Genomic DNA, 144,179 nt, shown 5'->3' on the forward strand with positions numbered 1-144,179 from the left:
TCTGAGCAACCCGATCCAGTGTGAGTTATCCCTGCCCATTGCAGGGGGGCTGGAACTAGATAATCCTTGAGGTCCCATCCAACCCTAACAGTTCTATGATTCTATGTATCATGAATTATCTTTTTCCCTACTCATCACTAGGAAAGTGTATTTAGTTTTGATTTGTGTGAAAGATTACACTTCATTTACCATAAGTAGTAATAATTTCTCTTTCTGTTATCAAACAACAGCTCCTAAGCACCCACCCAGAGTCCTGCACCTGGGAAGTATAGGTTAGGAGGTGGTCTGCTGGAGAGCAGCCCCGTGGAGAAGGACCTGAAAGTCCTGGTGGACAACAAGTTATCCATGGGATAGCAATGTGCCCTTGTGACCAAGAAGGCCAATGGGATCCTGGAGTGCATTAAGAGGAGTGTGTCCAGCAGATCGAGGGAGGTTCTCCTCCCCATCTACTCTGCCTGGTGAGGCCCCACCTAGAATCCAGTTCTGGGCTCCCCACTTGAAGAGGGACAGGGATCTACTTGAGACAGTCCAACAGAGGATGATTAAGGGACTGGAGCATATGTCCTTATGAGGAAAGGCTGAGAGCCCTGGGACTTTTTAGTCTGGAGAGAAGAAGACTGAGAGGAGATCTAATAAATGTATATAAATATCTGAGGGCTAGGTGTCAAGAAGGAAGGGACAGCCTCTTCTCACTTGCACCCTGTGACAGGACAAGGGGCAATGGATGTAAACTACATCAGAGGAAGTTCCACCTCAACGTGAGAAAGAACTTCTTTACTCTAAGGGCCATGGTGCACTGGAACAGGCTTCCCAGAGAGGCTGTGGAGTCCTCTTCTTTGAAGACTTTCAAAACATCTGGATGGACTATGCTATGTGGACTATGCTAGATTCTATGGTCCTGCTCTGGCACGAGGGTTGGACTCGATGATCTCCAGAGGTCACTTCCAACCCCTAACATCCTGTGAAATCACCAGCCCACAGCTATTCACACTCCTGGAGATGCACCCACTGTCTATTTGGTAACCGTCTCTTTTTGTTTGCCCTGAACAAGCCTGCAGGAAGATTCAGCTGATGCCTCCTCCTGCTTGTGAGCTACCAGATACGGTCCACCCTTTCCATGCCACTTGTGGTTTCACAGCCATCATAATCTTTTGTACCAGCCTCTCCTCCCATCTGAAGAGTCTTGATCTAGTCTTCCTGAGGTGAAAGCCACAACTTTGCTCATTCTTGTTACCCTTTTCTGAGTCTTTTTCATATCTGTCACATACACCTTAAGATTGGCTAAGCAAACTGCAGTACTCAAGATGCAGATGCCACATAGTATAAGACATACTTAATTTATACTTAATAATGTTCGCTGGGGCATTTTTTGGTTGTTGTTTGTTTGTTTTTTTTTCTTTTCTGTTTATTTTCTCATGATCCCTGCTGTGCTTTGCATTTTTTGACCACCAAAGCAAATTAATTTCATTCCTCCATAATTCACAATTTATTTCAGTGCTGATGCTGACAGTTACTAGAGGATTGAAAGGTAGACAGATGACAAATACACATTTCTCAATAGCCCAGAGAACAGGCTGCAGCTAGCCACAGCCTTTGTTCACTGATATTTAATTTCAGTTCAAATATAAGACTAGGTACTTATTCTTAAAACAAGACATTGCCAATGGGATTATTAAAATATACTTTCCATTTTGAGAGCTTGCAGTGACACTATACAATCTATAAGGCTTGAGCATTTAAAAGTACATCCAGTATGCTTTATTTCTGACTTCTCATGATCTCTATTTTTTAGTGCCATCATTAGAGGAAAAGCAGTGGTGAGCTTTATGGGATAGCAGATAGATGATACAGCAAAAAAGGAGTTTGCTCAGATTTTGGGTCAAGTGTTTTAATGAACATGGGCAAATATTGCCATTACTGCAGGGAAATAAATGGTGATTCTCTATCAAGAAACCAATCCCCAGAAACCTCTTGCAAGACCTTTGATGACTCTGGTCAAATGACTGTCAAGTTGACAAGTGCACCGTTAGAGAAAAATGAAAGCACTGGGCACTGGCTGGCATCAGTGCTCTCACCTGCAGCACCTTGTCTACAGGATTGATGTTCACTGGGGCAGGCAGGGCTTGGTGGCTCAGGAATAAATTATTTGTTCAAGTATCACCTAGTAACATGATACACCATTCTCCTGCATTTCAATGCAAGCTGAGAGATGGGGTTTCCTCTTTTTTTTTTTTTCCCTTTTTTCCTGAATTGCTAGAAAAACAAAGCCAGAGGATTAGACAATTGGCTAACAATAGGCTTTTGTACTCCAAGGTAAGATCTATTCTGGCTGCCTCATCCATATGGTAATACCCAAGCTAAATCTACCATGGAGCAACTTGAGGCTGTTTACTCTCATTCTATCCCTCAATACTAGAGAGAAGAGACCAACATCCACTTCACTACAACCTCCTTTTGGGTAGTTGAAGAGAACAATAAGGTCTCCCCTGAGCCTCCTCTTCTCCAGACTAAACAATCCAGTTCCCACAGCTGTTCCTTTTAAGACTTGCCCTCTAGGTTCTTTACCAGCTTCACTGCCCTTCTCTAGATCCAACCCAGCAGCTCCATGTCGTTTTTGTAACAAAGGTCCCAAAACTGAAGAGAGTATTCAAGGTGCTGCCTCGCCAGTGCCAACTACAGGGGCACAATCACTTCCCTGCTCCTGCTGGTCACACTATTCTTGATGTAGGCCAGGATGCTCTTGGCCTTCTTGGCCACCTGAGCACATTGCTGGCTCATGTTCAGCTGGCTGTCAACCAGCACCTGCAGGTCCTTTTCTGACGGGCAGCTTTCCAGCCTTTCTGCCTCAATCCTGTGACTTTGCTTGGGGTTGGTGTGACCCAAATACAGGACCCAGAACTTGGCCTCATTGAGCCTCATACAGCTGCTCTCAGACCATAAATCCAGCCTATCCAGATCCATCTGCAGAGCCTTCCTACCCTTAAAGAGATCAGCACTCCTGCCAATTTACTGACAGTGCAGTCCTTTTCCTCACCTAGATCACTGATAAAGACATTAAATAAGACTCGCCCCAAAACTGAGCCCTGGGGAACACCACTAGTGACCAGCTGCCAACTGCTTAAACTCCATTCACCACCATGGATAGGCCTAGCCATCCAGCAGCCAGTTTCTCCAGGAGGATGATGTGGGAGACAGTGTTATGTGTGTTACTAAAGTCCAAACAAATACCCACAGCCTTTCCCTCATCCACTAAGCAGGTCTCCTTGTCGTAGACAGAGATCAGGTTCATCACGCAGGACCTGCCCTTCATGAACCCATGCTGACTGGGTCCAATCATCTGGTTGCCCTCTGCATGCTGCATAATGACACTCAATATGGCCTACTCCACAGCTTTCCCTGGCATGGAGTTCAGACTGACAGGTCTGCAGTTCTCTGGGTCTTCTTTTCAGACCTTCTTGTGGAAGGGCACTAGATTTGCCAATTTCCAGTCATTGTGTGAGGCAGTAGCCTTTCAATCACGACATTAGGACGAGTACACGCTTTGTGGTTAAGAAAAGGAACAAAATATGCCTGTATAGAAGGGTTTGGAACACATCAGAGAGGATGGATGGCCTTTCCCCTTGCCAAGTTTGTGTGTGTTCCACTGAGATAAAGAAGTTCGCTACATACTGTGCAAAAGGAAATAAAATGCAAGGTTTCTGTGACCCCCAACTCAATTGGTGGAAACTGTTAATGCTGCCCTTTCACTTTGTTGCCTGTACTAATTGATAACCATCACTTCCCAGTGTTTCCCATGCAAATTAGGGGATACATCATGGATGCACGAAGCAACACCCCTTTTGGCAGGGAATAAAAAGGACTTGAACACCCTGATAGGTGTACACCCAACACCAAAGGCCCAAAGAATGGTCCAGGAAAGACACTGCTGGAACCCTGGGTGGTGATCTAGATCTTCTTCTCTCTCTTCCCCCTTTTTCTTAGATCATATATGTACACATTTAACTTTAGACAAGCAGTTAACAGTTAAGTCTGTTTTCATACAGTACTATGGTGTAAGTCTCTGTATTTTGACCCAAATCACTGAATCTGAGCCCTCCATTTTCCCTCCTACCTCATGGGTCAAGTGGGACATGACACCAACATATCACCAACATGACAGAAGCTCAAACTCTCCAATACTTCAACTGTACAAGCTTTATTTTAAGTTTTATTGTTTGTGAATTTCAGAAGTGTGACAGCTGCTCGAGGAATGGAAGTGATTTGGTTTTAGTCTGGCAATAGTTTTGCTAACGAGGACAATGATTCCTCATCTGGACAGATCACACAGCATAAACGAGTGAGGACCTCCATGCATCATGTAAATCAAGCACAGGAGTCTTTCTTAAAGCTCTCTTCCTTTGAATGCTGTGAGGGAGAAATGGCTCTCTGAAAGCCCTGCAACTCTTATCTGCCCATAGCTCATTGTTCAGTCTTAACGTGTTTGGTTTTTTATTTACATGGATCAATCTGGCTTGAATACTTATTTAGAGGTGAAGGAGCTCAGGCATGTCATTCAGGCCATATTGATTGGGCTGAATTTGTGTGATCAACCAGACATGGTGTTGACATCTGTGTCTCCCAGAGAAACAAAGCACCTGGAGGTTCACTGCTGCATTATATGAATCAGTAAACCGAGTTCCTTCCCATGCGATGCCTCCTGAGGCAGTAATTACTCTCTCAGCTGAACAAAGCCTCCCTGTTCTTCTATTTTCCCACTTTCTCATTGACCCTCCTGAAAACACATTTATTTTTCCACACCACAGCCCCCTAGGATATCCTATTCAGAGCCAACCTGTGAAATTCAGCCCTATTTTGGGTTCCTTCCAGCTGATCAGGTCCTTCTGCAGTTTGTGTCACCTCCACTACGCTCCTTTCCAGCAGCACAAGAGTCACATCTTCCTCCCCTCCCAAGAGCTGAAGATTTTATTCCAGCTGCCCTAATTTTTTTGGCATGATTGCTAGCTATTAATAACTATATGAAGACTGGTATCACTTCCTCCATTTTAAAGAAGTGAAAGCTTTGTTTATTGATAATGATCCAAATTAAAGTTTACACTTGCTTCGTTGACACTGAAAAATGGGCAAATGTGGGTGAGGTCACCAGCTCTAATCACCAAGGAATAAACTTTCTTAAAGCTATTGATTTCTTTGGCATGTGGGATCTCTGTAGCAGAAATCAATAAGCTTTTCTCTCTTTAGTTTAATTCAGTAATTAGCTTCTTGCAAAGCTGAAACAAATTGGCCTAAAAGCCAGGAAGACTTCTCTTTTCCATGCATGTATGAGCACTTAAGTACATGTGCATTTTGGGGGATTTTTGTTGTTATGGTACAACAGTACCACAATTTGATACTTGGAAAAAAAATCCTGCTCAAATCCTTAACTCTAGTTCAAAATTTACTAAATTTCATTTAGTAAATGAATTTCTATGCATTTCAGGGGTTATTGAAATCTATTGATACAAATTTTCTTTGCAATGCAGCATATTTAGTTCCATCTACAACTTTCTGTTTTTTCCTTTTTTTTTTTTTTTTAATTGGCCACAATTTTGGTTTTGTAAGTGTTACTTGTTTTCATCTTCAGGAGCCAGCATAATTTTTTTTTTTTTTGTAAGTAAGACATACCTTTTGCTGTTTCCTCACAAAAGATTAAGAAACAACATATACAAATGTATAGTTAAGCAAATACTGTTTTACCCATGTGTATAGCTTGCCCTCCTGTTTAGCAAAGACATACCAGATCTAGTGTGCTATTTCACCTAGCTACTAAATCAGGTCTTAATGATTATCTGTAAGGTGTCTTAAAACCACAAAAAACTATGACAAAAAAAAAGAGGAAAGATTAATACTAATTATCTAAACTGCTATCTTGTGCTTGAAAACTTAAACCAAATTAAGACCAGCTATTCAAGTTATTTTAATTTCACTCAATACCTTTACAATGCAGTTATTTCTTCCTCAGAAATTTCACAGATGCTGGGACAAAAAGCAAAAACGAATGAATAATGCCAGAAACTACAGCTAGAGCACTAAGGAGCAAGAAATTGGGCCAAAAATGTGGAAGTCCTATTCATCACTAACACTGTGTCTATGCCCATAAAATGCTTATTTCCATAAAACCCATTTAAAATTGACCTTCTGAGAGAATAGATGCATTTTAAGTGAACTCTCCTATCAAATTGAAAACATAAAAGAGCACTTTTTTCTCCCTTCACCTCAAATTTAGTGGTTTAATATACACTTGCTTTCTGGAATCAGAACCATTTGCTAACTCTGTCTCACCTGATGTCTTAAAAGACATCAATATCCTACTAATCACGAGACTACTGTATTAACAATTAGGACAGAGGTAACCTGTATTTGGAATAAAGTAGCTATTGCAGCAGCAGGATGAAGCTGGCTTACTGATTCTTTCACTGGATTTTTTAAGAGAAAAAAAAAGAGAGAAAAAAAAGAAAGACCCACTTTTACAGTGAGGAAAATTCATTCTGTGTATCGAGCTGTGTCAGTGTGAGCTGAAATTCCCCCCACACCAACAATAACCAGGATAGCTCAGTCTGGAAGCGAATGAAAGCTGTATTTACAAGCAGATCTACAATCTATGATGAAATGCAATGAATATGTACAAATATACACAATTCACATTTACAAATATATACAATCAACAGAACAGCACAACCAAGCTCCCTTTGCTTCCCTCCAAAGGGGACCTTTCCCAAGGGGCCTCTCTCCGAGGGGCTTCCTCCCCCCAGACTCCCCTGGCAGAAAGCAGTTAGTTAGGTAGAAGCAGAGAGGCTGTTAACCTAGCTCGCCAAGGTCAGTGTGTTATCTTCAGCCAGAAGAGAAGAAACAGCAGCCAGACAGCCCAGCAAGTTGCCCTGACTGTGGACTGCTCCCACTTTTTTGAGTAGTAGTTCTTAAACATTTCTATCTATCCAATGGAAGTGTTTAGAACAATCATTATTTTGCTTTCTTATACCCAATAGTGATTTATTTACACTCTTTCGCTTTCTCTGCTTGAACTTTGAGAAGAAAAATTAAAGAGACAGTTTCAAACCATCACGAGCATATCACACACTCCTGTTAGTAAGACAGTGGGGTAGAAAGAGGACACGAAAAGTAATCGGCAGGCAAATTCAATTCATGGGTTTCTGCAGGGAGGCACTGACAGAGAGCCTCCTTGTTGTTCCTCATTTTCCATGGCATCTTCTGCAACTCTGGTAGCCTGCGTCTAGCTCCTTGGCTTCAAGCTGGGCCAACTGAGAGGGCATGAAAAGTGAGGAAGCAGAGCCCTTGGGTGAGCAAAAGAGCTCTCTTGTGGGAAACAACACTTCTGGCCTCACTGGGAAGGGGAAGTAACGCAAAGCTTAACCTCCAAGCTGTTCCAGTGCAGAAAGCCCTTCATTTCTAACATGCCACACTTTCCATTCACAGGATGCTGCAAATCCCAGCTTTACTGGCCATGCTCCTCTGTGCAGAAAACTCTTGGTTTGCCTGCATCTTGGTTTAAGGAATAGGACCCTGAGCCCCACAGGAGACCAGGGAGATGATGGCTTACCTGCTGGCTGACGTTCCAGGGCTTGGCTTATGGCAATGGCTTGTCTGCTCCACCAGGACCTGTAGGCAAGCTGAGTTTGCATCAGTGCTGGGTATTCCTCACTGTACCTGTGTAAGGTGTAGGCTGCAATACTGAGAAGGTCCAGGGGAGCAATAGGACAGACAAACATTTGAGAAGCCTAGTGCCTGCTTTCTTCCTCTGTCCTTCTTACAAGAAAGCAATGGCAAGAGTAGCAGCATGGGCTCATGCACGCTACAGAGCTGGGTCATATGGTCTGGTGCTTGAGGCAAATTTGGGCTGGAAATCTCTGCCATGAAAAGAGGCATCCTCGGGCAGCACAAACACGTAACAGCACCCTGTAGCATTCAAAGATTCCATAATAACCAGGTGGAAATGGTACTCCCACTGCAATGCCCTCATGGGGCAGTTTATGTATGCCCGTAACACAATAGCACACCCTAACACCTGACTCCACCCTCCACTGCAAAACTATGTTTTAGAAGCCTCTTACAGGCAAATTCTTGAATGCAGCAATAAAGCTATGAACCAAGAATACAGGTATGAGAGCTTTATTAGATGTTTCACTGAATACAAAGAAACTGGATTTTATATTACTAATTTTTTTTAACATTAAATACACATTCTTGTCATAAAAATTCACATTTGTTATACGGAACTGTAGGCATTTTTTACACGTTTACTAAAGTACCACTGAAGAGATCCTAAAAAGAGAAGGTGCAGCTTTGTGAAACTTTGTGGGCACAACACATGGAGCTCCACGTCCTTAGTGTCATGCAATTGTCCTCCCAGCAAAGCAGAGGAAAGTAATTCAACTGCATTAAAGCTCATTGGGAATAATAAGGCTTCTGTACAGAGACTCTGAAGAGCATGGCAATAACATCCCAATCATCACCAACACGATTCTAAACCTACTGATGACTGAGGCAAAATTTAACAACGGTCCTGGCAAGCCCAGATTTTCTTCCTAACTACATATTTGTATTTTCAGTAAAAATAATTGCACATAAACCCAGGACTCTGCTTTAAGGATTCCAGCTTCACAGCAAAACTGGTTTTGGTTACTCAAGGAATCTCCCCTGATCAGATTGATTCCCAGAACTCAGGGAAGAGCCTAGTACATGTCATCTCACTGCATAAAAAGAAGTCTGAGTGTACCTCCCTCTTAGAAGATATTGACTGGCGTATTATTCAATCTGTGTAGCTGATCTGAGGACATGTGTACATCATTGGAATGTGGAGATAAACCGTCCCCAGGACATCTGATATGGAACACTGCCATTTTTTCACTCTGTACTTAACTCCTTGTAAGAAACTGGGTTGTTACAGTGTACTGAGGATGACAAACCTGTTAATACTCACTTTGAGCAATATTGCTCATAGCTGGCAGTTAAAGAGATATGTATGAAGAAGCTGAGGTAAGAGCAGCCAGCAGAGGCAAAGAAGAATGGGAAGATGCTGCATTTTAACTACATAAAGAAAACAGAAGAGGGTCTGAAATCAGATTTCTGCCCTTCTCCAGTCACTGTTCAAGTGAGTTTTACTGAAGCTGACCTCACATAAAACATTCCAAATGGCAGGCAAACTCTACCTACTCCTGTCTAACTAGCAAGGCAAGACATATATCCTCTCTGTGTTCAGTATCTTCAGGCAAAGGCATCTCAGACAGAAACTATGAAGGGAAAAAAAGACCTGGATGTGGGAATGGTAGAGTGGGCCATATCTGTGAGAAATGTAGAGATTTCCAACTAGAACCCTAGGTCCTGTCAGTCACTGGGAAATTACTATACCTTTTTTAATTAAAGCTGCCACAGATCCTGAAAGCAGAGTGCTGCACATGGGCAGGCCAGGCCAAGCTATTCAGCCTCTGACATTTATTATTTTTAGATAAGGACTTCTACAGTCCAACCTAGACTGGAGCAGATTTTGAAGCTCTTCCTGTGAGTTCACAGATACATTCCAGCACAGGACATAAGCAGTATTGCATAGCATCCAGGCACTTTCCCAAAGGCAGGGTATCATCACCCTTGTATCACAATTGTGTCCCAGAAGATGAATTTTACATCATTCAATTACATGATCGAAATTCTCACTGGCATCAGCAGTAGCTGTGTGTGCACAGAAGTGATTTGATCTGTATCACACTGGAAACTGTATCTTTGCCACCTTCTATAATCAAGGTAACTGATTCTATTCAGCATTCTGTTTGTTATTTACTAAGTGAGCTCCAAGTAACTTCAGTTACTCCAACTAACTCCTCATGCTGCAAAGCAAGTCAGTCCTATGGACAATCCTCAGCAATATTTAAAATCAAACTGATAATTATGGGCTTTAAACGATATTATGTGAATATATAAGGCAGGTTACATAACTGCCCTTTTCCTTTAGGATTACATCCTCAGATAATGTACTCCTATACACACATACACTTACAAAACAGTAGCACAGTAAGAACTAATATCACAGAACTCCAACATACTTGTAATCAATACATTGCACATACTATACAGCATATTTTAACCTCATCATTGGGTAAACATACACAATTCAGAACAATGCTGACTGCATGTAACACAGAAGCTAACCACTGAGATATGGCAAATATATCATATACACTATTAGCTTTTACCTCACTGAAAAGAAGTTTACAAGTTTAAAATGGTGTTACCTGAACTCTTGATATCCCCAAATAGCCTACTCAGTTGCAAATACCTAGTGCTCCACATACAATGTTAAAGACAAACAGCACTGGAACCATGTTTTCAGGGCACTCTACACTCTTTTTTTTTTTTTTTTTTTTTTTTTTTGGTATTGTAGAGTTAAGCTCCAGAACTTTAAATTTGCTTTGCAACACAGTGTATACTTACTACACAGTGACTATCATCTGCTCTCTCTTATCCCAGGGTAAAGGTTTAATAACTACTACTGAAGTTAGTAGAAATTCTATGCCTATCAGTATGACAGAAAGACTAAGCCCAGCGTACAGCATCATAGATTCCCTCTCATGCACATGAAGTGCATGCACACTGAAGTATAGACACACGTGTATGTTTAAAAGAATGGCTTGAAACAGCAGGACCTGCAAAACCAGTAATGTAACCAGTAGCAAAAACCAAACCAAAATAAAACAAAAAACCCCACGTAACATACTGATTTTTTATAAAACTAAGCTCCTGCAGTCTGATTCTAACCTTACCCTTCTCCACACGAGGCAGGGCTCAGACCATGGGCATAGCTGCTATTTGGTCCAAATCACTGCAAGATGGATCAGTACCAAACAAAGACAACTCAGCTTGTGTACACTGAAAAAATAGAGCCAGGGAGGTTTACATCAGCTCAGACTCTGCATGTATTGTGCAGTGCAATTGTGATTTTTTTGATATGACTGAAAAGAAAGGCTCAAGTAATCATGTGAAAGCATCAGAGAATAAAACTACTTGATGTGTATACCATGAACATAGTGAGGGAGAAAAGAAGCACAGGAAGAAGAAAAATGTTTTGGTGGAGAATGACACGACAGTTTTAGCAAACAGATACTTATGAAGATCAATAGTGTAGACAGGTATTTTTCCCCTGATGGGCTGATTACAGTCATCAAATTTCCCATTCAGATTCCTCACAACATGTTTAGAAACCTCCCAGAACAATTAGGTCAGAACAACTCATATGACACAACCCCACAAAGCACATTTCTGTTTGAAATCAAATAGAGTTTTAGCTGCATATGGGAGGAAAAACAGAGCTCTTAAATGGTCCAGTTGTGCTGCATAGTCCTTTCCGGCTTGTTCTTTTCTGACAAGATCTCCCAAACAATACTGGCAGGGAGAACATCCCTATTAGGATTTAGTTTGGGGCCTCACAGATTAAATTGCCAGAAAAGCATGGATAGTATGTCCCCATACACACTTCTTTTTTTAGTAATTAAGGCAAGTTTGTTTACCTGTCCCTAACACAAAGTGCTGTGCTTCTCCAAGAGAAAGGAGACTGACGGCTGAACAAAATGATATTTTTTCTGACCAAAATTTAACACTTTGCTAAGAATTTTTCCCCCATTAATGGAGAAACTATATGATTTGTCTAATATCCTTCTTGTCAGAGGATTTGTTTGTTTTTTTTTTTTTTTTTGCTTTGCTTTTATTTTCCAGCACCCAAGTGACAATTAGAACTGAGCTAAGCAAACATCTCATAACGATACTAACAAGCTCAACATAGCTCTATATTTATTAATATATGCAGGCACACACACCACACACACTTTTCTTATACAGCAAAACATTTGCTTTGACTACATCTCTGTGTAAAGCAAAAAGCTTAGCATGTCTGGTGTGTATCTGAGCAGGCAGTCCCAGGAGGAACCTGGTGGTGTTGATGCTCTCAGATTCAAGAGAATTTCAATCAGATGCAAGGACAGGTTAAAAGGACAGGTTAACTCTCCTGACAATACCTACAGGATGATAAGAAGGGCCTGAAAGCAAAGAAAATCAGCTAAATGGAATAATTACAACATCATTTCACACCACATCATCAATGCATATGCAAACATTTTTGTGTTTCTGTGTGGGAGATCCACGAAGAACAGGTTGAAAAAACACCATGCTTATGTTGCACTTTGTTTCTGTTAATTAATTGAGCTTTGAGAGCCTGTAGAAACTGGAAACAAAGTGCAACAAGCACTCTGTATCTTTCTTAGTGGTGGGTGAAATCACTGGAGTCCTCTGTCTTGTTCAGTGCAAAGATGGGCTGTGACTCTTGGTAAAGTTTTGTGGTAATGTTTTGTGGCAGTTTGGGTAAAGTTTCAACTCTGTAAAAAACCTAACTGGTTTAGATCACAGGTTTCAGTGGGGATGAGTCTTACGGTCCTAACCTACACAGAAAAAAAATTGCTACTGATGGAGGCATCATAACTTAACAGCTGCACAGTTTTTTCTAACCAAATTTATAGAACTCCTGTATAGAAACCTGAATATCATTATGAAAGCATGCATGGACATCTTTGTGTCATATGCATACATTTAAATGTGTCATTATATTATACATACATGTTTCCTCGTAGTACACACACACTCACACACACTCACACACACTTTTCCCAAGGCACCCTCTCTCTACAAAATAGCAGCAAGTGTTCATTTTATTTGACTTCTTCCTAAACTAAAAAAACCCCACACACATGCAAAAGAAAAAACCCCAAACCAACCAAATAAAAAACCCCAAACAAACAAAATCAACAAACCCCCTATAGCCCTCCCATAACCCACCTGTTTGAGAACATTTTCGTTTTCTAAACTTTGATGGTAGATGGTAGTCCTTATCACCTGACAGAAAACAGCAGTGTACCGTATGATGCCACCAGCTTTTCTCACTCAAATGAAAGTTCTAGTAATATCAACAGAAACATGATCTGAAGTCTTATCCCCTAAAGCCCTGTAATATTTCAAAGAGCATTTTCTTTGTAAGACATTGTAGCATTTATTGTTTTGCACAAATGAAATGTTTTGCCTTCTGAAGTTGTGTGCCTGTGCATTGATGTGTCCAGAAGATATGAGTGACTGCATTGTATAACCAGTTAGGTGTCATACAGTGGCAATGCCTGCATTTTATAAATCACTGTGTCTTTCCTATATTTGAGTTTTATACATGTTTCATTAAAAGTACAATGACCAGCAATTCTGCTGCTAGAACAACACCATGAAGCATACTTCCAGCCTTGTGTTACATTATTATATCCCACAACAGAGCAACTAAAAAGTATTGTTATTAGCCAATAAATAAACTACTACACTCTAGTACAGCGATTTTTTACTGATGAAACTGGTACTGATTTTCTTTGCAATCATCAGAGAAGTACTGTGTTCATAGCTGCCTTAAAGAGAAGCTTTAGACTGCACCTATTTTTCATAAGTGCAATTTTAGTCCTGCAGAAAGCTGGTTTCCACTATGGGACAAAATCCTGCCAACCTTACAGTACACACAATTTAGTGCTCATTGTGCCCAATCCATGCTAAACCCAGGAAATTTTCCTCTTAAATTGACGTCAGACCAAGGTCTTATGTAAGATTAATCCTGTGAGGAAATGGTGCTCTAAACTGGCCTAACTTTGTGCCTGCTAGAGCCAGGGAAAATATGCACTGACAGCTTCTAGTACAGAGTTAGGCCAGTATCTGCTTGACCTGCAGAGACATCAGAAAAACTCACTTTGAGAATGAAAGGCAAGCAGGATTTAGTCATTGCTCTGTGCAAGCTATGTAAAACACCACGTTTACTGTCCACTGGTTATGTATGTGTTAGAGACATGACTTTGGATTTACTTCACAAAGGCATTTAAACCTGTAGCTCACTGATAAAACACTGTCAGTTAAAGTTAATAAAAGATGAAGTGTAGTGGCATCAAATTTTCAGGCCAGATACTCTGCTTTCAGTTTCCCCATGTAACGCTCACACCATCAGGAATTCTGTGTGTGGGCAAGCAGAGGGCAATATACATCCCACTGTCCAAAAGCAGCAAATTTCTTGGCACTGTTCAGAACCATAGAAGACATATGAATCACATTTGGTACATCATGGAAAACAAGTAAATGGCCTTCTTTAATCAAACACTGTAAACACATTTAGTTTTGCTCTTCACATGAAACACAAATGTAAAAAATTATCATAATTGATTAAAACATTTTCCCTACATCCACCCACTAAAGCCCTAAACACTTCAGCGTGTTATAGGAAGATTAGTGTTTTACAAGATAATTATTTTAAAATGCAATCTTTTTTTTTTCTCTTTTTTTCACATCTAAATAACTCAACAACACACATATTGTAATACTATCAAGTCGTGTCATCTTCACCTTCATCCAGGATGTAGTTGAGCTTTATGACTGTGCTGATAAAGTCACCAAGTTCTACAAAATCTGCAGTGATAATATTCACACCACTTTCTCCTGGTTTCTGAGTTCGGACCCACTGCATCATTGCAGGAAGAGCCCTAAGGAGAAAACAGGAAAAATAATTACTCTTAAAGCAGCAAGGCAAATACGTTGAAATAGGATTTACTAATAATGACTCCCATTGGCCTTATTTGGTTTCTAAGGAAACCATATTAGAAAGGGCACAGGTTAGTTTTCAAGCTTTTTGAAAACCCTTCTTTTCACAGTTTCCATTTTGTATGGAAATAATATGTTGATTGCATTTAAACTTCTCAGTAGAAAAGAATGAAAGAAGGATCATACAAGCTCACAGTAATTATTGATCTTGCCTAGGGTCAAGGGCATGGACCAGATACCTTTTTGATTTCATCTGGCCATATGACTCCATTGAATCGTTTACACACAAAAATGCCCACAAACAAACAATAAAAACCCCAAACAAACAAACCTATAGAACTCAAGTAATTTGCAAGGTATGGTTGATATGTTCAAGGAAATACTGAAAATACTATTTTGGGGCACACTGATTTCTACAGTATAAGTAAAGCATATACTGAATACATTTTATTTTTTGAGTATTAATATCCTAGCCATGAAATATATTTAGTCATAAAGCAGTGGTTAGTAACCAATATAAAAAGTACAACAGTCACACAGACGCTTTCCTATGATATCTTTATTATGGCGGAAGCTTAGCATGGGAATACTGGGGTGCAAAAATGTCTTACTGTTTTTGTGAGTGTAATGAATTTTTTCTCTATGGGAAAATAAAGGGCCTCCAGTCATGCTGAAAAGGTCAAGCAGCAACATCCAGTTTTCAGAAGTCAGAAGTTAAACAGAGTTCCAAAAACAGTAACGCAGATTTTTCAGAGAACGGGTAATTGACCATTGGAACAAACTAACAACCGTGACGAACTCTACCAGGACTTGGGAGTCTTCCAATCAAGCCTGGATGCCATTCCAAAAATACATTCCTGGTCAACCTTAAGCTGCTCAGTTAAATAAAAGGAACTGCACAGGGTTGCAGTCAGTTTAGATGAACACTATGTTTCCACTCTGTTCTAAAATCTATAAATTTGTGATTTTGCCTTATCAAGCACATTGTACAGCCTCCTTCAAAGAGGCATGGTAGATGTAAAATGTTGGTCTGACAGAAATTTAAATCAAGTTGAAATTGCTGAACCTGCATTTGCTCCTAAGATCTTTAGGAACACAGTCTAAAGAAAACAACCATTAGCAAACACAGATTTTACTTGTCAGTACCCACTGAAATCAGTCATTTTTAAAAACAATGTAGTAGAGAAAAACACCCAAGCATTTATAATTAGCTCCCTCTATGATTTTACAGAAGAATGCACAACACTAAGGTTTTGTTTCAGAATAAAATGTGCTTGAATCCACTATAAGAACCACATTTAATCCCAGCAACACATTTTGTTTCACTCATCGATTCAGTATGACCGAAGCATATGTTTATGCACATGAGCTCATAATAGTGAACATAAGCACTCTGCTAGGTAGGAATCCAGCCAGCATCTTTAAATTTAAGCTTATTAATCTTGAAAAGCTGTGCTCCTTGGAACTGTAACTGGCACAGATCAGGTGTTCAATCTCCAGCAATGCCTGGAATGTTTGAAAAGATCATGAGCAAACAGAATCAGGACAGATCCCAGCAGAACAGCATGGACCACCAAGGTGAGAAAACGCAGCTCAGAGAAGCTGAAAATTCTACTATATCTTCACATGCAAGAGATTAGTTAAATGGGTTATTTGTATTTTACTGACACTTCACACAAGGACACATAAGCAAATTGTTAGATCAAATCACAGAAATATTTTGTTCAGGAGACAACATTCAAAGATATGTCAAAGACTGAGTCAGATTATCCAACATAAAGCTTATTTGCATAGCAAAGCCAAAGAACACATTTCTGTGGAAAAAACAAAACAAACCAAACCAACAAAACCAAACCTGAACAAAAGATTCCACTGACCTCAAGGATCTGACCTAGGCCATGCAACTGCTTATGATAGAAAAAAAACCCATACAGATCATCTTTCTCCCATAGTGCCATACTGAAAGTGGATTACATCAGTGACTGCAAGAAATCACACATCGCTCAGTTTCAGTACAAATATCTCACACGCTCACAGTAATTACTAAAATAAGTCTGCTTTAACATTCCTCAGGGTGTCTTTGTGATAGCAGCACAACCTTGTTCAGCCTTCCTTGTAATTTCCAGTCTCTGCATGCTTCAAACAAGTAATTGTTCTCATTAAGGGTTTTAGTCAGAGAAACACAAACCATGCTGTGTGGCAGCCACCTACATGCCTGTACTCACAGAAACCCAGCACCGTGGTCTCCACAGATATTCTTGCTATCTTAGTAAGAAATGATTCTCTGTGTGAGCATATGCAAGCCTCCCAGATTGTACACCCTGACAGTGTCACTGCCTCCTCTGTGTTAGGTAGGTCCTGACCATCTTATTGAGGATATTGATGTCTGTGCTGAAGGGTTTTATTGGAGCTCTGGCATCAATGGTTCAGATTCCAGCCCTAGAAGGCTGAGGACAGGCCAGCCATGTAAGTACAGGCCACACTTGCAGATACTCAAGGTCAGTAACCTCTATCCCACTAATTACAGTGGTGCTGTCATATTGTAACTACATCTACAGCTTCACTGGTTGAGTATACTGAGTTTTCCTAATAAAAACCTGTTGTGTTAAGCAAAATTACAGCAATGCCACTACTGAAACTGCATGTAGGACTGGCTCTAGCTCTCCTGAAGTCACCCTGAAGTCCCCTTGCCTGCACTATAAATGACACAGTAAAAGCTGGATGAGTTGGTCGGGAGTCTTACTGACTTCAGTGATGTGTTGTGGAGTTTCAGCACCATGAGAAAATGTTTTGAGAGGCATACAAGAAGAAAAGTCCCATGTTGACATGCTACAAACTAAAATCCAGGCATCTGGAAAAGCTGACAGTTGCAGAATATCGTCAGCCCTTAAACTTACGAAAGTTGTGTGCATCCCTCAGCTGTGTGGACACACACAGAGGCTGTTGTCCAGCCTTTGCAGACACAATTTCAGTTCTTCAGAGGGATTCTTTCTAACTTTTAAGGGTTGCAAAAGCCACACTCAGAATGGGGCTGCTTGTCTTAGCCTAGGACCAGAGAGAAGGCATGCTCATCAGCAAAACCAATGCAGAGGGAAAGAGAGGAGTCTCCACCTGTGGCCCTGTTTTCATTTTAATGGTGCTCCATCAACCACATCCGATGCTTCCAGGCCAGTGGAGCACTGCCCCACAAATCAGCATCTGACGTCAACTCCTTTTTCCACATTCAGAAGGAGAGGAGGGATAGCAATATGTGCAGGGTGGGGATGGGAAAGCCACAGCACTGGCGGGCCTTAGCAGCTGCCTGAAATAACAGGAACGGCATGTTACCTGGGTTTGACTATGTATTAGGATCAACAATCTGTCTGAAATTTCATCTGTCCTGAAGAAGTATGTAAAATATATAATTTATTTCATAGATTCATAGAATCATTTTGGCTGGAAAAGACCTTTTAGGCCATTGAATCCAACCATTCATCTAACACTACCAAGTTGGCTACTAAAGCATGTTCCCAAGCACCATTGTCTACACATATTTTAAGTACCTCCAGGAATAATGATTCCATCACTTACCTGGGCAGCTTGTATCAGTGTTTGACAACCCTCTCAGGGAAAAAAATGTTTCCTAATGTTCAACCTAACCCTCCCCTGGTGCAAATTTCCTCCTGTCCTGTCACTTACCATGTGGAAGAAGAGACCAACACCCACCTCACTATGACCTCCTTTCAGGTAGTTGTAGAGATTAATAAGGCCTCCCCCCCTCAGCCTCCTCTTCTCCAGACCAATTAACCCCAGTTCCTTCAGCTGCTTCTCTCAGGACTTGTTCTCTTAGACCTTTCACCAGCTTCAATGCCCTTCTGTGCACACGCTCCAGCACCCCGGCGTCTTTCTTGTGGTGGAAGGGCCCAAAACTAAACACAAGGTGCTGTCTCACCAGTGCTGAGTACAGGGGGATGATCACCTCTCTAGTCCTGCTGGCCACACTGTTCCTGGTACAGGCCAGTATGCGGTTGGCTTTCTTGGCCACCTGAGCACCCTGCTGGCTCATATTGAGCTGGCTGTCCACCAATACTTCAGGTCCTTTTCTGTTGGGCAGTTTTCCAGTCACTCTTTCCCAAACCTGTAGCATTGCATGGGGTTGCTGTGACCTACATGCTGGATCCAAGAATTTAGGCTCGTTGAACTTCAAACATGTTTGCCTTGCACTATCAATCCAGCTTGTCCAGGTCCCTCTGCAAAGCCTTCCTACCCTTTAGCAGATCAATGCTCCTGTCCAGCTTGCTGGTATCTGCAAACTTTCTGAGAGTACCTTTAATCCCCTCATCCATATCATTGATAAAGGTAATAATTTGCACTGAATGGGAACTAGGAGGTACCAAACTGTTGTCCCACTTGCTCAGGAAGGCAAGAGAGCAGGAGGATGATAGTGATGTTACTGGAATGTGGAGAGACCCTGGGGGAAGGAATGTGGTCCAGCCCCAGCTACTGCACCTCAACACCAGAGGCCAGATGCACTCTGCCACCCACATTGCCCAGCAGTCACCCACAGATGCTCTTGAACCTGCCAGAAAGTCTTCACAAGAAGGGGTAGAGGGAAGGAGATCTGGGCAGTAGGGATGCACCTACACTGACAACAAAACGCTATGCAGAGATATTTAATGTGGCTACATTTCTTCTGAGAACAAAGCTTTTCTCTAGAAGGTACCTCACCAAGTCAGTTAGAGGTACTAATCATTTGGGCATGGCTTGGGTATCAGGGTGGTTTAGATCATCCATGCAAACATACCCTACATCACCATTTCCAGCCTTTTTTTCTGTTGAGAAGGCATGTACTTTCTCATAGGGCATTGTTACAGTGATTTTCATTTACAACCAAGTAAAATCTAGTCCCAGCTTTGTTAGATACTTTATTAAAGTATTTCATTACAAGCAGAAACCATTTTCTGATGCACTAAAGAACTCAGCTGAAAAACACAGCCCTAAACTACAAAACACCCAACTCCTTTTCCAAGGCTACTGAAATTTCAAGACCTTTTTATTAAGAAAAAAAAAACAATAAAACTATCCAAGATCTGAAGTGAATTTTGTTTAAAATATTAAATATTCAAATAACTTCACTTCATGAGCAAAACTGAGTCCCATTACAAGCCTTCAGATAGAAAATATGACCTAGCTAACTGCATTAAAAAGCATTTAGAAAATGTGCTCTTAAGCTATTTTAGTTCAGAGAGTGGGGTGGTTTGTTGTGTTCTTCCTGGGTTTTTTTGCTTGATTGTTGTGTTGCTTTGGTTTTTAATGGCTGAGTCATTAAATCCTGAGAACGTGACAGAAGACAGGACCTCCAACGGAAAAACAGGCATTCCTCTAGGCAGAGCCTTCAAGGGAGAGGAGGATAAAGAGCAATTTCATAAACATGAAATGAAAGGGTTGTGCACTGCTTAAAGATAGTTTGATTGCTGAAGGCAGAGAACAGGTTCTCTTTTGGAGTATTGAGAGCCAGCCCAGAATGAGAAACTGGTCTCATTCACAGAGTGGGACAACGCCTAGCATTAAGTGTCCGTTACCAGTAACACCAGGGAGAACATAAGGTTTACCTGGTCAGGGCAAAGTGATGTGTGGCACTTCTTCCCTCTCCAGAAAAGTGCACAGCCTGACTCCCTGCAGCCTTTTCCACACAGGTGTTATTGTTTAAAAAAACAGCACGTCTTTCCAGAGGGATGTAGTCACATCAGCCTAAATGTAAATTTATATACACTTGAACCTCCCCCCTTTCATCCAATTTTATCCACATTTGCAAGAACTGTGATTAATTCTGGAGCTGTAATTCAGCACATGCTGACTTTAGCTTTTCCAGGATGCTGAGAATTCATCTCTCCAGTGGGAGTAACGCATGTCTTGTGCATATCATAAAAATCATGACTGGGAAGAACCTTGAAAATGTGCTTAAGTTCATCCACTGCATCTTGGCCAGGGTCAGCTACACAAAGATCAATGATAGAAACTGCTCCTGGTAAATGTTCAATGTAATCAGTATTCCGAAGCCCCCTGTGGTGGAGATGTCACAACTTTCCTCTGTATTCAGAACATCTCTCCATATACATCCTCATTAGCTTCAGCTGGGGTACCCACAAATAGAAGACACCAAAAATAATGGTGTTAAAGTGTGCTGCTCACTATGTCCTCACTGTTCTCCCTCTAAAGATTTATTGTTTGCCAGTAAATAACCTTCCCTGCAGAATACGAATCTTAAGCACCATTCTACAGCACATCATTCTGTGGCAAAACTGTTTCATGTCCTGTTCTTGTACATATCAGCTCTTTTGTTTCTGCTCCATGATCAAACTTTACCTTTCTCTCAGTTATACAGATAGACCTGTAGGGACTAACATGTCCAAGTGCCCGGTTCCACACTTAGGCCACAACAACCCCATGGAGCACTACAGGCTGGGGTTGAAGGGGCTGGAGAGCAGCCAGGCAGAAAGGGACCTGGGGGTGCTGGTTGACAGTAGGCTGAACATGAGCCAACAGTGTGCCCAGGTGGCCAGGAGAGCCAATGGCATCCTGGCCTGTATCAGGAATAGTGTGGGCAGCAGGAGCAGGGAAGTCATTCTGCCCCTGGACTCAGCACTGGTTAGGCTGCACCTTGAGTACTGTGCCCAGTTCGAGGCTCCTCAATTTGAGAAGGACATTGAGTTGCTCGACTGTGTCCAGAGAAGGACAATGAGGCTGGTGAGAGGTCTGGAGCACAAGCCCTGTGAGGAGAGAGAGGTTAAGGGAGCTGGGCTTGATTAGTCTGGAGAAGAGGAGGCTCAAGGGAGACCTTATTCCTCTCTACAACTACTTGAAAGGAGGTTGTAGACAGGAGGGGATTGGTCTCTTCTCCCAGGCAACCAGCACCAGAACAAGAGGACACAGTCTCAAGCTGCGCCAGGGGAAGTTTAGGCTTGAGGTGAGGAGAAAGTTCTTCACAGAAAGTATTGGCCAGTGGAATTGACTGCCCAGGGAGGTGGTGGAGTCACTGTCCCTGGAGGTGTTCAATAAAAGACTGGATGTGGCATTTCGAGCCATAGTTTAGTTGTCAGGTGGTGTTAGGTGATAGGTTGGACTTGGTGATCTCTGAGGTCTTTTCCACCCCGGTTGATGATTCTGTGATTCTGTAAATAATAACCAGCACATGGAAATGGCCTGGATTACTAAATGCAAATTAGCCATTTTTGCTTTTCCTGTCCAGAATGGACCAGTTCATGGACTAGATTTTATTTTTAACAGGACCTACCAAACTACTGAACTGGCACAGCCAAGGAACAAACACACTGAAGCGAGATTTATGTGAGCTTAGCATGAATGGACTGTAAAGGCACTTCCTTAACCATGAGATTCTCTCTAGGCAGCAGCAGCATGGCCACAAAATTGGGACTACCAATTGATCAGACAGAAGAATCAGAAAATTTGGGCAACACTGGGTGAAATTTGGTTATTAATATTCTTGAATAATGGGAATTTCTTTCCCCAGATTCTGTAGCTGTCATGCTACAAGAACTACCTACATTAATATCCAAGAATTTATTCTTCTGAAATGCTTGTCTAGAATTCAGTCATCTCCAATTGCCTTACACAGTTTAGAAATGCATTTAATCAGATGACACAGATTACTGTGCTGGGGTCAGATGAATATTTTAACATAATTGATCATAGTACTGTACTTTGCAGTCACCAGGGGCCAGATGTCTTTGTTCTCTTATTGAGTGGTTGTTGGCTTTCTGGGTTTCACTTTTAAGGGAAGGAACAAGCTCAAAAGGGCCTTTTCTCTCTTTCCTTCATGGAACATTTCAGTTGAATATATTGAACCACCTCTATGCTTGTACAAAAAAAGCAATGGGGTATTTAATAGCAGCAAATGATGGATCTAGAGGTGAATACAGTTCAGGACCCTATTTTACACTGTTGTGCTGATTTTAGCTATTTGACCTTGGATATTAACTAATAGTGCTAGGAATGCAGGCAGCTGGGAAAGACTTAGTCAACCATGTAGTATAAAACACCTCATTAATGAAGTGACTCTAGTATTTTTGGCTACTGTCTTGGACAGTGTAGTGGAGAAATGAAGTGGGCAATGCCAGAGCTGAAAGGTTAGCGGCTACCCACATGCTCTTATGAGACCCTACCCGGAGTACAGTGTTACAGTCTAAGGTCCTCAGCATAAGAAAGACTCAAACATGCTCAGTCAGGCTCAGAGAAGGGCCACAATGATGATCAGGGGCTGGAGCACCTTCCTTATCAGCACAGGCTGAGAGAGCTGGGGTTGCTCAGCCTGGAGAAGAGAAGATTCCAGGGAGACCTTACAGTGTCCTGCTAGTACTGAAAGGGAGCTTAACAGGAAAGATGGGGAGGGACCCTTTACCAGGGAGTATAGTGATAGGGTGAGGAGTTAATGGTTTCAAACTGAAAGAGAGCGGATTTAGTTTAGGTATCAGAAAGAAATTATTCACTGTGCAGGTGGTGAGACACTCAACGAAGCTATGCTACCCAGAGAAGCTGCAAGTGTCCCCTCCCTGAAGTGCTCAAACTAGGTTTGATGGGGCTTTGAGCAGCCTGACCTAGTAGAAGGTGTCCCTGCACATAGCAAGGGTGATGCAACTAGATATTTTCAAGGTCTCTTCAAACCTATGCCATCTAAGATAATCAGTCATCTCTTTGGAGGTCACACACAAAACCAAGCCTGAACAGCCATTCCCACAGATGTCTGAACATTGTATAGTTTACCTGCTTAAAACAGTCAGTCCTGGTCCGAGTTCCACACAGAAATTTGACTATTCAAGAAATTAAAAGAAATGACAGCAACTGTGAACTACGGTGTATTTGGTTTGGCTGAGCTGTAGTTAATTCTCCCCAGAGCATCTTTCTAGTGCTGTGTTTTGCAGTACTGTAGCTGGGTATTGATAACACATCAGTGTTTTGGCTACTACTGAACTAAGCACCAGGGCTGTGCTTTTCCAACATTTTCCCACCCCAAGTGTACACCAAAGAGTGTGCAAGATCTTGGGAGAAGACACAGCTGGGCCAGCTGACCCAAACTGGCTGAAGGGGTATTCCATGCCATCAGCTCAGGTATATAAGCTAAGTGAAAGAAGGAAGTGGGGTGACATTTTATTGATGGTGTCTGTCCTCTGGAGCAACTGTGACATGTCAAACCCTGCTTCCCAGAACCAACCACCACCTGCTGATGGGAAGTAGAGACTAAAATCTCTGTTTGCTTTTGCTTCCATACGTAGCCTTTGCTTTTGCTTTGCATTATTAACTTGTATCTTATTATGGGCCTTCTGTTGTATTTTATCCTCTCTCCTGTCCATCTAAGACGGGGAGCGATAGAACGGCTTTGGAGGGCATTTGGCACCCAGTCAGGGCCAAACCACCACATATGGAAATAGGAACTGAATTTAATCCACTGCCTGTGAAATAGCAAAAACATTGCTTTATTTAAGAAAACATCTGTCACCAATCAAGAGAATAGCTATAGGTTTGGGGCTTTTTTCTCCCTCTCTTCTAGTTCTTAAAAAAATAATTATGATTTATTCATACTCTCATTACATTAAAACCACTGTATTAAACCATTCAAATCAGGTGTAAGAGCTGACTGCAGAGAAGGAACTGCTTTGTCACAAGTGTATGTTGTAGCGAGTACTAGACTATTCACAGCCAAGCTTCCATTTTCTCTGAGAGTTACCACAAGACCTTTCGGAAAAGCTCTCCTGCTGAGGAACTTGGTAGGGGGACTCCTGGTATGGAGCTGTCCATTTACTCCATTCTTCAATTTAACTTGCTGCTGACAATTCAGCCCCTCATTACAAAACTCACATTCTTGAGCATGGTGACAGAACTAGGGGAAATCGTTACAAGCTGCATCAAGGAAGGTTCCGGATGGATATTAGAAAATATTTCCTCACTGGAAGGGTTATCAAACATTGGAATGGTCTGCCCAGGGCAGTAGGGAGCACCCAGGGTGTTCAAGCAGTGTGTGGACCTGGCGTTTATGGACACAGTTTAGTGTTGACCCTTCAGTGCTAGGTAGAAGGTTGGGCTGGGTGATCTTTGAGGTCTCTTCCAATCAGATATTCTGTGCTTCTGTGAAATATTCCAAAATGTAACACGGAGAAAAACGAAACAGTCTGTCAGAGAAAACAGGAGGAAGTGGCATTTACCAGTGGTTAGCACTGCCCAGAACCTCGAAACATAAAGAAATTAGCAGAGTGGTTATGGAAAAAAAAAAAAATCACACTTTTAAATAACTGGAAAGGTTACTAAAAAACTATATGTGACTATCAAGGAAAGCAGAGCAACTAGGTGGAAGGCAGTTTAAGAAACTTCTGGCTGCCAGCACTATCACTCTGCTGTAATGGAATTTCAAGCACCATTGCACAATTTCCACTGAAATAGATACGACAATAAATCTAAATTGCTTCATTAAATAGGTAAAAGATGTTTTCATTTTTTTAGCCTAAAAGCATAGCCTGCAAAATGAATGTTTTCTTCTTGCAGATACTTCAAAGTTAAACAAAATCTCACTTATTTTTGAATCCTTTGCTACCAAACACAGAGCAAAGCAATTTCCATTCTCTTTGAGATAAACAGCTCTAAATAGTTCTATTTGTTGTTGTTGGTTTTTTTTTGTTTGTTTGTTTTTTCGTTCCATCCAGTGAAGATACAAAGTCAGTATGCAGTGGAAGAGAATAGACAACCAAAGTATACGAAACTGCACACAGCTGCTGCTGTATGTTGCCATAGTACCTTGTGCTCAGTACATTCCACAATGCATTAGTCAAACAGACACACTGTAGAAAATTTATATTGAATATAACGTTGAAAATGCAAGGAAAATAACCATCTTAAATCAGAGAAAGCTGCAGGTAGGAGATGGGTCTTGTGACATTTGCAGAAATGTAACTCTTTCTAGTTTTTCATAGAAGGTGGAAATCTGCTTCACTTGTGAAACAGCAGTAATAGACCACAACGATGTAATCTACTCAATAAAGTATAAGCAGAAAATTGTAACAAAAATAATTGCCTTTGAAAAAAGGTACAGGGACACAGTACTCTTCATCACTCCTGCTATGTGGAAAGAAAGAAGAAGCAGAAAATACACTAAGAGCTTCAGGCTGCACATCCAAGTAAGAAAAATTTGGGATAATTACAGCTCTGATTTGAATGGTAAGTAAACCAAATCAGGAAATAAACAGTATGTGAAAAAAATCATATAGGAACAGGGTGTTTTTTAACTAATTAAAAAAATTACATGAACATTAATGTCTAATGCAGCAAATTAAATATGCTTTTCTTTTTAATCTTTTTAAAATTTACATAATTTTAAATTAGCTGTCATTTAAAGTTATTTTGAAACTGTCAAAACACTTCAATATTTCTAAAAGATTGTTAGCAAATATAAAGATAAAATGTTTATCTGCTTGCTTTCCTCAAATACAATCAGTCATCAAGTTTGACCCAATTTCACAAATAGTATCAACACTGCTAACAAATCTGTTTCTCCAGAAAATTTCTGTTTAGCATGAAAATTTCTCCCTGCTTCACCTATCTGAAGGATCACTTCTGCTTCCCACTGTGGTTTCCCTTGATTATACTAGCAAATGTCTTTTTGTGTGGACCTAATTTCTCCCACCTTTCTCCACCAAGCCTTCATGTGCAAAGCTAGTTTTACAACTTCCCTTGTAAGGTGTGTATTAAACAGATACACAGCAGCAAGTATCCTGAGGGCCGTAAAAACAGTCAGAGCGATGGAGTACCTCTCCTGTGAAGAAAGGTTAATAGTGTTATGGCTGTTCAACCTGGAGCAGAGAAGGGTCTGTGGAGACCTGTGATCCTGTAGCTAAAATTGTTAATTGACCAGTGCTGTGATTGGGATACTGGACACCTGATGTATCCCTAATACACTTGAGGGACACTGGGTTTTGGCTGAGAAGAAAAATGCACTTTCGATTCTTGAAATGAAATAGGAAACTCGTGCTATCCACAGACACACACTTCCCCACTTTAAAGAGCATCCAAAACACTACCTGGGTAATTTACATTCACCTAATTCAATAATAAAGGCAGACACAGAAATGCTAATTCTTGTTACTTCAGTTTCACTACTGAAAAATATAGAAAGTTAAAGTACTTAACAAGAGAAATTACTAATTTCATGCAACTCAAGCACTTGCATTTTGATGTTGTCACCCTACCACTCTCCATCATTTTTTTCAAAACCCTGGCAGACAAGAGAGGTGCCTGAGGACTGGAGGAGAGCCAATGTCAATCCAGTCTTCAAAAAGGGCAAGAAAGAGGTTCCAGGAAACTACAGACCAGTGAGCCTCACCTCCATCCCTGGAAAAATGATGGAGCAGCTCATTCTTGAGGTCATCTCAAAGCACTTGGAAGAGAAGAAGGTGATCAGGAGTAGTCAGCATGGATTTATCAAGAGGAAATCACAATTGACTAATCTGATAGCATTCTAGGATGTCGTAACTGAATGGGTAGATGCGGGGAGACCAGTGGATGTAGTGTGCCTTGATCTTAATAAGGCTTTTGACACTGTCTCTGGTAACATCCTTGTGAGTAAGCTCAAGAAGTATGGGATAGAAGAACAGACAGTGAGAGGGATTAAGAACTGGTTATTAGAGCGCAAGGAGCGGTGGTCAATGGTACCAAGTCCAGCTGGGAAGCTGTAACTAGTGGAGCTCCCCAGGGATCAGTGCTGGGTCTGGTCCTGTTCAACATCTTCATCAAATTGATGGGGGACAGACAGACAGTGTCTGCTCAGCAAGTTTGCTGATGATACCAAACTGGGAGGCTTGGCTGATACAGCTGAAAGCTGTGTGGCCATTCAGTGAGACTTGGACAGACTGGAGAGCTGGGCAGAGAGGAACCTGATGAGGTCCAACAAGGATAAGCGCAGAGTCCTGCACCTGGGAAGGAATAATAAACTGCACCAGTACAGGTTAGGAGGTGATCTGCTAGAGAGCAGCCCCATGGAGAAGAACCTGAAAGTCCTGGTGGACAACAAGTTATCCACGGAACAGCAATGTGCCCTTGTGGCCAAGAAGGCCATTTGGATCCTGGGGTGCATTAAAAAGAGTGTGCCCAGCAGATCGACGGAGGTTCTTCTCCCCATCTACTCAGCCCTAGTGAGACCTAGTGGAATATTGCATCCAGTTCAAGAGGGACAGGGATCTACTTGAGAGAGTCCAGGGGAGGGCTACCAGGATGATTAAGGGACTGGAGCATGTATCCTTATGACGAAAGGCTGAGAGCCCTGGGGATTTTTAGTCTGGAGAGGAGAAGACTGAGAGGAGATCTAATAAATGTATATAAATATCTGATGGCTGGGTGTCAAGAAGGAAGGGACAGCCTCTTCTCACTTGCACCCTGTGACAGGACAAGGGGCAATGGATGTAAACGACAGCACAGGAGGTTCCACCTCAACATGAGGGGGAACTTCTTTACTGTGAGGGTCATGGAGCACTGGAACAGGCTCCCCAGAGAGGTTGTGGAGTCTCTTTCTCCACAGACTTTCAAGACCCATCTGAATGCGTTCCTATGTGAACTGCAGTAGATTCTATGGTCCTGCTCTGGCAGGGTGTTTGGATTTGATGATCTCCAGAGGTCACTCCCAGCCCCTGGCACCCTGTGATCCCTGTGACCTTATTGTGACCTTTCAGTATTTAAAGATGGGGAGAGATTTTTCAGTTTGGCCTGTAGTGACAGGAGAAAGGCTAATGGTTTAAAACTAAAGGAGGGCAAACTTAAACTAAGAAAGAAGTTTTTTACTATGAAGATGGTGAAACGCTGAACCAAGGTACCCAGTTTGGTGGTAGATGCTTCATATCCTGGAAACCTTCAAGGTCAGGTTGGATGGGGTTCCAACCAACCTGATGTAACCAGAGAGAGCCCTGCTCGCTGCAGGGAGGTCAGACTAGATAACTTTTAAAGGTCATTTCCAAACCAAAACATTCTTTGACTCTGTGATTCTTCATACTCTGCTGTCATTGCCACCTACAGCCTAGCACCCAGACCAGAGGTTATGTGGGTTTAGGGTTGTGACACAACCACAACCCTGGCACGACTGCTTCATCTTACCAGAGATGGAGACAATGTTGCTTATTATCCTTTATGTACTTTCTGGCTTCTACCTCTGGCCTTGCACAGCTAAACCAGCTTTGTTAGTCAGATGGATCCCAGAGGCAATATCCTCCTAACAGCATCCTGGGCATTGCTGTGAATCATTTACCAGGAGCAACCTTCCCTGAGCTACTTCTTGTTCCTTACACTTGCTTTCCTCAGAATCCAGTATTAACAAGTCCAAAGCATTCATGTGATAAACCCTGTATTATAACAATCATAATAATGCAAAAAACAGTACTCAGGAGATACTACAGAACTGTCAATAGTCTTTCACAGCGAGAAATATTTGCTCTGGCTACAGCTGCAAGAGACATGCTTACTAGACTATGTTCCTGCCAAGGTGGCCCTATGTCAGGACGATGTGTCCCCTGAATAAAGACTTCTCTGACTCCTCAATAACCACTGCGGCCATTAATGAATACTGCAATAGCACCTGCTTCCCCATTACCAGGCAGTGGCATCCCACATGCCTTGAGACCAGACTGCTCCTGGGGCTCCGGCAAGTACCTAGCAGGAGCGTAACACTGCACCACGAATCCCAGTAACAAAGCAAGTGGAACAGATAAGACCATGCTGAGTGCTTTTAAAAAGGTGGCATTCTCCCACTGAAGGGGTCCTGGGAGGAATCTGCGAGTGGTATGTGTTTCTCTTTCAAAAGTTCAAGAGTTGATAAAGCCCACCTTAAAAGCAGAAAGCTAGAAAACTTTACTACTCCGATGGCAGGGAGCCCTCCTCTCACTTCCAGCCTAAATTTACTTAGTCAATGTGTAACTGCTGCTCTTGTGAGAACACTGGCCTTTAGCCTAAACTGCTCTTTTCCCTCTGTGGTATTTATTCCCTTGCGATATTTATAGACATCAATCACATTGTGTCTCATGCTTCATTGTGCTACAATAAACAAGACTACCTCTCTTGATGTCTTCAGCAATTCATACTTTGATTTACCTGAGTTAGTAGTTGTCTGAATCTGCATCAATTTTCATTCCTCTCCAGAACATCAGTGATCATGCATAGCGTATCCAAAAGGATATCCTACCTGCACCTTGGGCAGTGACACCACCACCCTTCTGCCCATGCTGAAAATGCCTCAGTGCATTTCAACAGGTTTACGCTCCTTTTCACAGATGCTTTTCACTGAGGGCTCAGCATCTGAGGCACTCCAGCATCTGTCTTTCCTGGCTTCCCTACCTTACCAGAACATGTACCCATCATTATGACCTTGCACTTTATACCACTGAACTTCACCTCCATTTCTAAATACTAAAGGCATCCAGTTCTTGCTGTATGTTATCCCTATGCTATCCTCTGTTATGATGATAGTCTCTTACTTTGTGTTCTCAGCAAACTCCACTAGCACCCTCCTACAGCTGAATCCAAGGTCCTTCATGGAAATATTAAAGACAATCATACATTTTGAGGAATGCTATCATTACCTTCTTTTCATCTTGGTACTTCCACCCATGCCCAACTCCATTTCTGATTCCCAAATTCCATTTCAGTTGATAATAATCTAGCACTTTAACAGCTGCATTACTCAAATCCAAAAAATTTCCTGTGAAATTTCCATAGAATTAGTTACAAAGAGAGATGCAGATTGTTTGACACCACCCATTTTTGGCAAACCCGTCTCAACATCTATCCTATGTTCAATTAACCTCTGCATCTTTAATGATCACTTTTTTTCAAGTTAAGCAAGCCTTGCTTTCTCCTGAAAGCATGTGGGGGCAGAGACTGTTTCTCTGCTCCTGTGGGATAAGGGGTTTGTTTGCTGTTCTCCACTCTAAAGCATTGTTTTCACGAGTCTGTTTTCAAGTGTGCAATGCTCATGCCAGTGCTTCAGCAATTCTGCTATCATCCTATAGATGTCATGGTTTAGGCCCAGATGGCAACTGAGCCTTACGGCATTGCTCACTCAGTGCCCTGCCATCCTCCTACCACTGCCCCCATGAGATGGGAAGGCCAATGGGTAGAAAAAGACAAAATCCTATGAGTTAAGGAGAGTTTAACAGAAGAACACAAAGAGAGGAGAAATTATGGGATTAACAATAATACTAATGTCGCATAAAAACTGAGCAATAAAAGCACAGTGCTTGCCCTGAACTCCTGTGCACAAAACTAGCACCCTGCCCCAGACCATGCTGCCCATTGCATATGAGGACAGGTGTCAATAAGGTGCAAATACCCCACTGGAAGGGCTCAGCTAGCTACCCTGGGTGTGGCCCCTCCCAGCTTCTTGTAATAATTAAACCTATCCTAGCCAAGCTCACGACCATTGATCACTCTCTTCTGCTGGAATGTATTAAATTCTTACAGCTTTTATAAAAACACCTTTCCCTGTGATACTGGGAATCGCAAACAAGGTTTCAAGAGGAATCCTGACAATTCAAACACTGGATGAAAAACTATTTTCCAAGCTCCATAATGAACACAGCAGAAGATAAACAGGATTAATACGCTTGTTTTAACTATCTCACAGGGGCCTATCATTAAGGTAACAATACTGCAGTTTGCTTACTGCACTGTGCAGAGGAATCCACTGCAACCTGTTTGTTTCACACTGGTAGATATTTCTGATGATCACCATTTTTAACATGCATTACTAGCAGACTTTGTAATCAAATGTTAATAGCCATCTTTTCTTTCAACTCATCACTTAGAGCAAAGAGCCTTGAAACACTCAGATGATGCTATCAATGGCAACATAACATGACTGACAGGTCAACCACAAATCTGAGTCAGATTCTTCCACATTGCATAGCCCCACATCATTAGCTCTAGACCACATCTACCATCATGCTGTCCCCTTTGAATCTGAATAATTTTAAATTTTAAAGAGGGCAGCTTGGGTTCACTTTTGGCTAAAATAATGATGTTGGACTTAGAGAAAAATTAAAACCAAGTTCCGACCTATTTTTACTACAAAAAAAGTAAAAGTCCTGGAGATATGCCACAGTATTACTTAGACAACATCATCTCCCTGAACAATGTCTCTCTACAAGAGTTTATTACCATGCATACCAAGTGAAGTTCTTCACCATTGAGAGTGGTGAGACCCTGGAATGGGTTGTCCAGGGAGGTGGTTGAGACCCTGTCCCTGGAGGTGTTTAAGGCCAGGGCTGGATGAGGCTCCGGCCAGCCTCAGGTAGTGTGAGGTGTCCCAGCCCATGGCAGGGGAGTTGGAACTAGATGATCCTTGTGGTGCCTTCCAGCCCTGACTGATTCTATGATTCTATGACTTACTAGGGATAACACTACTTCTATTTTGTGTGGCCAGTAGTGTTCATTAATTATTATTATTATTTTAATTCAATAGATCTGCTCTGAAACCAAGAACTGCTGTTCTGCAACAAATGCCAGCATTTCAAAATGTTGTTGACTTTATTTTGAATTAGAAAGCAAATAAAAATGTTGGCCTTTCCTATCAGTTAAGTACAAGCCCTATTTCTGACTAGAAAAATGAAAAGCTGTGAATATAGAAACATAATTAAATATTGCAATTAAAATCATAACATAAACCTGAAGACAAATACAATTAATAGAAGTACAAAGTTGAAATGTTTTGACATAAACTATTTTGCAGAAACAGATTTCTTCGTGGAGAAAAACACTGTAAAACAGAGTCAGTTTTGAGGTAACTGTAGTTTTCAGTAAGAAGCTGCAAAAAGAGCAAATGTTTTTTTTTCACTGCTGTTAAAACAATTTATACAAACATGTATTTGCTGCCACACCCATACAAAACTAACGACTGTAGACCAAACTGTAAAAAAAAGGAAATAAAATATTAACAAAAGCACAACTGACGTGATCTCAAATTAGCTTTAAAACTGAACATCTTTGATGATTTGGAGAGCTCTTACTGGTTCTGATCAGAACTAAAAATAAGCAGACATTGTGAGAAGTCTCGTATTTCCAGCAATACCGGTAACTTCTGAATTGATCTCATATTTTATTTAGTGAGAATCCCACACTGATGAAGAAGTAGGGTTGCTATACCACAAATTAAATAAACCACATCACAGACCATTGGGGAAAAGGTAGACTTAAAAAATGCATCTTACAGCTTATAAATATATAACAAGGGACTAGAGAGGACATATGAGCGATAAACTAAAATCCTCCTGGAGTGAAGCCAGAATAGATATTTTGTTGAGATATACCATAACAAAGAAGTAACAGAATATTTTGGGTGGGAAGTGACCTTTAAAGGTCATCTAGTCCAATTTGCCTCCAATTAGCAGGGACATCTTCAACTAGGTTGTTTGGAGTTCCATCCAAGATGTCCTTGAACGCTTCCAGGGATGGGACATCTACCACCTCTCTGGCCAACCTAGTCCAGTGTTTCAACCACCCTCAGTACAAAAAATGTCTTCCTCCTATCTAGTCTGAATCTACCCTCTTTTAGTTTAAAACCACTACCCCCAGCCCTATTGCTACATCCCTTACTAAGATGCCTGTCCTCATCTTTCTTATTAGCCCACTTTCAGTGTTGAAAGGCAGCAATAAGGTCTCCCCATACACCACTTCTCTAAGCTGAATGAGCCCAGCTCTCTCAGCCTGTCTTCACAGGGAGGTGTTCCAACTCTCTGATCATTTTTCTGGCCCTCATCTGCACCTGCTCCACCAAGTCCTTCTTGTACTGAGGGACTCCAGAGCTGGGCACAGTATTCCAGATGGGGTCTCAAAAGAGCAGAATACAGGGGCAAAATCACTTCCCTTGACCTACTGGACATGATTCTTTTGAGACAGTGCATGATATGGTTGGCTTTCTGGGCTGCGGGTGCACATTGCCGCATTATGTCCATCTTTTCATTCACCAGTATCCCCAGTTTCTCTGCACAGCTGCTCTCAATCTCTTCATCACCCAGCCTGTATTGATAGCAGAGACTGGCCTTGTCAAACCCCATGAGGTTCACTTCTTCAGCTTGTCCAGGTCCCTCTGAATGGCATTCTGTCACAGAAATCACAGAAAGCATCCAGTTGGGAAGAGACCTCCATGATCATCTAATCCAACCTTTGACCCATCACTGAAGGGTCAACACTAGAACATGTCGCTAAGTCCCAGGTCCATGTGCTGCTTAAACACCTCCAGGGATAGTGACTCCCTGGGCAAACCATTCCAATGTTTGATATCCCTCTCTGTGAAGAAGTATTTCCTAGCATCCAGCCAGGACCTCCCCTGAAAAGCTTGAAACCATTTCCTCTAGTCCTGTTGCTTGCCACCAAGGAGAAGAGGCTGGCCCCCTCCTTGCTCAAATGAACCTTCAGGTAGTTGTAGAGAGCAATGAGGTCTCCCCTCAGCCTCCTGTTCTCCAGATTGAACAACCCCAGCTCCCTCAGACTCTCCTCACAGGCCATGTGCTTCAGGCCCTTCATGAGCCTCGTTGCCCTTATCTGAACACACTCCAGAAACTCAATGTCCTTCCTGTAGTGAGGAGCCCAGAACTGAACACAGTGAGGTGTGTCTTCACCAGTGCTGGGTACAGAGGTGTAGCCTCACCAGAGCTGAGTACAGGGATGGATGATCACCATCCTGTTCCTGCTGGCCACCTAGTGTTTCTAATACAAGCCAGGATGCCACTGGCTTTCTTGGCCACCTGGGCACACTGCTGACTCATATTTAATCGACTGTCAACCAGAATGCCCAGGTCCCTCTCCAAGTCACAGCTTTCCCAACCACACATCCCCAAGTCTGTAGATTGTCATGGGGTTGTTGTGACCCAGGTGGAGGACCTGGTATTTGGCGTTGTTAAACTTCATACAATTAGCCTTGGCCAACTGGTCTAAACAGTCCAGGTCCTGCTGTAAAGTCTCCCTACCCTCTAGCAGATCGACACAGCCTCCCAGCTTGATGTCATCTGCAAATTTACTGAGGGTGCACTCAACCCTGTCACCCAGATCACTGATAAAGATGTTAAAGAGGACAGGCCCCAGTACTGAACCCTGGGGGACACTACTAGCAACTGGGCACAAGCCAGACTTAACTCCATGCACTACCACTCTTAGGGCCCAGCCATCCAGCCAGTTTTTTATCCAGTGCAGAGTTCACTTATCCAAGCCTTGTGCCATGAGTTTCTGAAGGAGAATGCTGTGGGAGACAGTGTCAAAGGCTTTACTAAAGCCCAGGTATACCATGTCCACAGCACTTTTTTCACCCACTAGGTGGGTCACTTTGTTGTAGAAGGAGATCAGATGTGTCCATCAGATATGTCAGTTGCCCTACTCAGCTTAGTGGCACCTGCAAATTTGCTGAGGATGCACTCAATCCCATTATGTCATTGATGACTATATTAAACAGTGCAAGTCCCAATATGAACTGTTGAGGGCCACCACTCATCAATCATTAAACTCCATCTGGACATCAAGACACTGACCACTGCCCTCTGGATGTGATTATCCAGATGACTCCTTATCCAACCAAACAGTCCACATCATCAAATCCAACTCTATGATCAATGTTTACAAACACATTAAGCATGGGGTTCAAAAGATAGGGCCAGTCACTTTTCACTGATGCCCAGTGACAGAAGAGAGAGCAATGGATACAAACTTGAACAAGGGAAGTTCTGCCTCAACAGAAGGAAAAACTTCCTTACTGTGAGGGTGACAGAGCACTGGAACAGGCTCACACTGTGGAGCCTCCTTCCCTGGAGACCTTCAAGACCTGTCTGGATGAGTTCCTGTGTGGCCTGCCCTCAGTGAACTTGTTTTGGCTTCCTACTCCTACCATTCTGTGATTCTCTGACAGTGGGATGGACTTTGCTCCTCCAGTCCTTGCCTGGAGGCCTATCCCCTCCATCCTCCTTCACCAAGACATAGTCGTGCCACACTACTTCGGCTCCATAAGAAGAAGAAAACACAGACTTGTCACAGCCATGTACTGAATGTGAGATGTGAGAGAGTCTCCCCTGCAGCTCATGCTTCTCTTGTGGGACAACGATTGAGCTACACATTCACCCTAGAGCTGCTGCAGTCCCCTTTCTCCTATACACCACTCACACAAGATGCTGAAGGTGGCTGGACTCAAAGGTGAGCTTCTGCCTTACATCAATGTGCTAAAGCCTAGTCAGAGAGTCCTTGTAGACCTCCACTGACTGCTGACTCAGGGGGAGATCTGTCAGGCAGAACAGCCTCTGTCAGCGAGACTCAGTGCACTGTGATGACATGCATCAGTGGACAGGTTATTTAAGAGATGACAGGTGTTCACAAGGATAGGCCTGGAGAAAAATACATGCCAGTTACACACACAAAAAAAAAAAAAAAAAAAAAAGCAAGCAGATGCAAGTCTGCATCTCAGAAGAAATGTACCCAAAAAGAGATGCACAGTCAGTATGGTCAGTGCTGGCTATAAGCAGGACAAAAGCCTCAGCGGTTACTAAGAGGGACCTGTAGTCACTGAGCTTTGTGATCAGTTCATCTAGTGCATTATTGCTGGTTGTTAGAGAATAAACAAAAATCCTGAGTTGGAAACTATTTTTCAAACAACAGCTCACCTGTAACTCTCATAACAAACAGGCTAGAAGGAAAAACATCCCAGATGTTCACCATGTGGATTACTGCTTCCACAAATGTTCCTCAGACTGCAGACCTCAAAGGAGGGAGCTTTCCACCAAAACAAAACCATTCAGTTGGATTTACATCTCTTCTGTTCTAGCACAGCCAGACAGTAATAGCTCTGAAACACTGTCTGACAGAGAGAGGAAGCCAGCAGCAAAAGCCATTAGATGAGATAGATCATTATCAGGCAAATGCTCTCTGAGCTGAGATTAACAACAGGCTCAGAAGAATTTAATGGGCCTGGTGTAAGAGTAGGGTGAGAGCACAGCTCTCCCTTCCAGTGCTGCAGAAGTGACCAGTGCACAGAGGTGACCTTACCCCTCTTACCTGAGTGCTGTCCAACACTTTTTGCAGAAAGATACTTAGCAGATGGACTGGTCTTAGACAGCACACAGTACCTGGATGAGCTTCCATCAATTAGCTTCAAGATCAGCTGCCTAGCACTCTGTGACAGTCTGAAACAGCATCTCTGGGTATGAAATGTTCTTTCCTGATTCCTCACTGTGTCAAAACTAAAGTCACACTCTGGTTTCAGATCTAATTATTTTATCCTTAGTGTCCAAATCCTCATCATTATCACACATGCAGCTGAAGTAGAAGCAGCACTGCTGTACTGACTGCTTGTAACAGCCCAGAGGAAGGAATGAAAACTAAGTAAAAAGAGTGTGTATGGGAGGAGAGAGGGTGAAAGGTGGTCACAAGCCCTGCACAGCCAATGAACAGCTCAGCTGAGACAGCAAGGAATGGTAGTAAGGGTTGGAGTCCTCTCTGCAGAATGAAGGGGTGGTCTTGGTTTCTCCTTCACACTGTAGCTCAGACAACAAAAAAAAAAAATCAGTGGGAAAGTGCATCTTACTGTAGCTCCTACTCCACTGAAACCTCTTAAGTCTCCTTCATATCTTAATATTATTTTATGATATAATACATTCTGCATGACAGTTGATTAGTTGCAAAAAACTCTCAGATCAACAGCTACAATGCTAAAATCTTGCCAAAGGTCAAATCTCACTGTATGATCATTCAGTGTGCTGAAGACATTTCTTTTACTCTTTTTCTTAGGGTCTGAGCTAAATAATGAAAGACATTACACTGTAATAGGCTGCCTTCTGTTGAAGCAGCTGTATGGCCTAGGACAATACACGCAATGTTATTACTATACAAACTCTTACTATAATCTCTAACCACATGAACTATGTATCTTAGCCTCTTCCTCCAAAAACTCACATTGGAAGAAAACAGAATTATGAAACATTTTCCTAGGAGTAAAGTTGTAGAGAAAAGATCAAGAGAATGAGGCTAAATGTTTCCTAGCTTTAAGAACAGAAGATATTAAAACAAGCTTTATACTGTACAAGCCCAGCACCTTTCACTATGACAGTGGCTCTGTAACAAAGAAGTGCTGCCAGAGTTGGGGCTGTTCAGCCTGGAGAAGAGAATGTTCTGGGGAAAACTTTTAACAGTCTTTAGTACCTGAAGGATGCCTACAAGAAATCTGGGAGGGGACTTTTTACAAGGGCTTGTTGTGATAGGATGAAAGGGAATGTACTGAATCTTTAGGAGGGTAGAGTTAGACTGGATATTACAAAGAAATTATTTCTTAAAAATTTTTTCTTAGAATTTTTTTTTTTAGAAATAATTTCTTAGAAATTAGAAGGATATTCTAAGGGTAGTGAGACACTGGAACAGGTTGCCCAGGGAGGCCACGGATACCCTCTCAATGGAGGTGTTTGAGGCCAGGTTGGATGAGGCCTTGAGCAATCTTGATCAATCTGGTCTAGTGGAAGGTGTCCCTGCCCATGGCAGGATACTTAGCAGGGAGGTTGGAACTAGATGATCTTTAAGTTCCTTTCAACCCAAGCCATTCTATGACTCTATGAAGTGCATTGCATCCCACAGACACTACTGGATTCCTAGGTAATAAAGTTTATCACCTCTGTTTTAATAGAGGAAAAACACAGGCATTTTTATAACCTATGTTCTGCCTCATACAGAAGGTGGTATATGATCAAGACCTTTAGTCTGACTGTTCTCCCTAATTCTAAGTCCTTTTCCACTCCCTCTGTTCCAGCAGGTTTTTTTGTACAAATGTGGCACTAGGTTGCCAAGATCCCTTATTGCATCCTCGGTGTGCTTCATGCAACACTACTCTTGCTATAGCCTGCATGCCTAACTCCTCATTCAGTCCACAAAGGCTACCTGTTTGTAAGCATGGGGAAGCATTTAATAAAATGAATTGCAGACTTGGTGTACCTTCTGACAATGAATCCCAGGGGCCTTCTGTACCTAAAGCTTTCTTATCCTACCATCCAAGCAGAGGCAGACACTGCAGAAGTTGCGGATATGCAGGTGACTTCTCTACATAAAGTGTGGATGCTTTCCTTATAGATTACAACTGAAAACTCTCCTAAGGCTCGGGAGAATGCTGAGAATTGCCCAAATCAATCAAGAATGACACAACACACCCAACAGACTTTTAAGAACTGATAGGAATTTTGGACAATTTCTATCCAAAATCCCACCACTCCAGGACCACAGAGCAGTTACACGAGACCAACAATTTGTAATTTCAAACATAGAGTGACTGCATGTTAGTTATGCTCCTTAAAAACTGACAAGCTTGTGCCTATAGATCTACTTACTCAGATAGTCTGGAAGGGAATAGCTTGCAGCATGCAAGTGCTAATACAACACAGAGATAATGGATGTTGTTACACCCGCTGGGTTGATATTTGCTTGAGTATGTATTAAATGTCTTTGTATTACAGTGAGTCATTACCAGCTTGAAAGTTACCTTGTGAAAAAAATACGGAAACACCCGTGTGTGTAAATCTCTGTGCTCTTTTTGTACCTTATAAATGAAGATGAAAGGGACCAACCCAGCAAGAAACCATTTCCTTCACAATGAAGTAAAAGCAGCTAGGGAGACCCAGGTTCAGCACCAACAAATGCTTTTCCCCTGCAGCCAGGACTTTTTAGCATCAGCTGTAGAGTATCCTTAGTGATCTAAGTAATGTCAGAAAGATCAAAGAAAATCTTACTAACTTAATAAGCCGTTTGCAGTTTCACTAAAGCAGCTGTGCAGACTGAAGCATGACATCTTTGAGAGACGTAGACGTTAGTGACAGCTTACAGCAGTGATGCTCAAGGAATTAACATTTCCTCTTTGTGATGAAAAGCACTTGCTGCTTTCCGTATGCGCAGGGTCAGACTGTGCTCAGTCTGTGATTGGATCACAAAAACATCTTAACACAGCACATACTGTAATCACAAGCAGGCGTTGTGGTGCATAACATGGTAAAATTGAGGAAAAGACCAAGCCAAGAAAACACCAAGCCAACCACCCAAAACAAATACCACAAAGCTAAGCCACCAATTATGCTGATGGTCACAGACCTGGTGATTACCACAGAATTATAAAATCATTAAGGCTAGAAAAGGCCTCTAAGATCATCAAGCCCAAACGTCAACCGAGTGCCACCATGTTCACTAAACCATGCCCAAAAATGCCACATCTACACATTCTGAACATCTCCGGGGAGGGTCATTCCACCACCTCTGTGGACATCTTGTTCTAATTACTGACTAATTTTTCAGAAAAGAAAAAAAAAAAGAAAGAAAGAAATTTCTAATATATATATATATATATATATATAAATTTATATATATATATATTTATATATATATAATATATATATATATTTTTTATATATATATATATATATAATATATATATATATATATACACACTAAACCTTCCCTGAAACAACTAGATGCTGTTCTCTCTCATTCTATCACTTCGTACTAGGAAGAAGAGACCAATACCCACCCCACTACAACCTCCTTTCAGGTAGTTTCAGGGGGCCTCCTCTTTTCCAGATTAAACAATCCCAGCTCCCTGAGCTGTTCCATGTAAGGCTTGTCTTCCAGACCCTTCACCGTTGCCCTTTCCTGGACATGCTCCAGCCCCTCAGTGTCTCTTTTATACTGTGGTGCCTAAAACTGAACACAGTACTCAAGATTCAGCCTCACCTGTGTCAAGTACAGGGGAATGATCAGCTCCCTACTCCTGCTAGCCACACTATTCCTGATCCAGGCCAAGATGCTATTGGCCTTTTTGGCCACCTGCTTACTTCCTTTCTAAACTAAATCCCACAGGCCACTGATACGTACACAGATAAATACTTTTCCCTAACAAAGTTATTGAAGGTGTGTGCTTTATCACATTTTAATACTATTCCAGATTCATGACCAAAGCCATCAGACACAACTGCCCAGCAATTCCAAAAGGAATCTATACTAAAATCCTTACGCAGACTCGGATGATGAAATGACACTAAAATGTTTGCTAGTAAAATCCACCTGAACATACACAGCACATTTTGCATTTTACTATGCAGACCTGTTGACATGACAACCAAGATGTCCCTGTGCTGCTCTGTGCACAAACATGGAGAATGCCTCTTCTGTGAAAAGACGAGGAGTAGAAATACTAAGGATTACCCAGAGCACGTTTGAATTTCCCAGTAACACACCAAAATGACAGCTTGTATTTTCTCATGTCCAAAAACTGCTCCCTCCCCTTCTCCATCTCTCCCCCCCCAAAAAAAAGGGCAAAAAACCCACCAAACCAAAAAAAACCCACCACCACAAAAAAAAGAACAAACCAAAGGAAAAAAAATATAATAATAATTAAAAAAAAAGACAAGACAGTCTCCTCCACAATCAAACACAGCGAGGATAGGCTGAAGGAGCTAGGGTTGTTCAGCCTGGAGAAGACTCTGGTGAGACCTTATAACTGCCTTCCAATACCTGAAGGAAATCTGCAGGAAGGCTTGAGAAGGACTTTTTAAAAGGGGAGGTTGGAGCAGATGATCTCTAAGATCCCTCCCAACCTAAGCCATTCTGTGATCGTACCTTACACATCAGTGAGGGACTAAGCCTACCCTTGCCTCTCAGCAGTTAATGAGCTGTCACACTGGTGCTTCTGTGGTGGTGTTGAGTACTAAACCCAAACCAGGTCATCAGAGCTGCTCTCCTGCAGCCCATAACAGAAAGACATTAAGGTTAGAAGCAGGATGGATGCCTGAACAATAGCAAATTATAGTCGCCACAGTTGCTATTTCTGTTGTCGACTTTCATTTTCAAACAAAATAGTTTCAGAATGGCATCAATCAGTACCAAGAGCAGAACATAGTATCACCAAATCCCACTCTTCCAGCAACAAAGAAACTCTCAAAAATTCAGCTGGCTGAGAAGCAGCTTGGAAAAGAAATGCACCCTCTCTAACTGTATCAGAAAATCCCACTTCTTGCAACTTCAGAGATTATTTTTCATATAATATCCACCTATTTGCAAGCTATATCTGATCCTGCACCCAGAGAAGCCTTTCTCCAGACAGCTTCTGTGGCCTACTTACCATTGCTTTTGTTAGTGGTGTGGCTGCTTTGCCTCCACTTCAAAGGTTCATTCTCATGTGCAGGATTTTGTTTTCTTAATTTGGTTTGGTTGCTAAGGGTGAAGCTTTAGCATGGTAGGCAAGGATTTAGTCACATGTTAGCTACAGGGAACATTATCCTTAGAGATTAATTTAGAAATCAGGCATCAGTTGTCTGGATACATTGTTACATTCTTCTTCTCCGAAGCTTTAAAATTACCACAGGATTTCTGCATCCTCTAAAGGAGATATATTTTTTCCTTCTATACTATTCAACCTCAGAGACAACAGAATATCATGATCACCTAGAGCGTCAGAGATGAAAATAGTATTTTCACAGCAAAACAGAAAACAAGCTAGATTAATATAAAGAACAGTTCTACACACATTAAAAGATTGTTTCACAACTGCCTTTCAGATGTAATAAAGGCAGCTGCTTCACTACGAAGTTAATCCAATAAGCAGAAGGAACACAATCCACTTGATATGTACTGTTTGCTAATCAAAAAATATTTCTTGGCATCTAAACTGCACATGACAGAATTTTGAGCCTGAAAGCATTTTGTTAGTCTTCAGACTTTTTAATTAAAACCAAGAAACATTACATGCATGTGAGTGGTTCTCCTCATTCAAGTAACGAAGATGAAAGCTGAACAGTTTTGTAACGCTGAGCTCCTGTGCTCAGAAGAGCTTATGAAAAATGGCTTTTCCCTCTTGTATTTGTGCAGGACAGAAAGCTTGATAACTTAATAATTTCTCCTTTCAAATTATTGTCACACAGAGCATCACCTGTGATGACAGCAAAGCCTGTGAGCAAGCATTACCAGTAAAAAATAATCCTGGTATATCTTCTACTAAATTCACTATTAGAAGCATGAAATTAGATTTTTTTTTAATCAAGGTTACCACGGGCCAAGGTTATCATATCTGTGCTGCGGGGAACAGGTTGAGAAATAACATCAGTTCTGGTGCCCCAACGTAAGAGGGATATGGAGCTGCTGGAGCGGGACCAGAGGAGAGCCACGAAGATGATCAGAGAGCTCAAGCACCTCCCTATGGAGACAGTCTGTGAGAGCTGGGGCTGCTCAGCCTGGAGAAAATAAGGCTTCAGGGAGACCTCATAGAAGCCTTCCAGTATCTTAAGAGGGCCTACAAGAAAGCTGGGAAGGGACTTTTTGCAAGGGTGTACAGTGATAGGATGAGAGAGAACGGATTGAGGGCTGAGAAGGGTGAATTTAGGTATTAGGATACTGGGAAGAAAATCTTTACAGTGATGGTGGTGAGACACTGGAATGGGTTGCCCAGGGAGGTTGTAGATGCCCCCCTCCCTGGAGATGTTCAAGGTCAGGTTGGATGAGGCAGGGAGGCTGGAACTAAATGAGCTTTAAGGTCCTTTCCAACCTAAACAATTCTCTGAATCTGTGAACATCACTTCTGAAATGTACTTTGATAAGACACTACTGTGCTTTAGTTTCAACATGTGGACCCCCATCACCACAAGCAGCTGCAATGAAAAGCTGTTAAAACAATCATCTTGGCTCTGGAGGAATATTTCATGGTGCTCTTTCACTCCATGAGCACAAAGCAGCAAAAAGGAGCATGGATTGCTGCCATGTCTACTTACAACTTTCCTGGTCTGACTGATGACAAGGTTCTCCCTGTAAGGCAGCCACTGCTCCTCAAATCGTAAATAATCTCATGACTAGTAAACAGAGATCAGAACCTGTTATGTTTTATCATACCTGAAAGGAGATAAACTTTGCTCTGTTTTCAGAATTAAATCACTATATAAATGAAAATGGCCACTGTACAGATGGAGGAAGACACAACTACAGGTTTCAAAGGAACATTTCTTAAATGCAGTATTTAATTTAGGGGAAAACCACCCACAGCAGAATTATTTGAAAAATCCAAACTTATACCACATTTATATTCATGTCTTTCAAAATTCAATGTGAGGGAAAAACTCCACCTGAGAATGGTTACAAAACTTCTGCCAAAACCAAGACACTGCTTCCTAAGTAAAAATCTCTTTGCTAAGCATTTATTAATAAGCAGAAACCAGTACAGAACGTATGCATCTATCTACCTGGACAAAATAATAGGATTTGATCTGTGCATTTATTCTGAGAACGACAGAACAATTTTTTTTTACAAATAATAATGACGTGGTTCAAAGCAACAAATACAGCACAACAGGAAACTTCACAGAAAGAGTGATCTGCCATTGGAATGTGCTGCCCAAGAGGTGGTGGAGTCACCATCCCTGGAGGTGTTCAAAAAAGGGCTGAACGTGGCACTTGAAGCCATGGTTTAGTTAGTCATGAGGTGCTGGATGATAGATTGGACTTGATGATCTCTGAGGTCTTTTCCAACCTTGTTGATTCTATGATTCTATGATTCTAAGAACATATTCCTTGGCTCCTTTAGTATGGATTACATACTCATAGTTACTGAAACATTAATGAAGCAAGACTGAAAATAATTCTGTGTATTCTACCAATTGCGCTTCATCCTTTAATTGCTTATCTGTGTTTTGTACCAGCATCATCACCAAATGAGGAGCAGTTCTGACTATATGTGCTATTTACTTCCAGAGTACTTTCTATGTAGATTAATGCATGTGCCCTGAAGGACAAGCCCCAGATATGCCCTAAACCAGACAAGGGGCTAAGTACTTGTGAATCTGCAAACCTGGATATTTCCTTGGGTCCAGATGGTTCAGGTAAATGTGTAGCATGTGATGCATCTGTGACTGTCTTTGTAACACACTTATGAACCACACGTGCTTCTAGCTGTATTAGGACTTGCCTTATTCTATAGGTTAAGGTATCCTGTTACCAATGGACAATAATTGGTTTTGGACAGTATTTAAACCAGCCAAGATGTCATGCAATTTGCCTTGTTCTTACTGAGAAAACACCAAGAGCCAAGATGCTGCCAAAGTTGCATCTGAAAAGCTTGTCCTAGCAGGCAAACTACACTGCAGCTGAGCCAACAGCTGCAAGGGGACAAGCTTCTCCCAGCGTCCAGAGGGTGCCACAGTGAGATCACTGAAGGAACCCACCAGCCACACCGGCTGGCCTGGCACCCTAAATGCACCATGGGACACATCCCTAGAGAGAGCTACTGCAGCCTGACTCAGAGAAAGGACTCAAGGAGCTGCCCAGAGAACGCCAGCAGCAACGACCTTCCTTGTACTGCACCCCAGGACGTGTCCCTCTGAAAGCTAATGCCATGAGTAAATCCAGCTAATTTGCTATAAAGTTCCCTCTTGTGGGAAACTGCAAATCACAGCACCTCTCTTTCCAATTTGAATTGGAAATTCTTGGATTTTTGCCTAAATTGTTTGAATTATTTTCCTGTTCCTTATATGTGAAATGTATTACCCACAACTGAGTATCAGTACCTGTAAATATACCTTGCAAATAAGTTACGGCGGTGCCTGAAGATAACACTGCCTGAAATATTAAATATAAAATATATTTGTATTTTATAACAACATGTTCCAAACTTGTGCTTTCCTGCAGTGTATTTGTGTAATAAAAATACACATATTAATTCAAAACTGAGATGCCAAACTCTGAAGGCTAAATACTAGCTTTGGAGATAATTTAAAAGGTCCCTTTCTTTTGCAATGGTTAAAAAGAGTTATGCAAAGAATGAAAAAAATATTCATGCAGCAGATGTGAATACATGCTAGTAGATCATGTGAAAAATCTCATATGCAATTTGGAAAAATATTTCCAGGTACTTCAGACCAACTATTTACTCACATTTCATGTTAGTTATACTCAAAATCTGCTGTAGAGAAAGGCATGCTAAGACTTCAAAGGCTCAAGTAATTCAGTGCTTAAGCAAACAAATCCTGAATATATCTGAAGATTTTATTTTTCCAAACAGCTTCAACAAAGCACATTATGAACCAGAGAAGAGAAGTTTTTTAACAGCTATTTTAATGGCTCTTTAATAGCAAGTTTTAAGTAGAACCTGGTAGTTTCTTGATTGTGCTACTTCATGTCCTAAAGAATACTCAGAAAGACGTTTACTGGGAAAAAACAAATCCCTGAACAACAAGGTGAGTGCTTAACAGAAAAACATATCATCAAGGTAGTACTTCAGTACAGAGAACAACTCTTCAGACTCCAGTGGAGCCTATAAAAATGTATGCAGAGGATATACCAACAGCTGCAAGTGCAGTCGCACAGTACTCTTGAGTCATATTAGACTGCTTATAAAACCTTCTGTGTCACTGTTTCACCATTTCAGGTAAATTTTTTCTCTATTTTTTTTTTTTTTTATCCTTTCAAGTTAAGAACTGCTTGGGAAGGCTGCCATAAAAATGGCTCAATGTTTCTCAAAATTGAAGCGCAGTTTCTTTGCAGGTAGTAGTGTCACAGGCACTGCCGTTCACCCTGTAAAAGGGGCCAGTGTTCCCAGTAGACCTTCCTGGCACAGGCACACCCATGCAGAGAGGAGAACACCCGCAGGCCACTGCCCTTCATTACAAATTATTTACACTCTTCAACACTTCCGATTTTTTTAAGGGATCAAAAAAAAATTACTTCTTGTGCCTTGGCATTACATTCTGTGTTTCCCACCAAGCTGTCAAGAACACAGTCACACATATACACCTTTAAGCCGAAAACTGGCTTGTGATTTTTCAAAGTCAGAACGGTATAAATAATGAATATCTTGCACAGATAGCTTTTTTGTAGTGTAACAACTAATGGCCTGTCAACACAGTAATCAGTGTACAGACCCTTTACAATTAACTCTTTCCCGTATGATAAACAAAGGCCTGTTAGGAGGCAAATTTAGTCTAATGGTATCTTGGTATCTATAATATAATGTCTAATGATATGCATAAAGAAAAATCATTAATTGTTAAGGTGTGTAAAAGTAGTTAAAAATACAAGTTCTGGAGTGTCAGGCTTTGCTGATGAGCCCAAGTGAAAACAATTATTTACCCAGTACATGAAGCCCAGTGCATAAGTAAAAAATTACCTCAATCTTTCAGATACATTTGTCAACACCCAACAAAGAAATCCAAGGCAAGGCATTCAGTGCTCATGGTAAGAAACTACATTTGCAAATAAAACAAATAAAACCCCCTGCATTCAGAAAAAGTGTAAGCAAATCCCCCAAAGATCTTATTAGGCTGTAGTGACAAGATTTTCTTTCAAGATTCAAAAGCTTCTCCTTCAACATGTTTCTCTTTAAATATTAGGATTACGCCCTAACCCACAGTAGCATGGAAGAAACACAGCAGCTGGAGTTTCAGTGGGGACTAGAAAAGCAGCATTGCCAACACACATGTTCAGAACAGACAGCACAACTTACTCACCAGAAACTTACCTTTCTGTGATCGTTTCTCTGAGACCACTAGCAACCCCTTTCACCACTGTACTAGCCTTTGGTGTCAACACTACTTGAGAGATGAAAAAGGAGCCCTTCTTTCTTCTTTCAGTGATTGACGCCTGGAGGAATTGAATCAGCTTTTCTGGATCTGTTGTGTTTGCCCAGGGGGCTGGCATCATCTGGCCTGGCCAAAGAAATGGTACCTCAAGAGCCACTGGACTATGGTAGAACACCAGCACCTGGTGTTCCTTTTCCCATAGGTACTGGAGACTTACTTCATGGGCAAATATAGCAGGACACATTTTGTTGCCATATGTATCTTTGAGCATTTGAACAAGCTTTTCATGATGGTATTTCTGCATCCCATAGAAATGATTGAAGTCCAAGAAGACCACTTCTTTTGGGTGGTCAGCAAGAAACGCATTGATCTCTTCCAGACCCTCCTTAACTTTGGCACTGAATAAACCATGAGCGAAGTAGAGTTCGTTGTCCGGGTCTCTGGGCTTGGTGGAAATTCTGAGATCAAAATACCGTATACCTGCCCCGAGCTGGCTGGTGAAGTTCATGGTCTGTGTAGCTAACCACTTCCTCATCAGCTTTTTAGCCACCGTCCCAAAAACAGACACAAAATTCTGCACCGTCTCTGGCTGTTCAGGCCCAACTGGAGAGGCTTCATCGATGTAGAAGCTAAATGAGTCATGAGACCCTAAAAACACAATGTAGGGAAACAATCAATATTGTACTCATATATTAAAAACTCAATAATGATTCTTTCTTAATAAAGGTGATTTTCTGCCCTCTAACAACATTCACCAATGGAATTCCCCCCTACCCCTTTTCTCAATAGATGACATTTATCTGGCAGCAGTATCCCACACCAGCACCTCACAGGAACTTGAAGGAAAGGCTTGTCTGGACGCACCTTCTCTCCTAGCTCTTACTTACACCTTTAAGCTCATTGAAGTCAGCAGGCTCTGACTGTCAACGGTATCCTGGTGTAACTCCAGCAAAGCTGGTCACATAGTAAATCCCTAGTACTCAGGAGAAGAGTCTGGCCCTACACACAGAATCATGCACTGTCTAGTTTGCAGAATCAAAGAGAACCCAACCAACCAAAACCAAAAAACCACAAAACAAACAAAAACCCCCAAAACAAACAAAAACCCCAGCAACATCCCAGATACACCATTATAGCCGGGTAAAATATAAGCTGAAAAATGCCAATGGTACATAAATTCTCTGACCTTGTTGTTATTTCAAGTCTCACTTGGTCATCATCAAGGTTACTGAATGCTGCTTTTTTTCTTAAATTTCAAACTAAAATTCTTCACTTTCAGACATAAGTACAAAAACAGAGCCAAGGATACCACTGCATTTCACTAATAAAAAAGAAATTCTGTTCCATGCTCTTGACAAGAATGAGACATAATATTTAACATACCAATGTGCAGAATTTATCATTTTTCATAACATAACAAAGTTGAATGCAGTTACAGAAGATGCTTTGGTATGCATCTCTGTCTCAAGGTAGGTCCACTAAAAAAACCCCAAACAATCACAAAACAAAAAATCAGCAAATTATTTTGGTCAGCATTTAGACACTTACATGGAGGCAGCTGGTGGAACTAAGGACATCTGCAAACACCTCATCATTGCCTTCTCAGGAACTTGTTTTATGGAGAGATATGCTGACAGTAGAATATGCTTATGACTCCTGTCTACCACCAGCCTTCTGAATACCTGGTGTTGAAATCTGGCACTTTATGCAGAAACACTGTACTGATGCAGACAGAGCCACACTGTCCCAGCCAGAGGGGATGGTTCTGGTCAGAATCACCCACAGCAAGCATGTCTCGTCTTCAGTCTAGGTCACATTGGTTGCAAAACTCCTTCAAGGTCAGCAGTAATTGTGTTTCTGAAACAGACTGTAGCACTAGACCTTCAGAGCTCTAAATCCTAGCACCAAATTTAGTTTAGAGCATATGTCTTGCCAGCTACCTATGGTTTTGTAGGTGCTTTTCAAATCTGCTTTCCAAAGCATGCACGTTATGGCAAGTACCACATTAATGAAATCCTGCAAGTCAGTAATTTCTGATGGCAATGCTATTTTAACTGAAGTAGAACAAACCCTAGTAACTGAAGTGACAGCTATAACATTTTCTTCTTAACAATAAATGGAGTTATGACACCATCTTACACTCTGGCTTAGATTTAGCTTTGTTCAATCTGCAAAAAGTCCTAAAATTTTATATGCCTTGCTTTTCAATGTTTGTCTCTTTGAACTGCATTTTGCTTTAGATAAATTTCCCATTTTGTTGAAGCATTCTATTGCTAAATGTTGAAGTAATAGCATATTCCTTGCAGAACCTTATTAGATTATAGAGTATCTGGTTACACACCAACATCTCAGGGGACCAGATCTGCATACAGAATTTTAATGGTAAAACAAATTATTAGAGCAGTGACTTGTGTTTCAACAGTATTACAGGGAAAATCAATGAAAACATTAAATGTTGTGTTCAATGTAATTTGCAGTAATCTAGAAATCAAAGCAAATCCAGTCTTGCTTAGAACAAGGCATAACTACCGATATTAGCAAGGGCAGGTTCTTGCAAACTCTCGCTTTGTCCAAGGAAGTCCCTTTTATTTCAGTAAGATTTTATGTGAGAATACGTACAAACAGATTCACAGATTGCATCAGGTTGAAAGGGACCCTGAAAGGTCGCCTATTGTAACACCCCTGCATTCAGCAGGGACACCTCCAACTAGATCAGGATGCCCAAGGCCACATCAAGTCTAATCTTGAACATCCCCAGTGTGGCAGTTCAGGCTGGGTGCCTCCTGTTGCTGCCACATCAGCTACACCTCCGTGTCCCCAGTGTCCAACCCAATAAGGTGGACACAGGAAATGGCGTATTTCTACCCATAAATCCTGTGCCCTATAAGTCCATCTGCAAAGTCATTCTTTCTCTCTTGCTTCCCTCTCTGCTCCCGTGGGAGATGCTCTCTTATTGGGTAACCATGGGGGAGTATCTCAAGACCTCTTAGTCCTGTCTAGGCCTAATGCCAGGAGGAGAAAGGGGGGGGGGGGGGGGGGGGGGCAGTCTCAGACCTGGCCAGCCTGAGACTTGCCTAGCAGGGGGGGAGGAAGAAAGAGCCCTGAGGGTTTGGGTATACCCTCAGGTGGCGAGAAGGGAAGAATTGGGAAGCCTTTGGGTGTTATGTAAGGGACTCTGTACGCTTTGGGATGTTCTTGTCACTATGCTTTGTAGTTTTTTGTAGTTTCACCAATGGCTTTTCCATTTAAACTTTCCATCACTTTCCAATCCGTTTGTGTGAGTCTCATTCTTTTGTCCCTCTCGGGCCAAGAGAGGATCTGTCTGGCCTCAAACCAGCACACCCAGGGATGGGGCCTCAACCACATCCCTGAGCAACCAGTTCCAGTATTTTACCATGTTCATTACAAAGAACTTCCTCCTTATGTCCAACCTAAATCTATCCTGCTCTATTTTAAAACCACTGTCCCTCATCCTATCACTACATGCCCTTCTAAACAGTCCTTCCCCAGCCTTCCTGTAGGTCCCTTTCAGATACTGAAATGTAGTTCTAAAGTCTCTCTGGAGCCTCTTCTCCAAGCTGAACAGTCTGAATTCTTTCAGCCTGTCTTTGTAGGAGAGGCCTCCTACCAGACCAGATCTGGTATTGGTCAACAGCCAGCTGAACAAAAGCCAGCAGTGTGCCCAGGTGGCCAAGAAGGCCAGTGGCATCCTGGCCTGTATCAGGAATAGTGCAGTGAGCAGGAGCAGGGCAGTCATTGTGCCCCTGGACTCAGCACTGGTTAGGCCACACCTTGAGTACTGTGTCCAGTTCTTGGCCCTTCAGTGTAAGAAACATGTTGAGATGCTCAAACATGTCCAGAGAAAGGCCACAAGGCTCGTGAGGTGGCTGGAGCACCAGCCCTATAAGGAGCTTAGTGCCATGGCTTAGTTGATTAGATGGTGCCGGGAGATAGGTTGGACTTGATGATCTCGAAGGTCTTTTCCAACCTGGTTAATTCTGTGATTCTGTGATCACCTGTGTGGCCCTCCTCTGGACCCACTCCAGCATGTCTATGTCCCTCTTGTGCTGGGGATCCCCATAGCTGGACACACTACTCCGAGTGAGGTCTCACCGAACAGGATAGAGTAGCAGAATCACCTATCTTGACCTGCTGGCCATGCTTCTTTTGATGCAGCCCAGGAGCAGTGACTGGCCTTCCGGGCTGCAAGTGTGCATGGCTGATTCATGTCTTGCTGGCTCATGTCCATCTTCTCATCCACCAGTACCGCCAAGTCCTCTTCTACAGGGCTGTTCTCAATTTCATCATCCCCCAGCCTGTACGGATATCCAGGATTGCCCCAAGCTTGGTACAGGACAGCTTTCCCTTTGCTTTACTGAATATCATGGGATTCTCCTCAGCCCACTTGTCTAGCCTATTCAGGTGCCTCTGGATGGCATCCCATCCTTCATACTTATCAACCACACCATCAACAAACTTGTTGAGGGTACACTCAGTTTCACTGTCTGTATCATTAATGAAGATACTGAAAAGCTCCGGTACCAATACAGACCCTTGAGAGACACACCACTTGCCACCTGTCTTCATCTGGACATCAAGCTGTTGACCCCTATCCCTTTGTATACAATCATCTAACAAATTCCTTATTCACTGAACATTCAACCTATCAAATCCCTATCAAATCTCTCCATCTTAGAGAGAAGGATGTTGCAGGGGACTGTATCAAAGGCTTTTAAAAAGTCCAGGTAGATGACACCCGTACGTTTTCCCCTGTCCACTTATGTAGTCACTCTGTGAAGAAAGCCATTAGGTTGGTCAGGCAGGAACTGCACTTGGCAAAGCCATGATGGCTGTCTTGAATCACCTCCCTGTCCTCTACATGCTTTAGTATAGCTTCTAAGAGGATTTGTTTCATGATCTTCCCAGACACAAAGGTGAGGACAACAGGTCAGTAATTTCCAGGGTTCTCTTTTTCACCCTTTTAAAAAACTGTTGTAATGCTTCTCTTCTTTTAGTCTCCAGGGACTTCACCTGACTGCCATGGTCAAAGTTGTAGCTGTAGGCTCAAAACAGTATTAATGAAAACATTTGTCCTTTACTGTCTTATCTATGTCCATTGACAACCTGAAGTTGCAGACAAGATAGCTCAACTTGACCACTATGGCAAATATACATCACAACGCCCAAAAAATACTTAAACTACTTAAGTTGAGTGAGGCAGCACAATTCTCACAGAAGAGAACTAAGGTGAACTGCTTGTCCATAGGTAGCTTTTAACTACACTGGGAGTGCCAAACAGAGAGGATAATAAGTAATTTCAACAGACTGCTTAAATATTTTATTTTCGTCATGCACTCATGTACACTTCCTTTTGCCTTCATCCTGGCCTGCTGTCCTAACCAGCTTACTCATGTCACACACGCAAATTAAAAATCTTTACACTTGGCAGAGCAAATTACAGTGTGATCACTTCCATGTCATGCCCCAAATCACTGTGCTCCTAGTAATGAGAGAATCCTGTATGAACTTGTTTCTAGCAGTCATGCTTCATTCCATCTTTTTTTTCCTGCATGGTGATAAGCCTGTCCTACTTCACCACTAGGAAGTGGACTTGCAGGTTTGTACCACAAAATCTCAGCTCCCATGAAGACACAATGCTGGGTACATTCAGAAATACAAAAGCAATGATGCCTGCAGTTTTTGGAAGGCAGCAGTGCTTGCACATCAACCATCTCTATTATAGCAGGACGAAGAACACACTGACCTGAGGTATGGGACAGTCTCTATCACAGAGACTTCACAATCTAAGGCATGGGGAAGCAAAGAGAGGGGAAATGACCTGTCCCAGGTCAAACAGGAAGAAGGAGTAAGCTGATATTCCATTTGTACTTAAGAGGACTATTTTCTTGTTAGTTTACCAACCATCTAGCACTTTTAAAAAGTATTACACACCATTTTCCCACTATTTCAACAATACATCATTGATCCAAGTACTCAAGGATGAAGATTCGTGTATCAGGATCACACGTGGTGAACTCTTGTGGTGAGTGTGGTCTGCATATGCTATAGATTGCCCTGTCAAGTAAAGAAAGTGGAAAACGCAACTTTAAACATCTGGAAGAAGCCTCACGATTGATGCCATGCTGAGGCACACGGAGGCCAGGGAGATAATTCAGGTCAGCCTGATTACTAGGGGTAGGTCCTGCCTGACCAACCTAGTGGCCTTCAGTTATAGAGTGACTACGTAGATAAGGGAGGACCTATGGATGTGGTCTGGACCTCTGCAGGCCTCTAACATGATCCCCCACAACATCCTGCTCACCAAATTGGAGGGATATGGGTTTGATGGGTGGACTGTTCAGTGGACAAGGAATTGGCTGGATGGTTGCATCCAGAAGATAGTGCTCAACGGCTTGAGGTCCAGATGGAGAGCAGTGACAAGTAGTGTCTCTCAGGGGTCTGTACTGGGACCTGTACTCTTTATTATTTTTATCAATGATATAGACAGCGGGATTGACTGCACCATCAGCAAGTTTGCAGATGACACCAAGCTGAGTGGTGGTGTCAATACATCAGAGGGACAGCACATCATTCAGAGGTACCTGGACAGGTTGGAGAGGTGGGTCCAGGTGAACCTCATGGGGTTCAAGAAGAGCAAGTGCAAGGTTATGCACCTGGGCCAGAACAATCCTCACTATCAATACAGACCAGGGGATGAGGTGATACAAAGCAGTCCTGAAGAAAAAGACTTGGGGGTGCTGATGGATGAGAAGCTGGACATGAGCAGGCAATGTGTGCTTGCAGCCCACAAGGCAAATCACATCCTGGGCTGCATCAAAAGACGCATTGGCAGCAGATCCAGAGAGATGATTCTACTACTTTCCTCTGGCGAGACCTCGCCTGGAGTACTGCATCCAGGTCTGGAGCCCTCAATATAGGAAGGACACGCACCTGATGGATCAGGTCCAGAGGAAGGCCACGAGAATAATCAGGGGGTTGGAGCACCTCTGCTATGAGGACAGACTGAGGGAGCTGGGGTTGTTCAGCCTGGAGAAGGTGAGGCTCTGGGGAGACCTGATAGCGGCCTCCCAGTACCTGAAGGGGACCTATAAGGAGGATGGGAGAGTCTATTTGGAACAGCCTGCAGTGATAGGATGAGGGGCAATGGGTTTAACCTGGAGAAGAACAGATTTAGATTAGATGTTAGGGACAAGTTCTTTACTATGAGGGTGGTGGAACACTGGAACAGGTTGCCCAGGGAGGTGGCTGAGGCTCCTTCCCTGGAGATATTCAAGGTGAGGCTTGACAAGGCCTTGGGCAGCCTGGTCTAGTTGGGAATGTCCCTGCTGACTCTGGGGAGGTCAGACTACATGACCTTTGGAGGTCTCTTCCAGCCTGGACCATTCTATGATTCTATGGTTCTATGAATTACAGGTTTTGTTTCATGGAGAATTTTGAGACGTTTGCTGGAAGAGCAGAACAGCAGGACACAGATAATCCAGAAAGCATCAAAGACTCTCTTTCTGCAAGGCACTCCTTGAAGCAGAGAAGGCACACTGCTGGACATGATATGAATTACAGAAGAAACGGCTAGGGACATGAAGGGCTGATGACAGTCTTAGCCAGAGTGACTACGGGGTGATACGAGGTTTTAAAATACTGTGGAAAACAAAAGAGGCAAATAGCAGAACAAAGTTCCTGGATTTCAGAGCAGCAGCCTTAGCTTATTCAGGAAGCTGGTAACTGGTAGCCCATGGGAGAATTAGCTTAAATACTAAGACACTCAGGAGAAATGGTTGAACTTGAAAGACAACCTCTCTAAAGTATATGAACAGTGTACAAGAAAACAAGGAGGCAAGGTGGAGTCAAGTTTGGCTAAATGCACTAATCCTAAGTGAGCTCAAACTTAAAAGGTTGCATACAGAGGGCATAAGCAGGGACAGACTCACTGGGGGGAACAGAGAAGGAATATGGGGAATTAGGAAGGACACACCTTAGCTGGAAAATTCCTGCAAGGGACAGAAAACCTGCAAGGGATGGCAAAAGCAACAGGGAGACATATAGACACATGTAAGTAGACAAGACAGGATTCAGCTGAACATGCAGAAGGCACAAGAAAAGATCACTGTACAGCTGCCCTCTCTCATCTTTGACAGGTCATACTGACAAGAGAAGGCAAAAGTTACACTCATCTTCAAAATGCGAATGCAGGACAACCCAGGAAACAAGAGCCTGTCAGATTAATTTCAATCCCAGGGCAGAACACAGAGCAAGTCCTCATGGAAACCATTTCCATCTTATGAATGATAAAAAGGTGACTAGGAACAGCTACCATGGATTTATCAAGAAGACACCTTGACTGACCAACCTGATTGCCTTCCAGATGCAATGACGGGCTTTGACAAAAGCAAAATTTTCCTTTTACTTCAGCAAGGCTTTCAACAGTCTCCCTTAATATTCTTGCAGTCTAACTGGGAAGACACCAACTAGACAAGTGCACTATAAGGTATGTGAAAAACTGCCTGGACCATCAGGCTCAAGAGGTAGCGGCTGAAGGTTCAAAGTCTAATTCATATCTGATTACAAGCCAATTCTCTGTATCAGTGACACTGACAGCGTGATAGAGAACACCCTCAGCAAATTTGCAGATGAAATCAAGTTGGAGGAAGAGATTAATACTCTGGAGGGGAAAGTTGTTAGTCAGAGAAACTTCAGCACAGCAGAGAAGCTGGATGATCGGGATCTTAAGAAGTTCAAAGCCAGGATGGGCCCAGGATTCACAACCCCATTCAGTAGTACAGCTGGAGACCAACCAGCCAGCATATAGTCCTGCAGAAAAACACTTGTTCACTTGGCCATAAGGAACAACTTCCCCACAAGAACAGTTAAGCACTGGAGAAGTCCAGCAGGCCTGGACATTGTATCCCAAATTCTTAATGTCTGCCTCAACAGCCTCATCTAACTTGAAGCTAGCTCTTCTTTGAGCAGAGGACAGAACAGGTGATTTTTGGAGATCCTTTCCAACATAAATTATTCAGTGTCTGTTTATTCCCTGCTCTCCCAAGATAGGAAAGATTCATTTCTTGTCTCTCAACCTTAGAAGCAATTATCAAGAGACTCTGAGACTGTCTGCCATAGCAAAGATCCAAAACCCAAAAGTAGCCAGTTTCAACCACTAAGGTATTAAACTTTCATGAACTTAGATGCAGCGAAACATTATTTAGATATTCAAGAGTAAAATGTGCAGTGTCAGCTAGACTGAGAGAAAACATCTGCTAGTAATTTTACTGCATTTTTTACTGAATTCCTATAATGGGGCAATTGGGAGCTATGGGAGCTATGCAGCTCAGCTATGGACATATTTATAGCTTCCCTGGAGGGCTTAACCCCCTATTTAAAAATTAATTTGGCTCAGTGCTAAAAAAAAATTCCTTGGGGAAAGTGTTTCAGTACAGAATCACCTCTCCAGTCCCACAGAGATTTACAGAGAAGCACAGTGAAGCTACTATTCTTGGTGACTAAGCTTTATCTTATCATTCATGAAGTAGGTAAGTAGAGCTGAACTTTTCTTTGCCCTTGTCTTGCCTCATGGTTGGCTGTGGCCAATCCTCATAACAACAGCCCTGTAAACAACAATCTAGGACAGAGGTACTAAACTGAACAATGTTCAACACATTCCTGCCATCAGCAATCACATCCTGAAGATCCACAAGTCACAGAAAAGCCACAAACCACAGGTTTTTTACATGTTTTATTCTCTTCCCCTTATCTGATAGATCTCAAAGCTGCCCTTGTCTCCATGCTGGGAGTTATCAAACAGCCTTTTATTGCCTTGGGTGTCATTAAAAGCCTTACCTGCTCTTGTCTTCCTGTATTTTGGAGATGCAACCCTTGGTGACTGTTGCTGAAATGTCACAGGCAATGCAGCCTAACTATTTTGAAAACACTCTTGTCAATGAGGGCTCCATGTGCCTGACAGCAGAATACAACATTATTTCCTGGATGTTGTGAAGAATTGCTAGAACAAATTCCAACACCTGTAGTACACAGGACATCAATGTAAATTTTCTGCACTGTTATTTGGTCTGTTCTCATTGTCTTGTTTGTCTGAAAAAGCAAACTAAACAAGGAAAAAGCCCTAGATTAATCTTTATCTAGCTGCACTGCACTTTCAAGATTAGAGATGAACACTTGAGTTGGTGAACCACCGCATTATGTTCCATATGTTCAGGGTCCTGCATCAGTGGAGGAATAACAACAGGCACCAGTACAGGTTAGGGACTACCCTGTTGGAAAGTAACTCCATGGACAAACACCTTGGAGTGTTGCTGGACAGCAACTTTTCCACGGAACAACAATGTGCCCCTTTAGACAAGAGAGCCAATGAGATTCTGGGGTGCATCAAGACAAGCATGTCCAGCAGGTCTAGGGAAGTTCTTCTACCTCTCTACTCTGCCCTGGTGAGACCACACCTGGAATACTGTGTCCAGTTTGGGCTCCCCAGTTCAAGAGAGAGAACTGTTGAAGACAATCCAACGGAGAGCCATGAGGATGATGAGGGGACTTGAGCATCTCCTCTATGAAGAGAGACTGAGATCCCTGCAGGGGGCTATTTAGTCGTGAGAAGACTGAGAGGGGATTAATGTCTATAAATATGTGAGGGGTGGGTGTCAAGTGGGTGGGGCCAAGCTCTTTTAGGTGGTGCGCAGTAATAAGACAAGGAACAATGGGTTCAAACTTGAACATAGAAGATTTCAGCTCAACATGAGGAGAAACTTCTTTACAATGAGGGTGACAGGGCACTGGAACAGGTTCCCCAGGGAGGTTGTGGAGTCTCCTTCTCTGGAGACTTTCAAAACCCATCTGGATGCATTTCTGTGTGGACTATTCTAAGTGATCCTGCTTTGGCAGGGGGCTTGGACCCCTGAGGAAAAAGTTCTTCACGGAGAGAGTTGTTAGCCATTGGAATGTGCTGCCCAGGGAAGTGGTGGAGTCACCATCCCTGGAGGTGTTCAAGAGGGGATTGGACGTGACACTTGGAGACATGGTTTAGTAGTCATGAGGACTTGGGTGACAGGTTGGACTTTGATGATCCTTGAGGTCTTTTCCAACCTTATTGATTGTGATTCTGTGACCCGATGATCTCTTGAGGTCCCTTCCAATCTCTAATACACCGTGACACTGTGATATTCCCTTTCAGATGGCTGAGTGCTGTTGTCTCCATCAAAGCCACAAAACATCTCAGAAAGTCAAAAGGTGCTACTAAGAGCAATGCAATTCAGACTTCACAGCCCCATTGCCTTTAGCATTTGAACTGCTTGGGTGATACAAGCTTTGACTGATAAAAAGACTGCCCAGGAGAGTAAACCAAAAACAGCTGGGGAAAAAAAGAGATTATAGATCAGCTTCCCCACAGAACTGCCTTGCTCATTAGCTGTTCCTCCAATGATCATCATCAGTTACATGCCCCTGAAACCAACCGAAGATCACAGGGGTTAACCACACTACATAACCCTAAGGCACTGGAAGAGAGGCAGTCACAAAGACAAGATAGTGCAAAAATCCAGATAATGAAAAGGTCAGACTCAGAACAAGAATATGTGTATGACCCATTCTTGTATACATAAGCACATTAGCTATGTATTTTATCACATTATGATTTAATGTGTACAGACACTGCTCTGCTACCCAGAAAAAAAAATCTTTCTAAGCTCATAAACTCTGACAAAATCACATGAGAAACAACTTGGTTCTCCAAGTACCATGCTGCAATTTCTAGGTAATCCAGTTAAAAGATACACAGGCAGCCACATGCAAATCAACTTAGATCTGGTGAAGAGAAACTGAGGAGACTAAAACTGCCCCTCTGCAGAGGCACCAAGGAGCTTTCTTCCTGCAAATTACAAAACCTTTGTTTTGTTCTGTATCTGTCTGGACCAAGAACCCTGCAGAGACTGAGCTGGCCACTTCCCAGGTGTCACTCACCCAAACCTCACAACTAGTTAAACCACCACTGTCCGCTAAAGGTGCAGGTACTTGACAAGGAAGCTCATCCACAGTCTCACTCCCCCATCCAACAGGCACATGGAATTTCTGAACTACCCTCAGTCAGTTAAACTTTTCAGGTGAGGTTGTCTGTAGCACCGGCAGAATTATGTTTATGTTTTATCTTTCTGAAGCCTTAGGAAACCTTCTCAATGGAAAGTCAGAGCAGCAGGTCCTCTTCCCAGAGTCCTGGTCAGCCAAATCTGGCTGTAACTTGGTCTCAGCATGGAAAATCGGATTTTCATTAAAAATAAAAAGTTGGCCTTTTCTTTACAAGAGAGGAATATATTTTAATATGTATCAATATTTGGTGTTTATTCATGTTAATTGTCTGATCAGAAAGCAAGAAAACAACATTTTATAAACATGAATTTTATAGATGGTGAGCTAGCTCATACATAACTAAAATCACACTCAATCACCCCCTCTCAAACAATAAAAACAGAAGAGCGGTTTCACTTTTTGTATATAAAACCCTGAAGCTTCTATTAAAAAAAAGACATAAGCCAAAATCAAAACATTTTTAAAATAAGCACATTAAGCAAACTTGAAATGCCTATGAAGTAACATGAACACAAATCATTCCACTTTTAAATCAAGTCTTTTTACAGGTCATATAGCACAAACAGTTAATTCTTCTGAAGTCGACAGTTTTAACCTGTTAAGTAGGCATCTTAATGCTTTCTAGCTACGGACAAATTAACCTGGGTGGGTTTTCAATGGAGTATTACCATTAAAGTACAAATACAGAACCTAATTCTAAGCACATTTAACTGTTTGAATGATTTTAATTACGCACACTGATGTCTGCAGGAAAGAGCCCCACTTTGCTTTAGCTTCTTTCAGAAGAATAGAATTCCAAATTGCTTTGGAGTTACATTCACACCAGATAAATTGAAGTTGTCAAATACCAGGGAGCAAAAACAGGCAGTGATAAAAGAGAAAACGTATTCTTTTCATGTTTCAGAAGGTAAGCAAAAAAAGATGACAGAAGTGGCAGCAAATGAAGCTGTTAAAGCAGTATTTGTTACACTACTATTAACTTTGCAAGAATTTAGATGCCATAGATTATCCATTTCCCAGTCTGGCCACATCCTCAGCACACATCCTGTCATCTCCAAAAAACTCTTCTCTTCCTCTGCTTGTATCCCCTTCTTGTATACCTTGAAGGCCTCAGTGATAACGTTGGAAAAGCAAAGGAAACATTTGCTTCCTTTCCTACTGGTAGTCTCCATCTCCCCCATCCTCCCTCCTGCAGCAGACTGTCACCAACTGAGTCCTGGACCAGCCATCAGAACTGCATATAACCGTAACACAGACTCCATTCACATGCCTAAGGACTGTGCATCAGGAGCCTGCACAGTATTGCCTTACCAGGACTATTGTTGAAGGCACAGTGTGTGTCAAAGAGACAATCTGAGAAACCAGACAGGTGCACTGTAATTTCTATGCAAAATTTTTAACATGGTTTGCTTGCAAAGCTGAGCACAAGTACTTTGTATTATAAACCTCTGCAATGTCGTATTTCATCAACCTCTGTGAGACAGTTTCTATTACCTCTTTTACCATAAATGGAATTCTACATTTCTCATCCAAAAAGTATCAGCTGGAGCATCTTAACCCACACTGAATGTCAAAGCATATCTACAACATGTGCACCAACTATTGGAACAATGGACACATTCTAAAGATGCACATGACAAAGTACAAAACATTCAGAACGAGCACAAAGCAAGTGCTTTTTGATCAGTCTGTACAGAACAGGAAGTTTATCCTTCAGAGAATTACAAAATAGTTGAATTTGAAAGAGACGTCTGGAAGTCATCTGGTCCAATCCCACCTTCTCCTTAGTCCAGAGAGAAGCAAGTGAAAGAAAAATATTTTCAGATTACTATAAATAATTTAAGACTGCTCAAAAAGACCTGTCTGAAACAGTTTCTTAACTAGGTAGAAAAAAGAACTGGTAGTCCATCATCAGTTTGGAGATAGCATCCTGTACACGGTGACCATCTTTCAGACCTGGGATGACTATGTTTTTGTCCTTCCTACAAATAAAATTTTAAGGCATGAGAGAAGACTTTAAGTAGCTACTTACAGTAGTTCCTCTGGCATCTCTATATCACCTATGAAACATTTCTGAGGATCATTTTGTTTTGTGCTTTTGAACATGGCTACAGTTACCAAGTGGAGCCTAAGATAATACCAGTAATCTCCATGACTGTGACAAGCTGTTCTTGACTCCAGCAGAAGCTCTTACCGTTTTAAATTGTTTTCTTGTAATGGTTTTAAGACTATGTCTTTAATTTTTCTTCAAAAAGTTCAAGAAGAGTGAAAGAATGTAAATAAATCACAATTGGATGTAAGAAATCAAAACAATGATTATTCTAAACACTTCCATTGGAGAGAGAGAAATGTTTATGAGTCAATACTCAAAACAAGATACGGGCAAACGGGCAGTCTGTCTTCTCTCAGTCTGTCTGCTCCGTTCCTCTTCTGGCTGGATATAAGACATGCTCACATACTGACCTTAACAAGCTAAGTTTAATGAACCTCTCAGCTTCTTGGCTTTCTTCATTTTTGCCTGCTCTGGGAAGTGGTGGGGGGGGAAGGAGGGGGAAAGATTGTAGCTCTCAGGGCCAGAGGGCTTTGTTGTGTTTTTCTGTTGATTGTACATATTTGTAAATGTTGTGAATAGTGTATATTTGTACATATTCGTTGCATTTCATTATAGATTGTAGCTTTGCCTGTAAATACAGCTTCTTTTGCTTCTGGACTGAACTAGCCTTGTTATTGTCAGTGTGGGAGGGGGATTTCAGCTCTCCACTGTAACATTTCTAAAAGACAGTTTGTGCATTATGGCAGTGCCCGCACTGGAGAAGTGTTTCTGGTCACTAGACCGAGCCAAGATCAGTACTTCATGTAAGCACTGCTGCTTTCCTATATGGAACTCCTAAAACCTAACAGGTTGGAAGCTGGGCAATAATCTTTTTGGCTTTAAGGCCTAATGTAACTGGCGACTATCGAAGTACAAAAGGCAAGGCTTGGCTAAAAGTCTGTTTAGGTTATCCGTTATTCAACTTGTACTAATATGTTCAGTGTACATAAAAGTACTCACGTTTGGTCTTACAGCTCCCACTTGCAAATGCAAAGACCAGCTCTTTGAACAATACATTAGTTAGTTCCACATTACAAGTTCTCAAAACTCCATTGAGAACTAAAATAACATGAAAAACATCCAATCTGTAATGATACTTGTACCTCTCCAAACAGTATATGTTCACAACTATGGGCATCATAAGGCATAATCTGCTAAAGAAACCGTAACAGAAAATTTGCACATGCTGCCCTCCTGAGAGCGTATTTCCCCTCTCATGTATTAGCTACCTTACTGTCCTGTAATTATTTGTGTAGGAGGAGGTGCTATATTGCTTTCTGAGACATTGAGCATAGAGAGCCTCCTACCTCTTCACAGTCAAACCACCTCCAGACACATTTCCTTGCAGAGTTCATGCAGACAGCACACAGAAAAGAGCACTCTGCTGCAGTATGAGAATTGTGGTGGCTTTCCAAGAGACCAGATTACTATACTCTTGTGGTGGGTTGAAAAGCTCACCATTAAGTGAATTGTTACTTTCATTAAATGCAGGTTTTAAACAAGTCTGTCTTTACTCAGAGAAATACAAGATTAACACCATGGGAACCTGAAAAAGGGCTGCAAGATCAGGCCACAATGCAGAGCAGAGAGGGGGAAGGCGGAAGGGGGAAGGGGGAAGGGGGAAGGGGGAAGGGGGAAGGGGGAAGGGAGGGGTCCCTTATCAGGCTAAAACCCAGAAGGATTTATGGAAAAAGAAGTCCAACTCAAACTTACAAAACCTAGTAAATCAGCTCTTATTTCTATCACGGCAAGAGTAACTACCATTTTTTAAAAAATAATCTTTACATCAGAATTGACCAAAATTACATTATTAGAGATCATCAAAAGTTACAACATCAGCAGCAGATGGGATGGAACACTATGGGTTGCACAATGCAAGTTGTGCAATCCCACTCATGATGGGCAGACTGCAATGGCCTTCCCATTTATGAATTTCACTGCACATACAAAGGTTCTATTACTATATCACATTAATAAGCATCACATACAACCTTGTATTTTATGGACAATTACAATCTGAAGAAGAATTAGCTATCTAATATCTTGAAAATAAAATACTTTGAGACAGCTGTAGCTACTGCCTGTCACCAACATTCCACACACGACAATTGCTTCACATTTTTTTCTCTTTTTGGGAATACTGCAAATAAATCTAGTCTGCAATTTTTCCTTTTTGTCCAGCAAGCTTGCTGCTGCATGTTCAGATGCATCAGAGACCTCTATCAGGTCTGACATTTTAGTTAAATTCTGGTCTCATAAGTACTCTATTCACTGTTTTTCCTTTTAATCAGGGACTAACATAGAAGAATGTGAACATCTCAGGGAGGAAAAATAGCAAGAGGTATACCTGATTCTAAACATAAAATTAATGTGCCAGGAATAGTTTCTTGCTGCACCAACTCAGTCTGTCACCAGCATTCAAGCCATACTTCCTGGGGCAATCATCAGCACTTGAATTGTGAGCAAATAGCTTTGGGACTACTGAGAACCTGGGATAATCACTGGCAGCACACCCACAGTGAGTGGCTTCAGATCATAATTCTTGTCCGTAGTTCTAATGCTGCTGCTATGGACAGACAGGGCAGCCTTGAAGGGCAGCATACAACTGAGAAAGCTTGTTAAAAAGAGAGCAGGCAGTTGATTTGTTCGTATTGCTTCCTCTCCACTCATACATATAGTACTACTTATTATGTATAGCCACACACACAAGTAAGTCAGCATTCATACTGTAAAATAGGATCAAATCAGACAACCTTTGTGTCTTGTGTTTTTCTTCGTTTGATTTAACAGAAAATGTCTTTTAATGCTCCTGTTAACGCAAGAAATTTCCCTTGAAATAATTGCTTCTGATTGCACAGATATTGTGTCTTGCCACTTACTGCTTCTTTTCAGCAACACAGAATGTTTTGGATACTTGATTTTACATCTCCCCCACCTCTTGCTTCTCCCCTCTGCTTTGATCTACACTTCTTTTACTCTGGTAGACAGTATAACCCTTCCTATCTCAGGCTGTACTGATGCAGGTTTATTAGCCTCAATATAGATCTTACTTCATTGCACTCCCTCTTTTTTGAAAAAAAAAAAAAAAAATCAACCCTCAAAACAATCAATAAGAATCAACCAAAACCAAATCAAACACCAGTGCACAGTTTTTGTAATCTTGCAGCTGACAGAAATTACTTGCATAGCATAGAATCATAGAATCATAGAATAGAATCAAGAAGGCTGGAAGAGACCTCAAAGATCATCGAGTCCAACCTGTCACCCTAAACCTCATGACTATGACCTGCATATGCAGGTTCTGCACATTTATCCATTATTTTACGGCCAAAAAAAGGAAAACCATGAGGTGTGGCTAGATAAAATGAGATTACATGGCAAACAAGCGGAAGAACGATTCCTTCAGACTGTTTTTGTATTACTTTTAAGATGGGGCTAAGAAATCCACTACCATCTGAAATGGAACTCCACAAGAACTTTAAAAGGCAAGACTTTTCAATTGTTTGTACAAGTATCAAACTCTGCTGCAAGGACACCTGCGATGCAGAGAATAAGTACTCCTCTTGCACTGTAATGAATGCACTGACAGTCAGTTTATCATCACTCCTGGATGAGCCGGGATCATATTGATAGAGTCTTCTATTACCATGCAAGAAATCCAGGCTAGATACCTTTTCATTTTCTCAGTCACTGAGCTTGAAAAGTTGGGGCAAATCTGAGCAGTTCATCTGATTCTTCTGCGAGACAACTGGCAAAGCAGGTGGAGGAAATACTTTTCTCTGAGTTCACAAAGGTTTTCACATATAAACCCTCTTAAAAGATCACTTTGAGTAAATAAACTCAGCTGACTGACCACATCAAGGCTGAGACATGAGAAAACGATGTAATGTAAAATACTGAAAAGAAAGGGGAAGAAGAGGCAAGTATGTGTTGTATTTTGACCATTTCCCCTGCTCTCTACCTTTCCTTACCCTTTAGTTTTCTCAAATCTTCACATTAGACATCGTTCTACTTTTGGGCATTGCACGGCACATTTGAATGGCTACAAAGAAAGGGCTACAAAGAAAGTAACTCCCTTAGCCACTGCTCTGAATGGAAGACATAGCTCCCGAGATGAGGAGCTTTAGAACAAGTCTCTCTCACACAAGGTCTACTCGGTTATAAGCAAAGATACTGTAATGTTTGACTTCATATTCACTAGAGGGAAATGAAGTATTTTCCTTCAGGCCCCGAGAGGTAAACGAAAATCATTAAGTCATCTTTGACAAAACACTTTCCCACAAAAGGCCAGAAGAACAGCTTCAAAAGTCTGAACTTCAGGAGATCACCCCTCTCTGACAGAGACATGTGGGAAAATTTGCCACCCCTTTTTCCCCACAGGTGTACAGCCTGACTTCAGAATAATGTTAAACCCTAAAATATGACCTCTAATAGCAGCCCCTTCAAAGTTCTAACGCTTTTAATTATAACTCTGAATATCTTTCTATCCACACGAGTGACACGTTTCATTTTGGACCTTGAAGACCAAAAGGTATCACAAAAGAACAGAAAACACTGCAAAACAGCAAAACCTTAAGGAAAGGTCTCAGTCTTAACTAACAGGCAGAAAATGGGACTCAGGTGGATGCTATCCGCCACATCACATGGTGCACATCCTCTCTGGTCAAGGAACACAGAGAAATCAGTAATTTCATTTTGCAAACAGAACAGTGACAAGTGAAGACACACAGAGAAGAGAGGATTCAAACTGTCAACACCTGTCTTTTATCTGTTCCTTCTTAGCATCACTGAACAGGCAATGTAAAGCCCCAGATGATTAATAAACTTAGAGACCCATCAAACACATTGCCTAGCAATCCAGTCTTCTTGCATTATTTCTTGTTCACAGAATCCCTGCTTGATTCAATATAACAGTCAAATAAGCTGCTTGTACAGTAGCTGTATTATAATACTGAGGACTAAAAGAAATGAATGAAACAAGTTATAAAACAGCAGTATTCCACGTCCTAAACTCCCAATCTACAGTCCACATTAGATTCCCAGTTGGTATTTATCAGTGTAGCTCTAATGACCCATTAGGCCAATTTAGACTGCTGCAGATCTGGCTGTTAGTGTTTACCATTTAGCATTAAGAAGTCAATGAGAAAACACAGGCAGTACTATTGATTAACTGAATGAACCATCAGTTGATCTGCACTTTGTCCGGGGTCAGGATATATCTGATTTACACTGGATATGCTCATGTCTTTAAAAATAATAATTAGTCTAGCTGCTTTATTCTAACACTACATAAATACAAAATTTCATAGTAATTTCCTAACATGTAATTGGATGCTACCCTCATCCTCCCTGTAACTCATTTCAGCTGCTTTCATCCCGCTGGTTCAAAAGATAACTTAGTAAATGTATTTTAAGAACCTTTCGAAGCATCTGAACATGTTTTCAGTCTTGAATGCGTCCCCCAAAACCATGTTTTCTCTAAATATCATGGTAATGACTGTAGTCCACTCCAGACTTTATTTTGGCTTTACTGTGACACTTCCTCAGCTTCTCAGTTATTGTTAACTACAATAATCCCACAGATGGTGATCCTGGTAAAGCTGATGACACTGGTAAAGCTGACGCTGTGCAGTAATGATGCCAGCACAAATTCTTTCATGCTTCCTTTGAATTCTCTAGTGACTTGTATGTCATCTTTTCCTTTTGAGTGGAGATTGCCCTTATTACTCAGGCAGTAACATCACAGACCAAACTGCCTTAACATGTGCTTCCCCTCCATGCTAGCTCTCTGCATCCTGAATTACTTTAAGATATTTGAAAGGACTTGCTCAAGACAAATAATTTTTGATCCAGTTGTGAGAGCATGTGAGTGGCTTGTATGAAAAGAGATCCCTTGTTTTCAACCATTAAATAATTCCAAATGGAACTGGCAGACAGCATTTGGGTTCAACAGTCCCACACTACAGTCAAACACAATGGGAGCTGTTCCATACTGCTATTATTGCCATTTTTCAAGAACACTGTGAAAGCTGAATCTTTATCGGACAGTGTCTTTTAACTCCCTGCCTTTCTTCCAGTTAGAGACAGAGCTATTAATTCAGCAATTTTACAAATCTTGAGCAACTAAGATCTTCTGAAAAAAATTTTAAAAAGTAATAAAAAAACCACTTTTAGAAACAGGTGTAGTGGGGTGAAAAACAATCCTACAAGTCACTTGTACTTATCTAATAATGGACTTAGTTGGATAGAGATCTAGATCTTCACATCTAACTTTGTTTAAAAAGCTGTTTTCACAACCTAAACCTCTCTTTTGGATGCAGAACTGTTCTCCTGCTAGGACATCACAGAAGCCACTGAGCATCTGCAGCCAAAGTTCCCAAGACACTCTGTCCCTTTGACACACAGCTGACCCAGACGGTGGTGTGAAGACAAATTCAGTGTTTAGCTTTGATGGGAATCCCTTCATCTCTCAATTGGAATTTCTGCAAAATGGAGGGTATTAACACACTTTATTGCATAGTATTTTTAAAAATACCCTAAAAAATCTCAGTTAAAAAAAAAAAAACAAACACCATGTAGGAACTAGAGACTGCTGAATGTTCAGCTGAGGCAGTACCTGGTGCAAGCCGACACTCAGTCAGTGGCTTAACGCTATTTTTGTTTTTGTTAATGCCTGCCATGGACCATAAGGATGTCCCTTCCCACCACAAGAGCTACCTTGCTGCTGCACTGCTTTCCTCTACCCTGCAAACCTGTAAGACATGGGCAGCTGGGCAGTCCCTCAGCACTGCTGCCATTTCAGTAAGCAGAATACAGCCACAATGGCAGTTGAAGACCCTGTATTTCATCCTCCAAATCACACAGTGATCCAGATGGTACCACAAGGAGGACATCACTGCCCCCCCCCCCCCTTTCTGCCCTGCTAGCATTATCACCAGTAGGACTGATCCCACATAAAACACAAGAGGCCCTTTTTGCAGCAGTATGGTTTTGTGCTATGCTCACAACCATGAAACATTCACCCCTGCATAGAGTGAAAATGTTCAATATGATAAAAACAAATTATCAAAATAAATGCTTGGCAAATTATTTCTCACCTACTGCAAACACTTAGTCCATAATCTTCTGTTACTAGCAATAGCACTGACAAACACAGAATAAACACCTCCTATATGAGGGCATGTTTTGCAATCTTAACGTATTCATCAGAAATTAAAACTTGCAGGAAGCTCCTAAACCTGTTCCCACAACTGGCAATCAGCCATTTTGTACATTATGTTACTGACATATTTTAATTAGCTCTAATTCACACATTATAATCACTGTCTAGAAAATTTGTGATGTACTTGTTACAAAGTAGGTTTGCATCTTTATCAGCATACAGCTGCTTTCATCTTACAGAATTCGCTAATGCAACAAGGAAGACCTCCTCTTTTCGCAACATAAATTCCGATATACTTGTCTTTCAAGTCTGTACTCTGGTTTTTTGAAAGTCATTTGCAAATTGATAGCTGAAAGTATCAAAATCTCTCTTCACTGAACACAATAAAGAAAAAAAGAAAGAAATAATTTCTTTTGTTATAGGGACTAGTGGTTTTGTGTCTTTTTCTTTTTTAAATAGATTTCAACAGGGCAGAGAAACTATTTTCTTTTGTTCTTTTGAAAATCTCTTCGAACATGTGTCTTATCTTTCCGTTTCCAAAGATCTTTGAAACTGACCCACAAGAGCCTATTGCTGGGAGTCACTGACACCTAGACTCTTCCAAGTGAGATAGACAGTTTTAAGCCTAGCAGTGCTTAACTACAACACGCAGTACAGTTGCTATTGAAGAGGTAGGAATATAAAATTAAAAATAAAGATTTCTATGCTTCATAATAGTAATGTAGCTGCTGTTGTTACTGAAGTTCAGGTGTTGTTACTTAACAGTTCTTCAACATCCACAGCCGTTTTCTGAGCATTGTCCCAGGCAGGTTTAACGCAGCCTAGTTATCAAGTTCAGAGTTTTAAGAATTTCCTATGTGAACTGAAATTTCTCCTAAGTACTGAGAATAAAAATCAAACCTGGTCTGGTACAAGGGAATGAAAGCTAAAGGAATAACTGGCACAAAACCTTGACAAGGAAAGCTTTTTTTATCAGAGCACATACTTGCAATACAATAGCTTCCTTATTTGCTGCAGTGTACTTCAAACACAGGTACTTCTCACTCCAGATGCTTATCTGTCCAATTTAAAAAAAAAAAAATAAAAAAAAAAAAAAGCCTGAAATGCACTTGATCCCCAAGCAAAAGAAATATTCTGCCTTTGGCCTTATTTCACTAACATTCCTCCATCTCTGTGCAGAGGTACAAAGCCACATAAAACACTGTTTCCTTTGTCCACAAGTGAGCCTCCTTTGAAGAATGTTAGAAACAAGACCCCTCAATTTTGCATACAGAAAGCCAGGCACGGATTGATTTTCACCAGTCAAGCAACCACAAAGAGGCATGCAAGGGCATCACACTTCGGTCAGTAAATGAAATGTTCCAGGATGACGAGGCAAGTGCGAATGCAGTACCAGGCAGGGGTGTGTACTGATGCCACATAGACATGGCCAGTAAAGAGGAATAGGAGATGCATGGCAACCAATTTGTGTTGGAACCCACCCCTGCCTGCTGCATGATCTACTTAGCGGTTGTGCACAAGCACATTACCCAAAAGCTTGCACATCCTGCACAGAAAGTACAGCTGGATTGGAGGCAGAATGCCCCTCATTTTAGGAGGAAAACAAACAGCAAGCAGAACAGCAGTCCCCACCCTCATGCCACCAGTTAACAGTTTTGCTGGTATGCGACCTTTTGTTTGCCATCAAACCGCCTCCCTGGAACTCAAACCACGTTTGTCTATTCACTAGATCCTCTGAACGTTCAAATCACCTGTTCACAGACACAAAGACTGTTGGGATCCTCTCTGCCTTCTATTGTGGCAGCTCAATAACTAAGACAGTATGCTCCCCCATCTAGGTATAAGCAGCAGAGAAACAATGCACACCTCGAGGGGAAAGAGATGTTGGCAGAGCACATGCATATAGGGAGAAAATTAAGAGTCTGAAAACTCAGCAACAAGCCATCCTTTCTCTTTTGAGTATCATAAAAGAAAGATGCTTAGAGTAATTACCATATTAGTGATGTTAATTTGTACAGTACTCCATGGAACCATGCAATTCTGATTGACATTCTAGCCAGAAAAGGAACCTTACTAATGGCTGATTGCTGAATTCAAGCAAAAATGCAGGCAGTCTGATAAAAGTGATGTCACCCTATTTGAAACCAAGCCAAAGGAAAGAAATACTTTTATGCTTTCTCTCCTGCAAATCCATAGTGATATCTAGAAACAGAGATTTCAAGAATCTCAGTATGGGTAATATTAAATGCTCAGCATTAACCATTAAAAGTTTGTGGGAAATATCTACAAAATTCTAGCATTAAAACTGCACCTAGCTGAACATGTGTTGTTTGCAGGAGCAGCAATGCATTGGGCATTTAATTTCATCACTCAGATGAACACCTGTGGTCCATGTTTATCATCTTAACCAGTCCACACTACTGTAGTTGCTTAAAATTAAGCTTCTCATCTAAATCACAGAATCAGAGTTTTAGGGTTTGGAAGGGATCTCCATAGAATATTGAGTACAACCCCATTCTGCCAAAGCAGGATCACCTAGGAACACATCCACACAAGTTTTGAAAATCCCCCAAGACGGAAGCTCCACAATCTCTCTGGGCAGCCTGTTCCAGTGCTCTATCACCCTCATGGTAAAGAAGTGTCTTCTTGTGTTGAGGTGGAACCTCCTGTGTTCTACCTTGTACTCACTGATCCTTATCCTGTCACTAGGAACCACAGGCTAGCACCTTCATCTTGAGACCCAACCCTCAGATATTTATAGACATGGGTAAGGTCCCTTGCTCATCTAAATTACTGAAGGAATTAGAGAGAGTGACACCTCTAGTGTGTACTTAACTTGTCCAGATATACGTGTCTAACATAAACTAGGATAATTCAACAGTGGAGATGATTCTTTTTATACACTCTTTCAAAGAGCCAAACAACTCACTTCAGGCAGATAAATTTAGGTGAGATGAATTCCAGCAAACATACATCCACTATTAATGAATGTATCTTTAAAAGGAGGATAATATTATCCCTATGTTACTAATGGGAAAGTTAAGGTCTTCAGAGGCTGAAAGTCATACCTTCAAAGGACTTAACACCCATCTACACTGAAGAGAACATCAGCAAGACCTGAAGCTCCTCTGTAATTCCAGGTATCAGGCCCCACAGTTCAAAAGAAGCAGTATGGTTAAGGGATCTCAAATTAAATGAAGAAAATGCATCCTCATGAAGAAAACTAATGTGTCATAGATAGAAGATGACCTTTAAATAAAGAAGAGATAAAGGAAGACAAATACAGGGAAGGCAGGCAGGGGAGAAGAGGAGGGAATGGTGGCCTCTACATCAATGACCAAATTGGGAGTCCATGGAACTCCATCTGGGGGAAGGATGAGGAAGTGTCTGAGAGCTTATGGGTTGGAGTTAAAGGGCAGGGCAGGGGCAGATGATGTTATAGCGGGGGTCTGGTAAAGACCACCTGATCAGGATGACCAAGTGGATGAGGCCCTCTGTAGACAGATAGGAACTGCCTCATGTTCACAAGCTCTGATCCCCATGGAAGACTTCAACCACCCCAATGTTTGTTGAAGGAACAATACAACAAGGCACTAGCAGTCTAGCTTCCGGGGATGCACTGATAATAATTTCCTTCTCCAAGAGGTAGGGGAGCCAAAAAGGAAGGTTGCCTTTCTGAACCTTGTTCTCAGGAATGAGGAAGGACTGGTGAGCAATGTAAAACTCAAGGGCAACTTCAGCTGCAGTGATCATGAAATGGTTGAATTCATCATCATCTCTAGCCCAGACTTCAGGAGAGCAGATTTTTAATTCTTCAGGACCTGCTTAGTACAATACAATGGAAAAAAGCTCAAGGAGGCTGGTTACTATTCAAGGATCACCCCCTTTGAGCCCAGAAGCAATGCATCCCAACAAAGCAAAAGGTGGGCAAGAATGCCAGGAGGCCTGCATGGATGAATAGGAGGCTCCTAGAAACTATTAGCTGGGGAAAAAAAGAAGCCTACAGACAGTGCAGACAGTATTATTAGTTCCACACAAATTCACTGTTTCAAAGGAAACTGAACTAAGCTACCCAACCCCCTCAACCTGTGTAGGTAAGTTTACAGTGAAGCAGACTGAGACAGTGGAACAGGTTATCCAGGGAGGTTGTGGACGCATCATCCCTGGAAGTGCTTAAGACCAGGCTGGGTGAGGCTTTGAGCAACCTGATCTAGTGGTAGGTCTCCCTGCCCATGACAGGGGGACTAGAACTAGATGATCATGAAGGTCCCTTCCAACTCAAGCCATTGTATGATTCTATGATGATGAGAAGTTTATGTTGTGGGAGAGGGAGTGAAAACAGTTGAGACTGCAAGAAGTCTGCAAAATGCAGACCAATATTTTTAACTGAACACCAAAAATGTTTATTTTGCTTTCACTTTTTACAAGCTTGAAACACAAACATTTATAAATGTGTTTTCTCATATTCAGCAACATCTCCATTTCTTTTCTTTCTCACCAAGGTACAATTACAGCAATGACAAGTGTTTTGGAATAGCTTCACAAAGTGCTTATGAAGGAGCACAGCTGTCTGTCTCAATAGACAAGTTAGAAAGACTTCTGCAAAGACACATCACTGACAGTCTGCATCCCTGCAAGAATCTAGCCATGTAAGGATAAAAACAAATAAATGAAGTAGAAACAGAAATCAAAAGAGGAAAGCTGAAAGCAACAGAAGATAGTAACTAACATGAAAAAGGTCAGAGTTCATGAATTGCTTGTTAAGTGCTTCATGTTTTAACATCAATTTTAGGATAAAACTGAAATAAGACTTTCATTATGAAACAGTGTTTCTCCCTGACAGAGATACATGAAACAAAAAAATGTAAGAGAAAATGTTATGGTGCTGTGGGAAATGCTGACTCATGTTCAAGAGAAGGGGCCACTACTACAAGAACACAGGCAAGAACCAATCCTCCACAGCTCTCAGCAGTCACCAGTTGGGCAGAGGCAAGATGGGCTCTGAAACCAGGGGCAAGCAGTCTGTGTGTGGTATGAGGATAGAGAGGTATGGACAAGGACAAAAATCAAGGATGCCTACAACACCCATGGGGAGATGTATTGTTCTCTATATCTGCTCTACACAAGTGGTGTAGAGTGGAAGGTATGTTGCCATACAGAGCCCAGAAAGAACTACCAGAAATCCTACCTGAGCTTTCTCTGTAACCTACAGGACATCCTATGGGGAAAACCAGCATATCCCCACATAATACTTTGTGTTGGACAAACTAAAATTATACAAGCCATGTTCCTATCTCTCTCCCCACAACATTAGAACAGTGCCCAGATGGTCAGTCCTTGGATGTCCAAGGGAAAGTATCTTTTAGGATACAGTCAGCACAACCCAGGCTAGACTCCATGTAATATCCAGTCATGTTTCACAAAATGAGCTACACAGACTGTGTTTATTCTTAGATGGCAACTAGCATTAACATCAGGTTGTATTTTTCTACTTGAAGTCTGTTGCTTACATCTCAGGCCTGGAGAAAGGTTTCTGTATGTAAAGGTTTATCCAACTTTCTCCAATTACAGCTGCCAGTCCTCATAAGACACCATCTTTTCTATATGCCTGGGACTACTGTAGCTATGAGGAAACTACCACAATATTGGAAGATACTGAATTTGGAGTATGAATGGAGATTGCCCACAATGAAGGAAAACGAAGGCACATTACCATTTAGTTCTCAGATTCACACACCATACCCAGAAGACCTATAACCCAAGACTTCTAAGTATTACTCATTTTTAACTACTACATACAACTAGGTAGGGAATTTCAAACACTCATAAATCATCTCTCTCACCCAATTACTCGAATTCACAGGAAATAACTGAAACAAGAAATGTGCTCCAACACACTAAATAAGCCATTCCTGAAATGAAAACAAAATCAGTAAACTCTAGAAGGCTGCCAAAATAATTTGTTAACAGGCGAAACAAGAAAAAAAAAAATCACAGAAATCATGGAGTGTTAGGGGTTGGAGGAGACCTCCAGAGACCACCAAGTACAACTTCCCTGCCCAAGCAGAATCATCTAGGGCAGGCTGAACAGAACACATCCACACAGGTTTTGAAAGTCTCCAGAGAAGGAGAATCCACAACCTCTCTGGGGAGCCTGTTCCAGTGCCCAGATCCCCTCTCAGCCTTCTCAAGTCTAAACAACCTCAGTTTTCTCAGTCTTTCATCACAGCAGAGATCTTGAAGTCCTGCAATCATCCTCACTGCTCTCTGTTGGACTCTCTCCCGTAGACCCCTGCCTCTCTTGAATTGGGAAGCCCAAAACTCCAGGTATGGTCTCACGAGGGCAGAGCAGAGGGAGAGGAGAACCTCCCTACACTTGCTGGACACACTTTTCTTGATATACCTCAGGATGCTATCTGCCCTATTGGCCACAAGGGCACACTGCTGTCCCATGGATAATTTGCTGTCCAGTCTTTCTCTGTGGAGATGCTTTCCAACAGGACAACCCCTAGTCTGTACTGGTGCCTGGTGTTATTCCTCCCCACATACAGGACTCTGCACTCATCCTCATTGAACTTCATTAATTTTGCCCAGCTCTCCAGCCTGTCCAGATCTCACTGGATGACAGTACAGCCTTCCAGTGAGTCAGCCACCCCCTCCCCACCCCAGTTTTGTATCCTCAGTGAACTTACTGAAGTTTCACTCTATCCCTCATCCAGGTTACTGATGAAGATAATGAACAAAACTGGACCCAGTACTGATCCCTGGGGAGCACCACTGACCACAGGCTTCCAACCGAACTCTGTGCCACTGATTTAAACCCTTTGAACTCTGTTGCTGAGCCAATTACCAATTCACCTTAGGGTCCAATCATCTCATCCACTTTTCTTAAGTTTACCTACAAGGATGTTACGGGAGATGGTGTCAAGTCAAGACAGATGATATCCACTGCTCTCCCTTCATCTATCCATTTGGTCATGCCTTCCTAGAAGGCTATTATATTAGTCAAGCAAGATCAGTGAATCCATGTTGGTTACTCTTGACAGCCCTCTTTCGCGTGGTTAGAGATGGCCTCCAGAACAAGCTGCTCCAGGACAAGTTGCTCCTCACCTTTCCAGAGATGAAGATGAGGCTGACTGGTTTAGTAGTTGCCTGGGTCTTCCTTCTTGCTGTTTTTGAAGACCGGAGTGACACTGGCCCTCTTCCAGTCCTCAGGCACCTGTCCCGTTCTCTATGATCTTTAAAAAATGAAGGAGTGCGTTACAGCAACATCACCCAGCTCCCTCAGCGCTTGTGGATGCACCCCATCAGGGCCATGGATTTGTGCATTTTTATTCCATCCAAGTGGTTTCTAACTCCATCCACACTGACCAGTGGAGAGTCTTCCTCCCTCCAGACTGGCTCCCTTATATCCAGAGACTCCTGAGGGCTGGTCTTAGCAATAAAGACTGAGGCAAAGAAGGCATTCAGCAATTCTTCCATCTCTGCATCATCTGTCACCATGTCTCCCACCTCATTTAACAATGGACCCACTTTTCCCTATTCTTCCTTTTACTATTAATGTATTTAAAGAAGCCCTTCTTGTCATCTTTCACTTTCCTAGCCAGGTTTAGTTCCAAGAGAGCTTTGGCCCTCTTTGTTCCATCTCAACATGCTTTGACAGTATTTCTATAACTCTCCCAACTGCCCAGACCTTTTTCCAGTTATTGTAGACTTCCCTCTTCCACTTCAGTTTTTCTAGCAGCTCCTTGCTTACCCATGCAGGTTTCCTATCTCCTCTACTAGATTCTTTTTTCAAGGGTAAACATTTTTCTTGAGCTCGGAGGAGGTGGTGTTCCAATACTGACCAGCTCTTTTGGATCCCCTTACCATCTAGGCCCCTAGCCCACAGGACACTTGTAAGCAGGTCTTTGAATAGGATAAATTCAGCCCTCCTAAAGTTCAGGGTAGAAGTTTTACTATTTGCCCTACTTCATTCCCTAACATCACTAAAATCCCATTCCCCAACTCCCTTCACACCTTGTTTAAAGCCCTATCTATGATCCCCTGCTGCTACCTACCTACCACCAGCAACAAACTGACTTAGAAACCCTATGAAAGCATCAAGAAAAATGACAACAGAATCACAGAATGTTATGGGCTGAAAGGGCCCTGATCCAGGTTGTTGATGAATATACTGAACAGCACTGGTCCCAGTACTGACCCCTGAGGGACTCCACTAGATACAGGCCTCCAACTAGACTCTGTCCTATTGACCACAACTCTCTGACTTCTTTCCTTCAGTCAGTTCCCAATCCACCTCACTACTTGATCATCCAGACTACACTGCCTCAGCTTAGCTGCAAGGATGCTATGGGAGACAGTGTAATGCTTTACTGAAATCAAACTAAACCACATCCACTGCTCTACCATCACCTATCCATCTGGTTATGTCCTCATAAAAGGCTATCAGATTGGTCAAACATGACTTGCCCTTGGTAAAACCATGATGACTGCTCCTAATGACCCTCTTGTCCTTGATATGCTTAAGGACAGCCCCAAGGATACCTTTCTGAGGATGGAGATGAACCTGACTGGTCTGTAATTACCTGGGTCCTTCTTCTTACCCTTTTTGAAAACTGGAGTAACATTTGCCTTCCTCCAGTCCCCAAGCACCTCTCCTGTTTGCCCTCACTTAACAAAGACGATGGAGAGTGGTCTGGCAAGGACCTCCGCCAGCTTTCTCAGCACCCATGGGTGCGTCCCATCGGGACCCCTGGATTTACAGATGTCTTGATGACTTAACTGTTCCCTAACCCAGTCCTCATCAGCCAAGGAAAACTGCTTTGTCATGCTGGGGGTCTGAAGCTCCTGAGAACAGTCTCCAGCAGTATAGATGGACACGAAGAAGGCATTCAGTAGCTCCACCTTCTTTGTATCCTCTGTCACCTACCTCATTCAGGATGGGCCTACATTGCCTCTAGTGTTAGTTTTACCTGTAATCTATTTGAGGAAGCCTTTGCTGTTGTCTTTGACCTCCCTTGCAAGGTTGAATTCCAAGGAGGCCTTAGCTTTCCTAGTTGTCTCCCTACAACTGGGAGACAAGTCTTCTGACAACAGTCTTATACTCCTCCCAAGTGGCCAGTCCCTCCTTCCATCATCTGTAGACAACACTGTGAGATTGTACACCCTTGGACACAAATCCAGAGTAATGTCCTTAAAAAGACTTTCCTGGACAGCAGGAGGCTAATACAAACCTAAACTTATTGCATTTTTAGTATTTTTTGAAGCCTAAATTTCTTCACTCAGCCAATTCCATTAACTCCTGATCAATGGGTAACCAACTAGGCTCCCCAGCTCTTACTGATAAAGGAGATGGAATGTGGCAATTCATGTCTGTAATTTACCTTTTTCTCTACCAAGTAAAAAACTATTAATCTCAAAATGGTTTAGTATCTGAGGCTCCATCATTAAGATGAGAAAGAGACCCCAGAAGTCACATGAATTATCTCAGTATAGAGGTAGCACTTTCTCAACAGCAGAGTCCCTTCCCCATTGGCTACCTCCACAACCTCTCCCTGCACATGTACAGGACATTTCCTTTTGTTGTGCTACTGGCATCCAGAGAAGACTCATACCTTAACAGGCAAGTCATGGCTCAAGGGAAAGGAAACATGTCTGTAAATAAAAAACATTACACATAGCAAATGTGCTGACATTTTACCTACATGCTTCTTTCAACCTGCACAGCATTAGAAATATTTTTTTTAATATTTATTATTTTTAAATTTGGTTGAAAGAAAGCATAGTAGCTCAGTTCAATCTTGTGCTTTCTGTGGATTACATTACCTGACTCAATTGCCAAACATAGTTTAATGTTTCCAAATATAGCCCCTATATGTCTTTTTCTGAAGCCTCTCAGTGGACACAAATTCGGTTGTCTCTGTTCCCAAATCCAATTATGCTCAGTGGCACATCCCTTCCTATACACTCGCTCTCCATCCCTCTGCCTCCTCAACCTTCTGTGAGCAGCAAAGAAACAATGCCAGATTGTAACAAACACCAGGTGCATTTCAACTGAAGCCTGTTACAGCATTTCTCCATAAATCTATCAATTTTGTTCTAATGATTATTTACACATTTGTATTCAAACAGACGATAGTTTATGTCACAAAAATAGGTGCACAAAACTGACAGAAAACTATGTGGTTTCTTAAAATGGTGAAGTGAAAGGTCTGTCTGACCTTCACTTTGGCAAATTTTAGACATTAAAGGTTAACTGTAACAGTGTGAGAGCTGAAATCCCCCTCCCACACCGACAATAACCAGGCTAGCTCAGTCTGGAAGCAAACGAAAGCTGTACTTACAGGCAAAACTACAATCTATGATGAAATGCAATGAATATGTACAAATATACACTATTCACAACATTCATAAATATGTACGATCAACAGAAAAGCACAACCAAGCCCCCTGGCTTCTCCCTAAGGGGCCTCCCCCCAGCCAGAAGGAGTCCCCCCCAGACCCATCAAGGTCAGTATGCAGGGACTGAGTGTTATCTTCCAAAGGAAGAAGGAGAAGCAAAAAGAAGCAGAGCAAGCTGAGACTGAGTGACTTTGAGTAGCGATTCTTAAACATTTCTATCTCTCCAATGGAAGTGTTTAGAGTAATCATTATTTTGCTTTCTTACACCCAATAGTGATTTATTTACATTCTTTCACTTTGCTTGAACTTTGTGAAGAAAAATTAAAGACAGTCTTAAAACCATCACATTAACACACACAAAAGATCTTAAGTCCATCTCAAAGACTCTTTCCCAATCACTCTCTTGTGTAGAAAAGCAATGCTTCTGCATAGAATCATAGAACTGTTGAGGTTAGAAAAGGCCATGTGTTAAGGTGCCACTGCTACATCCACCAGAGTGGCATGCATACAAGTGAGACTTAAAACAGTATTTTAACTGGCTTTGGAGAAATCAATGCAAATCTCCCAGAGGACACTTACATTGATTCAAGCGGTTCAGACTGCAAGATGCTACAAGGGACCCTGTGTCTACACACTGTGTTCCTCTCTGCCCACTCCTGTGGTGACCTGGCTTGGACAACAAAGCTGTGAGGGCTGGCACTTGACAGACATTGGCAGGGGTAATGTTTTCAGGTGCCTTTCAACCACTATATGTTCTCATTTCGAAAGAGAAATGGTCTCATTAGTGATGCATCATAACCTCATTTTTCTTGACTAGGGTTCATCTTCTTTTCATTATGGAGTTGGTAATTGGTTAATGAGGAGGAACTGCCGCTGTTAAAAGATTAAGTTGTAATGCAAGGACTCACTTGGCATGAACTGCATTTCAAAACCCGAGTGGAGCCGTGTAATCTGTTGTTTAATGGGAGACTCTGCATCACTGTCATACTGAAATGTCTGCATTTGATAGTACTAAGTTCCTGCATTTCTTCCCCAGCTCCTCCTCCCCATTAATACATACCCCTAAAGGAAATAAGAAGGGATCCATTTTCAAAGGCAGCTGGAAATTTAATTCCACAAGTACAGAGAAACTGTGAATAGAATGTTTTTAACTACGTAAGACTCATGAGCCAGTACACTGACAAGGACATCTTGTAAACTGCAAACTCCAAAACACACTTCTGTTCTAAAATAAATGCAGCACTATTTAATTACATCACCAATTTATCTTCTGGCAAAAGCACCACCTAAGTAAATATTTCAGTGTAGAGCTGTGATTCCTTATCACTCTGGCTTTGGCTAGGTTGACAAATAAAACTAGCACAAACCTTAAAACGTGGGAGGCAAACTGTTATCTCATTGAAGTGCAGCACATTAACTTGGAGCCATCAGCTCTGCTGCATGCTGTGCTGTGAATAAATTAAATGTGAATTCAGAAGAGTTCTGGCTGGCTCTGTCTGACAAGCTTTATTACCATGCATACACCAGCAATCATCTCGCCGGTTTTGCCAGAAAAAAACAACAAAACATTAAGGAGGCAAGAGTTAAAAAGTCTACATTTATCTTGCCTTGCAGTGGAGTAGCTAAACTCATACTGCAAGAGATGGTCTTACATAAATACTGCAATGGTAAATACAGAAATGGAAAGAATCTTTTGATAACCCCTACTGAAATAGGTATTTTGATGATCTATCATTAGCTGCTTCACTTCATGGCCACACTTACTGAATGGCTGTTACTTATGCAGTCTGTGCTCAGACAATAAAATCTGAGCACCGACTATGTTGGGTTTTGACTCAGCCAGACAGTACCACTACAAGAACCATGGGTTAATATTTCTTTTCCATTCTACTTAAACTCTGCCCCACTTAAAGAAAATCAGGATTTGTGATTATCATAGAATCACAGAATCAGCCAGGTTGGAAGAGACCTCCAAGATCATCCAGTGAAACCTATCACCCAGCCCTATCCAATCACTAGACCATTGCACTAAGTGCCCTATCCAGTCTTTTCTTGAACATCTCCAGGGACAGTGACTCCACCACCTCCCTGGGCAGCACATTCCAATGGCAAATCACTTTGTGAAGAACTTCCTCCTAACATCCAGCCTATACCTCCCCTGGCACAACTTGAGACTGTGTCCTCTTGTTCTGCTGCTGGTTGCCAGGGAGAAGAGACCAACCCCCTCCTGGCTACAAGCTCCCTTCAGGCAGTTGTAGACAGCAACGAGGTCACCCCTGAGCCTCCTCTTCTCCAGGCTAAACAACCCCAGCTCCCTCAGCCTCTCCTCATAGGGTTTGTGTTCCAGGCCCCTCACCACCTTCACCACCCTTCTCTGGACACATTCCAGTACCTCAACTTCGCTCTTGAATTGAGGAGCCCAGAACTGGACACAGTACTCAAGGTGTGGCCTGACCAGTGCTGAGTACAGGGCAAGAATAACCTCCCTTGTCCTGCTGGCTACACTATTCCTGATACAGGCCAGGATGCCATTGGCTCTCCTGGCCCCCTGGGCACACTGCTGGCTCATGTTCAGCCTACTGTCAACCAGCACCCCCAGGTCCCTTTCCACCTGGCTGCTCTCAAGCCACTCCAACCCCAGCCTGTAGCTCTGCTTAGGGTTGTTGTGGCCAAAGTGTAGAACCCTGCACTTAGCCTTGTTAAATCTCATCCCATTGGCCTCTGCCCACCCATCCAGCCTGTCCAGGTCCCTCTGCAGGGCCTTCCTACCCTCCAACAGATCAACTCCTGCTCCTAATTTGGTGTCATCTGCAAATTTACTGATGATGGACTCAATCCCCTCATCCAGATCATCAATAAAGATATTGAACAGGATGGGGCCCAGCACTGATCCCTGGGGGACACCACTAGTGACTGGCTGCCACCAGCTGGATGTGACACCATTCACCACCACTCTCTGGGCCCGACCCTCCAGCCAGTTCTTGACCCAGCACAGAGTGAATCTGTCCAAGTCAGGAGCTGCCAGCTTGGCCAGGAGCTCGCTGTGGCACACAGTGTCAAAGGCTTTGCTGAAGTCCAGGTAGACTACATCTACAGCATGCCTCACATCCACCAGGTGGGTAACCTGATTGTAAAAGTAGATCAGGTTGGTCTGGCAGGACCTGCCCCTCCTGAATCCATGCTGGCTGGGCCTGATCCCTTGACCATCCTGTAGGTTCTGTGTGATTGCACTCAACATGACCTGTTCCATAACCTTGCCTGGCACTGAGGTCAGGCTGACAGGTCTGTGATTTTCCTTCTTGTGGATGGACATCACCTTGGCCAGCTTCCAGTCATGTGGGACCTCACCAGTGGGCCAGGACTGCTGATAAATGATGGAGAGTGGCTTGGCCAGCTGATCTGCCAACTCTCCCAGCACCCTAGGATGGATCCCATCAGGTCCCACGGCCAAGTGGCTCAGCAGGTCCCTTACTGCTTCCTCCTGGATTCCAGGGGGACTATACTGGTCCCTGGCTCCATCTGCTAGTTCAGGAGGCCAGTTGTCCTGAAGACAACCTGTCCCACTATTGAAGACTGAGGCAAAGAAGGTGTTAAGTACCTCTGCCTTATCCTCACCTTTTGTTACTATATTCCCCTCCACATCCAATAAAGAGTGGAGGTTGTCCTTGCCTCTTCTTTTGCCATTAATATATTTACAGAAATATTTTTTATTCTCCTTCACGGCAGTGGCCAGTCTAAGTCTAAATGGGCTTTTGCCTCTTTTTCCTACAAGACCTAGCAACATCCTTAAACTCTTCCTGGGATACTTCCCCTTTTTTCCAAAGTGATACACCCTCTTTTTTTCCCTTAATTCCTTTAGAAGCTCCTTGCCCATCCAGTCTGGCTCTCTCCCTCGTCGGCTCCTCTTCCAGCACATGGGCACAGTCTGTTCCTGTGCCTTCAAGAGTTCTTTCTTGAACTAAGTCCAGCCTTCCTGGACCCCTTTGTTTTTAAGGGCTGTTCCCCAAGGAACTTTCCGAGTTAGTTCCTTAAATAAGCTGAAGTCTGCCCTTTGGAAGTCCAGTGTGGAGGTTTTGTTGATGCCCCTCCTGGTTTCACTGTATATTGAAAACTCAATTATTTCATGGTCCCTGGATCCCAGGCAGTCTCCCACCACCACATCTCCCACCAACCCTTCTCTATTTGTAAACAGCAAGGTGAGCAGGGCTGCACCCCTGGTAGGCTCACATAACACCTGGGATAAGAAGCTGTCCTCCATACACTCTAGGAACCTTCTAGACTGCCTCTTCTCTGCAGTGTTCAATTCCCAGCAGATGTCTGGCAGGTTAAAGTCACCCACAAGAACAAGGGCAAGTGATCTTGAGGCAGCCTCCAGCTGCTTGAAGAATAATAAATCAATCCCTTCTTCCTGGTTGGGTGGTATATAACAGACTCCAACCAGGATGTCAGACTTGTTGGCCTTCCCCCTAATTCTTACCCATAAGGACTTGACCTGATTATTCTTAAACTCTACTTCCTTGATGTCCACAGCCTCCCTAATATACAAGGCCACTCCTCCACCCCTTCTCCCTCTCCTGTCTCTCCTGAAGAATCTGTAGCCATTGTTTACAGGGCTCCAGTTGTGAGCGTCATCCCACCACATTTCTGTGATGGTGACATCATAGTTTTCCTTCTGTACCAAGGCTTCCAGCTCCTCTTGTTTATTACCCATACTGCATGCATTAGTGTACATACACTTCAGTTGGGCTGCTGGTTTTAACCCCATCTCTGGCTTACCACCCTCAGCCTCCTTCAGTGTATCTCTAGTACTGCTGTGTTTAACCCCCTCCCTTTCAAGCCTAGTTTAAAGCCCTTTCAACAAGCCCCACCAGCTCATGTGCCAGCATCTTTCTCCCCATCTGAGATAGATGTACCCCATTTGTCACTAGCAGACCCTGGGCCATATAAAGCTCCCCAAGATCAAAGAACCCAAAATTCTGTTGGTGGCACCAGCCTCTGAGCCACTTGTTAATCAGGCATGATTTCCTGTTCCTGTTCCTTTCAACATCTATACCTAAGGGTATAGATGAAAAAATTACCTGTGCCCCCAGTCCCTCAACTACTTTTCCCAGTGCCTTGAAGTCCCTTTTGATTGCTTTTCGACTTCTGGCATTGACCTGATCACTTCCTACCTGCATAACTAGCAAGGGATAGTAATAAGAGGGCTGTACTACATTAGGCAACCTTCTGGTAACATCCCTGACCCAGTCCCCAGGAAGGTAGCAGACTACCCTGTGGGAGGGTTCCAGCTGACATATGGGGCCCTCTGTTGCTTTGAGAAGGGAATCACCAATAACAATTACCCTCCTCTTTTTTCTTGGGGGGTACAAGTTCTGATGCAAGGAGGGGACTGAATTGCTTTAGGCAGCCACCCCAGATGCTGTTACTTCTGCTTCCAAAATAACCTCACCCTCGACCTCTAGTGCCCCATATCTATTGTTCAAGGGCAACTGAGGAGGTGAGGGAAGCTTCTTGCCCCTTGCCCCTTCTGACAGGCACCTGTATCCACTCCCCCATTTCATGGGTCACTTCCCTCTGCTAAGGGGGTCTGCAGAGCCTGGTACCACAAATATAAGTCCCTTTCACATTCCGTTATGGTCCTTAGTCTTTCTACTTCGTCCTTCAGTTCAGCCACTAGGTTAAGCAGACCTTTGATCTGCTCACACCTAATGCAGGGCCTGCCTCTGCTGCCCTCAGCTTCAAGTGCCAGGCTCCAACACTCATTGCAGCCAGTTGCCTGAATGCCTGCATGCTTACGTGTGGGCTCTGTTTGGGTGTCCACAGTTTTACCCACAGTCTTTCCATACTTCCACATAAAGACATAATAGAAATTCGTTAATTCTAGAAAACTAGAATACAAATGAGGACAGAAGTGAGAGGTCCATCTCTATAGCTGGTTCAAGTCTTCCAAGACAAGCACAAATACAGGCATTATGTGACAACAGTCAAAGAATATGCAAAAGCAGAACTTGGGCCATTGGCATAACTATAAATAGAAGCACACCAAATAATTTCCTTCAATTAAACCTAACACCTTGGCCTCTGGGAAAGTAAAATCCTGAAGATCTGTGCTTATTTAAATGTGCAGACACACTAAACCATAAAATATCAGAAAGTCTCCTGCAAAAGCACATTGAATTTCTATTAGTTCAGATTGATGCAGAATTAAAAAATAACCTTTTATTCATCAATATTTCAAAGCCCTATTAGGTTCCATTCAGGAAAGAACATCCTTAGCATGCATCTAGCAGTGTCCTACAGAACAATCACAGCAAAGCTGGGACAAATGACAATTATTTAACTGAAAAAAAAAAATAGAAGGACATGGAGTTCACTTAAGCCCTCCAATTCTACATCTGTAGTCCACACTTTGAAAGACTTTCTTACCTCTAATGAATCCTAGCAAGCAAGGCTTCCCTGCCTATTTTGTTCATTCTACAGATGTAAAACTTTTAACTTCAAAAACAGCATCAGAGTGAAATTCCTCCTTCGATCCAACTGGTGATATGTACAGTAAGAGACAGCTTCCATTTTAGCTTGAAAATGTGGTCCATATACGTTCTTTGTGGATTTCTGACCTGGCATATTTTCTTTATGCCATTTTCCCTGGAGAGGTGACTGCTCTCTCAACAGCCATCATCACTTCTGAAACACTTCAAACCTTCCAGAAAAACACTAGAACTGGAAACAAATTGCAGCACCAGCTGAATGTAGGCAATCTGACTGCATCTTTCTACAAATTCCCATCTCACTGTAGCAGCTCTCTGAATTGCTTTTAATCTTTACTCCAAATCTGTTTTCTTAAGAAAGAAGGTGAAACAGCTCGGTGTCCATCCAGAGAAAGAAATTACTGATCCTTGGCAATGACAACTCCGGGCAAAAGATGACTGTCTTTCTAATGATTCCTAATCACTGTACCAAATATTCAGCTGCTGTGGATGGAGGCAGGGTTTGGAGCAAAAAGATACTGAAAGTCAGAACTCATCAATGGAAAACGGAAAACCTTTACATTAAAAAAAAGGAAGAGAGAATGCAATAGAGCAGGTCATTTTTAACAGAAAGAAATACACAAGACCAGTCAAAAAACCTGTGCAAATGGACAGAAATAGAAACAGTCATAACAACCTTGTCTACAGTGCAGAAGATTTTCATCAGAGCCAGGAAAATATAGAGGAAGTTTTGCATATAGGCATTTGTTTTGCTTCAGACAACCCATGCTTTAGTCTATAGGTGAAATACATGTGTTCAAGGGAAGCTTCTGTTAATGGTCAGAGTCCTGAAGAAGCCCACTCTATACTGATGTCCACTTTGCCTTTGCCAAAGGCATGCTTGAGCTACTGAGAAAGCTTCAAGGCACAAAGATGGCACTTGACCTGTGCCATTCTGGGTTTCTGAGCTTAAGTGCAACGTTTCAAACATGCAAGATCAAAGCAGCACAGGGCTGCTACAAGTGTGTAATAGTCAGTCACCTGCAATGGGAAGGTGGGCTGCAGCTCTCACACACGGAAAGGTGTACTTTCTCCCATCATCTTTTTCCAGACAAACCAGAGAGATCATGAACAGCTGTTGGGGGAAATAATTTGATATGGCAAATAACACTCCTCTTCTTTGTCAAACAGCATAGCAATCATCGCTACAAAACACCTGACTGAGCAGACACAACTTGTGTTCTGTTCTCTGAGGGTTCCCACACACGTTCCTGTCAGAGCTAAACAAGTATTGCTGCTTCACTGCTTCTGTACCACCTGCTATAGAGTGCCCATGCATTCATGTTCTCACACAGAGAACAGAACTGCAGAAGTTAGTGGCAAGGTTTGCTTTGAAAACCAGCTGTTCAGCCTACACAGACATAAGAACTTTCTAAACAAGTTTTCCTTTTCTATCTTATCTGTCACTTGATTTGTCCCATGTATTTCGTGCAGCTTGCAAAGTTCTAACCTCATCTGTCATGAACTTTCAGCAGGGAATTGTCACCCGAATGAACAAACACAGAAAAACGTAGGTTTGCATGTATGAACACACACACAGAGACACATATATACACTGGAGTCAATGCAATAATTAGTTCACATTCAAATTACTTTATCTACTAACCAATTAATTACTTCATGTGAAATCTAGTATTCTTTATGCTTTGAAGGTGTAATCTGGTTTCCTGAGGAGGAAAAGTTTTGGCTTGTCTTCAAACACATAGACTTAAAAACAATCAGGAATTGGTCCAGAATATTTTTTTAGTTCTTGAGACCTCTGCTCTCACTCACCCATCAAAAAAGCCCAGTAGCCAGGGCAAGGGTACATGTGGATCTTTACCTTGGCATTTTTTGGTTTGGGGTTTGTTTTTTCAAAAAAGAATTTAGAATTTTACCAAAATTCCCCTGTGTAGAATTTCAGCACACTAAGGAAGGAGACATATTTCTTCTGAACATTCCCATGAGTGAAATTAAGATACAAACTAGGTCATAAGACTATTTAGTAAAGAGAGAGAATGGAGGAAAAAAACAACAAAACAAAACAAAACAAAACAAAACAAAAAAAACAGAGAAAGAAAGAAAAGTGAGAGAGAGGAAGAGAGAGAATGGAGAAAAAGAGATAATTACCACCCCATGGTCCTTTGGGTGGTGGTGGGGAGACATTCCTGAACTGCTGCCTCCAGCCTGAAATGTCCCAGGTGATGTGTGTGTGTCCCCTCCCCCTCCCCCTGCCACCCAGACTAAGCTGGCATAGCTCAAGGGTTTTTTCTCTTCCTGGCTCGTTCATCACAACTCTACCTGCCCACACCCTTGTCACATTCCAGGAAATCTTCCCGTGTGCCTGCAGGGGTCGGAGTCAAGTGGCCTCTGCCCCTCTTTGCTGCCTTTAGTCCACCACAGCCCCTGGGCATGATCTCATCTTTGTTGAGACACTTCTCAGTTCTTAATGTAATCATCACGACCACAAGGTGATTTATATATTCAAGAGAGGATTCCCTCACAGATGCTTTTGAAAATCCACTTTTAAACTTTTACCAGTTCCCACGAAAGCAAACCTGCTATTACCCAAGCAAGTGTCAGCAAAAATCCCAAACTGGCAGGTGTACAAATGTTAAGTATGTTAAATACCATATAAAAACTTGCATTCTGTAAATCTCTATTTTACATTAAGCACCTGAAAGCTTGAAAATACATACAGATATTATTTGCATCTTGTGAGTTCCGTGCCTGTGTTGTAAACATGGAATTAAAAAAGTATTTTATCACACGTTATCATTACCTTTTGGTGATCACCTATGAAAAACGTTCACTGCCTTTATGCGGCTTACAGTTTGGGGGTTTTTATCTTGTAGCTCAGCTGTTCATGCTTCTAGTCCTTACACACATTCCACATTACACCATAGAAGAATAGTGTAGGTTGGAAGAGACCTTCAAGATCACCTTGTTCCAACTCCCCCTTGCATAGGCAGGGGACATGTCCCACTAGATCGGGTTGCTTAAGGCCTCATTCAGCGTAGCCTTGAACACGCCCAGGGAGGGGGCATCCACAACCTCCCTGGGCAACCAGTTCCAGTGTCTCAGCACCCTCATTGTAAACCTATCTACACAGGTTCATGTAGCTTAGTTTTGTTTGCTTTGAAACAGTGAATTTGGCTGGGGTAACAATACTGTCTGCATTTTGCAGTCTATTTGTGAGTCGGATTCATCATTTTATTCTCCTATGACTAGTGGTGAGTAAACTCCCTCGGATTAGCATCATGCACACAATTGCTACTCATAAGAAAAGTTACGTGAGTGTTCACGGAAGTTTACTGGGTCACTGCATTCAAGAACTACTTTCAATTTACTACATCCCAAATGTTTTTAACCCACAGAAGGATCACAGCCACATTGTACTCTATTAATATTCTGACTTTTGTGTTTTGAGAAGTAAGTTTTCAGAAGCTGAGTCTTTAGAGAATGTCTTGAGAACAAAGCTCTACCTAAGAAACTGACACTGGAAGGATTACGCCCTAGGAAGAAAAACTGAATACAAGTCTTAGCAAGAACATGTTTTTCATTGCAACACCCTGGTCTGTCTACCCCAAGATACCCCGAGACAGTCTGTGTTTATGAATTCATTCTAAAATATTTGTTATTGAGATTTACTCTGCTGCAGAGAAAATAAACATCCAGAGGAAAAAACCTCAACAAACACTTTTTTTTTGTCAAAAAAAAGATGAAAATTAAAAATAAAATAACTAATCCCAATCCTAGAAAAGGATGGTTTGATTAAAAAATATTGAAGATGAAAAGTTACATAATGACACACTCCTGTATAATTCAATTAATTAAGACTAATGACTATGGAGGAAGAAATAAAGTGATGTAAAAAATTCTAGTTATAATTGTTGTAGCCATGATTAAACACCCTTGATTAAGTGTGCCACAATTACTGCCCCTTGTTCAATCTGGAGAGCAATACCGTATCAGCCCATACATTCTCTGCATGTTGTCTAAGTATTTTCAGCTATCACTGGCATTTTCTGGCTCCTAAAATCCAAACTTTAGCTCCTAAGAGATAAAAAAAGACTGAGTGCTTTGGGGCAAGTACAAGTAAACTAGTCCTTTAGTCATCCAGGTAAAACTCCTCCTGAATTAGACAGCAAAATTGCCACTGTAGTGAAATATTCCTTCATAACCTTGTCAGGAGTAGCCTCTGCCTCTTGCAGGCTTCTTTTTTTTTTTTTTTTGTAATTAAAAGTGGTAACAGTTTGATTTCTGACAGAGGCTTCAGAATCCTCTGCAAAGCAAAGATACTGCCACACTTTCCAGATCTTTCAGATAATAGAAGGAGGACTACTTTTGCTAGACCTAAACTAACAAGACATGCTGTCCATTTCATGAACTGCTTTCCATTCATTAAATCACTAAGAGTTAATTTTTCACGTGTGGTCATCTATCAGTTGAAACCTAGACATGCTATTGCTCAAGAATGCCTGCAAGGTATTATTTTAGATGAAACCAATCTTACATGTTTGGTTTACAGAACAGAAACACCCAAGGGAATTAACAGACAATATCCACAGATTCACACCTAAATCATACTAGAACTTGATACTGACTGTTCAACAAAAGCAGCCTACAAGAGCTAGCTCTACAAGAGATGAGTATTTAAAACACTGAAGGCAGAAAACTACTTTGTTCTCGAGTATTTTCAGTTCATCCTGGCTTTTTGCCAAGAGTTTCCATCCTACACGTCCTACTTCTGATACAAGCCCACACTCACCAAAAAAATAATACAGAAAGGGAAACTTTCAACAAGAGATTTGTTCATTTTTAAAAACAGCTTTAAAATAGGAGCTTAATATGTGTAGTTTTGGTGAATTACAGCATTTTGTACACGGGCATTCGGCTCACTGAAAATCAATCCTTTACAAGAAGTGTTCTACTTGCAAAATTACCCAGACAGAAGTTAGAAAACCCTCAAAAAATGGTAAAACTCACAGAATAAAAAGGTACTTTGACCTCAGAGGCTTTCTGAATAGAATGAGCAGAACATTTTTCATGGTCTTGAAAAATCATGCACCTCTACATCCAATGATTTAGAAGACACATAAGTATTGCAGTGATACAAAATCAAACTTTATGTGCTTTCTAGTGGCTGGAAACTTTAAGAGTATACAAAGAAAGCAGACCTGCTTGCCTCTGTTCTTGCTCTTTCCTACAACTCTGCATACAGTCACTGCTGGAGTGCAGGGCAATGGGGAGACAACATAGCTATTTATGTATCGTCCCTTAAACACAATATCTTGGTTTGAAATAAATCCTTTAGGTTCAATATATCTTGCCACTACTGAATTAAACATTTTAATTGGCTCATGTCTTAAGTATAGAATCATAGAATGCTTTGGATTGGAGAAGACCTTTAAAGGTCATCTTCTAGTTTGAATAAAACTTGTTATTTTTGAACACAAAAATGTCTATTTCTACATCCTAAACAAAGTATTCCTTTTTCATAAGCTTTTGTCACCTGATGGTGAAGGAAAGCATCTGTTAATTTCCAAGTTCTTTTCCCGATAATATGGAACACACTCAAAAACTGACGATGTCAGTCTGGGTGATTCCAGATCAGGGTCTCCTTACAGACCTCTCCAACAATGGAGAAAAAAAGAAGGTAATGGTTATTTCTGCTTGACTGCTGCATAGCACAGAAGAAATTGATTCAAGCCACATAATAATGTAATTCAATACATTCTACAGTGATCTCCAAAACCTCATGCTGAGATGAAGTGTTTTTTTCTGGAAAGAACTCCAGTCTCACACTACCAGACCTCACTTCTCGATCTATCCATTGTGCCAGGTTCATTGATAAAACCAGCAAATTCCAAGCTCAATATATACAGAGTAAAATGGACATTCATATTTCACTTCTTGACTACCCTCAGAGCATACTGTGATAGTTATGTTCCTACTGGAGAGCCATCTTGTTAAAACATTGCTCATATTATTTAATGAGACTCAAAAACATTTTCATATTCTGCAAAAAGAGCCTGTTCCATCGAAAATATGAATCTCTCAGGGCCTCTAACATCAACTCTCTTCATGGTAGCATATTATCTCCTCGGGATTTCATAATTTCTAGTGTCAGAATAAAATGTGTCATTAAAAACTTCAAAAGGGCAGCTCATGGAATAATTTATGGGACACAATTTCCAACCAACCCCCAGGGATACTGAGACTAAAATACACCGAAGCAGCAAAGATTTCAGCTGCTTCTCCTGATGCCAGCAGCTTCCCACATCTTTCCTTTAGCTCAGGTAAGCAACTCTTCACCATTTGTTTTTCTGTGGCTTTGAAATCCTATTCCAACACATACAGCAGCACCTTCTTCTTAGGCAACTGGAGAACTGTGTTTATGGAGCACGGCACAGCCAAAACCACACTTCCGTACAGAGTAACACTACCACATACCTCAACCTCAAATATTCTCTGAAAGTCAGAACGTCTTTATGAGGGTAAAAAGAAGACTGTATTAAGTATGAAAGGGCTGTTCAACCTGTATGAACAGAGCAACAAATACCGTGGTAGCTGTGCAGGGTTTGGCTTAGTTTTTTGTTCCACTCTGCAGGTTCAGTGACAGCTCAGAAAATTAGCATCGCCCTTGAAAGGACAAGAGGGTAATTTCCTATCATGCAGGCTTCCTGCTAGGCATTTCAGCATTTTAAACACACACATTCAGAAACTGTGTAAGGTAAAACTAATAGGAATTTTTCTAAGTTTCAGAAAGGAGTGACTAGTTATTTTTTCCATGTTACCAAACCTCTGGTTTACCTTCATCAGAAGGTAAACAGGACACAAATACTACTCCAGAACCACACACAGATCAGATTTCCACTATGCTTGGATCTTGTAGAGGTTCCTCCACGTGGTTAAGGCCAAATGCTGTCAGAGCAATAAGAATAATGTGGGCAGTAGCCAAAAATAATGGTTCAGCCTGCCTAGCTCAAGACTGATGGAAAGCAAGCTACAGGCAGCACAGTTGTCAGAGAACTGCCCTGGTACAGTGTAGCTCAGGAACAGCCAACCTTAAAGTATTACTGTATCTTGGAAAGTGATATGGCTTTTAATTAATATATTTCCTTATAACTTCCTTGCCTTAGATTTTCTTTTAAGACAGAACATGTTTTGATTCCAGCAAAGTATTAAGGTATGAATTGTCACCGGACTTACATCCAGGACTAGGAAAGGCCCAGCTACAGCTGTCATTCTCTAGTTGGTAAGATGTTTCTTAAGGTAGAAGTAGGCCTACCAGTCTGCTTGTTCATGTAAAAAAACCTCACTGGTAAAAGAACTCAAAATTTGCTTCTCAATCAGGAGTGATTTCTGTAAAACTACCAGGCTATACTACAATTGGTTAGGCTCTGCCATACACACAACCACACAGAAAGGGGCTCCATGGTCACAGTTCTTAGGTCTTTATCAGAGCTACAAAACTTCACTGCAAAGAAGCACTCCATTTTGACAGAATTGAAGATGCCACTCACAGAAAAAAGCTCAGAGAGTAGAAAGTAGATCAAGTCATGCGAGAAGTCACTCTTCCAGTATCTCCCCAGATGTTTTACATATCATGACAAAATCAAATTTACCAAGGTACTAGCACCATCATTTTTTATGAAGTAACAGTTCACAGGATGTCAGGAGTTGGAAGGGACCCAAATAGATTATCAAGTCCAAACACCCTGCCAGAGCAGGACCATAGAGTCTAGCTCAGGTCACAGAGGAACGCATCCAGATAGGCCTTAAAAGTCTCCAGAAAAGGAGACTCCACAACCTCCCTGGGGAGCCTGTTCCAGTGGTCTGTGGCCCTTACAGTAAAAAAGTTTCCCCTTATGTTGAGGCAGAACCTCCTGTGCTGCAGCTTACATCCACTGCTCCTTGTCCTGTCACAGGGAGCAAGTGACAAGAGCCTGTCCCCTCCCTCCTGACACTCAGCCCTCAGATACAGTTATGAGATCCCCTCTAAGTGTTCTCTTTTCCAAACTAAAAAGCCCCAGTTCCCTCAGCCTCTCCTCATAAGGTAGTGCTCCAGTCCCCTAACCATCCTTGCAGCCCTCCGCTGTACCTTCTCCAGCAGGTCCCTGTCCCTGCTAGAGATTTTTCATCTCTAAAGAACTTTCTACAAGCGTTCCACAGGTTTCTTCATGAGTAAACCATCACTGACATTCTGCCAACCTGCAGCAGAAAGTCCCCTGCATAGCTAATGACTGGTGCTTGGTGGAACCTATTTAAGATTACCCACCTGCAGCATAACCTCCCAAAGAGGCTGAATGGCTAAAGCTGCTAGAGAAGAGGGAGATTTCAAGACAGCTAAAGGAGATGGTGAAGATGTGTCGATCTACAGCTTCAAGAAGACTGCATAACCTTGTTCCTCCAGAAGTCCTCAAGTTTTTACATGAGCTATTGTGATTTTTCATTCCTACAATTGAGACTGGTTGAAAACAAAAACTAAAAAAAAAAAAAAAAAAAGGACAAACAAAAAAACACCAGATTTCAACTTGGATTTCCTGAAAATAAGTGAAGGATTGGAAGAGCAGGTTTCTGAGGTCAGGCAAGGCACCCACCAAGTAACATGATAACTTTGTTTTACAGTGAGGTTCTCTTCTAATCTATGTTTAAAGGAGGTCACAGGAATCATAACTCATTGAATCACAGAATCATAGAATCAGTCAGGGTTTGAAGGGACCACAAGGATCATCTAGTTCCAACCCCCCTGCCATAGGCAAGGACACCTCACACTACATCAGGCTGGCCACAGCCTCATCCAGCCTGGCTGCAAACACCTCCAGGGATGGGGCCTCAACTACCTCCCTGGACAACCCATTCCAGGCTCTCACCACTCTCATGGGGAAGAACTTCTTCCTCACATCCAGTCTGAATCTCCCCACTTCCAGCTTTATTCCATTCCCCCTAGTCCTGTCACTACCTGATAGCCTAAAAAGTCCCTCCCCAGCTTTCTTGTAGGTCCCCTTCAGATACTGGAAGGCCACAATAAGGTCACCTTGGAACCTTCTTTTCTCCAGACTGAACAGCCCCAACTCTTTCAGTCTGTCCTCATAGGAGAAGTGCTCCAGCCCTCTGATCATCCTGCAGTAAACTGATCATCATGCAGTAAATTGATCCAATGCTGATACATTTTCCCATTGTTGTCATCTCTTACTATCTCAGCCCCACTTCCATGGTGCTTCACCATTCCTCACACTGATACACTATCTCAAAGGGCATTGCCACGTCACTTCCAGCTTCCACTTCTGTATTTCCAGTAATGATGACTAACACACCTCATTTGTGGCCACACCACACTGCCAGCTCTATGCTATACCTTGTGCTTCTGACCACGTGGCTGAAGCTTGCAGCGGTGATTTCTCCCCAGCTGCCTCATCTGTCAAAATCCCAGCCACTGCTGTACCTCAGGTCTCTTCCTGAATTACCAATTTTTAAATTCCTCTTTGGAAAACACAACTGCATTTTGAATAATTCTACAGTTCAGCCTCAGTCTGTGAGTCCATTTTTATCTAAACAACGTTCGTTTCACTGTGCTGCAATATGGTCTTCCTCATGTGCTTCTTTCAATTGTTATATATTTACATAATGAGCCTGTTCTCACTGAGATTATTAATGGAAAATATGAAACAGAAGCCAAACACTGCAGCAGTGAAAAAGCACCCTGCCCAGAACCCAGTTTGACCAATTCAGTGCTGTCTCCACCTGAAAGCTATTCACATTGATTGCATGCAAACACTACTACCAAGATTTTATTTTATTGTGTTCTTTTAGCAAATATCATATACAATAGGGCAACAATAAACAAATTTTAACCTGTGGTTTTGCCAAAGTAATTTATCAGATTTCCCCCAAAATAAATTACTTGAAGCTTATTTCTCTGAAGTCAGCATGAATTCACTGTCACAGAGAGCAGCGAGAAGCATCTAACAGCAGGTTCAGGTCTACTGGCAAACATCATTTTAGGGCTTCAGCAGTTCCGTATCCTAATTTAACTAAGCATCATACAGCTGCTCCCTCACTCCTCCCTGCACCTTCCCCCAGTAGTATGGAGAGGTGAACTGGCAGGGAAAAAAGTAAATAAAATTTGTGGGTTGAGTTTAATAATTGAATTGAAATGAAACATAATAATAGTAATGAAAAGGAATATAACAGATAGAGGGAACAAGTGATGCACAATGCAATTGTTCACCACCTGCCCCCAAGCAGATATCATCTCCTGCCAACCATCTTCCTCCAGTTTATATACTAATCATGACATTCTGTAGTATAGAATATCCCTTTAGCTAGTGCACTTCCTCACTGGCAGAGCATGGGAAACTGAACAGCCCATTACTTAGGATAAGAACTACTTAGCAACAACTGCAACATCAGTCTGTTATCAACATTACTCTCGTACTAAATCAAAACCACAGCATCCTACCAGCTACTAAGAAGAAAATTACTTCTATCCCAGGACAACTGTGAGAGCCACTACCGTTAGGAAAAATGCATGATTCAAGGACCAAGTAACTACATTAAGATCTACAAAACTGAGGTTCATTTCCTACTCTTGCCTCAGCCTCCCCCATTTTAGGTAAGCCATTTAGTTTTCTGGTCCCTGTAACATGGAAAGCATCCTGTCATAATACAGAATATGGATCCTTTACAATCACTGTTTAGTACAGAGGCTACACAGGTGGTTAAATGATGTGCACACTTTCCATGCTCTAAGCATTTCTTTCAGACAAGCTTTACGTACCTGTCTTTGGCTGCAAGTCCACTTTACTGAGCCTGAGCTGACATCACTCTCCGGACGCATTAGCAAAAGCCGGAAGTCAGAAGCTGTTCTTGATCAGCCATACCAACACTCACCAGTGTTTTCACATACTGATAGAGATGCATCTGCTGCACAATTCCACTGGGCTAATACTAAAGTCACCCAGCCCAGCCACTTGCACTGTGGTGTCTCAAGGATCTCCAGGTCTACTGCTCTTCTCAGCACCCAGTCTATAAATTCTTACCTTTAATGTGCTACAGAGATCCACACAGTGTTTCTGACAGCTGCTCTTCAATTCTCCTCCTGCACTTGTTGTTTTGCTGTGTTTTAAACTGCCCCACAATTAGTAATGTGCCATGATAATCTAGCCAAGATCACAGACGAAAGCAGGAGGATCAGTCTTTTGCAAGAAGCTGTTCAAAAGTGTTACGAAGAGCCTTGGTGTTACAGGGCTTCAGAAAACAGACTGATACACTATGGACATTTTAAAACTTTTTTTTTTTTTAGAATATTTTCGATTTCCTGGTGCATCTCAGTTCCACAGTAATCCCAAGAACAGATCACTACATTTGAACTGGCAGATGAAAAACAGAAATTACAACCTTTACTTGTTCCAAGTGTTCATATAAGTAAAATCTGGATAACATCTTACAAAGTATGTTAAGACTTTGAAAATAAGCTAGCTTGGTTTTGAAATACTGCTCCATAAATATTAAAAGATACTATCACAAGTAAATGTTAATAAATTTGAAAGCCTCATGTATTTTCTTATTTTTACAATAAAAAAGAGCAAGCCTGTGAAAGGCCAGCTGGTTCCAGTATCATTATAACACAGACCAAAACAGTACTTGGTGGCATTTCAGTGGCACACTCTTTGAAAAAAAAGTATTACACACTTGACTTATATACCTTCCTTAACCTTCCTTAACTGACTACAACAACAAACTAAGGGCACTAAAGCGATCTAGCACAGTGTGTCTGTCATTTGACATTGAAATGCAACAGGCAAAATCCCAAATCCTGCTTTTCTCTAGTTGTTCCCTAATTTGTATTTAGGTCATAATCAAAGACAATGGAATTTTTTTCTTTTACAAGGATGAATTGTAAAGCTTGGGATTTTTTCATTTTTGAGAATTTTTTTTTTCTTTCATGTAGCTATTCAATAATGGTTCACTTAAAGATTGGAAGCAACATAATCTGTGTGTTCAGCTTTCTGACAAATTATTTGCACTGGTTATTTTAGAGGGCCATATTTAAACCCATCACCTAATCAGCATTCCTTTCTTCAGTTGCTCAGAGCCATTTATTCATCAAGAGCTAACCAAGACAGACTCAGTTCCACACTACGTAGTGCACAACATGCACATACATTACTGTTCTGATTTACTGACATTTTATACAGATCTGCATTTACAGAATGATACAGGGGAGTGGAAAACCAGGCCAACTCCAACTAATGTCAAAATTTCTCCTGGCAGTTGGTGAATTCAATTATTCAATAAACTGTCCCAAACAAAATACCACCCAAACTTAACTGTGAACTGGGTTGAAATCATCTTATCATCTAAGACAGAGAGACATGCTTGGAAGCCTAATCGCACTTACCTTTAAACATAGAATCACAAAATCGTAGAATGGTTCAGGCCAGAAGGGACCTCCAAAGGTCACCTAGACTGACCTCCCTGCAGTCAGCAGGGACATCCCCAACTAGACCAGGCTGCCCAGGGCCTCATTGAGTCTTACCTTGAATATCTCTAGGGAAGGGACCTCAACCACCTCCCTGGGCAACCTGTTCCAGTGTTCCACCATCCCCACAGTGAAGAGCTTCTTCCTGATATCCAATCTAAATCTGCCCTTCTCTAGTTTGAAGCCATCGCTCCCCATTCTGCCACTGTAGGCCCTTGTAAACAGTCTCTCCCCATCTTCCTGTAGGCCTCCTTCAGGCACTGGAAGGCTGTATCACATCTCCCTGGAGCCTCCTCTTCTCCAGGCTGAACCCCAGCTCCCTCAGCCTGTCCTCATAGCAGAGGTGCTCCAACCCGTGGTCATTTTAATGGCCCTCCTCTGATTTCCATGTTAGGAGAATACTTTTCCATATTTCTGGCCTGTATCCCTCACTTAAAACAGAGTTGAAATGAATCATAGAACATTAGGAGATGGAAGGGACCTCTAGGGATCATCTAGTCCAACCCCCCTGCCAAAGCAGGATTACCTAGGGCAGGCTGTATGGGAGTGCACCCAGGCACGTTTTGAAAGTCTCCAGAGAGACTCCACAACCTCTCTGACACCTGAAGGACAGCATGATGTAAAAGGGACTGCTTTTAGCTTCTTGGATTCTGTATTTCAGGAACAGCATGCTGTTGCAGACAATGGAAATTTCAAAAGGGAAAAACATTATCTCTCACTTGACTTGGAAAGTTGCTTGCAGGCATTAAATTTGTTTACTGGCACTTCTGAATATCATTCAAAATACAAAAACATCTATTGCTGAAACTTTAAAATCACAACAAAAACCCCATTACCTCCTCTCTCTGAGATAAAATTCAGGCCAATTCGTGGTCTAGAAAGGTTCTTTATGGATTAAGAAATCTTATCTCTCTTGGCACATCAGGGAAAGCAATGCCAAAGAAAGATAAAAATCCATTCTGAAAATTAGGCTGGTGGTTTATTGTTGCCTGAAGTCATACTTGAGAAGCAGGCTGGGCTGGAAAGAGGCCACCACATATGTTAGTTCCTCTAAAGTAGCTGGCATAATTCACAGAATTTAGAAAGATGTGTATTTCCTCCAGAGCAGAGAAATGTTGATTTATATGGATTTCAAACAGCCAGAAGTTACCAAGCATTGAGAGAATGAAGAGGATGTCCTTCAGCCATGCCCCTAGATCTCTACAACACTGGGTGAGATTCACAGGCCCAAGAAGACCACAAACAAGATGAATATCCCAGCTTAGCTGGGAAGGAGGCATTCAGGCTATACCTGTTGCCCCCAGTGCAGACTCTGTTGCTCTATCTGCTGTCAAAAACCTAAGCAGTCCTAGAAGCCACGATCCAAATCTGTTTCAGTTCTCTCTTGGTCATCATATTCTCTTATCGCTGGCCCAGAGACAGAAACCCTCTTGTGACCTCTTCCCATGGCTGAACAAAACACAGAATCTCCAGCAGCCAAGGGGAATAGGGTAAGACCCTACTTTAGCCTCCTTTACAGACCAAGGGATACAGCTCTCCCTTGGAACTCTTTGGAAAAGCAGTCTATCAGGGATTATACAACATAACAATATGGATGCAACCTTTTGGATGAATAAATCCACATGCCATTAGAGTAGAGGGGTATGTGTGGGGATGAATACCATTTTGTTGTCAGCTCACCCTTAACCCTTTTCACTGATACAGGCCAGAGAAGATGCCAGAAAAGATGTTAGAGTTGGGGCATTAAATTAAATGAACCTTTGATGTTCTTCAGCACAGCACTTCTCACTCTGGCTTTATATCTCCACCCTTCCATCTCCCACACATGTAACCCTGTCTCAGTGTAATCTTCATTAAGTTTATTTGTACACATATTGACAGGGCTCCCCTGGTAAACTGAAGTCACTTTCCAATGGCAGAGATTATTTCTGGGTTTGTAAAGGATGCAGCCTCAAAGGAAGCTTTAAGAATTTTGTGGTGACAAAAGTACACTAACAAACAGCTAGGAATTGAAATCACAAGGTGGCCCAGCCAGCCAAACTTTCAGTCACATGTTCTGATCCCTGCAGAGATGGAGGATGCAACAAGGACAAACAAATAACATCATAAAAGCAGACAATTTCTCTGCAGTACCACCACTGCATCATCCCAAACTCTCAGACATGGCAGTACCTGGTTTTATCAGTTCAATAATCACACAGTTTACAGCCAAAAGAGACAGTCCATTAAATCTGATCTCAGAAATCCCCATTTTCTCCATATTCCATACTTTTTCTAAGGGGATTCCTGTCTCTTGTACACTAGAAGCAACAGCATTCATGTACGCATGCACTGTTACGTTCTTTCACAGTGTTTCTTGGCTTGTTTCCCCTGTAAGACAGCTACATCCAAAAATTACTGAAGCTGGCTTGATTTCTCCTTATTTACTGTCAATTTGTGTTTCTCAAAACATTCACTAGGCACATGAACTAAATAACAATGTCTAAAGGCATGAGTCCAGCTTCCTCTTGCAGCAAGACCCAGCATTACCAGATCAAAATATATACGGTCTCCATTCCCATCCCAGGAAGAACTCTTTTGAGGCAACCTCTAATACTGTCAATTTTGCATGATGCTTTGAAGATTAAAGTTCATCAAAACTAAGTATCCCCACACCACTGGAAAAGCCTGCACTCTGAAGATGGTAAGAGAACTAGATCAACTGGGAGGAAAGTTAAAGCATTTAAAAACAAACAAACAACATTAAAAAGAAACACACTGGCCAAACCAGAAAATTCCAGACTTGGAGTCACACTTAAATGGCCTACAGAGCTGTAAATTTAAGCATGCAGTTTTTTGACCAAAAACATGCACTGCTGACTGCTGTGGTGTACTTTGAAGTCCATTACACAAAGGCAGTAAGCAAAACTAATTCCAGTGTGCACCTGCTGCAAAGAGGTACAACCCCCTAAATTATCTTTTATGAGTGTAGTGAGAATATGCAGACAAACACAGACAAAACACAGCATCCACTATTCAATGTCCAAGTCAGATCTTCGCCTTCAGGGGAACTTCCAGTCAACACTCTCCTCCTGCGTGTCATGGTCACCGGCAGAAGTCAGACTTGACTGGGGGAAACAGATGTATAAACATGTCATTTGGCTTTGGTATGAACATCTAGTGTAGCCTGAAGCATGTATTTTTGAAGAATGCAAGTTTTAACAAGAGGATTTAGAAAAACAACAAACAAACACATTTTGAGAACTAAGACAATAGTCTAATTGCCTGGCACTACAGGTAGTTCATATGCTCTTCATTTTTCCTTCCCTTACTGATGTCCTGGTTTAGCCCCCTTTTGTACTTGAAAAACAAGCTTCACAGCTGCCAAAGTATAAATAAATATCAAATGTTTAACAACATTTGTACACATACATACACACACACACACACACACACATATATATAGCTTTATTGAAACACAAATACTTTGTGACTGATAGCACGACAACATGGTAAAGCAAAACGTATACCGTTCTTCTCAGCAGGTTTCCTTGTGTAAAAAACACTGAACCTACAGAATTTATTTAAAGGCCAGGTCAGTCAGTAGTTTGTTTTTTTTTAGTCAAAGGCAAAACTTATAACCAAATACAATTTGTGGATAGGTCTTTGCCTTCATAGAAGCACATCATACATCTACAATCATCTGCAACATCCTGACACACACAGAGAAAACTGAAGTCTGGAACCACAACTAACACAATCTGTTTTTTCTTCCATCCCCTTCTCTTTTTCTAGCTATTCTGAAATATTTTATTTCATAGCTGAAACATTAAGATGAAGTATTTATGCATGAGGTATGCAAGCTAGGCTGATAAGATGAAGCAAAGATTAATCTTTATTTAATATGAACAGAGATCCTTTAAAAGTTGGCCAGTCATCTGAGAATCATTCTAATGATTCATTTTGAATTAGATCATGGTGAAAACTTTGGAACGGTTTAAAAATAGGCAGAAAAAAGACCAACTCTATACTTCCAAACAGAGGAAATTATGTATTTCATTTCACCTCAGGAAAAACAAACTTTAAGTAGTTATTACTTTTTACCACAGTAGGAACATCACACAGCAAAGATGTTCTTTGGATACTTGGACCTGAGCTGACAGAAAACTGAGAACTCTCAGCTTCTAAAAGAGCTGGCAGCAACTCAGCAACTTTCAGCATTTAGTCTCCATTTACCAGGCATTAATCTATGAGGGTAGACAGATTTTCAGCTTTGCCTTAAGTATTTTAGACATAGGAGAATTTAAGGAAGGGTTACTACTAGTAAAATACAATGCAATTTATTTTTTGCTGATGTTTAGCAGTTCCTCCATGTAGCCAATGGTAGAAAAAAAGATAAATTATTTCAGAACTTTAGATTAACCAACCACTTCATAGCACAAATTATTTCTTTGTGACTTATTTATATCCACTAAGGAAATGGAACCCTTATCATAAAAACCTGAAATACAACTTCATGTAGCTAGCTGTGCAAAAATAGGCAGCAGTGGTACAGGTTTCTATCAGAAGCATAAATATATTAAAATGAAATACAGAACGATAAAGTCATTTAGGTTGGAAAAAGACCTTTAAAAGCACTGAGTCCAAGCATTCACCTTACACTGCCATGCCCACCACTAAGACATATCTCTAAGCACCACATCTACGTATCTTTTAAACACCTCCAGGCACGGTGACTCAGACACTTCCCAAGGCAGCATATTCCAATGCCTAACAAACCTTTTGGTGAATTTTTTTTCCAGATATCCAACCCAAACCTCCCCTGGAGCAATTTCAGGCTGTTTCCTCTCATCCTATCACTTGTTACTTGGGAAAAGAGACCAACACCCAACTCACTACAACCTCCTTTCAGGTAGCTGTGAAGAGAGAAGATTCCACTGAGCTTCCTTTTCTTAGGACTAAACAACACCAGTTTCCTCAGCCACTTCTCAGAAGACTTGTGCTCTAAGATCCTTCACCAGCTTTATTGCCCTTCTTCGGACAGGCTTCAGCAGCTCAATGTCCTTCATGTAGCGAGGGGCCCAAAACGGAACAGTATTCAAGGTGCAGTATCACCAGTGCTGAGTACAGGGGGATGACCACTTTCCGAGGCCTGCTGGCCAAACTATTTCTGGTACAAGCCAGGATACTGTTGGCCTTCTTGGCCACGTAGGCACACTGCTGACACATATCGAACTAGCTGTCCACCAGTAATCCCAGATCCTTTTTCACTGGGCAGCCTTCCAGCCACTCTTATAGAATCACAGAATTACAGAACCATTTTTGTTTGGAAAAGACCTTTATCTACTCCAAACATCTAAGTCTACCAAGTCTGGTGCTAAAACACATCCCTTAGCACCACATAAATGCATCTTTTAAGCATCTTCAGGGATGGCAATTCAACTGCCTCTCTGGGAAGCATATTCCAATGTTTGATAACCCCCTCAGTGAAGGGCTTTCTTCTAATATCCAATATAAATCTTTAATCAGATCAACACTCTCACCCATCTGTCATCAGCAGACTTGCTGAGAGTTCACTCACTCCCCTCACCTGGATCTCTGATGAAAATATTAAACAAAACTGGCCCCCATACCAAGCCCTGAGGAACACCACTTGTGGACAGCCACCAACTGGAATCAACTCCACCGACCACCATTCCTTGGGCCCAGTCATCCAGCCAGTTTTTTTACTCAGCAAATTGTCCACCCAGCCAGCCAAGCCATGAGCAGCCAGTTTCTCCAAGAGAATGTCACGGGAAATGGTGTGATAGGTTTGACTCTAGTCCAGGAAGACAAACAGCCTTTCCCTCATCCACTAAGTAGGTCACCTTGTCATATAAGGAGATCAGGTTCATCAAGCAGAATTTGCCTTTCATAAATCTGTGCTGACTGGGCCTGATCACCTGGCTGTCCTGTACATGTGAAGGCACTCAGGATGATCTGCTCCATAACCTTCACTGCTGCCAAGGTCAGACTCACAGGATTGCAGTTCCACAGATCCTCCTTTCTGTAGATGGGCATCTCTGAAAGGAAATCGTTAGCGCTTCCCATTTCTTGAGAAGGGAAAGGAAATGTTCCATTGCATTTGTTTACATTGATCTACCACAGCATTTCCAAATTTCTGTACAGATGCTAAGTGATACCATACAGCTGCTCAGAAAAACAGAAAAGATATGATTAAACCAAGGTATGCTACATAGGTCAAACAGACAAAAAAAAGGCATTCGATTTTGCAGAAGTTTTCAGATTTTAACCATCTTTCTTCCACATTATATTCTTTGTAGTGTCCTATGAGCTTTCCTCTGCATAAGCAGATCTATTCACAAATTAAGCACCAATAACTGTGCCTACTTTGAAGAAAGAATAAAATGGACATGGAGGCTATTCTCCATGGATATGGCTGCTCTTTGAAGAGTAGAACTATTAAGCACAAACCTGTTTACTACATCTCTGTTGAAAGCACAAAACATACTATTACTTAGAAACACATAGTGACTGAGAAAGGCACATAGACTGGATGGAGATGGGGTGATCTATGCTGTGGTTTCACTGGAAAGGAATGTGGAATCATTGGAGACCTCTTCTTATACTGAATGGGCCTGACGGCTCATTCGTCTACTTATCACAAGTAAAATGGCTTATCTGCCTGTGGAACTGATAATGGAACAGTGGCTTGACTTCAGTCCTACCCTCTGCATTCTACATAGTAGTAGAAATGAGGTAACAAGTATTACCATCTTTTCCTATTTACAGTAGGGACAAGAATTTCAATGCTAGAGTCTGCCCTCCTTGCTTCCCTGAAGAAGGGACAGGTTTTGTGTAAGAGTCACAGTATTGGCTAGATCACAGCTACATCTGATTTACTGCCCAGGAGATTTTATGCCTGTATGCATATTTCAGAGCTTTAGAGGTGCTGTACAGTTCAGTATATTTGTCTCCATCAATCTTAAAAAATTAGTGTATATTGCATGTAAATATACCACATTTGTGCACCTGACTGCTTCTTTTGAATGCAGCGGACCTGCTGTAGCAGACAGGGTATTTGTGCATCTGGTGTTGGGCCTACAGTCACCATATTAAATATTAAACTGGCATATCAGCTAAGAGATAAATCCAGCTATTCCCAGGTTCTCTTATCTCTATTGACAGGCTAGAACACAAGTGGATTCACCTCATAACAAATCTATCCTTGACTAAATGCAACAATCTGAAAAGTATTTCTTAAAGATATACAATCATTTTCAAATTAAGTAGCTAAAATGTTAATAAGTATCTCTGTGCAGAGCAGCAACAGCAATTATGTAGCCCTTTTAGGGGGTCTGAATTGCAGTCTCCATACTGTCATCTACTTTGCACCTGCATGTTTAATTACTTGCACAGTTGAGTGTGTCCAAGCATATTCAAAGCAAGTATCATTTTGTATGAAAAGCATAGTACAAGCTGCACTATAATACGAACTGCAGAAAGTTACCAAGCCCAACACAAACACCAAGCACAAAGTTAAAAATCATCAGGAGGTAAAGGGAGTTTGGATATACAGAACAGTTGAGATATTTTCAGCCAAGAGATGAAATGAAACAGAAATTCAGTGAGGTGAAAAGAGAGGAGTAATTCCAGATGGCAATAAAGCTGTTTCCTCTGCCACACCTGCTATGGTAGCACAATGCAAGACAAGTCAGAGAAGAAGCCAGCTCTACCAGAACTAAGCTTCAGGAGACAGCACGGACAATGATTGCTGGATTAAATAAATAGTTCCTTCTGGGAAACCAAGCAAAACCAGTTTCAAATTACTTCTTGTGGCAGAAGTAACTGAAGGGCTTGAGCTGTTTGATTTTTATGGCAGTGTGAGGAACCAAACAGCATCATTTCGTGCATAACAGAATAACATGTCACAGCAGGGGAAATTAATGGTGAATGCCAAGACAGAAATATTTCTGGAAGGGCTGGAAATGACACATTAGCATGTGCAGGACCAGAGAAAGGCCATTTTGTGGATTAAAAATGATGTTAAAAGGCCACCATCAATAAGGAAGAAAAGAATCATCCTATAAAAGTTAGCAAGGTCAGTTACAAAGATCTTTGCTCATTTTCTGAGCAGAAAGTGAAACACAAAGGTACTTATTTCAGGCAGCAGAGCACTGAAATAAGAGTACAAGGTGCACCAGATACTCTTATCTGGTAAGTATCTTCCAGATGCTCTACATATACGCCAAAAACTAGTAAGTAACCTGCATTGTAAGTTTACTTGCATCATTAGCTTATGGTTCTAGGTGGTGCTACTTTTGTACAGAATCAGACAGTGGCAACCGAAGCAGAGGTGCTCTGTTGACTATTAGTGAACAGACAAGGATGAAACAGGTCCAAAAACAAAAACTTCCTTAGAACAATCCCTCTTCACTTGAAGAACATTCAATTCACAGGTTATTCAAGCTCAAGATTAAAGAGCATCCTCATAACACTTAAAAGACTGAAATTGTTGTGTATCTATGTAAATGACAAGGAAGTATTCCTAGCCGTTTTTAAGATGAAATAATATCCCTGTGGGGCTGAGAATGAGAAGTATCTTCCCTGGAAGTAATGACTTGAAGATTCACAAGGTATTAAAACAGAAGATTGTAATTCAAAACATTTGAAACAGAGCTGTTATTTTACCTCTCCATTTAAAACACTCCAACTACAGTAACATGCATGCCTTTCCCATCTCCTAATACATCTTTGACACTAGCACACATCCTCCCTTTTTGTAAACTAATTTTCTATGAGGTCTTGCTCTTTCTTTTCAAAGCATGATGATACTGGGAAACACAAAATTCAAAATACAAAATTCAAGTCTCAGAGCCTCTTTCTAAAGATAGATAGCAAAAAATACTCCACCTGCAAAGAGCTTCTTATTTAAAATGAGCCAACTTTAGCTCTCCTGTGTCTAGTAATTGCTTTCTGACTGATGGACAAAGAACTTTATAGGTCAAAATACAAAAAAATATAATCTAATCTGAGAAACGAAAGAAGCCAGTCAGGTCCTGTGTATTCCTCTTAAGCAGCTAACTACATTAAGCAAACACAGCTGCCAAGTTGGTACACTCTGGAAATAATTTTCTTGGAGAATTGTATTGCACCCAGTGAAACACTCAGTGAAAATAGCGTATCATGAGGCCAACAGTTTCATCTGCTCAAAGAAAACAGAGAATTCTCCTATGAAACAATTGCCCGAAGAGTTACAACTCTCAAAATTAAGCATTTAAGGGTTATTTGGGGTCTTAAATTCATTCAGAATATTTTACCTACACTATATGAAGGACAGACATGTCCCTGGCACAGACGAGGACTACTCATACGGCAAACTTAAGCTAGCAAGAATTCTGTTGGAGCAATTGATTACTTGGGGAGGAAAACACATTTTTCTATTCAAAATTATTCTTACAGACTTCTCATAGGCTTGGAGTATTAGCTCCAAGGAGTAAAGAAACATGTATTACACGCTATTTGTACAAAAACTCATACTGATATAAAACAAAATACGTCTTTACAGACTGCCAACAGGAAGATAATTGACCAGTAAGTGGGTCAATTCGTAAGGAAATGCTGCCTACTGATGTCTATTTAACTGTATTGCACACAGCACATTCCTCAACCCAGATGAAGGTGGTGGCATTAACACGGCAAAACACAGAGGCTCTCTACACCTCGCTTTCTAGCTGCAACTTCAGCCACAAAGATTTCTGTTCTCTAAATCTATATCATCTACAAAAAAATACTTATTCTAGTCAAAGAAGCACAGACATGGAACAAAATTACACTTTATCACTACCAAAAGACATCCACCCTAACAACAACAGCAATAAAAGCAATCCACAATCCTCCACATTTTTCTTAGCCAGATTGTTGTGAGTTTAGCCAGGAAGATTTTTCAATGTAAGAGGCAGTTTACAAACATGAGGAGACTGAAAATGCTAAGAACACTGGGCTATACACTAAGAATGTATAATTTCATTTTTCTAATTGTCATAGCAATAGAAGACTAAATATGAATGAAATTTTATAGAAACTAAGATATTCTTTCATTTCCAAATACTATGCACTGTTATTTGCTGCCGGTATCCTTCAAGTGAGGAAAACCTGCCATTGCAGTGCAACAGAACACAGACACAGCACAACGAAAGAAAAACATCATGGTACAACGCTTCATCCTCCTATTTGGAGAAATACAGATAGAGAAGTTTCTAACTGACAATGCTGGCACAAGTTCGATTAGAGACCTGTCCCTCACCTACTGGATTCCTCGTCTTAGGAAAACAAAAGTACCTGGCTTGAACCACAGAGAATGAAATTAGTACATTCATTTACTGCAATACCAACAAAATCCACCACTGGCTATGGAAGCTTAAGTGGTGATAAATAGTAGAAATTTGTGTCTGCATAAGCTTTGCAACTGACCAATTGAAAAAACTCTAAAATATGCACGATCCACCATTTTTTTTTAAACGTGATATGAACATAACATCCTTTCAACAGTATTAAGTAAGATCATACCACGGCCTTCGTGCTCCCCTTTGCAACACTTAAAATATTGCATGCACGTCTATGCAAAAACAACACAGTGTATTATCTCAGTTTCAAGCACTCCTTTTAAATAATGAGCAGTGTACTGGTGATTTTTAATAAAATGAAAACATTTTACCCAAAACGTAGTGAAACATCCTCTGTATCGGTTAAGTGATAATACATTCATTTGGAAAACTCATGCTAATATCACAGAATGACAGGTCGGAAGGGACCTCAAGGATCATATGGTCCAACTTTTTTAGGTGATAGCATAGTTTAAATAAGATCGCCCAGAACCCTGTCAAGCACCCCTGCCCAATGTAGGGGAATCCACTACTACAAGCCAATTGTTTTCTTCAATATTAGCACAGGACTGTTACTTTGACTCTGGAAACAAATTTTATCCTGCTGAATTAAGGTTAAGATCAGTATTCTTACTCTGCAAGGAAAGTTTACATCCTGTTGGAACAAAAATTAAAAGGTACTGTTACATTCTCTTGGTAAGGAAAAAAAAATGACGAAAGCAATGTAAAGAAAATGACACAAAATAATAGCAGCAACTCTATGAATACATTAGCTATTAAATGTTAGATTCTAAAACAGTTAAAAATTTGTAAGTTAAAACGAAGAGGGTTTGACACAGCATGTTTTGGAATCTAAATATTCCTCTATTTAACTACTTCAATAGCAGTTTTATGTCAGTAGCTACTGTGCACGCACAGCATTGATTTTTTGCTATGGTCATATTGGGATGACACTTCCAAATAAACATTATGAACATCTAAAAGGTTATTTCTTCTTAAAGGATGACAACAGTCCTATGTTTCCCTTTGTATTACTATTGTAATTACCACATTATATGTTTGATATAATAAATCTACTATTAAAGATAATGTTTAAACTACACTGACAGGCACAGCTTGTGTACCAGGCTCCCTAACTGACAAATTTAATGAAAAATATTGCCCCCATCCCTTTCCATAAGGTTCTCATTACCAAAACTCACATTTTAGAAGTTTGTGTTAATTTACAAAGACAAAAGGGCAAACTTCAAAGGTCTTAGCACTGTATTACTCAAGCCATTGAACCTTTGCTGCTAATTTCAAGGGGGGAAAAAAAAAGATTGTGTTCATGGCTATTACATGAACAAAACTCTTCTGCAGTGTAAGGGGTCTGTCTGTGCACTTAGAGGATGCAAAATTTGCCCACTGCTTAATGCTGTATAGAGATTAACCTACATTTACAGTCTACTTGTAGGTTTTTGTGTGTTTTTTTTTTAAAACATGTTAACTGTGAAAACTTGTATTATTACATTATTACATATTATTGCATATTACATGTATTATTGTTAACGCTCTGAAAAATATCCCTTGTGAAAAACTCCTATTTCACAAAGAAGCTCCAAAAAAGTAAGATCTTGGTGAGATTGATGCAGCAGTAACAGCCTCAAGATGCCTCAGTCAAGGAAGCCAGTCAAAGGTGATTGATACCAAAGGCAATGTCTTGCGTCTAGAAGCAAGTGAGTTTAATCATGATCACCTCAAAATCACAAAAGTCTCTAAAATTACATATTTAACTGTAAAGGCCCAACTAATTGCAAACAAACTAATTTCTCATCATAGCCTATACTTCCCAAGAACATTCCACAGCTTGTCAGTTAATAAAAAGTTAGTAACACAAAAAGCCTTTACAGTTCTAGAATAATTTGGCACAACCGTTACAGATGCTAGATTCCTATGCCTCAGAAGGATAGTTTTACACAAGATATATTCAACCAATAGCAAAAAAAACAGCGTAGCAAGTAAAATACTAGACAAAGCTTGTGTAAACTGGAAGAAACTAGGAGACACACGATTTTAAAAAGAGCACACCTCTGTTTAAATTAAACTATAGAAACCATATCCCAGCTGTTGCAATTACGTTGTCTTAAAAGTATCTTTTGACTAGTGGTATAAAAATTGCTCTTACACAAGCAACTGCTACAAAAACTCTCAAGTGAACAATCTCGTAAGGAGCTTAAGAGACATTACAGATTCACCATGTCTCAAATCTCGTTCCTGTTAGACATCTCAACAGCGGATGGGATGCTGGTGAAGACGTCTGGCAACACAAAGTACTCCCTCAAACCTCGAAAGCATCCGAACTGATTGCTGTGCTGTTTTAGCTTCCGACATGTATTTTGCCTACGTCTACAGTTAAAATTAATACCTAAAAAAAATTAGCAGGGAGCGCAGAAGAGTTCACAGAGCACCAGGATGTGCCATTTCTCATCTTACTTAAATTACCATTGAGACCGAATGTTTTCTGAAGGCGACAAGAAATGCAGTCGCACCATGGTGCAGTCTGTCTGGCCCTACGACAGCCCTGCATCGTTCCCTGGCTCCCCCCCAACTCAAGACTCCACCTCGCGACCCAAGTTTACGAGCTAACAGGCAATCCATGGCATCTTGGTCGTACGTGAGGTCCAGTGAAGCACTACAGACACACGCAACTCTTCCACGCACATAACAGATCCAGCCTCCGCAATTCTACCAACCCGTCTCCTTTGAGTTCGTTACAGTTTGGGGCCGCAAGAGCCTCCTGCAGGCACCTCTCCATGCATCTGCCCCGCTCGCTCACATGTGACGCAGCGCCCGGGAGCACGATGGAGGTGTCTGGAGAGCCGGGGCAGCACAGCTCGGGGCTCGCCGCCTCCTCAGCAGCATGAGGAAGCGAACGCTAAAAGCTCCGCTCTCCTCTCCGGCGCACCCCAACACGCTGGAAACGCAGATGGGAGCACCTACCTGGGATGGCCAGGTTGGTGAGCGGGGTGCGATGGATGCTGCTGGGCAAAGCTGCCATCCAGTCGGCGAACCGCACCTCGTTCTTCCCTTGCGACGAAGCCATGCTGTCCCTGCCGCCGCCGTGCCCCAGCCTTCGCTCGCTCGCTCGCTCGCTCCCGCCGCCGCCGCCGCTCGCTCCAGCCGGCCCGCCCCGGCCCAGCACGGCCCAGCCCCGCCCGCCTGTCACCGCCTCCCCAGCCCGTCACCGCCTCCCCACACCCCGCCGAGGCCGGGTGCTATCTTCGACCGGGTGCTACCTTCCGCCGGCTTCACTCGCCCCGCCGAGCTTGGGCGCTGCCATGGGGTGCAGCGCTGGGTCCCATAAAACCCTTCGGGGCGGCCGCCGGCGGGGCTGTCCTCTCCCAGCGGCCTGTGCCGGTGGGGCTAGACGGCATCACCATCGGGGCGACCCAGGGGGTTTGGAGAAGGGAGCTGGGTTACAGCTCAGGCCTCGAGCGGCAAGCGCTCCAGTGGCCCCTGGCACCCAGCATGCGCCTCTCCAGCCGGTAGACTGAACCATATCGCCGATACCCAAATCGAGTGGAGGCAGCAGAGCCCACCCGAGAGCTGGACCACGGTCGGGGAGACCCTGGGACGGCGTTCAGGAACACTGGCTGGATTTTGCTCCCCTGTCTAGCCCTGATACTTTGCCAGACTTTTGTGGTTGAATCCCTTCTCATCTGGGACATTTGCAGCTGTCCGGAGGCTCCGGAGGCTCGCTTGTCTGCCTCTGGTACAAATTTTTCCTTTTGCAGTGGGTTACTCACATGGAGGGGAAAAAAAAAAAAAAAAAAAAAAAAAGGTAGCTCATTACTTGAACACTCCTTGGAGACCAGTAATTTCTTTGGCAATATTTTTTTATTCTCCTTTAAGGAGAAACATCTTTAATGTTGGCATTAGCAAAATATTAATGTTCCTGCCTCCAGATCAATCAATGAATGAATTTGCTAAAGCTCAGAGAACCATCTTGAAGTGCTGCTACAAGCCTGATCTTTCAGCTTCAGAGTGAGTGTTTGGTTTTTTATCGAAGTTGTTGATAACCAAGTGGAAGTTCACTTGGTAGAGTTGTCAAAAATAGTGCCTGGACAGAACCATGCCTGAGCCAAGATCACTTATCAGTTCATTTCGAATTCCTAGAAGGGTAAGCTGTGGCCCAGTAGTTTGTGTTCTCACTCAACATCTTCTGTACCAGCTGGCTTAGGAAATAAAAAAGCAAGGAACAATTAATAACAACCGTCTTTTCTGTCCCAGGTTTCCAGAGCAAGTTTCAAGAAAATCTCTTCCTTGAGCCAAAACATAATGGAATAATTTCTTGGAAAATGAGCGAATGTTTCTGAGATATTTAAATCAAGGAAATTTTGCTGACTCACTTTTTGCAATAGAGGTAGCTCATAAAGTGGGATTCAACTGGGGAAATGTGAACAGATGGTTGATCTCTAGTAGTAGTACTTGAAAAAGGGGAAGGAGTAAGTAGTCACTGAGACAGGTTTAAGTTTTGCTGCATTACTTCCTGCCATTAGGGTGAGAATCTGTCACTCCCAAAGTCATTTGTATTAGTAAACATGAGGGGGGAAAAAAAAAAAAGATAAATCCGTATTTTGGATACAAAGGCATAAAAGCCAGGAAGAAATTATAGTAAAAAATATAATCAAGATTTCTAAAGAGCACCCAAGAAAAGCATAATGAATGTTTTTATCAATGTGATACGATCAAATTAGTTTAAGTGGCAAAGTTATTACTGGATTGCACAGGTTACCTGGAAAACTGCTGCTGAATTTTTTATCTACGCTACTAATGTGTTCTCTCTTCTTGGACATAAAACTGAAGTGTACAGCTTTTAGAAAGGTTAAACATGTTAATACTGTTGTTCCCATCCAAGCTCTAAAGCTTTGGGTGTAGCTTGGATCAAAATAAAACAAATACCTGCAAAACCTTTTGCATTTTAAAATGTGTTATTATGTAAAATAATGCCTAAACTATATGATGTCATGTCAGGTCTGTTAGTAATGCTTTCTGCTTTACTGGAGAGTTGTAAATGTCCCTCTCTGGTTGGCCTTTGCCATAATTAGAGGTTCTGTATCTTCTTTTTGATGCTCAAAGACAGGTTAGATTTTTCATCGTCTGGATTTTCAAACCATAGATACTCTGCTTTGTAAAACCCACTCTTCTCTTACATGTCTCACACTAATCATATTTGAAGAGGTTTGCTTATGTTACTAATGAGCGGTAACTGCCAAAATATCAGGCATAAAATGTGACGCTAGGTCTCTCTGAAATTGTGGGAACCCAGGTTTAACTAAGCTGGAGGGAAATGGGATAGGAGAGGAAGCTTTTATGGGGCAGAAAGTAGGAAACATTTCTACAGACACTTGAAGAACACTGTATGTGGAAGCTTTGGATTAAAAGAAAAAAGTGTGGGTTTGGAGCTTTTGTGCTTTGAAACGTCAGCATTTTTCTATGTATCTGCTTGGGGGGAGAGTTTAATGAAAAACAGAGCCTATAAATCAAAACCAGAGCATCTGTACAAACTTTTGTTCTGATTTAAAAAGAGTGAAAACCCCCAAATCACTCTTTTTGTCAAATTACTGAGATCTCTACACATAACAATTCTGAACTGTCAAAGAAAGTGGATTCCAGGAATCAAGCACATTTAAGGCTTAAGAGAGACTAGGTACAAAGAAAAATGAAAGGCAGTGCCAAGATACTGAAAAGTATCATCTTTGCTCTTTTATTCACAGCTATGCTGAGCCCACTGAAGATGCCATGAAGAGAAGGAAAATTGAAATTGTACTATCTGTTCATCAGGTATTTTATGCTCTCCAGTCTGCAGCTGTAACGGGGTGGATGAATAGTGACACCTCTGCTTCTGTAATTTAGCCAGTATGAATGTAATTTCAACACTCACAATTAATTTCTTTGTTAAAAAAGGCTTTCTGTTGTTTTTATTCTCTTAAAAATTAGCATTTTAATGGTAAATATTCACTATTATACTTTGTCATTTTAATAGTCAGATACTTTGCCTTTTCATATGTCCTTGGCATCTATTTTAATTGTATGAATTACAAAGGAGTAACAGGATCTTTTTCGCTAAATTACATAAAGTCTGTGCTCTGAAAGACAAAAGAAAAATGGCTTAATGGGGCATTGTATCTCTGTAATTTTCTGTGATCGTTTTAAGACTGTCTTTAATTTTTCTTCTCACAAAGTTCAAGCGGAGAAAGTGAAAGAATGTAAATAAATCACTATTGGGTGTAAGAACACAAAGTAATGATTATTCTAAGTACTTCCATTGGAGAGACAGAAATGTTTAAGAGTCACAAAACAAGGTCGGGCAGACTCACAGTCCACCTTCTCTGTCTGCTTGCTTCTTTTCTGGCTGAAGATAACACACACACTGACCTTGACAAGCTAAGTCTAACAAACCTCTCTCTGCTTCTTGGCTTTCTTCCTTTTTTGCCTGCTCTGGGAGATCCAAGGGCAGTCCTTCTGGCTTGTGGAAGGCCCCTTACGGGGAAGCCAGGAGGCTTGGTTGTGTTTTTCTGTTGGTTGTACATATTTGTAATATGTTGTGAATAGTGTATATTTGTACATATTCATTGCAATTCATCATAGATTGTAGTTTTGCCTGTAAATACAGCTTTCATTTGCTTCCAGACTGAGCTAGCCTGGTCATTGTCGGTGTGGGAGAGGGATTTCAGCTCTCACACTGTAACATTTTCCTATTATATCTCATTTATTTACAGGCTACTCTAAACCTGTTAATTAATTCAAAATGAGCCTTTGAACAAAAGAATTACCATAGTTTAAATATTTGAAGTTTTTCAGTGGATTTTACTTGTGAGGTTGGTCTCTTCCTCCTTCTTGATGACCATTTCTGTTAAAATATTTTTTTTTTCAGAACAAATCCTGGCTGCCGACTCATTTTTGCAGCTCTGATAGCTTCAAATGATGCCATCAGTCACATCTGGGCAGCAAAGCCCTTCCCATTGTGTGCACCTGAGTTCCCAATTAACTGCTTGTTACCCGAGTATGCAATGGATCCACATTATTCTCAGCCTCATTGATCTTCATGGCTAACAGGTGTAAGCAGTCATTTTTACCTGTAAGGCAAGCACTTAAACCCCTGGAGTCAAAGTAAGATTGATTGATTGAGATAATTTTTTAAATGACCATATGGGTGAATTGAAGATGAGACAAGTATTTTTGTTGTCATTCATTTAACAATATCACCTTGCATTCATTAAGCAATCTATTTAGCAGTATTCATCCTGTCAAAATAACTTACAGAAATTCTGAATAGACAGGGAAAAAATCCAACTTGTAGAAATAGGGTAAATAGTCTTTTCTTCTTTTCTGCTTTTCAACCAAAAGGAAGTGTGGTTTATTCTTCACTCTGATTTGTTACTCTCTCCTAAGAAAATCTGCACATCCTTGCTTTGGACTGATAGTGAATCAGAGAAGGAGCTGTATTTGTTCTGGACAGCTGACTGTCGACAGGATGTTAATTTTATTACTGCTGTCTGTTACTGTGAACTACAGAGACTGTGAACATGATGGGTTAATATAAAGATACAATATATGTTTTTACTTGCATACTTTATAACCATAGTAGAGAAATTGCAGTCAAATACAGAAGGCCCAAGGAAGTATATGTGTCTTAATGCAAAAACAAAACAAACAACCAAAAATAAAAACCAAACCAACAAACCCAAACGAAACCAAAAAACCCCACAACAAACCCACAACCAACCCACACAAAAAAAACCAAACCAAAACAAAAAAAAAAAAAAAAAAACAACAAAAAACCCCAAACCAGAACGAACAGCAACAAAACCAACCAAACAAAAAGTAAATTGCAAGACAGTTTGCTATAGTTGACCAAATTCTCGAAACTTGAGATAAAGAGGCTAAGAGATGAATGATAATATTTGTATCTAGTGGTCAGTTGGAAATGAATTTCACTGTAACTACTCCTTTCTGAAGGGTGTTTCTCAATTTTGTGGAAGAAAGGTTGTTTTGTTTCTTTTCTACCTGTGTCACGCACAGTGACCAGCATCTCACCTGATACTTGCTAAAAACACAGCACTGTCTACTTTGTTACCTAGTTAAAAACAAGTGAGTTTGGTTTTGTCAGCATTCCTGCAGAGACTCTAGTGGCCTTATGGAAAGCCACTATAGCAGAACAGAAAAAGTCTTATTTCCTAGATAGTACTATAAAATCACAGCAAAGTGCACAACTTTGGTACAAGCAAGAGGTTACTTTTTAATTTTTATTTAATTTGCTTTATTTATATTTATTGTTGTATGCATATATATTTATGTTTATTTTGTATTTATATATTAATATTTATAAGATATATTTACACTTAGTTATATTTATTTATTTTCCTTTATTTTTACTTCTAAACAGACTCAACTGTTTAAAAATTTTCTGTCAAAGCTCATAAACATTCTTTTTACAAAAATTTGTCTATGACGTGAAGACCCTGTGTTTGGTTCAGTAAGAAGGCTTGATTCAAGCATTTGAATTTCAACACATTCTCAAAGTAGAAAATGGAGGTTTAACATAACAAAAGCTAAATGAGCTAAATGAGTGGTGGAGATATCACATCTAATACAAAAATAAACTCTAGTGCTGATCATAATCCATGTAGGCACCCAATCTACTGTTGACATGGTCACAAAAGAATTTATCAATGTGAAAATATCTACCTTTAGTTAAAAAAATAAAATAAAATTGTTTGGAAGCCCCAAACCAACCTCTCCTCTACTAACTTGTAACGTTTCCAGCAGCAAAGACAGAATGAAGTTTTCAAAGCAGTCTGATAGTCCCATAACATTACTTTTGTCAGAAAACAGCTCTTCATATGAATAGAAAATTTTGCCCTAGAATAGAAAGTTTAGTCTAACTAAAATCTTCACTAAAAAGCAATATGATAATAGATAACAAACTCCAGAAGAATTCAGTTTGTATGGATGAAGAGCTCTTACCTCTGGGGTTGTAGCTAGCATAGACAAATTAGGAATGATCCAGGCAGTGTTGAAAACTGATAATAATGCAAGACAGAATAAAGTCAAGAAAAAAAATATTTTTGCTGACAATATTTACTATGTTATCACATAGTATTAAGGAAAGACAAACCCATGCACAGAAAAATCAGTGAAGGAAGTCGGAACAAAATGGATGAGACAATCATCCAAGCACATCCAAGAAGTGGATTGTGCTTGCTGGTTTTACAGTGGACCACAAGAAACAGAGAATGCAACCCTTTTGTGTGTGTCAGCGGTTTAAGATGCAGTTCAGACCTTCCAGGAAGGGTATTTAGCAGCTGAAGGAGAAGAGACAGTCTTTGAAATTTGTACTTTTAAATTTGTACTTTTACATTTGTTAAAGTATGGTAAATTAAGTGCTAAGAAAAGGGTCTCAGGTTTTACAAATGTTTCTTTACCATCAAGATGTTCAGAATGATATCTTGCAGTTGATCTTGGCTATGACTGAGTAGCAGGTATGCACCGTTCTGTAGTTCACATTTCTTTGCTGAAAGCAAATGCACCTATAAAGGCAGCTTAAGCAATTAATGTAAGTTTTTGTTGTTGTTTTCCTTTTGGTGCATGTTGGAGAATCATCCAAAATCAGTGAAGGCAATGAAAATACTCCACTTAGTTCAGTGGTGTTTGGATACCCTGAATGGAAAACTAGCAGTTGGTTAATAGCTGATGCATCCACCATGCTAATATCCACAGCCACTGGAAATGAAAGGTCTTTTCTGTTTTTACATAGGAAGGATGATGGATGACACAGACTTTCCAACAGGAGCTGCAGAGAGTTGACAGTGGTCAGTTCCACACTTGGCAATTGGAGTCATGTTTCATGAATGATACATTTCTGCCTCCTGGATAAAGTTTTCCCAACAGGTTTTTGCTGTTTGCATGGTAATGAAACACTCCCAAGAGGTGTTGAAAATAGTCAGCAGGACTAGTGAGATTTTAGCTCACTGAATCAGTATGCTAGCCACATTTCACAGGCTGCAGTCATCAGGCTGCAGCCATTGTCTGCTGGGGGCATGAGAAGTAATGTTCCTTTTTAATTACACCCCACCCCCATGATCGGTGTGACCAGTGAAATTGTTCCAGCATTTGGAGGTGAGGTAGTACAAGATGCAGGGCATCTCAACCCTAAAGAAAGGGGTGGTGAGTCTGGCTTCCCTAGAGGAAAAGGTCAGCAGAGAAGCACAACTAGTTGTGGGAAGTCAGCATTTCCACGAGTGTACTCCTCTCCACCTTGTGATATCATGGAATGCTACACAGTATTGCTCAAAGGTAGTCCAGTGCAACAGTATGAAACTTCTCACCTGAAACCAGGGTTATTTTCTCTTCCCACCCCAGAAAATGAGATGAGAGAGAGAATGACAATGGGAAAAGTGCATGGAAACAAAGAGAGGAAAAATCCTCTAAGGGCGTGAAGAAAATTGATATCCAAAAGTAATGGTATCGAGACATTAAATACCAACTTTTGGGGCTTATCTCTTCCCCTGAACTTTCATCCTCTGGGGCAACGAGGTAGAGGAACTGATCTCACCTTTCCTTCAGAGAACATCTGTCCCTCTGATATCCAGCTCCATCCCCTTTCTGTGGACTTGGCTCTGCTTCTCCCTCCTTGACCTTGACTTAAGTAGCAAACCAAATTGTGCACCTAAGACCTTAATTGCCTGACAGAAATATACTTAAAGAATCATTTCGAAAGGCTGTAAGTACTGCTAGCAAGAGCTTGGAAATCAAGCACCAGCCAGTTTTCTGAAAGAATTTTCTGCCCACAGTATTGGGCCCTAAGTGCTGTGCTTCACAACTGGCTAAGAGAATGTAAAGCTGTTAAAAACAATTTCATTAAATGAAGTGCAGCTCTGGATTATAGAGATAATAAAGTTTGAAAGCATAAAGGTCCATATAACATTAAGCAAATATAAGATACGAGGAACTCCTAATAAAAATACAACCTGCTTAATATTAAAAGCACTACAGGCTGGAGTCGGAGTGGCTGGAGAGCAGCCAGACAGCCATGAGCCAGCAGTTGCCCAGGTGGCCAAGAAGGCCAATGGCAACCTGGCCTTCATCAGGAATAGTGTGGCCAGCAGGAGCAGGGAAGTCATTCTGCCCTTGTACTCAGCACTGGTTAGGCCACACCTCGAGTACTGTGTCGAGTTCTGGGCCCCTCAGTTTAAGAAGGACATTGAGATACTTGAACATGTCCAGAGAAGGGCAACAAGGCTGGTGAGAGGCCTCGAACACAAACCATATGAGGAGAGGCTGAGGGAGCTGGGGTTGTTTAGCCTGGAGAAGAGGAGGCTCAGGGGTGACCTCATTGCTGTCTACAACTACCTGAAGGGAGGTTGTAGCCAGGTGGGGGTTGGTCTCTTCTCCCAGGCAACCAGCACCAGAACAAGAGGACACAGTCTCAAGCTGTGCCAGGGGAGGTTTAGGCTGGAGGTGAGGAGGAAGTTCTTCATGGAGAGAGCTGTTACACGTTGGAATGTGCTGCCCAGGGAGGTGGTGGAGTCCTGGAAGTGTTCAAGAGGCGATTGGGCATGGCACTTGGTGACATGGTTTAGTGGTCATGAGGTCTTGGGTGACAGGTTGGACTTTAATGATCCTTGGGGTCTTTTCCAACCTTATTGATTCTGTGATTATTTTTGCATTATAGTCACCTATTTTATACACTATGCTGTAAAATATTTGCCAAACCCTCTTGGCAAGGACTAGGATTAAAAAGGCTATCAGGGACTTCTGCCCATGTGCAACTCAAAGAGCCAAAGGTTCAGTCTGGCTCTGAATAGACTCCTGCCACTGCTCTTGAGCAGGTAGAAGAGCCTGTAAACCAGCCTCCAACAGACTGCAAGTGTGGCATGCTTCCAGCAGCTCATGCAGATTGCATCTTTAATACAGTGCTTCTCACAGTTTAACAGTATTTTCCTATTTTACCCATTTAAAAACAGTTTTTGCCTGGATGCAATAGCCTGGAAATCTGAGTAAGACCTTGATCCACTGAAGCACCTATGTATGCTAGTAGTCTAGCAAAGAGAGTTTCAGAACCTGCTTTTTTGAAATCAAGAGCTTAAAGTCTGATTTCTTTTTCCTGATCTTCACATTTCCCCAGGTGTCAAAACGGGGTACAACATTGTATAATAACAGTGTATATTTTTATATATTTTATAATTAATATTTCCTGGCAGTGGTATCCTCAAACACCACGATAACTTATTTACAAAATGTATTCACAGGTTCAATTATTTGGTTGTGGGTTTTACACCGCACATACAAAAATTAAATGATTTAAGCACAGATCTAACATTAATATTAAATCATTTAACAAGTTAAATGATTTAAGCACAGATCTAACATTTCCAATACAGCAATTCAAATTGGAAATACAGGTGCTGTGATTTGTGGTTTTCCCACAAATGGGATTCTGTGGCAGATTGGCCAGGGACTCATGACTTGCTCCTCTGGTTGGTGTCTTCTCAGATGCTGTGGCTATGATTCAAGCAGTCCTTGGTTCAGAGAGGGCCAAGGGGCCTCTCTCTTGTCATGCCTAGTTGTGGTCTGGAGCTTGCCCTTAGCTCAGAGAGGGCTAGGGGGCCTTTCTCTTATTGTGCCCAGTCTCTGGGGTGTAGCCTTTTGTTGTGGTATGGTGGGCTGAAATTCCCCTCCCACATTAACAACACCAGACTAGCTCAGTTCAGAAGCAAATGTAGCTGTATTTATGGGCAAAAACTACAGTCTATAATGGAATGCAATGAATATATACAAAATATACAGTATTTATAATATTTATAAATATCTACAATTAACAGAAAAAGCGCAAAACCCTCCTGGCCAAAGCCAGAAAAGCTGGCCCCCCTGCCTCCCTTTCCCTGCCTTCACCAGACCCCCCTGGCAGAAGGAAGAAAGACAAGAAGCAGAGAGGTTGTTAGAACTTAGCTTTCAAGGTCACTATGCCAGTATGCTATCTTTGAAAGCAAAGCCAGAAGAGAAATGCAGACTGTCCAGCAGAGAAACACAGACAACAAAGGCAGTCAGGGAGGAGTACCTGGATAACTCTGCATGATCAGTTTGATGAGAACATGAGCAGATGGGATGGTCAACCAACTTCTGATCTTTTCAGGAGGTTACGGGAGCTGCAGAGTGGCAGATCCCAAGGTAACAATACCAGAAGGGTAGCTGTCACTTCCTCAGTTTCCCAGAACAACTCTAGTAGCTCCAACAATGACTCTAACTTTGGCACCAGATGCTGTGCCAACTGTATATGTGGAAGTAATCCCCATAGTTAAGGGTGCCCTGCCTTCGACCAGGGGGAGGTAAGGGATAATGGAGATAACAGAATCTATTGGGATGTGTACATCCAGTGGCCTGCACTTCAAAGTGTCATAAATACAGGGCCTTGGTTGACACAGGAGCTCAGTGCACCATAATACCATTAAATTATCAATGGTCAGAGCCTATAACTGTTCTGGGAGTCACTGGTGGATCTCAAGAGTTGTCTAAGATAAAGGTTGATATAAGTTTAACTGGGAAACAGTGCAAAAAACATACTATTGTAACAGGATCAGATGCACCTTGTATTTTGGGAATTGATTTTCTGAGAGAAGGGCGTTTCAATGACCCTAAGGTTTACAAATGGGCTTTTGGAGTAGCAACTGTGGAGATCAATGAAGGAAAATTGAAGTTGTCTATTAGACCTGAGCTTTCACATGAAACTGCAGTTGTGGGACATCATGATTGAGAATGGGAAGTTGCCACTTGCTTCTCAAACTGTGCATCACAGAAAATACAGAACCAACCGTGACTCTTTGGTGCCCATTCAAAACTTGATTTGTCAGTTGGAAGGTCAGAAAGTCATCAGCAAAACTCATTCACCTTTCAACAGTCCGATTTAGCCTGTGCGAAAGCAGAATGGAGAATGGCGTCTGACGGTTGATTTCCGTGCCTTGAATGAGGTAACTCCACCCATGTGGGTCCACAGTTCAACCATCTGTCATGCAGTGATCCATGATGCTTTGGAGAAAGGTGGGGCTCTGGAACATATTCAGTTCATTGATGACATCATCCTCTGGGGTAAAACTGCTGAAGAAGTCTTCGAGAAAGGTAACAAAATCCTTGACATTCTCTTGCAAGCCGGTTTCGCTATCAAGCGAGACAAGGTGAAAGGACCTGCCAGAGAAATCCAGTTTCTGGGAGTGCGGTGGCAGGATGGTCGCCGTCACATTCCACTGGATGTGATTAAACAGAGTCTCCACCATAGCAAATCCCATCAATAATAAAGAAACTCTACATTTCTTAGGCATAGTGGGATTTTGGAGACTTCACGTTCCTGGATACAGTCAGATTGTGAAACCTCTTTATGGTGTGACTCGAAAGAGAAACAATTTCTAGTGGGATCCTGAGCAACAAGCAGCCTTTGACCAGATAAAGCGAGAAGTAGTCCAAGCGATGGGTCTGGGATCTGTCCAAACTAGTCCAGACATTAAGAACATTCTGTACACAGCCACAAGCGACAATGGTCCAACCTGGTGCACACACAGTTCACAGCTGTGTTAATTACATGTGGTACATGTTTATCTGGATCTCAGGAAGTGTCCAGGTTAGCACATTCACAGGTGCTTAGCCCATTGTCTGGGTTAGGGCATATTTGGGAGTTTGACCCTTCAGGACATTATCACCCCCTTGCCAATGGCCATTTGTTGTCCAGGGTAATAACCACCCTCACAGTAAGGTTTACCTTTATGAATTATGTCCCCATAAAAATATGTGTACTTATAACACAATATAAACATCATAATGATTTGAAATCATACACATTCACATTCAGTTACTCTAATTAGAGTCTTGTGCTTGCCCAGAGTTCAGTCCTTGGTGCTCTCCAGCTTTTCACCCCATTGATACTAGTGGGTCTCTGTTGCTGAAGTACTTAGTTGTCATCCTTAGAACTCAGACAGTGGAGAAAGGGTTAATTCTCTTGCTGGCTGAGGCAATAGGTGAAACTGCTATGGGGCTACCCCCTGCAGTTACAGCAATCACTGGAGTTTTGCAGGTTTTCCCCAAACGCCCATATCGTAGACTTTATTTGACAGTTGGGCATATGCTTTGTAACATCAGGAGATGTGCCCAGCATGACTGCTTGCTGACATAACTGTGCATGTGTTGAGGGGGCTTTTTTGAATTTGCAGTTCTTTTCGCAGCTCCTGGTGTGATGCCTTTGTGATTCCTGGCTGCTGTGCTCAGAATCACATCCTTTGTAGCTTTCATTCCACTCCAGGCTGGAACATGGGTTTGGAGATGCTATAGTGGCACAGGATGTTCTTGCGTGGCACATTTTCTGCTTCCTGGCATGCAAAGTTGCCGAGGTCTCTGCCGATTCAAAGTGACATTCCTTCGTCAAAACGTGGTCCAAGTCGTTGAGGTCTCAGGAACTGTGGTTGAGAACAGGACACTCATGCTTTTCTTCTGCAGCGTCTTTATCAGAGCTGCAGTCTGCTTTGGGAGAGTATTTCTCTGATGCAGCTTTGTACAACAAAACACGGAGTTTTGCATGGCATGGAAGAGCCTGGGGCTTCCTCTTCTAGGCTGCAGTTTGTGGTGCTGGCTGAAGATAATTTCCCTTTCTTTCTGTAGCTTGTATCAGGTGACCTTTTTGCTTCCTGCCAGTCGACAGGTCGGGATTGGGCTCTGAGGCTTTTTCTTTTGAGGCTCGGTGTGCTGATGCCATTTGGGTGCTTTTTGCCTGCTTCAGTCGCAGAGTTGCTTTTCCATGCTTTGAGTGAGTTGTCCTTGCCAGCTGAGTTTCTCACAGCTCCACAGGCTGGTCTTGCCACATCTTGGCAGCTTCTCTCCCCTTTCATGTAAGTGGGTCTCAGGCTCTGGCACGTAACTCTCTGAGCTTTGTTTGGCTCGAAGGTGGCTGTATTTCCTTGGGCGCTCCTGGGGTCTCTCTCTGTTCTCGGATGGGCAGGGTTTCTCTCCCGGTCTGTGGTGCCTGGAACAGCTGCTTTAAAATTTGTTACTTTAAAGTTCTCTCCACATGGTCACAGTTCTGGTTGCCCATAAACGTGAAAAGTCGGTGACAAGAATCTAGCCGCCTCACGTTATGTTTTTAAAGCTTCAGCCAGTTCTTTACTTTGCATGGCAACTAAATCATAAAGTATCCAGGTCAGTGCTTGTTCATCTTTTAATTCTTTTTCCAAATAAAGAATCCTTTCATCATAGGACTCAGCATTTTCCTTATAAAACTGAATCTTTTCCTCACAGTTTTTAAATTTATCTAGTGCTGACACTATACAAGCACCCAAAATTACAGCATGTTTGCTGTCTGGCTTACTGGAGCTTTCAGCCAGTTTCTCAACATTGCAATTTGGATTCTTACAATTTTCTTTTGCCCATTCCAAATCTAAGGCCATAATTACACAATTTATCTTGTGAAGGTATCCCACTATTGAATACCCTGCTTGCTGCACCATAAATGTAATAAAAATGTACACTTTTATATTTAATATTTCCTGGTGGTGATATCTTCAAACACCACCGTATCTTATTTACAAAATGTGTTCACAGGTTCAATTATTTGGTTGTGGGTTTTACACTGCACATGTAAAGACAAGCAAGCATAGAGTCCTGTACCTGGAGAGGAATAACCCCATACACCAGAACAGGTTTGGGGTTGACCTGCTGGAAAACATCTCTGGAAGGATCTGGAAGTGCAGGTGAACAGCAAGTTCACTGTGGGCCAACACTGTGCTCTTGTGGCTATGAAGGTAAATGGTACCCTGGACTAAGCATGAGGAGCAAGGCTGAGGAAGGTTCTTCTCCCTCTCTGCTCTAGTGAGGCCACATCTGAAGCACTGTGTCCAGATCTGGGCTCCCCAGTTCAGGAAAGACAGGGAATTACTGGAGAGAGTCCAACAGAGTGCTACAAAGATTGTAAGGGGCATGGAGCATCTCTCTTATGAGGAGAGACTGAGGGACCTGGGGCTATTTAGCCTGGAGAAGAGAAGACTGAGAGGGGAAAAGAAAAGACTGAGGGGGGGATCTTCTTAAAGCTTATCAACATTTAAGTGGCAAGTGTGAAGAGGATGGGGCTAGTCTCTTTTCAGTGGTGACCAGCTATAGGACAAGTGGCAACAGGCACAAACTAGAACACAGGGAGTTCCATCTGAGCATAATTAAAAAAAAAAAAAAAAAAAAAAAAGAATGAGGATGCCCAGAACAGGCTGTGTAGAGAGGTTATGGAGTCTCTTTCTCTGGAGATATTCAAAACCCGCCTAGCTGTATCTCTGTGTAACCTTGTTCTAGGTGAATCTGCTTTAGTAGGAGGGTTTGACTGGATGACTCCCAGAGGTCCCTTCCAACAACTACCATTCTGTAATTCTGTGACATTAAAATCTGATTACTTTTTCTTGACATTCATAGCCCTGATGAAAAATACATGATGGGTAAATTAAAATCATCCTCTCCAATGTTCCTTTTTTCCATCAATTAAATAGGGCAAAGGGAAGACATACCAGCAGGACAGCAATGGGAGGAATGGGGCCATTTGGGATGAATGGCCTGAGGAAAATGCAGTGCTCATACTTTCATGACCAGGACTGTCACTGGGGTTGGAAGCATGGCTGTTCATGCCTTAGCCCATCAACACCTACTGTGAGCACTAGAGATCAGCTATTTTTGGTTGGTTGGTTGTTTCTTCTTTAGGAGAGAAAGATGTCTCATCAAGTGTGGAGTCTAAATTTGAAGTGTCACTTGTAAATCCTAAGTGCCACTCTAACATCAAAACAAAGCCCCAGTGCCTCCCATAACATCTGGGCAGCTCCTTTCTTTGACCCATACCCTGAACTCAGCATATCATCACTTTACCTTAATATATGCCTGATCTTTCTGTTATTCTGTTTTTTTTTTCCTCAGATACTCTCATGATATTTTGGGGGGGGCAATAGGAAAAAGCAGTCCTTTGCAATTGTAGATAGCCCATGTCCTTTCTGCAACCCTTCTGCTTTCAATGTGTTTTCCCAAGGACTGAGCAGGTTAGAGCATGACTGTGCAGCATCTGTTCTTCCTCATGTTATCTCAAGACCCTGTGGAAGTCAGTGGCAGCTTCCATGGACAACAAAACGCAAAATAATTCTGTAGTAAATCTGCACACAGCTTCACAAACTTCACTGAAATATCCTTTTCCTTGCGGTATTTACAACTTTGTGAAGTCCACATACCTGAGGATGAATCCAAACTAGCCTCGGGAGAAGGCTGGCAGGAGCGGTGCTGGGAATGTTGTTGTCAGTGGGCTGCAGTGCAGAGAAAGCCCCTTGGGTGCTGGGTCTGACATGGAGCCTGGGTCTGGAGAGCAAGGTCATGGCTGGGTTGTATCCATAGCTGCTGGCAGGGCAGTCCTCAGTGCCAGCAAAGGCATTGTGGAATGAAGGAGGCCCAGACAGACTTGGAGAAGAGGAAGAAGCTGAAGAGAAAAAAAAAAAACTGTTTGGTTTCATCTCTGTCCAGACAGATGAAAAGACCGGTCTGAGCAGAGCATAGTAGCAGATCATAGCAAAATATTTATGTAGACTTAATTAGACTTAATTTGAAGTGCTAAGCTAAATCGGAAGGTTTTAAAGTGGCCTTTTAACAAGATTCTTTCTGAAATATGGTGAGATCCAGTTCTGTGTAAATCAACAGGATATATGCAAATGTCTGTATGTAAGCACATCAAAACCAGACAATACATATTTATGAACGGAAGCAAACGTACACTGATTTAGGAAATAAGTATTTTGTTGAAAATCTCTGTGTGGAAATAATAGGTCATATTCAAGAGTAGCTACACTGTAAGGATAGATTGACAATGTCTCTTCACTGTTGCTTTAAGCATATGCCGTCTGAAAATCAGGGATGTTGATGTGTTATTTCACTAGCCATATGAAGTGAAAAAGCCAGCAAGACTTGGTCCCATTTTTAACATTTAATTTTTGGAATAGTTTTCCACTACTGAAAGGGAAGAGACAGTGAGAGGTTTGTGAATGCTCTGGATGATAAACAGTTTCAATCACACACAGATTGAGGAGACACAGTGGGTAAAATCCTCACACCTTTTAAGTCAATAGGAGGCTCAATGACATACATAAGGGAGCCAGCCTTCTCAAGTGCTGTTTCGGCTTTTCCTGGAATGTTGCAAGAGATTTGCACTTAATGCTGTTGGCTAAATAGCCAGAGCATTGTGGAAGAAGGAGGAAAAGCAGGAGCTACTTTTCACATTGCAAATAAGAGTCAGAAGTATGCACTGATCTCCTGCACCGTTCTCTTCCTTGGAAACAAACTTGGGTTCTCAGGATGAACATTTTCTTGACCTGTGTTAAGACAGATATCATCATTCTTCCAAATTAAAGGCATCCAAGAAGTCAAGTGCTTTGAAATCCTGCTGCCCTCAGGAACAGCAAAGCCATTTTGAGAAAGGTGCTTCATGCATGCACACTCAGATTTGGAAGTCCAGCTGGAACATGCTTCATCAGCCATACTAGAGGATTTTCAACACTCTGAGAGAAAAGTATCTATTGGCTACCACCCCACTCTATTTTCCAGCATACTCATTATATTCTAGAAATATTCTGGAAATTATTTTTCTTGGGTGTTGTGGAGAGGGAGATTAGGGATGAAGGATAACAGTTATTAATTATGAATTATGAAATATGAATCATGAAAATTATTATACCTATTAATCACCATATATATTTATTCGGATGCACGGTTGTAACAATATAGTCCATAACTGGTTCAGTATATACAATTATACCAAATTATGATATTTACAGTCAATTTCTAATTAAGGGAACAAAAGGTACAGTTCTGCCACTTGTCCACTAGACGGAGACTCGACAAGATGCTTGCGGCTTGCAACAATGTTCAAAGATATTTATAGTGTTATCACGAGGCAAGTTAAGCTAGAAATATCATGCGGCTGTGCGGGCACTTTGAATAGAATGTTATTGAATGTTGCACACATGGAAAGATACATTCTGTCTTTCTGTGTAGCGAGACAAGTTGCTAGGTTACGTTGGCTGCTTGCTGCTGCCAGCTTTCTGCCCGGGGCTGCTCCCATCCGGGCAGCGACTTTCTTTCTCGCCTCCACAGGTGGCGACAAGGCTTTCCTTCTCTTCCCGCCATCTGTGGGAAGGGACGGCTTGCTTTCCGCCTATTGGCGGTTTCCCTTAGCGGGTTTGGAGCGGCTCCCTGAACAGAGGATCGGCTCTGCAGAGCCGGTCCAGAGGAGCGGTTCTCTGCACTGCGGGGCCAGGTTCTTTCGGGGGTCGGCCCTCGCGATCGAGGTGGAGGTTCCTGGTGGGCGGGTTTCAGTGGGGGGTGCAGTGAAGCGACGCTTTCCCCCTCGGCTCGGCTCAAAGTGAGCTGACTCTGCCGAATATCGGCGACTGCTTTCCATTTAGGCTACAACGCTGCAGTCCCTACCCTTGACTTCAAAGGAGAGGCCATCCCTTGCTCTCTCTTTCCCTCGGGGAAATCCCAGGTGCTTTGCCCTGACGACTTAGGGTGTGGAGCGGCTACGGCTCCTTTTCTCTCCCACAAACGGGGTCACGCAGAATGCATTTCTGCTTATTTGGCTGCTTACGGCTGCAGCAGATCTGGACTGCCAGGCTTGGGCTAGTCCTTCCCCTTCTGGGTTAAAGTTTACCCTCTCTCGGGGCTTCCCTCAGTCCTTTCTACTGGGCTTACGATGCTGGTATCTGCATCAGCAAAGGGATCATCCTGTTTGCTGGTTCCTCGAGGGCCTTGGTGGGCTGGCTTCCGTATTGCAGAGGCTTCCAGTATGCTTGCGTCTGAGAAGGCTTACAGCTTACGCAGCGCGAGCTTACATAGTGAGTGAAGGCAAAAGGAGAGAGCAAAGTAGTAAACAAACGGAGTAGTACTTACAGATTTCTCGAGGCTGGATCTGGCCAATGGGAACATTTGTCAACAACTTGCTTCAACCTATAGAAAAGGCTGAAGCTAGAATTATGCCCTTAGATGGAAAGAACATGAGCATGCCATGAGATGGATGCATGCAGTTGTTTACCCCTTAGGAGACAGGTTGGCACCTGGGCCTTTGTCCTCCTCTCCTGAAAGGAGGATGGAAGGGGGCGCTTACCAAAACATGTTGGGACAAGTTAGCTGGTATCTGGGGGCATAATTCTGGGCATATGATGCCTTCACTACATTGGGAGAAGCTGTTTAATCAGATCTCAGTGAGTTAGAGAAATTCGGATGAGATCAATTTGAAATGTCACCTTCTTTCTGCTGCATGGAGAGCTACTCTAGGACAATTAAGAAGGATAATTAAGAAAAATAGAAGAGCAAAGGATTTCAGAAGCCATCACTGGATAAGTGGTTTGCCAGCCATGGAATAATACCTTCAGAAAACAAAAAAAAAGTCGTCATGAAAGTACATTGCTGTAATTTGAGTTTCCTTTTACTGTGCACCCAATCCTTGGCAAAAAAAAGAAAAAGAAGTCTCACTAGATAACGACAGAAATTCCAGCATTTCGTGTACATACATAAAGAAAATATTTAGAAATATAAGTATGAAAAGGCAATTAATCACTCTGCTAAAATTGGCTGTGTCTGTGAGCGATAAGAGAGAGAGAATTGTAATTTCTTTTAAATTCTTGTCATTGTCCAGTTACAATACAGCACCTGGTAAACACCTTGCATTGGCTGGGCAGAAACTTTGGCAACACTATGTACTATGCTGATCCTTACTAGTTCCATGTTTTCCCATCCTTTCAATTCCCTTTCTTTACTACAGTAGCAAATTCTTCATCTAGCTCTGATGTTGCTTACAGCAACTTGCTAAGAGGGACCTCTACTCACTAATGCAGTACAAACTGGTAACCTGAAGGAATGATTAGTGTGCAAGTATTCAGGTGGTTACTTGCATGTGCGACCTCCCAGGCAAGTTTTCACTCTGGTGTTTCTACACTTCACCTCAGTGGCTCTCACAACTCCAAAGTCTCCCATGGTGTGGAAAGCTGCAGGACCCATGACCCACCTGATCCTCCACTGACCATCACTGGCACCACCCATTCATGCCATCAGCTTTGCCAGCATTAGATGAGAGGAATTACTGGGAAAGATTTGTTTTGTTGGATATTTTTTCTTTCCTGCAAAGAAAGATATTCTAGTGAAGCCTTCAAAGCCCAGATCTGTTTCCTGAATTTTGAAATCAAAACTACTCAGGAGGATAAGTGATGGACATTTAAACCAAGGTCTTTAAAGGATTCATAAGAAGGAATAAATATTGTTGCTTGTGCTTTGTCTGATAAAGCTCGGAAAGTTTACAATGCATCTCAAAAGTTACAAGGAATGCTTAGGGACAGGGATAGGTTCTTCCTCTATTGGTTGTATAAATCAAAATAAATAAACGAGACACACAGAAATAATTATCAGATCTGCAAATCAATGGTCATACTGGTAACAGACTCTAAATGTTTAGGTACCTCTAAACCTCTTAATACCTCTCAAGAGTAAAGTTCCAATGATTTGTTTCCCTATAGTGAAGAATTTTATTGGTTAGGGATTTACATGAGTTTTGCTAAGGATAAAAGATAAGAAAGTTTGTTGTGTTTGAAAAAGGGCAAAATACCAAGCACTGCATATTGTGGCGTCGTTTATAGAAAGAGAGCTACTTGCACACTGCTTTCACTGAGGGGAAAGTATAATTCAGATCTGAGGTTGCCATACTCCTTCATGCTGTTCCGACAGACCAGCAGGAGCAACAGGTCCATCCAAGCAGCTTTCATGCTCATGCTGCTTCCCAGTTTCCTCTAAGGAAAGAAGCCTGAGGGAAAATTGAGAGAGACAAAAAAATGTTTCTCCATTGTTCTGCAAATATAGTTTCTTACCTAACCCTTACCTAGTGAGCATTTTGTCAAAGACAACTGAAACATGCAGCTGTGATTCTTCATTAGCTTTACAAATTAATTTCTTTTGTGGTGTTTCTGAAGGAAAAAATAGTTTCTCAAGTTAAAATTTCATTCCTACCGTAAAGCTTTTGTTAGAAAAGAAAATTCCTTGTCATTTTCTTTGAAGCTCCATAAACATTGGGGTGAGCAGCAGGCACCCTTCTCTGCAAGTTTAAAAACCCTCAGAAAAGTTTATTGAGTTTTTATGCCCCAAATCCAAATTGTGTCTAATTATTCTTTTCCATCACACAATGTGTTCTAATCCTGTGCTGCCACTAATCACCTCCAGAAGAAAGAAAATGCAGTATTTGTCCACCATGAAAGCTTACAGATGTGCATTATGTAGTTCCCTTTTCACTTTTGTTAAATTAAAGCAATATTTACATATCCTGAATATGAATTATATTTGCCTGTCTTATTACAAGGCCTAAAGGGAAAGCAGGAGATGGTCTTATTTCCTTAGCAACAGAGTCAGGTGTGATTTATACCACTGTACATCTGTGCAGCTGTCTCCAAGCAACTAACCAAACTGCAGTGCCAACTCTTGTATGCACAACATACGGAGGGAAAACCCTGGAGCCCAAGTACCTATCCCTGGCATGAAATAGAGGCAGAACTGAACAGATACAAGATTATCATACAAATGGAAATCAATCAAGTAATCTAAGCATCGCAGTTCAGCTTGCCAAATGCTCAGTATGCAAAGAATAATCTCTTTTAAATCAGTTAGTACTAGGTGACAGCTGGAAATGTGTATTAATACTTTACTGAGGCTTTGCCTTAGCTTAGGGATGTGGTATCACTGTGTCTGCTGTCCCTGAGCTGGCTCAGCAGTTCTCATAGAAAACACTGTAATTGTGTAGCAAAAAAAAGTATTTGTGGTAATAATTCACTGTTAGAGTAGTTGCCAACATTTGCCAAACTTCGTTTGCCATTTCAAAGCTGTTTCCTCTTTGAAATAAAGAGATTGTTGTGTTGGCAAACACTGTGTTACTAAATAACACCTGTAAAACTGGTAAGTCTTGCCAAATGCAATTATGATAGCACTGTTCTCTTGAAAAAGAAATTACTATTTTAGTTAAGGTGAGATTTGCTTTGGAAGGTGAGGTTTTGCAAATGAAATATACTCTTTATGTATCAGTCTCCCTGTGCCAATGCTTTTCTGACACTTTTCAGGTGTCGGGCACACATAAAGCAAGGAAGCAACACTCCTGTGTGTCAACATTTCATGCCCATCCCTAGTTTACTCTTACTAGAAATCCATAAAACCTCAGAAAGGCCAGTATTCATACCACTGCTGAAAACAGAATGGTTTAGTGTCGGAAGTGCCAGATCCCGTAACACTGAAATCAAGGATAATCTGCTGACCAACAGGTGAGGACTGAGTGTGGACATGCTGGGAAATGCCCAGGGGTCAGCTGGTGCAATGTACCCCTGCTTCACCCCCCTGAGCACATGCTGCCCATGCCATGCCTGATGCAGAGGCAGACTAGGTGGCTGATTTAGTGTTTACCTGGTTATTATTTGCATACGTATTTTTACAAATTTGTAAATTTATATTTCTAACATGAAGTTTGAAAATATCACAATGGAAATAAACCTCTGTATTCCATTCTATCCCTGGGCTACAGATATTTGTACTTGAAAGAGTAAAAAAAAAATAATTCTAGGCACCTAGAAGTATCAAGAGTTTTGTTATTCATCATTAGCCTACCCCTTTTGTTTGCCTTTTTGCCTTATGTGCACTTGTATGCTTTTGGGAAGCTCGTTTTAAATGGCATTATTTCATTTTGGTTTGTTATTTCAATTAAAAGAAGCAGTCTGTGATTGTTAGAGGAAAGGTTTTGTCTTATTCGTTTGCCTTCAGTATCTTAGTGAGGCTGCTCATGGTTTTTCAGTGTGTGTTTAGTCCTGCAGAGAGAAGCAGACAGACTGTGTGATAATAGCAGACTGATTTTTGATACTGCCTTGCATCAGTCCTAGTAAAATTAATTAAATTCAGTGCTGAAACAGGCTGCCAGCAGGCCCTTGTGTTGCAGTTTCATGAGTAGTTGGAGGCAGTATTTTCCATCAATGTTTTGCAGTACCACTCCAGTTGCAGGAGTTAGTAGATTCAAAATAGTAAAGATTAAGTCCATAGTCTGAGAAGTCTGAGAGGAAGATGGGCTTAAAGAAACCCAGACACAGTCATGAGGTTGGTAGGCAACTTGTGGCATGTGGGGCTGGACAGCAGCTCCTGAAGACTCACTACACCTCAGGAAAGAAACAGTCACAGGCTGCACTGCTGGACCCTTCAAGACAAATCATTATTGGGCTTTTCAGGTCCTTAATTCTACAGTTTCTGATTTATCTTCATTTCTTATTGCCATAGAAAAGAAAAATCCTCTGTGAAATGTCTGTACATGATGGTTTTGAGATGAGTTTCCAGCCCTGGTATAACTCTTGCAGCAGCAGTTGCATATCTGTTTGTTTTTCGGTGGCCCCCAATGAAGTGTGTTGCAGAATTGCATATTTCTCTCAATAACATACATGTTCTTTCCTAAACATTTTGCTCCAGGCTTTGTGACCTGAAGAAACGGCTAGTGAAGTATTTTTTGCCTGTACTCTGCACCATAAATACACGTTAGCCTAGAGGTACCAATTCCCAATCAGCACACACAAGAAGTTCCATCTGCAAGAAGTTCCTGCTTCTTTACTCACTATCTAGAGAGTCATTTCTCACTCCCTGATGAAGGTTTAACCAGAAAAGGATCACAGTGGCTTAACTTAAAATTTTCCTAAACAGCAGTAAAAAATTATTAATCCCTGCCTCATTTCTGGTCCCAGATCACTAATAGCCACCATAAACATAGCAAACTGGACTATCTATGTATGGCCCAGCTCATGCAGGAACAATTTTCGGTTTGATTCTTCAATCAGATCTGCAGACTTTCCATCAGCTGCCTTTTTTTATTCTCAGCCCACACAAGTCCATAAAATTGTCATATTTTAAAACCAAATATTGTACCTGGCAAGTTATAGTTTCATTTAAAAAATAAATCAATAGAGTTTCTAACTGATAACCAGATTATGATTACTTTTAAGATTCTGGTATCTTCCCATGAGATAATCTAATGGTACAATAAAGTACATCTGTTTATTACAAGGATCACATATTCAATTGGCCGGTTTTAGAAGAGGCCATAAATGAGATTTGGGATTCTTGATAGCCTGGATGACTTTCCTTCCTTTTAATTTCCAGCTGCTTGATTTTTGTAAGTCCTTATTCCCTGAGAAAAGCTTTGAAGAATCTTTCACGACCATAGATATATATATGTGTGTGTGTGCATATGTATATGTGTGTGTGTGTGTATATATATATATATATATATATACACATGCATGTACATACAGACACATGTACCTCTACCTGTACAATGAAGCCAGAAACAGATTTTTGTACTTGCACAGAAATTAAACAGAGGTAATTTCATTCTCTGCATAGTTCATCTGAGTATTTTCTTCTCTGCATTGTCCTTGTTTCTTCCTATAACCTTCACAAGCCTTAACACAAGCAGTGATCCCTGCTTCAAAAAACTGTTCTGCAACCCACCCAAAAGCAGAGGTAAAGAATGTCACTAAAATATTTATATCCAACAATATCCTAACTTTCTTTGTCTCTCAGTGTGGGGCCATTGTGTTTTTCACAATACAAGGAAAATCTTCTTTTTTTCCTGGGTTGGAAGTGGAAAGTGTAAGATGTGCCATACCTCCTGGGAAATACCAAGTGGTATTACACTTCATGAGCAGTATAATTACTGCAGAGATAACTCTGGATTTGTACTTTACCACTAAAGAATACTGAATTAGAAGTGACAGTGGAGAAAAAGCTTTCCAGGCTGTGGCCACAGGCTCATGACTAGTCCTGCCCCCGGTGGAGATCAACAGGGAAAGTAATTCTAGGCAAGAAGCACTCCCTGGGTTGGTAATTTAACATTCATAACCTTATTTTAAAATTGTCCTGTTTGGTAATTTAAAATGGTTATGTTTAATGGTTAAAACCTCAGTATGATGGAGGCAATATGATCAGGGAGGTGAGATATCCAGGATCTGTGCCCTGGCAGTTCTGTGTGGAGAAGGACAGGCTCTGCAGAGAAGGGAAGCCCCACAGCCAATGCTGAGTGAGAAGGTTCAGGAGTTCAGTAGCAGCCAGTCTTCTAAGTATTTATTTTGCTCAGAGGGAGAAAAATCTGCCGAAACCAAGCTTGAGTGACATTACCAGCACATAGGCAAATAGGCAGCAGGTGCTTGTGTGTACCTAGATGTGGTCTTTATTGTATGACAGCGCAAAAATATAAACAAGATGAAGCAAATATTGCTTGTATTGCCAGGTTGAAACCCATTTAGCATCTTTATTTCAAAAGGCCTCAATGATGTGGTCATTGTATTCCTGTTGTGTTGGAAACCTGGAGAAGAGAAGGGAAGAAGGATAGCATTGCTTTTCAGCAAGCTAAACTACATCTTCTTCAATCATGTTTTTCAATTTGTGAACCCGAAAGTGATGAAATATTTGCACACAATCTTCTGCTAATGCAACTGTAATGACAGCTTAAAGAGCTAAATTCCCATTACTCACACATAAACAAAACCTGATAGAGACGTTAATTTTCAGTTTTTCCGTTGATCCTGACTTCTTTACAAAATTGTAGGGCTTTTGAGATTATTGTCTAAAGCAACTGCTGAACACAACTGTTGGACTTGAGTCAGCACCATGCTAGCAACTGCCTAATGCAAAGGAAAACCTGAAGAAACAGCAGCATGTCACCATCTAACACCCAGGTAATGACCAAGTCCTGGCCTTCACCCTGGTTTGGGGTGTTCCTTCAATGAGTCCAGGACAGGGCTCTCAGCTTCTTCCTGCTCACACCTGGGCAAGCTTCAGAGCCCTCTGAAAGGAAACAACCTTCTTGAGTTTGTCTTCTCTCCTGGGCTGCATGGTTAGCAGCTACTATCCTTCATCTTTCTGGAGAGGGACCACCTTGTTGGGGTCACCAACGTTGTGGACTCAGAAGGCACGCATGACTAGGACATGCCAAAGCAGACCTTTGAAGACAGGCAGTTCCTGTCTTCAGGAACTGAAGCTGAACACCTGTTGGAGAGCTTGCTCATGGCTGCAGTCCTCCAACCAGCACTGTAGCCTCCTGAGAAACCAGCTGTGGTATTTTGAGCTCCCATTCTGTTGGGTGTGAAGTCTAACTTTGCTGTCAACATTTTTTGTGAATATTTACGTACCATAATGACACAAAAAGCAAGATGGCAGATGTGTGCAAATATACTTTTAAAATGTTCCTTTAAAACATTATTTGTTCACTGGATGTTTCTGATTGCCTTTACACAGATTGACTGGAGATTTTTGTCATTAAAAAAGAGTTAATTCTCAAGTGCATTATTTTTAATGCTACATTTCATAGAGAGATTCAGGTGGTGACCTTATGCCTGCAGTTATCTCCTTTTGTGGCCACAAGGATACCGACTGGGGATATTTAACATCCCACCAACACATGGCCTGTGACCCTCCAGTTCCTTGATCTCTCTGGCAGGGACAAACAAACTGGATTGACACATGGCACTGTACTACATCCCTGAACAGCACAGCATTTGCTATTATGAAACAAAATAAATGCCAAACTCCTGGGTTTGCTTGCTGACCTTGCTGGAAAGACATGGTGCTTTAAATGGATAAAGACATATATTATTCTGTTTTCATGACTACAGATACTGCTAGAGATACCTACAGTGTTAATGATAGAAAAGGGAAAAAAAACCACTCTTCTGGAAGCAGGTTTCCCTGCAATGAGAACCATCTTCTGCGCCAGAGACCCTTGACCCTGGAGTTAAACAGTTGATACGCGACTGCCCAGCTAGAGCGGGAACAGTCAGAGCACACTTTCTGCCCGTACAAATTTCTAGCTGTACATGTTAAAGCAAGCCTAGTGCTGCTCCTTGGCCCAAGTTATCCCCCGTGTTCTTAAAACTCAGGAGGGAAGGCAAAGGCAATATTGCTGCTGGCTCATCCCCTGCACTGCTGCCTGGGGCTGTGAGGACATTGGCGATGAGCAAGATTTGAGCTACTTTTATATCCATATCTTTCACAGAACTGGTTTAATAAGAAAAAAAAAAGAAAAGAAAATGTTAAAGCTGCTTCAGTCTTGTTTGTTTCTGGCAATTTTGTATAATTTTAAATTTGGATCTGCAATAGTTTCTACTGCAGACGTTAACCCAACACAGCTCACAGGCTGTGTGCATCAGGCTGCAGCATGTGCCACTGTTGTACTGCCACAAGCCCCGTGCTTTCTGTGCTGTCAGCTGTGAGAGGCAACTCTTTGATGTGGGACATGCTGGTGAAAACAGATATGCACTGACATTCCATAGTGCATTCCTTCCTTTAGCTTCTAATAATGTTTTCCCTGCTTTGGCTTTCTGGCTTATTAGTGGTGTTAGGTACATTTCACTGCTACTCAGCAAAGGCAAAGATGCACCCCACCATGGCAGCTTTCTTACAGCTAACATTGCATAATACTCAGTGTATGCCAGACTGATTCAAGAGCCTGAGCTACACACTATTTTCAGGATGAATTGATGTAAAATACCATACCAAGACCACAGAAGAAGTCTTCATTCATGTTGTCATGCATTTCAGTCTTGTTCTTTTTTTATTTTCCTGAAGAAAAGTTGATTCATGTTGTGAAGCTATAATTATATGAGAATTTTCAACTGTTATAGTTCTTTCAACCACTGTAGTTCTTTCACTAGATTTCATAATTCTTTATAACAGAAGGGTGCATGCAATATCTTCACAAGATTAAATAAGACTGAATAACTACATAAGCTACATAACCATTTACAGTTCAATAGCTGCTTAGATAAATGTAAACAGCGTATGCCCTGTCTCTGAGAAACTTCATCCTTGTGATATGCCAAAGCAACATTTAGATGGAAATTAGAAGTCAGCTAAATTACATGCAGCAGAATTTAAGAGTAGTTTTATTTGTTAAATTGCCTTACATTTGCTGGATACAAAAGAGAAAATATGCTTATCAAATCCTATTCTACATTAAAAACAGATCTATGAAGAAATACGACGAACTGAACAGACTGTTCTTGGTGACCATGTCCTTCAAGATTTTAGAACTAATAAATTTCGCTTCCATGCTTCATTTTTATTTGTAAACTGGAAAATAAACTTGCCTGCTTTTTTCTGCTCCTAACTGGGTTCTCATTTTTGAGGGAAATAATTTTTAAACATTTTTGGTATAACTACTTGAGGAGAATGGGCTAGTCTCTGAAGATGCAAAACAGGCTATTTCAATGGAAAGTTGGTTCATTATCTATTTTTTTTTTAAGATGCATGGGCACTGCATAGTGTTTCAGGATTTTGACATGCTTTCAAATGTCAACAACAAACATGTTCTTCTGGGCATTCTTTTTCTTGGTGCAGCAGGCATGTAAACATAAAACCTATTCTGAAGTAGAAGATAAGTGAGCAAGAAATCCAGAGCTCAGAGATGCCAATTCTTCATCTGACTCTGAAGCTACAGGGATAGTACAAGGGGGTGAGATGATGGTAGTCCATTTAGACCTTAACATTTTGTGAGATAGCTTTGAAGCTGAACCAGAGATGTTCTTTGTTTTTGAAGGTGTGTTTTTCATTGCAAATGCTGACATGTTGGTTTCATAACAAAAAGTCCGTTACTTCAGACTTCGGTGGGTTTACAAGAAACATCTGTGTTCTCATTTCTCTTCAGATCGTATGATCCGTATTGATACAGTCCTTTCATACCAGTGCAAATGTCCATACTAGAGAAGGGTGCAAGATTAACTTCGTGATTTCAGTTGGTACAAAACTTAACTTTACTTAGCCCAAAATATGGAACTAGACTAAGTGGCTGGAAAAAGACAACATTGTTAAATCAGAAATGTAACAGTGAGGTCCATGAAAAGAGGATCACAGTGTGAACCTATTCTTTGCTACCTGGGGTTGCCCATGGCTTCCTTCTACCCAGGTGAAGTCAAGAACTCAGGTGAGCTCTCTCTCACAGTTCTCTCTTTCACCAGAATAAACTAGTTTTGTCCTCACAGTTCCATAAGTCAGTTTACAATACTATAAAAGGCACTATCAGCTCAGACTACTGTTCTCAAGATGTTTTTGTCATTACAGATATTAGAAGTAAAAACTTCATTCCAGTACTCTTGACTGTGCCTAGAAAGGTGATGAGAATCTGGATTTTTTGATCTTGGGGAACTTTCTGTGGCACTGGATCTGCTATCAACAGATGGAGTACATGCGTCACAAAGGGGAAGAAAGATCCTGGCACATGAGAATAGCCTATGCCACAGGGGGAAAAGGGTTTTAGGAAGGGAGTTGGCAGGGCTCATTCACAGGGCTTTAAACTAGATTTGAAGAGGAAAGGGCTGGCATTAGTCTCTCCAGACAGGAGTCTGAGAGTGGTAAGCAGGAGTCAGGGGTGAACCCAGCAGCCCAACTGAAGTGGATGTACACTAATGTATGTGGTATGGGTAACAGACAAGAGGAGCTGGAGGCCTTGGTACAGCAGGAAAAAACTGTGATGTAGTTGCCATCACAGAAACGTGGTGGGATGACTCACATGACTGGAGTGCAGTAATTGATGGCTACAGACTCTTCAGGAGAGACAGGTGAGGGAGGAGGGGTGGAGGGGTGGCCCTGTACAACAGGGAGGCTCTGGGTGCCATTGAAAGGGAGATTAAGGATGATCAGGTCGAGTGCCTGCAGGTGAGAATTAGAGGGAAGGCCAACAAGGCTGACATCCTGGTTGGAGTCTGCTATAGACCACCCAACCAGGATGAAGAGGTTGATGAATTATTCTATAAGCAGCTAGAGGCTGTCTCAAGATCACCAGACCTTGTTCTTGTGGGCAACTTTAACTTGCCAGATATCTGCTGGGAATTAACACTGCAGAGAAGAGGCAATCTAGAAGGTTCTTGGAGAGTATGAGGACAGCTTCTTATCACAGCTGCTGTGTGAGCCTGCCAGGGGTAAGGCTTTGCTTGATCCTTTTACAAATAGAGAAGGGCTGGTGGGAGATGTGGTGGCTGGAGGCTGCCTGGGGTGCAGTGACCATGAGATAATTGAGTTCTCAATGTGCAGTCAAACTAAGAGGGGCAGCAACAAAACCTCCACTCTGGACTTCTGGAACTAACTTGGAAGATACCTGGGGAAACAGCCCTTAAAAACAAAGGTGTCCAGGAGGGCTGGACCTACTTCAAGAAAGAACTCTTGAAGACGCAGGAAGAGGCTGTCCCAATGTGCCAGAAGAGGAGCCACAAGGGTAGAGAGCTGGACTGGATGGGCAATGAGCTTCTGAATGAATTAAGGGAAAAAAAAGAGGGTGTATCACCTTTGGAAAAAAGGGGAGGTAACCCATGAGATGTTTAAGGATGTTGCTAGGTCATTTAGGAAAAAAATTAGAGAGGCAAAGGCCCATTTAGAACTTAGACTGGCCACTGTTGTGAAGGACAAAAAAAATGTTTTTGTAAATACATTAATGGCAAAAGGAGGGACAAGGACAACCTCCAGTCCTTAGTGGACATGGAGGGGAATATAGTAACAAAGGACAAGGAAAAGGCAGAGGTACTTCATGCCTTCTTGTCTCAATTTTCAATAGTAGGATAGGTTGTCTTCAGGACAACTGGCCTCCTGAGCTGGCAGATGGAAACATGGAACAGTATAGTCCCCCTGTAATCCAGGAGGAAGCAGTTAGAGACCTGCTGAGCCACTTGGATCCCCACAAATCCATGGGACCAGATGGGATCCATCCTAGGGTGCTGAGAGAGCTGGCAGATGATCTTGCTAAACCATTCTCCACTATTTTTCAACAGTCCTGCATCACTGGAGAGGTCCCAGATGACTGGAAGCTGGTCAGTGTGGTGCCCATCCACAAGAAGGGCTGGAAGGAGGAGCCAGGGAATTACAGACCTGTCAGCCTGACCTCAGTGCCAGGCAAGACTATGGAACAGGTCATCTTGAGTGCAATCGCACAGAACCTACAGGATGGCCGAGGGATCAGGCCCAGCCAGCACGGATTTAGGAGGGGCAGGTCCTGCCTGACAGTATTAGTTTGGGTTAAATTAATGAGGCAGGAATTATAAAATATAGTTATTTTTATTTTCCCAAAACCCCACCCCAAAACTATGTACAAAACTGATAAAATTATTTACAGGTTCTCTTCAGTCGTGAATTCTTCCAGGATGCTTATGGCAATTTTGATACAATTTAGAGTGTTCAGAGACTGGAAAAAGCTATGACACAAATAGCTTCACCCACTTATAAACCAAAGGCCAACCAATAACCCTTAAGAAGATATGAGCAGGCTAGAGTTTACTCATGAGAATCAGAGTAGAAATTTGGAGATGGTCCCTAGCTTGCTCTCTCTGCTGACAGGCTCCAGAAACTGTTGGTTTGTAATCCAGTTCGAGGCTTAGGCTTTATCCCAGGGCTCTGGACCAGGCACTCGAAGCAAGGCAGGACACTCGAGACAAGGCTTGAAGTGAGGCGAGGCTTCAGCAGATGTGAGCAAGGCAGATTTGAGTGAGGAGGATCTGAGCAAGGCAGATCTGAGCAAGCCCCCAGGCTCCCTAGCCACTTGCATATATGCAAAATGCCAGAGGTCAGCTGGTCCAATGGGGCACTAAAGCTAACGTGCAGCCACCCAATGGAAAGCGTTCTGCCAGGCTATGACCATAAAAGGCAGAGGCCAGGAGCTCGTATCTGGGGAGCTTACGTGCTCTGACCCCAGATGGACATCTTGTTTACCAGACAGACAAGCGCCTGTCCCCTTTGTTCCTTTTCCCGCTTTGCCCGGTTATTGTGGCGGGAAGGAGGCGAGAGAAAAGGACCTGTCTAGAAATCTTAAGGCCTGTCTGGATTTGTACTGGGCCATGAGTCATGGCATTACCACCACACTGACCAGCCTGATCTCCTTTTACGATCAGGTGACCTGCCTGGTGGATGTGGGGCAGGCTGTGGATGTAGTCTGCCTGGACTTCAGCAAGGCCTTTGACACTGTCCCCCATAGCAAACTCCTGGCCAAGCTGGCAGCCCATGGCTTGGACAGCAGCACTCTGCACTGGGTTAGGAACTGGCTGGAGGGCTGAGCCCAGAGAGTGGTGGTGAATGGTGCCACATCCAGCTGGCAGCCTGTCACTAGTGGTGTCCCCCAGGGATCAGTGCTGGGCCCAATCCTGTTCAATATCTTTATTGATGATCTGGATGAGGGGATTGAGTCCATCATCAGTAAGTTTGCAGATGACACCAAACTTGGAGCAGGAGTTGATCTGTTGGAAGGTAGAAGGGCTCTGCAGAGGACCCTTGAGAGGCTGCACAGATGGGCAGAGTCCAAGGGCATGAGATTTAACACATCCTAGTGCCAGGTTCTACACTTTGGCCACAACAACCCCATGCAGTGCTACAGGCTGGGGTCAGAGTGTCTGGAGAGCAGCCAGGCAGAAAGGGACCTGGGGGTGCTGGTTGACAGTAGGCTGAACACGAGCCAGCAGTGTACCCAGGTGGCCAAGAAGGCCAATGGCATCCTGGCTTGTATCAGGAATAGTGTAGCCAGCAGGAGCAGGGAAGTCATTCTGCCCCTGTACTTAGCACTGGTTAGGCCACACCTTGAGTACTGTGTCCAGTTCTGGACCCCTCAATTTAAGAAGGATATTGAGATACTTGAACATTTCCAGAGAAGGGCAACAAAGCTGGTGAGGGATATGGGGCACAAACCCTATGAGGAGCTGCTGAGGGAGCTGGGAGTGTTTAGCCTGGAGAAGAGGAGGCTCAGCAGAGACCTTATTGCTCTCTACATCCACCTGAAAGTAGGTTGTAGCCAGGTGGGGGTTGATCTCTTCTGCCAGGCAACCAGTGACAGAACAAGAGGACACAGTCTCAAGCTGTGCCAGGGGAGGTTTAGGCTGGATGTTAGGAAGAAATTTTTCACAGGAAGAGTGATTGGCCATTGGAATGTGCTGCCCAGGGAGGTGGTGGAGTCACCGTCCCTGGAAGTGTTTAAAATAAAACTGGATGAGGAATTTAGTGTCACAGGTTAGTTGATTAGATGGTGTTGCATGATAGGTTGGATTTGATGATCTCAAAGGTCATTTCCAACCTGATTAATTCTGTGATTGTGTGACAAGTTGGTGGGGATTATGACCAAATCCATGAGATACTAAATACTCAATTTCCCATTGATATTAGAGGTAGATCAGTTGCCTTGTCACTATTGTGGGTCTCATCTGATTTCTAGATTGCTTTAAAGTTGTTGACCTTTCCAATGCAACACTGAATAATACATTCCTATATGTGGCAAACATGCACACATGACTGTGCTGTAAGGTTATCTCTGCAGTGCTCTCAGGGAGATTAGTTGCAGTCTTTGCCACTGGGAACAAGCTATCTCTGTTCATTACCCTGAACACCAATTCAGGAGGCCAGTGCAGAAATGATTGCTGCAGTGCATCATAACACTGTTCCTTTTTGCATGCTTCCCACTATATTGCTATACTGTCATATCATATTCTTAAAAATCACTGAATGCTGCTTGTACATGTACTGCATGCAACCTGATAGGCTGAACAGCTCTGTGCTCTGACAGCTGTGTGTGCTCCAGTTGCTGCAGTGACAGGGCTTTACCTCTCCCACTGCAAGCAGTTCTTCCTAGTTATTTCTCAGCCTGTTTCAGTTCTTCACGTTACAGCTTTTTGGCCTTCAGTTTAGTTCACTTGTTATTAAGTAACTTCTGTTTAAGACGGTGAAGA

General features: G+C 41.9%; 1 protein-coding gene across 1 annotated transcript; it reads right to left on the reverse strand.

The window, feature by feature from the left end:
• Positions 1-14,431: 14,431 nt before the first annotated feature.
• PLCXD3 (phosphatidylinositol specific phospholipase C X domain containing 3) lies at positions 14,432-111,430 on the reverse strand. The gene is made up of 3 exons (XM_054398083.1): positions 111,328-111,430; positions 47,162-47,870; positions 14,432-14,588 (listed from the first exon to the last, which is right to left on the reverse strand). Exons 1-3 carry the CDS (start codon positions 111,428-111,430, stop codon positions 14,432-14,434), a joined length of 969 nt encoding a protein of 322 aa, XP_054254058.1.
• Positions 111,431-144,179: the final 32,749 nt, after the last annotated feature.

Source organism: Indicator indicator, chromosome Z, assembly GCF_027791375.1.
Source record: "Indicator indicator isolate 239-I01 chromosome Z, UM_Iind_1.1, whole genome shotgun sequence".
Classification (NCBI taxonomy): domain Eukaryota; kingdom Metazoa; phylum Chordata; class Aves; order Piciformes; family Indicatoridae; genus Indicator; species Indicator indicator.

Bases quoted from the DNA above. Each gene is read 5' to 3' on its own strand.
- PLCXD3 (XM_054398083.1), bottom strand. From the start codon at position 111,430: ATGGCTTCGTCGCAAGGGAAGAACGAGGTGCGGTTCGCCGACTGGATG. The intron at 47,871-111,327 runs GTAGGTGCTCCC...TTGTGTTTTTAG, and splicing joins CACCAACCTGGCCATCCCAG to GGTCTCATGACTCATTTAGC. The intron at 14,589-47,161 runs GTAAGTTTCTGG...TTTTCTCCTTAG, and splicing joins AGAGAAACGATCACAGAAAG to GGCTCTTCCTGCAATGATGC.